Raw genomic sequence first — 122,449 nt, 5'->3', positions numbered from 1 at the left:
CTTGCAAATGAGTTTGTTGATTCTGTTGGTGTCTGCTACCCTCAGCCTGCTGCCCCAGCACACAACAGCAAACATGATAGCACTGGCCACCATAGACTCATAGAACATCCTCAGCATCGTCTGGCAGATGTTAAAGGACCTCAGTCTCCTCAGGAAATAGAGACGGCTCTGACCTTCTTGTAGACAGGGAATCGCCTGGGAATTTCACAGCGTCTTGTGGAATTTTCAATTTGGAACGTAATGTCAGTGTTCAAAAAAATTTCAGATTTTGGAGTTTTTCAGATTTTTGATCAGGGGTACTCAACCTGTAGTATTTTTTTATGCATTGCAGTGTACTGCTTTTGCAAATTTCACTACATATGGCAGTGATTATAAACCGAATTCTTGAAGTCATCCAGTCCATAGACTTGAGACCAGGCTGCAGTATTAGGGTTGACTTCATCACCTACTATCCATATAGTAGAAGTTTCCCCCCCCCCCACCCCACCCCACCAAACCTGTTTGAGGCATTAATATGAATGCTTTATCAGACCACATAATTGGACACAAACTTTCCCATGGAATCATTTGGATTTATTCCCAGTGCCCTTGCCACTATTTATCCCTCAAGCTGTGTTAGGATATCTCATTGTTATTTGTGCCAATTTGTTGCATCTAAGATGGCTGCCGACATCATAAAATGTCATACTTCAGAAGTGTCTCAGTCTACGCAATGCACTGTGGTGACCTGAGCTTGTGTTAGTAAGTAGATTTATTTCCGTTTTATTGAGTTGTTTTCCCTTCTTCACAGAAGAAAATAACACCACAGTACCAATAATCAATGACTTACACATCCCTGAACTCCATCCCACTTGTGATTTTTCATTGAACAGCAAAACTCTCAGAAGCTTACAAAAACAATCACAATTACTAGGAGTTTCAGAACTTACTAAGTACAAGGGACAGTACTTCATAATGATTTTAAAGGGACATTATCTGTAGTTGTATCACAATGGTGATTCAAGCCATTAACAATATGAGTGTTATACTAATCCGCATTGCAAGTTCAAGAATGGGAATATATATTTTTATATCACCAGTGAATGATTAAGAAAAGGATTTTGATTTGAAGATGATTTTAGGAGATGTATCTCTTTTCAATAAAATGATAAATTTCAGATCTGACTCTGCATCATGAGTGAGGAACACTAAACACTAGAATACTACAGCCCAGTACAGGCCCTTCAGCCCTTGATGTTGTGCCGAACCATATATTTCTTTAAAAAAAGTACTAAACCCACACTACCCCGTAACCATCTATTTTTCTTTCATCCACATGCCTGTCCAAGAGGCTCTTAAATACCCCTAATGTTTTAGCCTCCACCACCATTCCTGCAAGTCATTCCAGGCACCCACAACCCTCTGTGTAAAAAACTTCCCTCCCTTAACTTTGTACATATGCCCACCAATATTGTCTATTGTCACCTTGGGGAAAACAAAACTTAAACCTAGTTGTGCAGTAATGTAAACTGATTCTTTATGTCACCATAATTTTACATAATCCTTATTTCTTTATTGAGATATTAATATTGCCCTAACATAACCAGTTACATTCTTGAACAAATGAAAATATTAACGTTTGAAGGTTTTTTTGTATTTAATTTTTTTATCATTAACAATTTTAAGAGCGCAGGTAGAAAATTACCGTTTTCTAATTAAATAAACAATTGCTATTGTCAGTCTGAAATATAAAATAAAAACAATGGTGCTGACTATATCTCCCGTTAATTAAGTTTTACTTATTAGTTTACTGCATCAACTCCAACACGTTGTGCTCACTGGAAAAGCTTAGTTTGTTTTGCTTTTCTCTTATGAATGTAAATTGTTGCAACAAACACTACTTGCCTTCGTCTAACTCTTCAAACCACTTACGTTAGTAGAATGTACCAACTATATAATCAATGCATTCTACCAAAGTAAAGAAGCACACTAAACAATTCTCTGTAAGTCAGCTAGTCTCATCGATTCCAACGTTTTGTTTTTATTCAGGAAATTGCACACGACTTGCTGACAATATTTCCGGGTTCCCCTGTGCTTGCAAAAGGCTACTTGAATTGTTGCGTATGTTATTTGTAGTACGTACAAGTGAGCATCTCGCTAATCAACTAACATTAAAAATATTTTCCTAATTATTTTAACTAATTACGCAGAGAATTCGTACGAGATAAAATTCAATACAGGGGCAGGTAGAGCATGAAAAATATGGGAAGTGGCGAGTGAGTTTTCAGCAGGGCTGAAGGCACTCAAATGGCGCGGTATCAGAGCAGGGAGTCGGCTGTGCAGTGTCCTGTATGTTCGCAACAAATGGAGAGTTTTGAGATCAATTCCCACCTGGACCACTGTCTCGGCACGAAGACGGCGACAGGTAGCTCTAGAGAGGGGAGCGTGGGATGCGGCGGCCAAGGGGAACCCGGCTGCAAGAAAGCACGTTTGTCCCCGGCGCTGGGTGATGGAATGTCGCCCGGTAGCGGGCGCGAGGCCGCTGCCCGGTCCCCGGCGCTGGGTGATGGAATGTCGCCCGGTAGCGGGCGCGAGGCCGCTGCCCGGTCCCCGGCGCTGGGTGATGGAATGTCGCCCGGTAGCGGGCGCGAGGCCGCTGCCCGGTCCCCGGCGCTGGGTAATAGGAAGCAGGCCGGGAGCCGGCGCGCGACCGGCGGGGCGCAGCTCGTCAGCCGGCGCGAGGACCAGCCTCCGGTCTTCGCACTCTTTCAGAAAGCGCAAAGGCCACCAATTCCAGCAGCCGCTTCTTCACCCAGGACGACTGTGCCGGAGTACCCGGGGCCAGAGAGCACTGCTGTCCCCTCTGCCGCACCTCCACAGCCCGCCGTTATCATCTCGGACGCGAGTCAGGAAGATCGGAGGAAACTGGTGTCGTTAAAGGAACTTGAAGCAATGCCACTGGCAGAAATCATGAGACCCTGTGTTTTAGCAGAGGTTATTGGCCAAAGTAAAGTTTTGGGAGAAAACACGCTTCTGAGGACTCTGCTGGAATGCTATGAAATCCCATCCATAATTTTGTGGGGCCCTCCGGGATGTGGGAAAGTAAGTACGTTGGAGAAATCCGCCACAGCAAATTCCTGTTTCCCCAACTGTATTCTTTACTATATGTGCCCAGCATTCCATTTGCACATCCCTCTTTTACTAAATTTTGCTCATACTTGCCCATAAACTCCCCTGAGTTTTGTTTTGTAGGACTTGATTTGCAGTAGACAGTTGACTGCAGGATATAGAAGGAAACAAAATGGGCACAGAGTGTCCATAATATGGTGGTTACACCTGTGGCCAGGATCAGACTCTGGTCCCTGGTGCTATGAGGCAGCAACACAAACTACTGCACCATTGTACTGGCCTGACAGTAGAACACCTGATTCAAATTTGGTTGCCCCTACAATTTTGGCTCCATCTTACTGTAATACATAATGGATCTGTGACCTGAACTAACAGATTCAGAGTAGACCCAATCTCAGCGCAGAGTGGTGTCGTGAGGATCTTAATCATTTCCCCAACATTTTTCTCAACCTTTCTTGCAGTACTGCTGCAAATTTGATCCAAGCTTAATTTCTTCCTGGAGTCCCCCTTCTAAATGTCTCTGTATCATCATCTCCTTGCTTAACATAAGGCCCTTATTAGTTACAAAAATAACCAATCTTCCCCTCATCTTCTCTAATGTCCCCTCATATGGCTCAGTTACAATTTTTGAATGATCATACTGGAAGACATTTAGGAAGGGGATTCCAGAAAGAAATTGAACGTGGAGCAGATTTACTGCACTAATGCAAGAAAAGTTGAGAAAGATGTTGGGGAGATGACTGAGATCCTCATGACACCAGTCTGCTCTGAGCTCTTAAATGCTGCCAATGAATGCACTCCAGGTTCTCAGTGCCATCCTAAATGCTCATTCTGCACTAAGAATTCCCATCACTTTTTAATTGGAACCTTTGAGAAAATATCTGAATATACCTGTCTTGTGCTTGCAAGAGCAAGGAATGAAATTTGAAAAAAAACATAAGACGTCAAAGAAAGTTATCTCCGAATTAGTAGGAGCTACATGCAGTAGCAAGATTACAAAATCAGGCCAATTAATGTAAAGCTGAAGATACAGAGCAAGGATGAAGGCTTTGAATTGCTGTACAGTGGGACTAGTTCTGGTACAAGCGGCTCTTAAAACGTCCTTAGTCATGCATGAGGTACTGGAATATAGCTAATGTTGTTCTGTTGTTTGAGAAAGGCTCTAAGAAGCTGGGAAATTATAAACCAGTGAGCCTGGTGGCAGTTGTGGGTAAGTTATTGGCAGGTATTCTAAGGGACCTCATATGTAAGTACTTGGATAGATAAGGCCTGATTAGGAATCGTCAACGTGACTTTGTGCATGGTAGGTCACACAAAAAACAGGTTAAGATTTAGAGTGCATAGTGAATGGTAGGGCTCTGAGGTCTGCCGTAGAACAAAATCTCTGGGAATACAGATCCATAATTCCTTTAAAGAGGCCTCGCATAGGTAGAGAGGGTTGTAATGAGAGCTTTTGGCACATTGGCCTTCGTAAATCTGGGCATTGATTATAAGAGTTGGGATGTTATGTTACAGTTGTATCAGGCATTAGTGAGATCATATTTAGAGTTGTGTGTGCACCTCTAGTCACCTACTTACAAGAAAGATATCAGTAAGCTTGAATGAGTGCAGAGAAAGCTTACATGGATGCTGCCAGGACATGAGGATCTGAGTTACAGGTGTCCCCTGCTTTACGAAAGTTCGCTTTATGCCACTTCGCTTTTGTGAAAGACCTACATTAGTACCTGTTTTTGCTAACTGAAAGAAATCCGAAGAGGATTTTCGCTTTTACAATAAAAGGCCCATTTTAACTTGTGTTTACCCTGAGAAAGACTACCATGACTGTGAAGCTTTCCACAGGCAGGTGTGTGCGCATGTGTGTATGTGCCGATTTTTTTTTTTCCCTACAAATTGGTTTTGGCTAAATCTTCCTGATTCTGATAAGTGAAACTACACTGTACATAGATTATTTCTACTTTATATAGGCTGTGTATTTATCATATCATTCCTGCTTTTACTATATGCTAGTGTTATTTTAGGTTTTATGTGCTATTTGGTATGATTTATTAAGTTATTTTTTGGGTCTGGGAGTGCTCAAAAATTTTTCCCATATAAATTAATGGTAATTGCTTCTTCACTTTACGCCATTTCGGCTTACAAACGGTTTCATAGATAGAAGGGGAAACCTGTATAAGAAAAGGTTAAGCAAATTAGGATTTTATTCCCTGGAATGCAGGAGAATGAGGAAATTTTATAGAAGTGTACAAAATTATGACCCGTATAGATAAGGAGAATGCCTGAAAGCTTTTTCCCCTCAAGTAGGGTGAGACTTGCACTAGATTTCATAGGTTTAGGGTGAAAGGTGAAATATCTAAGGAGAATCAGGGGGAGACTGGGTTGAATTGTTCTCTGATATTGGCAATTCATTTGCAAATGTTTCATCACCAAGTAAGGATACATCATCAATGTGCTGATAATTTCCATTCTGGGAAGCTTCTTCACTCAGGGTGAAATGAGTGTGGAAAGAACTGGCAGTGGAACTGGGTTTAGTTGTAACATTTAAGGGAAATTAGGGTAGGTGCATAGATGGGAGAGTTTTGGATGGATGTGATCCAGGTGCAGGAAGATGAAATTAGCCAGATTATCAGGTCAGTTATTACAGGAAAGTTGCTGGCATGGTTGGAGTGTTGGCTGATTGGTAGGAGGCAGTGAGTGGGAATAAAATGATCCTTTTCTGTTGGCTGCTGGTGACCAATGGTGTTCTGCAGAGATCGGTGTTGGGGCCGCTTCTTTTTAAGCTGTATATCAGTGATTTAAATGATAGAATAGCTAGCTCTGTTGCCAAGTTCGCAGATGATACAAAGGTGGGTGGAGGGACAGGTAATTTTGAAAACAGGGAGGCTGCAGAAGGATTTAGACAGATTAGAAGAATGGGCAAGGAAGTGGCAAATAAAATACAATGATGGAAAATGCATCGTCATACACTTTGGTAGTAGAAATAAATGTGCGGACTAGTTTCTAAACTGGTGCGGTAGTGGCATCAGCGCCCGACTTTGGAGTGAAGGCTCCCGAGTTCGAATCCAGCTGGCTCCCTTGCACACTTTCCATCCGTGTTGGGTTGAGTGTCGAGCTAGCAACTCGGCCTCACAAAAACAAGAAAGCCTACTAAAAAAAAAATGCCATTACGACGGAGTCCCGATGACTCCACTCGGAGTTGGGGCTTTCTTTTTCTCCTTTCTGTTTTCTAAACGAAGAAAATCCAGGAATCTGAGATGCAGAGGGATCTGGGAGTTCTTGTGCAGAAAACTTTAAAGGTTAACTTGCAGGTTGAGTTGGTGGTGAGCAAGAGAAGTGCAATGTTGGTATTCGTTTCAAGAGATCTAGAATACAAGAGCAGGGATGTGATGCTGAGGTTTTATAAAGTACTGGTGAGGCCTCAGCTTGAGTATTGTGAACAATTTTGGGCTCCTCATCAAAGAAAAGATGTGCTGACATTGGAGAGGGTTCAGAGGAGGTTCACAAGAATGATACTGAGAATGAAAGGGTTAGCATATGAGGAACATTTGATGTCTCTGGGTCTGTACTCTCTTGAATTTAGAAGAATGGGGGAGGGTGGTATCTCATTGAAACCTTTTGAATGTTGAAAGACCTATACCGAGTAGATGTGGAAAGGGTGTTTTTCTTGGTGGGAGAGTCTAGGACAAGAGGGCATAGCCTCAAGAAAGAGGGGCATCCATTTAAAACAGATTTGGAGAAATTTCTTTAGTCAGAGGGTGGTGATTTTGTTGAACTTGTGGCCATAGGCCGCTGTGGAGGCCAGGTCATTGGGTGTATTTAAGGCAGAGCTTGATAGGATCTTGATTGGACACAGCATCAAGAGGTTATGGGGAGAAGGCTGGGGAGTGGGACTGAGGAGGGGAGAAAAGGATCAGCCATGATTGAATGATGGAGCACACTCACTGGGCCAAATGGCCTAATTCTGTTCCTATGTCTTATGGTCTTATGGACTAAGTTGTTCTGTGCTGTCGTACTCTTTAACTCCGACCTATTCAAAATGGAGAGTTAGCACCTTCAACAGGATCTAAACAATTGTCCTCATTGGGAAATTCATTAATGGGGTCAGGGAGGTCATAAATTGAATTTACAAGAGACACATCAGCATAGTGTCAGAGAAAAGTGTAATGTGAAAAATGGTGGAGGGGTGAGTTAAAATGAAATAGCGGTTATAAATTGTGGGGGGGGGGGGGGGGTAACTTGAATGGATTCAGAAAGAATTGACCAGGATAACATGGAGAAAGAAGTAGAGGTTTATTTTTCTGACAGAAGAGTGGGAGACAGCAGTTCTCCATTGGACTTGTGCCATGGATATTACTTTGTTTTGTACATTCATGGATGCTACTTGACTTGCTGAATTCCTCCATCATTCTGTGTGTGTTGATTTTAGTAAGTTCGGATTGGCAACAACATCTCCTCCACAAACTCCCTCAACATAGGTGTACCACAAGGCTGTGTACTTAGACCCCTACTCTACTCACTTAATACTTATGACTGTGAGGCTAAGCATTGCTCCAATGCCATATTTAAGTTTACCAATGACACCACAATCGTTGACTGAATCAAGGGTGGTGATGAATTGGTATAGAGGAACAGCATTGAAAATCTGGCTGAGTGCTGCCACAGCAACCTCAATGTTAGCAAGACCAGGGAGCTAACTATTGACTTCAGAAGGAGGAAACCAGAGGTCCATCAGCCAGTCCTTATTAGGGGACCAGAGTTGGAGAGGGCCGGAAACATTAAATTCCTCAGTATTATCATTTCAGAGGATTTGTCCTGGGTCCAGCATGCAAGTGCCATTTCAAAGTTCAAAAACTCAATGTAGATTTATTATCAGAGTACATACATGTCACCAAATACAACCCTGAGTTTCTTTTTCTGTGGGCATACTTAGCAAATCTATAGAACAGTAACTAAACAGGATCTGAAACCTGTAAACATCACAAACTGTAAACTGTAACAAATTGCAAATGCAAATACTAAATAAATAGCAAAAAATAATGAGCATGAATTAACAAGATAAAAAGAGTCCTTAAATGAGTGTAGTTACCACTTTTGTTCAAGAGCCTGATGGTTGAGGAGTAGTAACTGTTCTTAAACCTGGTGGTGTGAGTCTTGAGACCCCTGTACCTTCTACCTGATGGCAGCAGTGAGAAAAGAGTATGGCCTGAGTAGTGAATATCTTTGATAGACGCTGCTTTTCCATGGCAATGTGTTCAATGGTTGGGAGGGTTTTACACTTGACATACTGGGCTGAATCCACTATCTTTTGAAGGATTTTCCACTCAAAGGCATTGGTGTTCCCATACCAGGCCGTAATGCAGCCAGTCAGCACACTTTCCACCACACATCGAAAGAAGTTTGCCAAGGTTTTTGATGACATACTGACCCTCCAAACTCCTGAGGATGAAGAGCCGCTGTTATACTTCCTGTTTCTCGCTGTTATGTTTATATGATTGGTGCAGGACAGGTTCTCTGTGATAATGACACTCAGAAATTTAAAGTTACTGGCCCTCCCCATTTCTGATCCTCCGATGATTACTGGCTCATTGACCTCTGCTTTCTCTCTCCTGGAGTCTACAGTCAGTTCCTTGGTCTTATTGACATTGAGTGAGAGGTTGTTGTTATTACATCACTCAACAAAGTTTTCAGGCTCCCTCCTGTATGCTGATTCATTACCACCTTTGATATGGCCCAGAACAGTGGTGTCATCAGCAAACTTGTACGTATATGGTTTTTGAGCTGTACTTAGCCATGCAGTCATATTTGTAAAGCGGGTACAGCAGGAGGCTAAGCACACAGCTCTGTGGTGCTTCTGTGCTGATGGAGATTTTGGAGGAGATATTTTTGCCAATCCAATCTGGGGTCTACAAGAGAGGAGACCCAGAATCCAATTCCACAATGGGGTACTGAGGCCCAGACCTTGGGTTTTACTGATTAGTTTTGTGGGGATGATGGTATTAATTGCCAAGCTGTAATTGATAAAGAGCATCCTGTTATATGTGTCTTTGCTGTCCAGATGTTTCTGGGTTGAGAGAAGAGCCAGCAAGGTAGCATCTGTTGCTTCAGTAGGCGAATTGGAGTGGATCCAAGTTGCCACTCGACAGTAGCTGATATGCTTCAACACTAGCCTCTAAAAACACTTCATCACTGTGAATGTAAGTGCCACTGAGTGATAGTCATTTAGACGGTCTTAATAAGGTCCAAGGAAGTTTTGAAGAAAGCACGGTAGCACCTCTACTTTATTAGAAGTTTGCGAATATACCACATGGCATCTAAAATTTTGACAACTTCTCTAGGTGTGCGATGTAGATTATATTGACTGGTTGCATCACGGCCTCGTATGGAAACACCAATGCTCTTGTATGGAAAAGTTTACAAAAACTAGTAGATACAGCCTGCTTTAATATATATATATATATATATTTATTTGTACAGTGATCGTCTACTCATTGGATGTGGTCTTTTGTTGATTCTATAGTGCTTCTTGCCTTGTGGCGCATTGAGTGGTAAACTTCCCATTTCTTTAGCATTGTACTTGTTTTATTACAAGGCTGAGTTGCTCACTCGACGCTCAACCCAGCATGGATGGGAAGAGTGCAAGGAGTCAGCCAGATTCGCAACTGGGACCACTCGCCTTGCAGTGTGGTCCTTATGCCACTATGCCACTGGCTAGTAGTGATTGCCTGCTAGAAAATGAATGTCAGGGTTGTGTATAGTAACAAGGTGTGGTTAACAGTGTGGAGGATAATAATAGGCTATATAGAAAGCTGAAGAATGATTTGATAGGCTGGCCTTGGCAAATGAAATACAATAAAGAGAGATGTAAATTGATGCGTGATGGCAGAAAAAGCTCAAGGAAACCTTATAGGCTAACTGGCAGAGCTTCCAAGTGTTTACAGGAATAGAGGACCTCATTATACATGTCCTTGAAAGTGGCAGTGCCTTTGAGACTGTAAAACATATGGAACCCTGGAACTCATTCACAATAATCCATAATACCATGTTAAAAGAAGTTATGCTGAACTGGTTTCACACTCCTGTTTCTTAGGCATTTCTCTCAGGTTGAGGATAACTTGCTTCTACTGCTAGTTTTATAGGTTCTGAAGTGGCTGATGAGGAAATGTGAAGACCTCAGGCTCCTTTTGTTTGGGGTGTTAGTGAGGGTATGGCTAGAGTAATGCACATAGTTTTGGTTTCCCTTCTTAAAGAAAAAAGTATTCAGTGGCATTGGAAGCAGTTGTCCAATCAAGACCGGCTAAGCAGCTTGGGTCTGTATTCTTCGGAGTTTAGAAGTATGAGGGGTGATCTTGCACGGGATTCCAAAGGGTTATTTCATAAGTGGAAGAGTCTTGAAAGAGAGTGTATAGAGGATATAGTTTCAAGATAATGGCTGATCATTTAAAACCGAGGCATATAGAAATTCCTTCCTGAAGAAGATCAGAATTAGGTTTAATATCACCGATGTGTCATGAAATTTGTTGTTTTGTGCAGCAGTGAAGTGCAATACGTATTAATAAGAAAAACATAAATTACAGTAATTTAAGTAAGTAGTTCAAAAAGAGAGCAAAAACAAAAAAAATAGTGAGGTAATGTACATGGATTCATTGTCCATTCAGAAATCTGATGACTGAGGAGAAGAAGTTGTTCATAAAACATTGGTTTTGTGTTGTTAGGCTTCTGTACCTCCTCTTTGATGGTAGTAATGAGAAGAGAGCATGTTCTGAGTGATGTGGATCATTAGTGATGGATGCAGCCTTTTTAAGGCATCGCCTTTTGAAGATGTCATTGATGGTGGGGAGTCTAGTGCCCATGATAGAGCGGACTGAGTTAGCATCTTTCTGTTGTGTTTTCTGATCCTATGAAGGGCCCCTCCATTCCATATGGTGATAAAACCAGTTAGAACGCTCTCCACGGTACATCTGAGGAAATTTGCACTAGTCTTTGGTGACGTACCACGTCTTCTCAAACTCGTAATGAGATATAGCCATTGTCGTGTTGCGGTAATTGCATCAGTGTGTCAATATGTTTGGCCCAGGATAGATCCTCCGAGATGTTGATACCCGGAAACTGAAACTGCTCATCCTTTGTCCTGCTGATCCCTCAGTGAGGACTGGTGCCTGTTCCCTCGACTTCCTGAAGTCCACAATCAATTCCTTGGTCTTACTGATAATGTCACCACTCAACCAGTTGGATCTATCTCACTCTTGTACACTGGTCATCAGCAAATTTATAGACAGTGTTTTAGCTGTGTCTGGCCACACGGTCACAGGTGTAGAGAGAGTAGAACAGTGGGAAAAGCAGACATCTTTGAGGTGTGCCAGTGTCGATTGTCAGTGAGGAGGAGATGTGGTCTCTCAATGAGGAAGTCAAGGATCCAGTTGCGGAGGGATGTACAGAGGCCCAGATTTGGAGCTTGTTGATTAGAACTAAGGGTATGATGATCTTGAATGCTGAGCTGTAATGAATAAACAGCAGCCTTGTGTAGGTATTGCTGTTGTTCAGGTGATCCAAGGCTAAACTGTAATCCACTTAGACTGCCTCTGCTGTAGACCTATTGTGGCAATATGCAGATTGCAGTGGGTCCAGGCCCTTGCTTAGGCAGGTGTTGATTCTTGTCATGGCAAACCCCTCAGAATTAGAATCAGATTTAATATTAACAGCGTATGTTGTGAAATTTGTTATGCAAGAGCAGTACATTGCAATACATAATAAAAACTGATATACAGTAAATGTGTGTTTATATATTTTCTGATGGCAGAGGGGAAGAAGCTGATCCTGAATCATTGACTATGGTAGCAATGAACACCATATGCCATTTTTCTGCTCAAATTTCCAACTGATTAATATGTTACTATATCATTTGAAAGCTTTATTCACTGTCCTCTAGTTTTCATGTCATCCATTAGTTTTCTCTATAATCTTTGATCAAGGGAGGATGTGAGCCAGGACCAGATAGTTTGCTGTGGAATGGAGTCAAGAACAGATTGTGCTGAGGAGTTCTTAAGTGTTTGTTCCAGCAGACAGTGCGGTGGGAGGCAGGGTATCTGGGTTGTAGGTGGTTTTGACTGCAGATATCACAATTGGAAATTACTGGATCTCCAAGTCACTTTCATAAACCCTTAGAGTCATTTCGTTTCCCTTGAGTTGTGGTGATGGTTCTGGTCTGAGAACACCATTAGTTCCTGCATCTTCCGTTCGTCTCTTCAGACCAGCCTTTGTGTTTTCAGGTAGAGAAGTCAACAATCTTTCACAGGATGCTATTTCTGGTGGATAATCCAGATACCGTGGATCCACTTGGCTTAGAGTTATTAAGTTGTTTTTGAGGAGCTTCCTGAGAAGAGCTGTCTTTTATTGAGGTCTTCACCTCTAATTTCCATTTTGCCAGACAGTTTGTGTCTATGGAGAGGGGATGAACAGTCGGCTTTTTGGGAAGAGAGCCTTCAGCAGGACTCTGATGCTTCTTGACCTGCTGAGGTGCTCCAGCATTTTGAGTTTGTGCCTCTGGATTCCCAGCACCTGCAGAATCTTTTATTTTCAATGTTCTTGCTGTCATTGATTTGGAGCAAGACTGACGTATGTAAAGTAGTATTAAAGAGGTGATAAGTTCTATAGTCAACTCTTTTATTTCTCAGTTACATCCACCAGACTTGGTATAAGAGGCTCCTTAGGAAATAGTATTTACAGAGTTTGGGGAAGAAGGGTAGAGAGAGGGATTGACAGGGTTACTCTGTCAAGAGCTGGCATACCCTCTTGGTGGTTAATGGTCCAGATACTGATGCAGTTAACCACTGTGTTTCTCTATCTGTTGTTTTGTGCAATATGAACAGAATGACACTGCATTTCCCAGAGAAATCTGATCATTGATTATTTTTAAAATGTAGTGCAATATAACACACCTTGTGCTGCAGTTTCAGATCCAGTGCGGACAGCATCACTTCGCCCAAGACACAAGTTATGTAAATGTTATTTTCATTTAGTTCATGAGTGTTAATGTTGTTTCTCCCTGTACGCAGGTTAAATTATGGTTGCACTGTTCTACAGTCTGACAACTGATCCATTTGGTTACAATCAGTCATTAGATGTGCTACATAATTCATCGTGTTTGCATACCGTAATTCAGCACCTCATCTATACTGCTACAATTTATATGCATATCTACTTATCCTTCATTCTAATGTAGCTCAGCTCTGTTTATTTCTTAAATAAACCAAAGGTTTCAAGGCAAACTTTATAATTTATTTGACCTACAGTGCTTTTGTTATATACGAAGCTTGATTGGAAATGTGTATCAGGAGCAACAGCAGCTGCCAGGTCAGTGACAATGTGGCTGACTCAGTAGGTCAATAGGTACGTTTACCGTCAGAAAAAACATCTACGAAAACAGAGGAGTGCACCAAAGAATGAATGACAGTTAAATGTTAGAACCCCAAAGTCCCCCCCCAGCTCCCCCCACTAAGCAGCAGCAAAGCAACGCCCACCCCACCAGCAAAAAAGCATCGGCACCCCCCCCCCACCCCAACAAGCACGCAAGCCTGCAGCAAAGCACCAGTAAACACACAGACTTGCAGTATCCCAAAGACTACCTGTTCGCCCAGTAATTTGATATACCACCGGCTCGCTATCTCTTCCTAATAAGGGAAAAAGAGTGATCCCCGTTTCACTCTGACACTCAGCAGGGAAGGGTAAAATCAAACAGAGCAATATTGATAAGGTAATCAATAGTTAAAGGGGCAGACAGACAGGAGACTCTGTGGCTGGGAAAAAGTCAGAATCCAGTGTAATATCACCGGCATATGTAGTGAAATTTGTTGTTTTGCAGCAGCATTATATATGATGGTGGAGGGAAGAAGCTGTTCCTCAAGTGTTGTATGTGTGGCTTGGGCACCTTTACCTCCTCCTTGATGGTAACAGTGAGTGAGCAGAGGGCATGCATTGTTTGGATGGGGATCCCTAATGATGGATGCTGCCTTTTTGAAAGTGTCCTTGATGTTGCAGAGGCTAGTGCTCATGATGGACCTGACTGAGTTTACAACTTTCTACAGTATTTTTAATCCTGTGCAGTCTGCCACCTGCCCCCCCCCCCCCCAATAACAGGTGGTAATGCAACCTGTTAGTATGCTCTCCATGGTACATCTGTGGAAATTTGTGAGAGTCTCCTCAAACTCCTGACAAAGTATAGCCACTGTTGTGCCACCTTTATCATTGCATCAATATGTTGGGCTCAGGATAGATCTTTTGACACCCTGGAACTTGAAAACTGTCACTCAACGAGGGCTGGTGTGTCTTACCCTGACTTCGCCTTTCTGAAGTCCACAATCAGTTCCTTGGTCTTACTGACATTGAGTGCAAGGATGTGTTGTGACATCACTCAACTGGCTAATCCATCTCACACTACGTATCCTCGTCACCATCTGAAATTCTGCCAGCAATAGTTGTATCATTGGCAAATTTAGATGCTGTTTGAGCGGTGCCTAGCTACGTAGATGTCGAAGTAGAGAGAGTAGAGCATCGGACTAAGCATGCATCCTTGAGGTGTGCCACTGTAGACTTTCAGCGAGGAGGAGGTGTTTTTTCCGATTCGCAGACTGTGTGGTTTCCCAGTGAGGAAGTCAAGGATCCTGTTGCAGAGGTTGGTCCAGAGGCCAAGGTTTTGGAGTTTGTTGATTAAAACTGTGGGCATGATTGTGTTGAATGTTGAGCTTTACTTTATAAACAGCAACCTGACATAGGTATTGCTATTGTCCAGGTGATCTAAGGCCAAGCGGAGAGTCAGTGAGATTCTATCCGCACTTGATCTGTTATGATGATAGGCAAATTGCAGCAGGTCCAAGTCCTAGGCAAGAGTTGATTCTGGCCATGCCCAACCTTTCAATGATCTTCATCACAGTGGATATGAGTACAACTCGGTGATAACCATTAAGTCAGCTCACCCTGCTCTTCTTGGGCAGTGGTATGATTGTTGCCCTTTTGAAGCAGGTGTGAGTCTCCAACAGCAGCAGTGAGAGATTGAAGATGTTGAACCCTCCCACCAATTGGTTGGCACTGTTTTTCAATGCTGTACCAGGTACACCATTAGGGCCTGATACCTTCTGGAGGTTCACCCTATTGAAGGATGTTTGGAGACAGAGATGACAGGGCCACCAGATGCTGCAGGGATTCACACAGAGATAATTTTAGTCTCTCTTTCAAAGCGTGCATAAAAAGCATTGAGCTCATCTGGGAGAAGCATCACAGCCATTCCTGACATTAGGTTTCACTATGTAGGAAGTAATGGCCTGAAAACCCTGCTGGAGCTGATGTGCATCTGATTCTGTCTCTAACTTAATCAGAATTCTTTTTTTTTGCTCTTAAAATACCTCTCCATAAGGTCATACCTGGACTTTTATAGTTCTGGATCACTGGTCTTGAATGCCACAGATCTAGCCTTTAGATTAAGATTAATGCCAGTAGATTAAGAGTCTCCTGGTCCATCCATGGCTTTTAGTTTGGGTATGTTGGGTACAGCATGTTATCAAAGGCACACACTCAATTCAAGTTGGTGATGACTGTTGCCTAGTCATTCAGATTCACAGATGAATCTCTGTATATTGTCCAGTCCAGCCACTTAAAGCTGACCTGTAAGCACCACCTCCCTTGACCATATCTATTAGGTCCTCACCACTGGTGCTGTGGTCTTTAGTCTCTGCCTATGTGCAAGGAGTAGAAATATAGCCTGTTTTATCAGACTTCCCAAAGTGTGGATGCGGCTTGGCATGGTAACCATTCTTGTTGGTTGTGTAACTGTGGTCAAGTAAGTTGGCTCCTCTGGTTCCACACACGGGTGATACGTTCATAGTAGTTGTTCAGGAACTTCTTCAAGCTGGCCTGGTGGATATCCACTGCAGTGATAGGGAAGACATCCTTGTCTGCTGTTTCGTGACCACTGATCTCAGTTCCTAGCCTGACATTGACCAGAGGTAGAATGTACACTGCTACCAGAAAGTTTGCCTAAAACTCCCTCAGCTGATAAAATGTACGACTCGTAACCGCTGGATTTTTAGGGTCAGGCGAGCAGGATTGAGACAAAGCTACCACCTATGTGCAATCTTGCCTGAGGTCTACAATTATATTTTCCAGAAGATAGTCAGAAGTTAGGGTTTAAGCCTCTGCATTTCAGCTCGTCTTCCACACTTCCCTTTCCTTAAAGGGGAACTGTACTTACGATCCAAGTCTGTTGTCTGGAATACCAATAGATTTTTTTAAACATCTTAAAATGATGTTGCTTACTAAGTACCCATGACCGTAGAAAGGGAGAAAATGTCCTGTGCAATGAATATAGGGAATATGGGAAGAGGCTGTAAAGCAGGTAGTCATTTCTGGATTACCCCTGGCACCATATGCTAATCGAGGCAGGAATGAAAAAATAGAACAAATTAATATGTGGCTGAACAACTGGTGCAGAAGGAAGAATTTCAGGTTCTTGGATCGTTGAAATCTTTTCAGGGGCAGAAGTGAACTTCGCAAGAGGGATTGGTTGCACCTTAACAGGATGGGGACTAATATTTTGGCCGGGAAGTTTGCTAGTGCTACCTCGGAGAGTTTTATACTAGTTTGGCAATGGGGCAGATGGGTAGAAGTGCATGTATTTTAATGCCTGAGGTATTATGATTAAAGGTGATGAATCTAGAGCATGGATCAGTGCATGGAATTATGATGTGATTGTAGCAGAGATGTGGTTGATTGAAGGACAGATATGGCTGCTGCTTGATCTATGATTTTGATGTTTTAGAAAAGATAAAGGAGAAGGTAAAAGTTGGTTGGGGGGGGTCGTTGCACTATTAATTGGAGACTATATCACAGGGACATATTGGAGGGTCTATCCACTGACTATATGGGTAGAACTGAAAAATGAGGAAGGTGCAAACACTCTGAAGAAATCATATCAGCAGCTCCACTTTGTTAAGAATTGGAGGAGATTAGGTATGTCACAAAGACTTGCAAATTTCTACAGATGCAGAGTAGAAAACATTTTGACTGGTTGTCTCACTGTCTGGTAAGAATGCCTCAATATGCAGGATCAAAGGAGGCTGCAGAGGGTTATAGACCCTCAGAGACACAACCCTGCTCACCATTGGGGACATCCTTAAGCGGCAGTGCTTTAAGAGTGCAGCATTCATCATTAAGGACTCTCACCATCCAGTTCATGGCCTCTTTTCATTACAGCCATTGAAGAAGAGACACTGGAGCCTTTTTCCCTCAGCCATCAATTAATGAATGGCACTTGAACCCATGAACACGACTTCACTACCTTTTGCACTATTTATTTATTACAACTTCAGTAATTTTTATGTCTTACACTGAACTGGTGCCACAAAACATCAAACTTCACAATATATGTCAGTGATAACAAATCTGATTCTATTTTTCATCTTATTTATATACCTTGCTATTGTCAACTGTTAAGAGTTGTCATACATTGTATATACACCAATGAGTATGATAAAGTGCGATGTGATAAGGGAGAGGGCTACCATAAAATTGATTACAGCTAATGGCTGGCAAGATTTATTTGTCTTGCATTTCTAATTTAGGTTCTGTATTTATAGGTTTGCGGCATGAACTTGGTAGTGTTGCCAATGATGAATGTATTTGAAGAATAAACAATCTGCTGGAGGAAACCAGTGGGTCAGGCAGCATCTGCAGGAGGAAAGAAAATGTTGACATTTTGGGTCTAAATCCTGTATCAGGACTTAAAAGTTTGGGCCCAAAACATTGATAATTCCTTTGCCCCCTTTCAATGCTGCTTGATGCTGTTTGTTGCTCAAGATTCCAACAGAACTGGCTTGCCCACAGAAGGCAAAGAGTGGTTGTAGAGGGGTCATATTCTGCTTGGAGGTCAGTGACCAATGGAGTGCCTCAGGGATCTGTTCTGGGACCCCTACTCTTCATGATTTTTATAAATGACCTGAATGAGGAAGTGGAGGGATTGGTTAGTAAATTTGCTGATGACACAAAGGTTGGAGGTGTTGTGGATACTATGCAAGGCTGTCAGAGGTTACAGCCAGACATTGATAGGATGCAAAACTGGGCTGAGAAGTGGCAGATGGAGTTTAACCCAGATAAGTGTGAGGTGGTTCATTTTGGTAGGTCAAATATGATGACAGAATATAGTATTAATGGTAAAACTCTTGGCAGTGTGGAGGATCAGAGGGATCTTGGGGTCCAAATCCATAGGACACTCAAAGCTGCTGCACGGGTTGACTCTGGTTAAGCATACGATGTATTGGCCTTCATCAATTGTGGGATTGAGTTTAGGAGCTGAGAGGTAATGTTGCAGCTATATTGGACCCTGGTCAGACCCCATTTGGAGTACTGTGCTCAGTTCTGCTCGCCTCACTGCAGGAAGGATGTGGAAGCCATAGAAAGGGTGTAGAGGAGATTTACAAGGATGTTGCCTGGATTGGGAAGCATGCCTTATGAGAATAGGTTGAGTGAACTTGGCCTTTTCTCCTTGGAGTGAGAGGATGAGAGTGACCTGATAGAGGTGTATAAGATGATGAGGGGCATTGATCGTGTGGATAGTCAGAGGCTTTTTCCCAGGGCTGAAATGGCTAGCACAAGAGGGTATAGTTTTAAGCTGCTTGGAAGTAGATACAGAGGAGATGTCAGGGGTAAGTTTTTTACATAGAGAGTGGTGAGTGCGTGGAATGGGCTGCCGGCGACGGTGGTGGAGGTGGATACGATAGGGTCTTTTAAGAGACACCTGGACAGGTACATGGAGCTCAGAAAATTAGAGGGCTTTGGGTAACCCTAGGTAATATTTAAGGCAAGGATATATTCGGCACAGCTTTGTGTGCCGAAGGGCCTGCAATGTACTGTATGTTTCTATCTGCAGACTCTTGTGTCTCTGGTGGACCCAAATAGGGAATTGCATCTGACAGTATAGATAGTTTATAACATTGACAATTGAGCCATGGTATATTGATATTAGAACAGTTATAACTAACATGCAAGGTGACAAAAAAAATCTGACTGCTTTATACTAAAATTGAAATAGGTTAATACATTTCAGTATCACTTCATAATATTGTAGTTTTGTTTATACTATTAATTTCCATAACCTATTGATAGTCTAATCATTGGGTGGGGGATAAGAATAGATTAGGAGTTTTGTGGCAGATGGATATGTATACATTTGATAGGGTAACTGTCCTTGTCCTTGCAGGAGCTTCCTGTGATCTTTGCATATGCATTAGTATATGAAAGGATGCACAAACTGTTAAAATAGCTGTTTATTGAAGGTCTATCAGTTCATGTTCACAGGCTAGTTCTCCTTGAATGCAGGTGACCTTTCATTTGTGAAACTGGTTGTGTTCTTTTCATTCATTTATTTATTTCCTGTCAGAATAAATGAATGAGTGGTACGTGTGGCCATTTGAGAGTCAACCACGTGATGAATCAGGAGTTGTTTGTTGGCCAGCACAAGATGGCAGGTTTCACTAGATTGCCCTGAAGGACATCTGTGAACCAAATATGCCTTAAAACAATCTGGTGGCTTTGGAGCCATCATCATTTATGTGTGCAAACTCGAGGAAATCTGTAGAAGCTGGAAATTCAAACAACACACACAAAATGCTGGGCGTCGACAGTGCTTATCCTTACAGGTGCTGCCTGGCCTGCTGTGTTCCAACATTTATGTGTATTTTTTAATAAAAATTTTCCAGGTCATTAATTGAACTTAATTCTACAGCTGCCATTGTAGAATGTGGACTTGGATCTCTGGGATTTTTAGTTTTGGCCCCTTGATTACCAGTTCGTTCATTTAACTCCTATAATGAAACCTCAGCACCTCAATTGAATTCGCTTAATCTGCAAAGTCTGATTTATTAGAGCAGATTGTCACTTTGTCAACCATGTCTAAAGTTAACATTGCCCATTATAGAAACCACATGATTTTTATTTCCAATGTCTTCAAGCATTGGCTGTACACTGTACTGTATATCACTTGAATAAAGCAAAGTATTTAATTTTGTCTAAAATTGATCAGCAGTAAAATCATTACATCCTACATGTTCTGAATTGTTGCGCCCAGTAGATTACACATTTAAGATGTTGCATTCATTTCATGTCTGTATCAGTCTGGCTTTGACAACTATCACCGCTTAAATTGCAAAGGTCAGTTTGCAGTTCTCCAGAGGGGAAAAAAAGAACTTGGTTGGTGGTGATGGCAAAGGGGCACTACAAGGACATGATATCATAATGATAATATTAATGACTTAGCAATCCACAGAATTAGAATAGTAATTTTGAATGCATGAGTTTATTACAGCTGTGTAAATTAAATTCAATTAATTTAATAAATAATGAAAACCGTGAAATTCCCTGAAATTTTAAAAAACCTACCTAGTTGACACATAGCCTTAAGAAAGGTTTACATTTGACTCCATACCAATGTGTTGACTCATAATGACCTTAAGAAATGGGCTGGGAAAATACGCATATTAAAACTTTTAGAAGTGAGCCATAGACGTCAGCCAAGTCAGCTAAGCTGTGATCCTGTGCTACCATAAAAGAAAAATGGAATGTGGCCAATTCATTGATTAATTTTACCTGTAGGTAAGCCCAAGTTGGTCCATTTTGCTTGGAAAAATAAGGTAATGTAATCATTGTAATAGTTTAATCAGGTTAGAATTACAAGGAGATTGGATAAAATAATGAAAGGATTTAGCAAATCCTTGAACTGAGGCAAGCACCATGATGCATAAATTGTCAGCAAAAACCCAAAAGTTGTTCCAATGCTATAGAAATAATTGGTTGGAATAAACTGGGGGAAGGAAGAGATACCAGTAAAGATTCAAACAAGATTTACAGTGTTTGAAAATCAAACAAGATTTACAACACCAGAATTTGATAATATATGGATTAAATGCAGCTGTAGGCCATTTGTCTCATTATATCTGCTCCACCATTCAAAAAGCTCACAGCTGACCTTGTCCTTCAGTGACAATTCCACATTTCTTATTATTCTCTTGATATCCAAAAAATGTATTAAACTGAGGGAGAGACTGAATAGGCTGGACTTGTTTTTCATGGAGCTAAAGAGGCTGAGGAGAACTATGTACGGCAACGAAAGGCATAGATAGGGTAGATAGTTTCACTCTTTATTCTCTTGGCAATGGTATCAAAACATGATGGTTTAAGGCTGGAGATAGGGTGATTTTCTAAAAAAGAGGGGTGATTTTTTTTAAATACAGAGAATTATTGTTACCTGGAATGTGCTGCCAGAGGAAGTGGTGAAATCAGATACAATTGCTATGTTTGAGGTATTCAGACAGACACAGAGATAAGCAAGGCATATGGTACTATGAGCAAGCAAATGGGATTAGTGTACAGGACCAAAAGGTTTGATATGGACATCGGGGGCCAAGGAGCTTGTTTCTGGCTTGTACAACTGTTATGACTGTATACAAAAAAAATTACTTGAACCTGCTGTGTCATTCAATGATGGCCATTCAAATTCTGTGCTGGATGCACCAGCCAAGGGAAGTGTAAAGAGAAGGGGCCAGGTGCAAACTGAACATGTTGGACTCAATGCTGACATCTAGTATCTGGGGCTAAGTCCACTTGCTAATGCACAGAGACAGAAGTCTGGATGACACTGCCACGTACACTCAGCAGTTAGCCAGTGAGTCTTTTCCCAGTCCTGAGTCAGCAGTTTTAGTCAAACCAACCCACTATATCATACATATATTTTGCATTTACATCTGAAATTAAACGCCACATTAGTTTGAAATGCAAATTCAGATGTCCAGGAGAATGAAGCCAGTGAGCCTGGGTTTATTAAGGCATCAGAACCTAAATAGCTGAACTTTTAGATCAGAAGTCTATCTACGTTGTGTTGGTGTGATAGAAATCACAACAGGCTCACAATATGAAGGCAGGGAGATGGAAAAAGATTAAGTGTGAATAGTCTCCATGTCTGAGCTTCAGAATAGAGGTTGATTATTGTAAGCGTGGGCATTCACTTGGAGATTGAAATGAAATGAATAACCAATTCATTGTTACCTACAGCTGCAGTGTGCCCTAAAATTGTATAAGACATTGGTGATGCCACATTTAGAATACTGTGTCAGTTAGGCTCTCATGGTAGCATAGAGACTGAGTTATGGAGAGAGGCTGAGCAGGTTGGGACGAAGGAGAAAGAAGGGATGTCTTATAGATGTTTATAAAATTATGAAGGGCATAGGTTCGGGAAATCTTGTATTAGAGGGCATAGGTTTAAGGTGAGAAGGGGAGATTTAGAAAACTGAGGGGCAGTTTTTTCACTCAGTGGATTGAACTGCCAGAAGTGGTTGAGGTAGATGCATGAACGACATTTATAAGTGCGTTTGGATAAGGGCATGGATAGTCAAGTTTTAGGAAGATACCGGCTAAGCACAGGCAAACAGATTGGCTTGAATGGGAATCTTGGTCAGCATCAACAAATTGGGCTGAAGAGTCTATTTCCGTGCTGTGACTTGAATATAATCCATGACTGAGCCCCTACAGCAGTCTCGGGTAAAGAATTTCAAAGATTTCCTATTCTCTAGGTGAAGAAATTCTATCTTTTCTCAGTCCAGAATTATTGTCATCTTATTTTGGGACTGTGATCTTAGCTTTTGACAATAGAGCAAAGGGAGATTTTATTCCTTCATCTGTGCTATCAACCACTGTAAGAATTGTACATGCTTCAATGAGAATACCTCTCATTCTACAAAACTCAACAGTTCAGACCTAGTTGTCTTAAGCTCTCTTTTATAAGATTATTATCCTGTCTGTCTATTTAAATCTGAAGTATTTCCATCATTAGGCAAGAGACCAGTAATCCACATTTGGTCCTATCAGTAAATAGTTTCAGTAAGAGATGTTTGCTCAGGTATCTGATTTCCTTGCAATAAAAGCCAGAGTATCTTTTGGTTTCTTAATGCTTGTTGAAATTATGGGTTAGCTTTCTGTAATTTGTGTACAAAGACACTGAATCTCTCTGGACACCAATGCCTTTCAGACCCTCAGCATTTAAAACAATACGCCGCCACTATTTCTTAAGAGAATAATGATAATATATCTATTCAGAAGGGTTGAATATGCATTTTTCCCTTCTTTCTTTGAGAAAAGGCAACCATATATGTTGTGATGGGATACGTTAGAGTAGATTTAAACACTTTGTAGGTGGGGAAGAAATCCCAAACCTAAAGTCAAAAGAACATAGCTTGTATTGGCCCCAGGATCACTGGCTGTTTGCCCCTGCTGACAATTTCAGTTATGCAGCCAACTATCTGTGGATCCCACGGGCTCTGCCCCAAAGCTGTGCTGTTTGCTTCGGCATGGCTCCTTGGCTGAGAGTTCTGCTGGGAACGGAGTCTGCAGCACGTGGCACAGGACAGCGTTGCTCTGAGGCTGTCCGAGCATGAGCAGTCAGCTGGACTCACAGAGCCACTTTGATACCCAATAAGGCTCTATCTACCCTGGCTCACCAACAGAAACCTGGCTCACCAGTTTAAAGATACAGTGAAGAGCATTTGTGAGTATCAATGTCTTTGTTGTTTACAAACATTCAGTAATACTTGGGATATGTAGAAAATATATTCTCAATTATATTAAACTTGTTATTTTTTTTACATTTAAAAGCTAAGGAATACACCTATATGTTACACTTCAATTCAAAACCTTAAAACTAACTGAAAGAAATAATGAAAACATTCCTGCTTGCCTTTCTCTTGGGAGGTGATGTCTCTGATTGTTAGAACATAGAACAGTAAAGCACAGTACAAGTCCTTTAGCCTACATTTTGTGCGTACTCCACAATCTAACACTTCCTTCCTACACAGTCTATATCCATTAATTTTCTTACATCCATGTACCTATCTAAGAGTCTCTTAAATGTCCCTATTGTATCCGCCTTAACTTCCACCCTGGCAGTGCGTTCCAGACAGCTACCATCTCTGTGTTTTAAAAAATAAAATTAAAAAAAGCCTACCTCTGATATCTCTGCTAAACATTCCTCCACTCTGCCATCGTCCAATCCTCTGGGCCTACTCCTGTTGACAAGGATCGTTGTTAATGCCCCAGCAATCTCTTCCCTTTCTTCCTGTAGTGACCTGGGGCATATCCTCTCCGTCCCCAGGGATTTAGCTATCCAAAAATTTTTCAAAACCTCCAACACTTCCTGTTTCTTGATCTCAACATGGTTCAGCCCATTAGTCTGTTCTATGTTAACCTTACATTTGTTGGTCCTTCTCCCTGGTGAACACTGAGGAATACCCTTACTCTAGATATCTTCCTGTTCTTCGCAAACACATAGAATGCCTTGGAGTTTTTCTTAATCCTACCTGCCAAGGCCTCCTCATGTCTCCTAGCTCTCCCAAGTTCCTTCTTAAGCTCCTTCCTGACTATCTTACAACTCTCAGACTCTCAAAAATAAGCGGTGTGGTTGCAATAGTTATTGAGGAAACCTTCTAATCATGGATTTATATAATAATTAGATCAGTTTTGCTCTTGAATCCCTTCACATTGTTATTACATAGTGATCACTTCACTACCAATGCACTTAACTGTATTTTAAATATTGCTGATTTTGTAGAATAGTATAGATATAAAGAATATTACAGATATTGTGATTCATTGGGTTTATTTTTATCTTTTATTAGTTGCCTGTGATAGATTTATTAATGTTGAACAGCATGACTGATCCATTTCAACTGACCTAAGTATACTGAGCCCTAGCATTTCTTCACTATTTCAAAACTGCCACTAAGTTAACAAGATAAAGAGCTCTTTTACTTTCAAAGAATAACGTAGGAAAACCTGATAAATGTTTACTTCCATGGGAAATGTTAGTTGTAGAAAGAGCAGGAAAATGTCACATTCTGCTTGGATATTTAGCAATATATTTTCAGGTATTCACCAAAGAATTATAATTACTGTTTGCCACTTCTCTTGCTCAGTGCTCTGTTTTTTATATATTTTATGGTGGTTAACCATGAACATAGCTAATTTGGTTAAAGTAATCTTTGTTTACAGTTTGTTTCTATTTTGTGCAGCTGGTTGCCTTTCTAACTCAAAGGATTATGTCGACATGCTAGAGGAACCATTTAAAAGAAAGAGAATCACAACCATCTATGTAAAATACTTTCCTCTGGGCTGTGTTTGATCTAACTTTATATCTAAGTATCCATTGAATGGTTGACATTCCAGATAGACCAAATGGAAAGCATCTAAGCTTTCCAATTAGTTGTTCTGTCAATCCAGTTGAAAGATATTTATGAGTGATGTGATTATACCAAGAGCCAATGAGATTTTCAGTAAACTTCCACAATAATTCTTGTTACCAAGATTGTTTCATGTAATTTCTAGTACACAAGAGTAAAAGAAAACAAAAAAATTATTACTCTGGATCTCATGCAACACAGAACAAAAACATATAGATAAAGAACACAATACAGTAAATTAGATATGTTATGATAGCTTATACACATAGGTTGTATGTCTATAATGTGATGCTAGGCACAACAGTGTTTGTATGTAAAGTGATTGCTAGGAAATGATAAAGTGGTGATGGGGTGTGGAGGGGTTGGTTGGTGGGTAGAGTAGTTGATCAACCTTACTACTGAGGCACACTACCAACCATGCTGCATAGAAAAGGTACAGAGTGTTAAAGGCTGGAGCTGCAACTCATCTGCTGCTATGATTGATGATAAGATAAGGAAAATAGCTTGTCATGGTTTCTGTATGCATCAGAAAGTTGGGATTCAGGGCTGTGATATAATATGGAATTAAGAAAATAACTTTCAACAGGAAAGGATGGTATCTGTTTTAAAATCTTAAATACTGTTAATCAGCATTTAAAGGAAAAGGTTTTTGTCAAATAATACTTTCCACCTCAACAAAAAATAACTATAAGCTATTAGTCCATTCAAATTTTAATTGTTTTTCCTTTAACTTAGAAGATGCTCACCACTTCTTGCTCATCTCGTCAGAATTCAAGATACTTGATGTGTATTGGGTCAACTTGGAGCCTTTATGTTGTCAGTTGCTCTGCTCCATTTTTCCTTTCCTGCTTTGTTAGCTTCTCTTTGCCATATCCATAGTGTGTTACAGCTAAGACTAATGATTCATACTTCCTATTTAATTTACTTAATTCAAAGTCTTGGAGCCTCCACTGTAGATCATTTAATGTACTAATGGAACTGTAGTGGTAAATTTCTGACTTTTACCACCTCTGTGCTGTTTGTACAGAGTGAAATGCATTCAAATATTGACAAAATATTTCTTGGTTGCCTGGAGGGAAGCATGATTCGGATGCATACTTCTAACATGGAAAGTTCTCATCTGATCTTGTGCGTTTATCTAATAGTTGTTTTCTTCAGCTGATATGATAATGTCTATAATCATGCATACAGTGGCTAAAATTCTTCTTGATGTATCTTTGCCTGATTTGTTTTTTTTTAGAGGTTCCAGTTCAGACAGTCTTGGTGAAGGAAATGAAATACTGCACCAGCAGTGGGATGTGCCCCTAACATTCTTCTGATGGGCTTATCAAGACCCTCTCTTCTATTCCACTGAAGATCTGTTCTTTTTACTTGGCTGATGTTGACTTGGGATATGGTTATGGGCCATTGCTTCCAATATTTTACCAAAGCAGCCTCTGGGTCTTTCTCATTTCTCAATTTTTGCTTACAACAAGAAGGTATTCAATCAGCCCATCCAGTCTCTGCTGCATCCCATATAGTACCCCCACTCATTTCCATGCAAGCGATTCTATCTCATCTGGACCACCTACTCCAGTCTGATTCTCCAAGCCAATACAGTACTGTGCAAATGTCTCAGGCACACATATATATGTGCTTGTGTGTGTGTGTGTGTGTGTGTGTGTGTATATATATATATATATATATATATATATGTCATGAAATTTGTTGTTTTTTGCAGCAGTACGGTGCCATACATAAAATTACTACAGTACTGTGCAAAAACCTTGGGCACCCTAGATATATATTTATGCTTAAGACTTTTGCACTGTACTGTATGTACTCAGGAATTAGTTTATCCAACAGCCAGTCTAGAGCACTCATGAAAATTGTGTGTTGCCATAGGGAGAACATGCAAACAGCACACAAATCTGGATCTGTGGTGCTGAGGGGCAGCTGATCTGCTAGTCACACCACTGAACCCTTGTGATCCTACTGAAAATGTGCAGTAGAGGTGGTCCACAGCCAATGCACTGTCATGAGTCACTGGAGAAAACAGTCCTCTTTTAAAGTTATGTAATGAGCAAGATGGAATTGTCCTTTTGATCATGGTTCACAAAGCTCTGGAAAACTCAACAGTCAGGGTTGTGCATAGTTCTTGTCTTTGCTGCATGGCAATTGGTTTGTCACGTCTAGTATGCTAGTTAAGTGGCCTCTCTTGTGTCTCTAAGTTACAGGGCCCTTGTCTCAAAAATCTTTGATTTGTACAGATGTTGGTAGACTGTTTTGTCATTTCAAACAAATTTATTTATTGTAAAATTCAAGATTTTATTTTGAGGAATTGCACCAAGATGAGACAAAAAAAAATCCCCTCTACCCCCACACAGATTAATGATTTCCACAGAAATGCTCAGGACAGGCAGCTGTAGTTTCAGATCACTAACAGCTGATGCAAGTCAAATGTATTTTGTTTGTTTTTATTTTGTGGATGGATTCTTGAGCCTGCCATGTCTTTCCCACCTGCTGGATGTGAGTCTGTGGTGAAGGGTGGAGAGGATGGTGTCAATATAACAAGTTTAATTTGTGTTTGCTTAGTGCATGCCAATGATTTCTTGCACAGATGCATGGGGCACCCACAGTACTGGAAGCAGATATGCTTATAGGCTGAATCCGGAGTAAGGTTAAGCAGTGTCTGCTTGCGCATGCCAGGAACTTGCTCCTGATTCAAAAAGAGTTCTTAGGAGTTGTGTATTTTGTTGTCTGGTCAGGAGAGACCCTATGGGTTTCACAAGAAAACCACCACATGTCTTCCTCATTAGCTGATCTTTTGATCTTGTCACATTTTACATTCACCACCCAGACCATTCCCTACTGGCAGTAGATTGTAATATTTTCCTTAAATTGAGTCCTATTAAATTTGATAGTTCAGGTATTTCCTTGGCATGCTTGGTTTTCAGTACCCTACCATATTCTACAGTATCTACAACTTTGCCATTAATATCCTATTGATTTATTGTAGAATTGCATTAGTTTTAATTGTTGATCGAAGACCGCACTCTTGATAGTTGTGCTCAGAAGTATCTGTATTACCGAAGGTCGTAAAACAAATTCCTTTTTTCTTCCAGACTTCATTAGCCCATGTTTTAGCAAACAACAGCAGAAAACAGAGCAGTACAAGATTTGTCAGTCTTTCTGCTGCAAATGCAACCGTAAATAATGTTCGGGAGGTGATAAAACAAGCTCAGAATGAACAAAAGCTACTCAAAAGAAAAACAATTATATTCTTAGATGAAATTCATCGCTTCAATAAAACACAACAGGTAAAGAACTCATTTGGTAACTGAAACTTTGGGAATTAGAATGTCTTGAGGCATTTTGATAATATTGAAAATATTTCTTGAGATAAACTGAATACTTAAATTAGAAATAGGTTTTCATGCACTATATAATCATTTAGCAAGACTAGCATGCCGAGATTTGACAGACTTTCTGGATTACTTTATTTACAATTTCTCCATTTTATTTGAACTTCCTTATTTATTTGACAGAGAGAGCTGTAAATAATTGAAAAGAAAACTTACATTTTGTTGACTCTTGTGTGGTAACTACTTTCTTCCTCACAACCTCAGGATACTTTTCTGCCTCATGTCGAGTGTGGGACAATCACACTGATTGGTGCAACAACAGAAAACCCTTCCTTTCAGATCAATGCAGCCCTGCTGAGTCGTTGCCGTGTCATCGTTCTTGAGAAGCTGTCAGTAGAGGCTATGGAAACTATTCTGTTACGTGCTTTAAGCTCCCTTGGGATCAGTATACTAGGACAGGATAAAGAAGCCGACTCTATGGATGGCTGCAAAGAGTCTGAGTAAGTCCCTTTAGACACAGCTTGTTTAAAACAAAACAGAATGTCCAGAATCTAGTGGCATAATGCCAGCAGGGGACAGTCCTGTGTTTATATTTTATCTCTGAGGGAAAACTGGGATCCCATAGGGGGAGAAAAACAATGCCAAATTGAGCATGACCCTGTAAGATATTATGACTGGCTTAAAGCTGATTTTTTTTTCTTTTAAAGTACATTTGATTAACCAGGCCCTGTTGATTACACAGAATTCATTAAATTCCTTTAATGACAAGTCCCATAAAAGCTAGTTGAAGTGATCTCTCTTCATAATAGAACTGATTGTAAGAAGTACTTTACAGACAAATGCCCTCGTTCATGTGAAGTGGCAGGGTTGTTTTGTTTATTATTAATTACAAGCTGAGTTAACACCCATTACAGAGCTACACGGTCCTGAATTAATAAGCCTTTTCATGAGAGCTTTGCCATTCTCTCGTTTATCATCTGTGAGGGGGTTCTTTCCATTATTGTCTTATTATAATTACAAGCAGAATGCTTCAGCACATTATTAGGAAATGTTTCTAACATTGGTAAAAATAAAACCAAATAAATAATGAATTCTTTTTAATCGGAAATTGATGAGGGGAAGGTTCGATGTGAATTGCAAGAATGCTGCAAGTTGCTGGCTGACTATTTCCTCCACTATAGGCTTCCTGGTTCCATAAGGTTATCATGGGTGGGGGTAGGGATGTGGTAGTGGGGATAAGCTCTCACTACCTATTAAACGCTCCCAACAGCATGCATCCAAAATAGGCTCTAACAACCAAGTCCAGCTCCTGGCCTTCAGGTGTGGCTTAGCTACTAAACCCGGCAGTACAATTTCTACTGACGAGAGAAGGGGGAAAAGATGTGTTACTGGTCCCTTAAAACCAGTTGCTTCGTGCAGAATGGGGCTTGTCAGCCTTCGCTGGAAGCTCATCTAGAAGGAAAACTGATCTCATAGCTCTGCTGCCCTGCGACTGTACCACTTACAGAGAAAGCATTGGGATTAAAACCCTGAGGAGAAATCCAGAGCTGGAGCCCCTAAGGCAGTCCTATGTTGAGTTCAACACTGACTGATAACTCCTGCAATGCCGTTGGTGCCAAACGATATCGGTCTATGGCGTTCCGTTGGATTCGTCAGCTGCACAGTGAGGTGGAACCTGCTTTGTGGGAAACAGCTTGCTCTCCGTATCATACTGCCTTGGCTTGCATATTACAAAGACAGCTACAACACAGTATCCATATCAAACATTCATAGGGCCTCGTATGCTTCATGCAAACTGAATCATCTTATTTTTGTGTATATATAAAGTCATTTCACTTGAACATTACTTGCCTTTTAAATTAATCATTGGGAGGGATCTATTAATTAACAAGGCTATTAAACAACACAATGACTGCCAATTAACCTTTCCTGCTCTAAAAGCAAATAATTCAAAAAAATACTTAATTTCTTCTGATTGTAAAGTATTTTGATTTTATTTTTAAAATTTTCTTCGTCCTTTCTGTCAGATTTATATTTTTCATGTCTGCTTGATCCTCAGTTCATCCACTCAGTTCAATCTAATACATGATTATGTTGTTGAGCAGCAAGTTTTCTGTTCAAGTTTTGTGATACTTTCAACAATTTTGTGAACAAATAGTTAAATATCTAACTAAAAAAGATTTACGCAGTAGTTTCTTTTTAAAACTGTTTAGACCACACTTGGAATGTTGCATTCAGTTCTGGTTGCTTCATTAGGGGAAATATGTGGAAGCTTTAGAGGGGGTGCAGAGCTGAATTTACCAGGATGTTGCCTGGATTAGAGAGCGTATTTTATGAGGAAAGGTTGAGTAAAATTACATACTGTATTGAACTGCTGCTGCTAAGTTAACAAATTTCATGACACATGCCAGTAATAATTTCTATAATAAACTTGAGTCTGATTCTAAGTTAGAGCTTTTCTCCTTGGAACGAAGGAGGATGAGAGATGGCTTCATAGAGCTATATAAAACGATAAGAGGCTGGATAGAGTGAACAGCCAGCACCCAGATCCTGGGCAAAAAAGGCTAATACAAGAAGGCATAATTTTAAGGTAATTGCAAGAAAGTTTAGGCGGGATGTCAGAAGTAGCTTTTTTACACAGGGAGTGGTGAGTACACTGACAAGTGGTGGTAGAGATGGATATATTTGGGGGGATTTTACAGATTCTTGGCAAGGCACATGCAAGAAAGAAAAATAGACTTTGTGGGTGGGAAGGGTCCAGTTGATGTTGGAGTAGGTTAGAAGGATGGCAGAACATCGTGCTCTAAAGAGCCTGTACTGTTCGATGTTCTTAATAGTTATTCTGAGAGATTTCAATGCAGAGAATGCAAATTTCAATGAATCATGCTCAATGATTAATTAAAAAGTAAAATAATAACTCCAAAGTTAAAGGGGAAATTTCAACCTGATAGGTATGAAGTGATTTTATGCTTCACATTTACAAATTAACCATTTGCTCTGGAGTGATGCTAATGTGTTAGAGAGTTTGTGTACTTGGATTGTTCAAGTTTGCCTGGAATTGGAGATGAGGTTCTTTTCTGCACTGGTCCTCGACCTCTGCCAGTGCTGTAGGCACATCATATGCATTAGGTTCATGTTGTAAATTTCCCTGATGAATTGGAAGATTTTTACCAAGATTACAAATAGTCCTATCAATCTTCTAGATGTATTTGTTTGTCAGAATGTCAAAGGCAGTTCTTATTTATGAACACAAAATACACAGGCGCTGAATACACAAGGTAGCATTATAAATGCATTATATCTTTCTTCTGAGATTTAGTTCCATTCATCTTAATTGTACAGAATTTTGGAATGAATACGGTTTGCATGTGCCATGATATGTGTTTTGCATACTGTACTGAGGATGCGTTACCACCCCATACATTTCTGTGTAGAGGGTTCTGTATTTATCTAAAAGAAGTTGGTGGTGAGATTTAATTAACCCCGAGGTTGTTCCTCACAACATCACAGGCAACCATGGCTTCATTATTGTAGTAAACAGAGGAATCCTAGGCTCCATGTCTATAAATTCCTTGAATTTCTTGTGCAAGTTGATAAGGTAGTTAAGGAAGCATTTGGTGTGCTACCCTTCGTTAGTTGGCAGACTGAGTTCACGAGCACCAAGGTAATGCTGCAGATTGATTAAACCTATGGTTAGGCCACACTTGGGTTATTGTCAACACGAGTGAATCTGCAGATGCTGGAAATAAATAAAAACACAAAATGCTGGCAGAACTCAGCAGGCCAGACAGCATCTATGTGAGGAGGTCGATCCTGATGAAGGGTTTCGGCCTGAAACGTCGTCACTACCTCCTCCCATAGGTGCTGTCTGGAGTTCTGCCAGCATTTTGTGTTTTTACTTGGGTTATTGTGTTCAGTTCCAGTCGATTCATTACAGGAAGCATTTAGAACCTTTAGGGAGTGCAGAGGATATTTACCAGGATGCTGCCTGGACTAAAGAGCATGTCTTATGAAGAAAGGCTGAGTGAGTGAGGGCTTTTATCTGTGCAGTGAAGGAGGATGAGAGATTTTGTGATAAAGTTTAATGAGATAAGAGGCATGGATGGAGCGGACAGCCAGTGTCTTTTTCCCAGGATAACAATGGCTAACAGGACATACTTTTAAGGTGATTGGAAGGAAAATGTGGGGATTAAGGTAGAGTAAGGTCAGAGGTAGATTTATTTTCTTATGCAGAAAGTGGTAAGAGCATGGAATGCATTGAGGTAGAGGCTGATATAGGGAGTTCCAAAGGATTCTTAGATAGGTACATGGATGAAAGAAAAATGAAGGATTAGATTGATAAATTAAAAGGTTGGCACAGATCATGGGCTGAAGGACCTGTACTGTGCTGTGGTGTTCTGTGTGTCATGGCATCTTCCAAGTAAGCAATACACTATCATTTCAAACAGACTAGCTTTTTCCATAGCCGATGAGGTAGTTATAAAAGCCTGTTGTGAAGCTCTGAACCCTCAACTGAGAAACAAACAGGAAAACAAAAAGTTGCAGCACATCTCCAACTCTTTCTGCCAGTGGCTTCTCGATATCCTAATTGTCTGGTTTGTACAGGCACTATATTCATATCCACTCACCATAGCAAAGTAAATACCACATTGGCTTCTAATACTGGAATATCTCCCAATAAACATTTCCAGCCTGTCAGAAATTGGCTTGTATTACAGTGAATTGATTTTGTTCTGTTCTTGAATTCCCAAGTTCTTGATCGTGAAATTTATGTTGAAGTAATTTTTTATTTAATAACAGTCACTTCTATATCTCTATATGAGATTACTTGTAGGTTGGGAGCTTGTGGCAGTTTGTCGTATAGACTGCATTGACTTTCTGTGTTGAGGTTAAAATAAAACTCAGAATTTTCACAATGCATTTTAAATCTGATGCTAGGAGAAGACCAGTTAGAGGACTTCCTTTATTTCCTCAAGGCACTCTCCTTGTACTCTGGTTGAGAAATCTTTGTTCTGTATTTCATTGCTGAGAAGTATTTTAACGTTATTTTAAAGCATGTTTCCAGCTGTATTTCATTAAGTACTTCAAGGCTCTTTAATAAGTAGGATTATCCTTTTATATTTTCAAGATCTAAGTTAATTTAGGGTGATGGGGTGGAGATACTTCTCTACCAAAGGAGGTGTAAGATGGTCCTTCCCTCCACTAGCTTTCAGGTCACCCTTGGACAAGATATAGCACCTACTTAGCCACACCCCACCCCGATCAGGGTCACATGAAGCTATGGGAGCAGGTATGAGCAGCTGGGACTTACCACTGACACCAGGCAGACAATCTCTAAAGAGAGTTGATATGTCTGGGGTCACTCCTCAGGTAAAGACACTGCCCAGACGAAGGCATTGGCAAGCCATTTCTATAGAAAGAAGTTGCCAAGAACAATCATGGTTACCATGATTGCCTATGTCATATGGTACAGCTCATAATGATGATGACAAAGTTAACTTACGGTGTAGTGAGTTGTTTCTTAGTGCAAAATGTTCTCTTTCACCAGAGATTCATTTGGTCAGAATGTCACTTCCATAAAGTTGAAGAGATGGTTTAGTTATTATTGAAAGATTAACTGCTGCTATTGCTATTTCAAGCCTAAGTGCTTAGATTGGTGGCTCAAACTGATCCATTGGCCTATTCTGTTTTGAAATCAAGGTGTCAGCGTTCCAAGTAATCAGAAATTACTAAGTAGGATGACAAATGATAGACAGTGACCTTCACTCCCAATGGTCTAAGTCATTGGAGACCCAAGAGACTGCAATCTGAAGTGAAAAATGAGTTTATGGAAGAACCCTCTTTTGGGCAGAATCTGCAGAGGGAAACAGACAAGCAACATTTTGGAGGGAGATCCTTTATCTGGACTGCCTTGATATAAACATGCTGGTTGACATAAGCTGGCTCCTAAAGTTTGTGAATTTCTTCTTCAGTCGCTTCCTAGAATCTTCTAATAGGGGAGTGGGGGGGGGGGGGTCATATTGTTTAGTGCATTCCAAATCTGTGTAGTGAACTCCCAAGGCTTTCTTTTACTGTTTTTGGAAGCAGTTTGATGAGAAGCTCATCAAATGATGCACCTGTAGCTACTCTGCCAAAGATATCAGACCAGAGGCTTTTCCTGCTCAGGCCAATCAGACACATTATAAAATCTTACTGGGATGCTAGTCTCCATTTAAGAGTAGGTCAGGGAAATTTTAATATGAAAGTTTTATAGACAATAGGTGCAGAAGTAGACCATTCGGCCCCTCGAGTCTGCACCGCCATTCTGAGATCATGGCTGATCATTCACTATCAATACCCAGTCCCTGCCTTGTCCCCATATCCCTTGATTCCCCTATCCATCAGATATCTATCTAGCTCCTTCTTGAAAGCATCCAGAGAATTGGGCTCCACCGTCTTCCGAGGCAGTGCATTCCACATCTCCACAACTCTCTGGGAGAAGAAGCTCTTCCTCAACTCTGTTTTAAATAACTGACCTCTTATTCTCAATCCATGCTCTCTGGTAATGGACTCTCCCAACATCTGGAACATATTTCCCGCCTCAATCCTATCAAATCCTTTAATTATTTTAAACGTTTCAATCAGATCCCCTCTCAATCTCCTCAATTCCAGCGTGTACAAGCCTAATCTCTCCAATCTCTCTGCGTAAGACAGCCCTGCCATCCCAGGAATCAACCTAGTGAATCTACGCTGCACTTCCTCAATTGCCAGAATGTCCTTCCTTAAACCTGGAGACCAAAACTGTACACAATATTCCAGGTGTGGTCTCACCAGGGCCCTGTACAAATGCAAAAGGACATCCTTGCTCTTGTACTCAATTCCCCTTGTAATAAAGGCCAACATTCCATTTGCCCTCTTCACTGCCTGTTGCACTTGCTCATTCACCTTCATTGACTGATGAACTAGGACTCCTAGGTCTCTTTGCATTTCTCCCTTACCTAACTCTACACCGTTCAGACAATACTCTGCCCTCTTGTTCCTGCTTCCAAAGTGGATAACTTCACATTTATTCACATTGAATGACATCTGCCAAGTATCTGCCCACTCACCCAGCCAACTTTTGCACTGTACAGTTAGCTGTTGCCTGTTCTTCCTTTCCCACTGCCAATTGATTCTTCTCAAACACAAGTTCTAAGACAACACACACAAATTGCTGGAGGAACTCAGCAGGTCAGGTAGCATCTATGGAAAAGAGTAGAAGGTCATTGTTTTGGCCTGAGACCCTTCATCAGGACTGAAAAGGAAGAGAAGTTAGAATAAGGTAGGGGGAGGGGAGGAAGTAGTACAAAGTAGTGGGTGATATGTGAAATCTGCAGAAGGGCGGGGAGTGAAGAGCTGGAAAGTTGATTGGTGGAAGAGATAAAGGGCTGGAGAAGGGGGAGTCTGATAGGACAGAGACCATGGAGGAAAGGGAAGGGGGAGGAGCACCAGAGGGAGGTGATGGACAGGTAAGGAGATACGGTGAGAGAGGGAAACAGGAATGGCGAATTGTGACAGGGAGAGTGGGCAATTATTGGGTTCACTCCCAACTCCCCACCCCCCCCATCATGGTTTCACATCACCTACTGCCTTGTACCTCTTCCTCCACTCCCCTCCTACCTTGTTACCTTGACTTTTCCTCATCCTTTCCAGTTCTGGTTAAGGGTCTCAGCTTGAAACGTCCACTGTTTACTCTTTTCCATGGATGCTGCCTGACCTCCCAAGTTCCTCCAGGATTTTGTGTGCACTGCTTTGAATTTACAGGATCTGCAGATTTTCTTGTGTTTGTGATGCAAGTTCTACAAGATGTTTTGTGGTTCAATGATTATGATTATAATTTTATCTTTGCCAACCTGTGGCATTGCCTTCTGAATTCCTTTCCAAGTTCTTTTGGTATAAGTGATAAAGTTGACAGGATAGTTAGCCTATTGCTATGCATTCTGAATTGCTCATCTAGGTAAATGCTCAAAAATCAAAGTTTTAAGTAAATTTATTTCAAAGTACATATACGTATGTCATTATTTTCTACCTTGAGATTCATTTCCTTGCAAGTATTTACAAGATAATGAAGAAATACGATAGCATTTATGAAAAATTATGAATAACAAACTATAAATTGACAAATAACCAATATGCAAAAGATGAATTGTGCAAATAATAAAACAAGTAAATAATACTGAGAACGAGTTCTTAGTTACACAGCTATAATGTTACACAGACAGCCCTTCTCTGACTGAATTCATTCAGCAGCATCTCTGTGTTTGCATCAATGTATTATTGTGTATTTTTTCTTCAATTATTTCATTTGTAGGATTTCCTTGTTTTCCCCTTACAATGTTATCATTTACTCCTTTAAAATTTGGTTATGGAGCTTTGCTAGATGTTCTGTGCTTACCTGTGGGATTGTTGGTGTTTGCTTTATCATATTTCATACTTGAAGTGTAAAAGTACTGCAATTCAATATTCCCATATAACCTTAACTAAAACTTACCTTCCAAAGGGATTTCATTGCAAAATCATGTTTGTAAAAAAGCGGTGATGGTAGATCACTGATAGAATACAGGAAGTCAATGATTTTCTGTCATTTCACTCTGAGAAACTATAGATCACTTTTTTGTGGCAATTAAAATTGAAATAGGTTTAATCATATGTAACAATGTCATGAAGGTAGCTTATACTTTGGTTTGTAACTGATCATTCAGTCAAATAATCATGTAAGCCTTATTTTGGACTGCAGGATAACATGGGTGTAGGATAAAGTATTGGCATTCAGACAGTGTCTAGGAAAGCTGACAGTGATACAGTTTCTTGCCTCAAGTGTTATCTGAGACAGTGTGTGGTTGCAGCCAATTTTAACAATATGGTATGAACACTTTAAAAATGCTGTTGTTTATCATCATTTAAACCATCAACTTTTCAGATTTTCAAATCAGTGCATCATTTTAAAGAAAATATGCAGTATCAAATTCAGAAATGGATTTTATTGATGTGATTTATTTTTAAATGAAATCTGGAGGATAAATATAGATAGTTGCTGTGGCGTGTTTAGATGAAGTATCTAATCTAGGAGTCAGGTTACAATGCAAACAGCAAGAATAAATGTAGTTTTTACAACTGTTCTCTGAGCAGTTGGGATTAGATTGCAAACTCAAATGTCTCAACTATTTATAGTGCTTGCCTCTGTTGTTTGTCATTTTGTCATTAAGTACGTTAGACTTGCTATTTTCTTGACAGCCGATGTGTTCCAGAATGTGCTTTATGTGTTGGTAACTTACTTTTCTGTAAAAGCTGGTATGGTGATTCTTGGTGTAGATTTGAAAAACATACCTCCCAACACAACAATTGGACAAACAAAACTAAATTCTCGCTGTGTTTCTGTCTTGTTATTGAATGCTACTTTTTAAAAATGCCATCACAGGTGTATGCGGTAAATAAATAGAAATAGCTGAGAACAAGTATTCCAAATATTTCTTCATTTTTAAAAAAAAAAGTCACCCATAATTAATGTTATTGCTACATACTTGCAGAAAAATGATGAACTCTCTATGGGGAACAAGAGTTGAGGGTGCATTAAATTGGCCAGTATATTTTTCCTTAATTAATTTCTGTTAGTTAAATGTTAAAATCTTCAACTTTGTTGCTTTGATTATTCCACTTGTGATCATGTACGTGCAAGCATGCACATCTTGTCAGCTCCTTGAGTCTTCTCTACCTTTCAGTAAGTTCATGATATATCTGAATTCAGCTTCAACTTGCATTCCTGTCTACCCCATATCTTTTCATCACAGCCCCTTATTATGAATCTATCTAGTTATGTCTTAAGAATGTGCAAAGACACTGGTTGTAGTTGCCCTAAAATAATTTATTATGCTGCTGTTAATCCAGAAACCAGCAAAGAGTTTGGTACATTTCTGAATTGCCTCAGTTTATTTTGCATGATTCGCACTTATTTGAACTTGTAATAAAAGAAAAGGCTCATGTTGAGTAACTAGAAACTGTGTCTAATATCATGTGTGGATTACACCACACATTTTTTATTGATGTGTTTATAATTTTCAAAGTTGTGCGAATACTAGCCTTGACTAAACCAGATTTTCTCTGATGATCAGGCTACATATCCCATTTATTACCTATGTACACCTTTGCATAAAAGCTGAAAGAGGCAGACCATTTGTTCCGTTGTGTAGCTTAACTTTGTCTTATAACCTGATCAGCTTAATTTTGTCCTTACAACCTAGGACTGACTTGTGCTGCTGCTTATTGTCCATTGAATATCTCTTTTCTTGGTCTCTTGACTCAAAGCTGCATCCCTTTCCACATTCCCTATCAACTTAACTGTGGTTACTTGGCAGTTTCTCGTGCCAATCACTTCTTCCACAAAAGTCTCCTCTGGAAAAGCTTTATGCATATTCTATTGGCCATTGAGTCATTAATTCTGCACACCTACAAAAAATGAACCATACCTCTAACTACTATGAAAGGAAGGGCACTGTCCTCATCTTATTGAACAAGTGTGGATTAGCTGCATATTGTGATCCTTGCTCCTGTTTTCAAGTGTTAGGCAATTTCCCTGCTATGCAATCTCAAGTCCTTGCTAAAAATAATTTCATTCTGACTCCATGTATTTTTAATTTATTTTGAACCGTATTTAAATTTGATACCAACATTAAAAATTTTTGTGCTTTCAGCATCATAAAAAGCATTGTCAGCATGCCAATACACCTCAAAGATTGCAAAACATAATTTTCTTTAACCTGCCAAACAATTTGGTTCTGCCTTGGAGCTAACTGAAGTTGCAGCCTTGTCCTTGGACTGTGTGGAGTACGGTATCAGTTGAGAATCAGCAAGGGGTTTTGGAAGAGCACAGCTGTTCATGTGCTTTTACCACACCAGGAATCTGGATGGTTTCCTGTTCAAAAAAGGTATGACTGCATGACAAGTTCAGCTGCCCTGCTAAAAAGGTTCAGCTTTATTGCACCCCAGGCTCTTTCCTTTCCTTTGGAATTTATCAACTGCAAGATAAGCAAGTGTTGTAATCAGATACCAGTTATGGTTGATGAACTGAAGGTATTTAAATGGGATGAGATACATTCGTTAACAGGAATTTAGAAATTAATGTTGCCAGCAACAGTGACAGGCATTTAGAGTGCTCATGTGACAGTTCTCTATCCTATTAAAAAAGCAACCTGTTAACCAATTAAAAAAACAAATGGATTAACAACAGAAGAAGTGGGCAATGTGCTTCATATATACTACATATTAAGCAGTTGTAATCTAATTTGACTGGTTTTTACGATAACCTTCTAGTTTCATAGTTTAACGGTCACAATTTTTAAAAATTCTTCTGCTTTTGAAGGATTGTGATAAGATCTAAAACAAAAATAGTCTGAAGATTATTTAATGACTTTTAAAGATAGTCCAGCTATGCAAATTGGCTCCATGTGATCAGATGTGAAAAAATAACTAAGAAAAATATGGGGAAATGTTATCTTTGTTGGTCTTTAACCTTCATAGTAAAAGCCCATATCCTCAGATCGGCTGGTATATTGGTGCCTCCATAGCTAAGGCTCTGAGAATTTTTATACTTTTCATCTGTTGCCATTTTAATGCTGAACCTAAAATGGGTGCAATCAGTGAATGCAAACTATAGGTGCTCCTTTCATCATTGTGCATTCTGTTCAAGTAACATATCTAACAACTTACAAATTTTTTGGGGCACATACTTGGAATTTCCATTTAAATGGAAACAAGGTATTCTTCCACTGAGTAAATATAAGCAATGTATCATTTCAAGAAAACAGACATAGGGAGACGTCACATGATGACTTAGGATCGAGAGATGGAAATCCTGTTCTCCCGTAAAAAAAACAGTTATATAATGTTTAAGTGAAGAAAAGTTAGTAAATACTTTTTAAACATTACTTTTAAACTACTCAGGATTGTCTTAAGATATGGCTCCTAAACAGAAGCAGAAAAAACTACTACTTTGAAGACAACACAAGTTGGAAAAGAATCAAGGCCAGCAGCCATGAAAGAGCCTTGGGCTCAAGTGCATCTTACCTCCGGCGATACAGAACAGGAAACTGCGGCAACATCAACCGTTTCCAAAAAAAAAGAGCAACAGGAATTGCGCATGCGTGAAGGAAGGGGCATGCGCAAACATGAGCAACCCAAACTACAAATCCCAGCTATGATTGGAACTGAAAGTGAAAGTGAATATGAGGTGGAATCAGATTCTCTGGATAAATCAGACGAAGATGAAGAGACAAACAAAGAAAAGCAACAGGAAGAGGTTGAAGGTGATATTGGAGACATAAAAAAATCTTTGGTGCAAATAATGCATGAATTTAAAGCATTAAAAGTAATTAAAAAGTTATTAAAAATATGAAGATTATGTTTGATAAAATGATGAAAAGACAGGACAACATGGACAAGAAAATTAAAAACTTGGAAGAAATAATGGGAGATACCATTGATAGAGTGAATAAAATGGAAGATAATATTTCTGCCTGGACATCAGAAAGAAAACAGTTGTTGGAAAAAGTGGATGTACTTGAAAATTTTAACAGACGAAATAATATTAATATTGTTGGACTTAAAGAAGGTATAGAGGGAGAGGATCCAATAAATTTTTTTCAAAAATGGATTCTGGAAATTTTGGAAATGGAAGAAGGAACTCAGTTAATTGAAATTGAAAGGGCTCAAGGAGCCTTAAGATCAAGACCTCAAGTTGATCAAAACCCACGATCAATCTTAATAAAATGCTTAAGATATCAAGATAAAGAAAAGATCCTGAAGGTGGCTGCCCAACGTGCCAGAAAAAGAAACGGGCCATTGATGATAGAAGGGAAAATAGTTCTTTTCTATCCTGATATAAGTTATGACCTTTTTTTTTAATTTTTTTATTAGTTTTTCAAAACATTTTACAAATTAAAAACCCCAAATCCCAATGAGGAACATTAAAACAGTGCAAAATTAAGCATACATTAACAATATGCTACAAAGGAAGAGAATTTAGCAAAAAAAAGCACCTGAATTAAAGACAAGTAAGCTTAGTGTCCTCCCCAAGCCCCACAACACAAGAAAAAACAACAGCAACTCCAGACCAACCTCAACACAATATAGAGAGTATAAGTCAGGACAGCCAAACTCCCAGACTGTGAATACACTCAGCAACAGAGGGTAATAATGCCTTCTACCAGGAAAAAAAAAGCTGAAAGCAAGGGACCGAAAAGAAAAAAAAACCCTAGTCAAGAGGAAGGTTATGAAAGTACTCGATAAAAGGTCCCCAGACCTTATGGAACTTTAGATCCGAATTGAGAACTGAATAATGAATTTTTTCGAGGTCCAAACAGGCCATGATGTCGTTAAGCCATTGAGCATGAGTGGGCGGGGCAACATCTCTCCATCTGAGGAGGATCAAGCGTCTAGCCAGGAGAGAGGCAAAGGATAATATTCGGCATTTGGTCGGACCCAGACATAAATCTGTCTCGCCCCAAAAACCAAACAGAGCAATTAAGGGGTTTGGTTCTAGGTGCTGATTCAGAATACACGATAACATAGTGAAGACATCTTTCCAGAATTTCTCCAAGCTAGGACAGAACCAGTACATATGGATGAGAGAGGCCACGCCCCTCTTGCAAGTTATGACCTTTTGAAAAGAAGGAATTTAACCCAGCAAAATAATTTTTATGCGAAAAGGGTTATAAATTTATATTGCGCCACCCGGCAACCCTGATAATTTTTTTGGATGACGGAAAAAGAAGATCGTTTACTGATTATCGGGATGCGGAAGAATTTGCACAAGAACTCCCAAATATTCGCTAACCACAGCCAAAGATTTAAAAGTGAAACGGATTAAAGGTGAAGACAGGGACAGTGAATGGAGCTGATGGATGTTTAAGGACAGAAGAATATTTAAATACATTCTTAATTATATGATACAGGGGGAGAAAGGTAAAAACTTGAGAAATATTAATCGAGAGTAGTGATATTATTTTTTCTTCTCTTATATATACTTTTTCATGTTACGGGGAGCTGGGGGAACCTCGGATCGATTGCTACGAGATTCACGTGTGTAATCATGGCGATTGCCATGACCCGCACAACGGAGGGGGGTAATGTTGTGTTTTTTTTTATTCACAACATTAGTAGGGGGTATTTTGTTATTTTTTTTCTTTATAATCTATTTTTCTTTAATCTTTCTTTCTTTGCCTGGACAGTCGGGGGGTGGGGGGGGGGGGGGGGAAAGAGACACATAGCAACACGGAGAATTTTAAAAAGATTCCCCAAGGTACTACGAAAGTTGAAAAGTTAGGTATTACTATAGACTGGAGTAACCCTGTTAAAAATAATGACTAATTTACTGAATTTTTAAAGTTTTAATGTTAATGGGCTTAATGGACTGGTGAAAAGAAAAAGAATTTTTACATACATTAAGAAAATTAAAATAGATATAGCTTTTAGCTGCATTCCATTTGAAAAAATTACATATAATTTAAGATAAATACAAAATATTTCTGAAAATTTGGTGCCCTTATTAACAAAACATAGGATTAAATATATAGGTGCTCCAAAGATATTGGTTATTTGGGGAAAAATAAATATATATACTAAAGCTATTATGAACTCCATGGAGCATGTGAGGATCTTCCGATATTCAGGCATTCTTTCTTTCTTTTTTTTTCTCTTTTTTTCTCTTTTTACAGGGATATGTTAGGGGGGAGGGGGGAAGGGTTGATAATTTTTTTTCCTTCTGTAACCATTTGAAAATTCAATAAAAAAATTTTTTTAAAAGAAAAACAGACATACAGAGGCATGCAAAAGTTTGGGCGCTCCTGGTCAAAATTTCTGTTACTGTGAATAGTTAAGCGAGTAGAAGATGAACTAGCATGAGGAAATCTGCAGATGCTGGAAATTCAAACAACACACACAAAATGTTGGTAGAAGATAGCAGGCTAGGCAGCATCTATAGGGAGAAGTGATGTCGACGTTTCGGGCTGAGACCCTTCGTCAGGACTAACCGAAAGGAAAGATAGTAAGAGATTTGAAAGTAAAGGGGAGGGGGAAATGCGAAATGATAGGAGTAGACTGGAGGGAGAGGAAGAAGCTAAGAGCTGGAAAGGTGATTGGCGAAAGTGATACAGAGCTGGAGAAGGGAAAGGATCATGGGACGGGAGGCCTCAGGAGAAAGAAAGGGGGGGGGGAGCACCAGAGGGAGAACAGGTAAATATGTCAGGGATGGGGTAAGATGGGGAGGAGGGGCATTAACGGAAGTTAGAGAAGTCAATGTTCATGCCATCAGGTTGGAGGTTGGATTCATTTTGACAATAGAGGAGGCCATGGATAGACATATCAGAATGGGAATGGGATGTGGAATTAAAATGTGTGGCCACTGGGAGATCCTGCTTTTCCTAGCGGACCGAGCGTAGGTGTTCAGCGAAACGGTCTCTCAGTCTGTGTCGGGTCACATCAATATATAAGAGGCCATACCGGGACACCGGATGCAGTATACCACACCAGCCGGCTCACAGGTGAAGTGTCGCCTCATCTGGAAGGACTGTCTGGGGCCCTGAGTATTTGGAGTATTGTAGTATTGGAGTATTGTATTCAAGATGAAGCCACACTCAGGTTGGAGGAACAACACCTTATATAACGGCTGGGTAGCCTCCAACCTGATAGCATGAACATTAACTTCTCTAACTACCGTTAACGCCCCTCCTCCCCTTCTTACCCATCCCTTCTTACCCCCTCCCTGACATATTTAGTTGTTTGCCTGTTCTCCATCTCCCTCTGGTGCTCCCCCCCTCCTTCTTTCTCCTGAGGCTTCCTGTCCCATGATCCTTTCCCTTCTCCAGCTCTGTATCACTTTTGCCAATCACCTTTCCAGCTCTTGGCTTCATCCCACCCCTTCTGGTCTACTATCATTTTGCATTTCCCCCTCCCCCCTCGACTTTCAAATCTCTTACTATCTTTCCTTTCAGTTAGTCCTGACGAAGGGTCTTGGCCCGAAACATCAACATCGCTTCTCCCTATAGATGCTGCCTATCCTGCTGTGTTCTACCAGCATTTTGTGTGTGTTGTTGTTAGAAGATGAACTGATCTCCAAAAGTCATAAAGATGAAACATTCTTTTCAACATTTTAAGCAAGATTAGTGTATTATTTTTGTTTTGTACAATTTTAGAGTGAGAAAAAGGAAAGGAGCACCATGCAAAAGTTTGGGCAGCCGAAGAGATTTGAGCTCTCAAATAACTCTTACCAAGATCTCAGACCTTAATTAGTTTGTTAGGGCTATGGCTTGTTCACAGTCATCGTTAGGAAAGGCCAGGTGATGCAACTTCCAAAGCTTTATAAATACCCTGACTGCTCAAACCTAGTCCCAAAAATCAGCAGCCATGGGCTCCTCTAAGCAGTTGTCTAGCGCTCTAAAAATTAAAATAAATGATGCCCACAAAGCAGGAGAAGGCTATGAGAAGATAGCAAAGTATTTTCAGTTAGCCATTTCCTCAGTTCATAATGTAACTAAGAAATGGCAGTTAACAGGAACAGTGGAGGTCAGGTTGAGGTCTGGAAGACCAAGAAAACTTTATGAGAGAACTGCTCGTAGGATTGCTAGAAAGGCAAATCAAAACCCCCGTTTGACTGCAAAAGTCCTTCCGGAAGATGTAGCAGACTCTGGAGTGGTGGTTCACTGTTCTACTGTGCAGCGACACCTGCACAAATATGACCTTCATGGAAGAGTCATCAGAAGAAAACCTTTCCTGCATCCTCACCACAAAATTCAGAATCAGGTTTGCAAAGGAACATCTAGACTAGCCTGATGCATTTTGGAAACAAGTCCTGTGGACTGTTGAAGTTAAAATACAACTTTTTGGCTGCAATGAGCAAAGGTATGTTTGGAGAAAAAGGTGCAGAATTTCATGAAAAGAACACCTCTCCAACTGTTAAGCATGGGGGTGGATCGATCACGCTTTGAGCTTGTGTTGCAGCCAGTGGCATGGGGAACATTTCACTGGTAGAGGGGAGAATGAATTAATTAAATACCAGCAAATTCTGGAAGCAAACATCGCACCGTCTGAAAAAGCTGAAGATGAAAAGAGGATGGCTTCTACAACAGGATAATGATCCTAAACACACCTAAAAATTCACAATGGACTACCTCAAGAGGCGTAAGCTGAAGGTTTTGCCATGGTCCTCACAGTCCCCTGACCTAAACTTCATCGAAAATCTGTGGATAGACCTCAAAAGAGCAGTGCATGCAAGACGGCCCAAGAATCTCACAGAACTAGAAGCCTTTTGCTAGGACGAATGGGCGAAAATCCCCCAAACAAGGATTGAAAGACTTTTAGCTGGCTACAGAAAGTGTTCACAAGCTGTGATACTTGTCAAAGGGGTTACTAAGTACTGACCATGCAGGGTGCCCAACGTTTTGCTTCGGGCTCTTTTCCATTTTTGTTATTTTGAAACTGTAGAAGGTGGAAATTTTTTTAAAAAAGTATTCTTGCTTAAAATATTAAAGAAACTTTATGCTTTTTAGAAATCAGGTCATGTTTTACTCGCTTAGCTATTCACAGTAACAGAAATTTTTACTAGGGGTGCCCAAGCTTTTGCATGCTACGGTATGTAAACCCAACCTCCCCTTCTCAAAGAATATTCTTCTGAGTACAGGAGGAAGAGATGTCAAAAAGGCAATGTTATGATAGTCATGGAGGATTTCAATACGCAAGTAGATTGGGAACATCAGGTTGCTGGTGGATCCCAAGAGGGGGAATTTGTAGAATGCCTATGAGATAACCTTTTAAAGCAGTTCAAGTTACAGCCCTCTAGGAGATTAGCTATTTTGGATTGAATGTTGTGTGAAGAACCAGAATAGATTTGAGAGCTTGAGTTAAAGGAACTCTTAGGAACCAGTGTTTATAAAATGATAGCATTCACCCTACAGATTCAGAAAGTGAAGCTAAAGTGGGATGTATCAGTATTACAGTGGAGTAAAGGGAATTACAGAGGTGTAAAAGAGGAAATAGCCAAAATTGATTGGAAAAGAACACTAGCAGGGTTGATGGCAGAGCAGCAATGGCTGGAATTTCTGTGAGTAATTCAGAAGGTGCAGAATAGATACATCCCAAAGAGGTAGTATTCCAAAGTCAGAATGACCTAACTGAGGTAGACAAGAGAAGTCATCATCAGTATAAAAGCCAAAGAAAGGGCATAAGATAGAGCAAAAATTAGTAGGAACTTTGAGGATTGGAAGCTTTTAAAAAAAACTAACAGAAGACAAACTAAAAAGTCATAAAAAAGGAAACAATGGAATATAAAGGTAAACTGAGGCAAGAGGCCAGAGTGGGGAAATGAAGAAGTTGTAAGAAGGAGGGAGTAAATTGCTGGAAGTTGGAGAAATCAATGTTTGTGCCATCAGATTGGAGGCTACCTAGATAGAATATGAGATGTTGCTCCTCCTATATGAATGGTTTCATCATGACAGAAGAGATGTCCAAGATATCAGAATGGGAAAGGGCATAGGAATTGGACACTGAAATTCCACTTTCTGTGGTTGGAGCTGAAATGCTCGCCAAAGCAGCCCCCGATCTACATTGAGTCTCACTAATGTACCTATTTTCCTCTTTTGCCTATCACTTCTTCCTGGTGCCTCTCCTTCTTCCCTTTCATCCATGGTGCACTCTCCTCTCCTATCAGATTCCTTCTTTCCCCAACCCTTTACCTTTTCCACTTATCACATCCCAGCTTCTTACTTCATCCCGCCCCCCCCCCACCTTCCTGGTTTCACCTAAGACCTTGTTAGTTTGTCCTGCTTCCTCTTCCTCTGCCACTTTATTTTGGCATCTTTCCCCATCCTTTCCAGTCCTGATGAAGTGTCTCAGCCCAGAACAAGAACTGTTTATTTATTTTCATAGATGTTGCCTGATATGCTGAGTTTCTCCAGCATTTTGTGTGCGTTGTTGCTAATAATGAAAACTTAATCCTTATCTTCAACTGTAATGCTGAAAGGGGATGGGGAAAAAAAAAGAAAGTTCAAGAGCCCTTCACTAACCAGACATGACAATATTAACCAAAACCAATGCACCAAGGTTTCATCACTGATGCATTGCAATAATTAGCAGCACACTCTCCTTTGGGGATAAAATGGTGGGCGAAGGGATGAAAACTCTGTATAACTCAGCCTGAGTTACTATTACTGATCCATTATGCACCATTTGGTCCTATAGGGAGGTAAAGTTATATCGGTGCCATGCACTTTTGAATCCTGAGTGGTAGAAATGTTGGCTGTTGAATGGTGAGAGTGACTTTTGTGCCATGTCAAACAGATGATAATCAATTGTAAAATATGACCCAATTCCTGTTTTCAATGCCCATTCAATTAACTTATCATTGTTTTTACATTCTGCAGAAAGGGGTTGCAGTAGATACCAGAAGGATACTTTGTTGACAGCTTGCATCATTTTGCAACAGTTATTTGAAAATTACCTATTGTTAAATGCAAAACCATAACATTTCTATATTATAATATTGATTAGATGCTGTACATTGACACCTGATAATCATTACTGTAATCTTCCTTACTCTAAACTTCATTTCTCGCATCAAGCTACGATAAAGGAAGGACGGGGTGAAAAGAATAAAGATCAAGAACCCATTTCTTTAGTCTTATTTATTTGTCCCAAATTATTCTCCTCTTTCTGAAAGGTGCTAACTTACACTGATAAGATTCCAGACGGTTCTTATGTGCATCTTTGTGTTTGACAGTTTATTTATCTGTGTACAGTGATGCTGATATTCCTGCTTTGTGCATCTCACTGAGGCAAACTTTACAACAGCAGCCCACACTGTTGGTTTCTCATTCATATGTGGAATGAAAGTTACCTCAAGCCTCTAGACTTGCATTCTCTGGGTCACCTATTGATAATTAACCTGATTATCTGACCTAATTTTTCACTTTGCAGTGCTTGTGATTTCTACACAAGCTGGTTGGTACATGTCCAAAAATAGAATGTGACTATATCTCAGGCATACTAACTTTTTTGTAGTCTGCTTTGGCAGTTCCTGATAGGATGCCATTGTAGGAGTTTCTTTCAAAAGCTGGCTAAGAATGAGGTCACGATCCTTGAACTTTAACTGTTGTCTTTCAGAGTTCAGATCTTTATTGAGCCAGAAGCAGTACGGAGTGTTGCGTATTTTTCTGATGGTGATGCAAGGGCAGCTTTAAATGGACTTCACCTTGCAATTCAGGCAAAGATTGCAGAAGCGAAAAAACAACAGAACAATAATGGGCAACAAAGTACTCCAACAAGGAAGATTATTATTAAAGAAACACAGATAAAGGAGGGACTTCAAAGGTCACATTTACTATACGATCGAGCAGGTAAAATCTTTATACGTTGAACTGAAAACCGTTGCCAGTATACTAAGGATGTATTCTTGAAGTAGTAATTTCAGGTAAAGTAAAGCCCTGATAATCTAGCACCCTTTAGACTTTGCCAGTCTGGTTAATTTTCTGGAGTACGTATTGTATGTTATTATGTTAATACCTAAATGCTTAAACTTCATTTTTGCTTTACATATTATAAAATAGTACAATTAAATTCTCCAGTGAGTTTAAAGGCAACAGGAAATGTACAAGTGCTTCATTGCAAACCAGTTATGATCCCGAATGCTGGTGTTCTAGACCCTGAACCCAGCTCTAGTTGCACAACTAGTTCATGCTCTGTCATATTCCAGTCTAATGAGTGAGCCAGGTGGCTGACCATCAGGATTTCTAAGCAATCGAATGCTGGATTATGGAGTTTTACTGTAAATGTCAGTAATAAATATCTTTTTAATCCTCACCTTACCTTTGTATGTCCTCTAAGTTCCACCAAATAATTCACCAAATAACCCTAACCCTAATGCCATTTGAAGCAAGGGTACATTTTACCAATGTAAAGGTAAGCTACTGGAAGTGAAAAGTAGTTCCTGGAACTATAACCCAAAGTAGGCTTTGAACAATGCACAGTATAAGAATGTTGTAAGGGTTAGTTTATTGTTTGAGTATATGAAGTTATCTCAATACCAGCAGCAATAACAAATGCACTTATATAGTGCATGTTCAAGTAGAAAAAATGTTATCTTAAATAGTTATTAATGATGCAGAGCCAAAAATTGGAAAGGATGGCTAAAATAGTTTGGTTAAAAAGTTTAGATTCTTTAGAATAGAGGGGGAAGTAGTATGAGATCACTTTACCTAAAGGATAAAATGTGACACTTGTGGTTTAAATAGCAAACAAGATAGATAGTGATAAAGTCACCAAGTCAATTACCATATAATACCTGTTTACTTCAAAGGTGAGGAACATTATAATTGTATATCAGCATTACACAAAACCATGCGGGCCTCAGATGAGAAGTCTGCTCTCTATTGGCTGGCCAGGATGCTGGAAGGTGGCGAGGATCCCCTATATGTTGCAAGGCGACTGATACGATTTGCCAGTGAAGATATAGGTAAGATTTCAGTATGGCAAAGCCAAATCTTTGAATTTAGTAATGGTCGGTTGAGTGGAGAGAATGGGTCTGTACTAACTTTGGAAGAATGAGGGGATTTCATTGAAACCCACAAACTATTTGAAGGCCTAGATAGAGCGGATGCGGAGAGGACATTTCCAACAGTGGGAGAGCCTGGGACCAGAAGGGACATCCTCAGAATAAAAGGATGTGCCTTTAGAACAGAGATGAGGAGGAATTTCTTTAGAGAAAATTTATTGCCAAGAATGGCAGTGGAATTCAAGTCATTGGGTATATTTAAACTGGAGATTGATTGGTTTATGATTAGTAAGGACATCAAGGGTTATGGGGTGAAGGTAGGAGAATAGGTTGAGAGGAAAAATAATCCACCTTGATTAATCACCAGAACAAACTTGGTGGGCTGAATGGCCTAATTCTGCTCTGAAGTCATATGGATCAGCTGTATAATTTAAATAATCATAAACTTTAGTGCTCCTTTTTGTGAAGTTCAGTGTTTTATTGTGTTAAAGTATTATAAAATTTAGGAATATAATTAAATTTTTAAGCTATCCTATGATACCTCTTTTATATAAAATGAATTGTCTAGGACAGTTTACGACATACAGGAATGAGACTGCAGATTGCGTTGTTCCCTTCCTATGATTGTATTAACATTTATTGTTAACAGAATATTTGCTTAATTATAACTAAATTTCTTAGCAAGTTAATTATTTGCCATAAAGTTGTTGTAGGTCCTGTTAAAATGCATGCCGGTTTAAACTGAGATCTCTTTATACCTGGAGTTGGTGTATAAACATGACAAGCATGCGCTGGAATTAAGTCCCTGTGGTGTATGTCTTCGCAGTTAAACTGACAGACTTATTTGCATGTGAACAATTTTGTGCAAAATTACATGTGGTTGTTTTTCCAGGAAGATTTATCCCATTATGCTTTAATAGGAATACAATTAGATCAATTGTTTTCCTGTTGAATCTATAATTTTAAAAATTCAATTAAAATAATATAACATTTCTCTTCTGATAGGTTATTGAAATACTTTGTTCCTTATATACACCATTTCCACTTAACACTGGGGTTAATTTCTAACTGGGAGTAGTGGAGGTACATTCAAATAAGCTGCTGTGCCTAACATTTGGTTTAGATCCTAGTTCTGACAAAATTAAGCATTTAGTGTGACTGTGCGGTTGATTCGAAGCATGTAGTGTTTAAAAATAATTCTGCCAAATCATCTCATGAAATTTTATAAAGTAATATTAAAAATAATAATGAATTGATTTCACCCTTTCTTGTGCAAAGAGATTCTGTTGCAATTACTTTTGTATGAATTCATGGTATTGTAGTTCAGGATTTCTCTCCCAAGTGCTTATTTCCATCTTGGAGAAAATCGGGACAAACTATACCTAACAAAGAATGAACTGAAGAATGAGTTCCACTCAGAGCAGCTTGCCAGTGTAGGATCCAGAAATAGTTATGCGTGTGATCCCACTTTCATAGAGCACCTTCATCTGTGTATTTACATCAAGCTGCTTTTGGCTCCTGTTATTCTGGCAGTTTCTTGTTCCTTCCTTTTGACTTTTTGATCATTTTATTTTCACCATTGACATCTATTCAGGTAAAAATTTTGCTGTCTAGTTCTAACATTGTTTATGTAGAAAAATTTTAGGAGAATATTAATATTTCAGTAACACTTTCAGACTCTGAAATTGTACTTCATATTCTGCACTATAACAGTATAATTATATCTGTTTTAACTAAATATTTGATGTTTTTACAATGACTGAGAAATGCTGTATTAAATTCAGCTGTCACTTTATAATCTTCTATAGGACTTGCGGATCCTTTGGCTCTGACCCAGGCAGTATCTGCTTACCAAGGCTGTCATTTTATAGGGATGCCTGAATGTGAGGTATTTTAATATTTTAATCCTGTCTCTGTACTTGTATCAGGAACACAATTATCTTGTATTTTCTAAATTCTTTGTTGGGCAATATACTCTGTAAGGCCATCAGCTAGATTCAGCCATTCTATACAAAATCGGCATCAAAACGTTTAATGTACTTAAACCCGCAAGAATGCTGTTACTTAGTTTGTAAAACTGTATTTATTTAAGCATGATCTCTATTTACTTTAGGACATCCTATTACAGTAGTTTACAGAATATCAGAAGTTCATGTTTGTACACAGCTTAATATATATTTTAACTTAAAGGTTTCCATTTTAAGGGTGTTACCCAAGAGATTAAGAGATTATTTCATACATTAAGACTTTAGTTTCTAACTATACTCTTATAAATTAAAAACTAATGACATAGGCTTCGCTTCCAGATGAGCTCAACACCGTCTATGCTTACTTTGACTGTCAAAACATAGAGGAACCATTTTGAACTCCCACCACCCCCCGCCCCCGATAATCCTATGATTTCAGTCTCTAAGGCTGTCATGCGAGTGACAGGAGAGTGACCAGTGGAAGGCATCCAGCTCAGATGGGATGCCTGGCCAAGTATTAAAGACCTGGGCTGACCACATGGCTGCAGTGTTCACTGAGATCTTTAACCTCGCACTTCGCCAATCTGAGGTACCCACCTGCTTCATTTGTACTGATGCCTAAGAAGAAGGTGGTAACCTGCCTCAATGTTTATCCTCCAGTAACACTTGCATCTCAGTGATAAAATGTTTTGGGAGTCTGGTGATGAAACATATCAACTCCTATCTGAGAAGCACCTTGTATCTGCTCCCATTTGCCTACCAACTCAACAGGTCCACAGCATGTGCTGTCTCATTGGCACTTCACTCAATTCTGAAACATCTGTTCAGCAATTATGCATATATCAGGATGCTCTTTATCGACAACAGCTCGGCATTCAATATTATTATTCCCCTCAGAATTAATCATAAGCTTCAAGACCTTGTGCAATTGGATCTTCGATTTCCTCACTTGTACAACACCAATCGCTTTGGATTGGCAGCAATATCTCATCCACTATCTCCATCGGCACAGATGCACCACAAGGCCATGTGCTTAACGCCCTCTGTTACTTGGTTTACACGTATGACTGTGTGGCTAAGTGCACTGATTCAAGTTTTCTGATGGAACCACTGTAATAGTGCTGACTGTTGTTGCTTGAATGAAATCATTGGAGAGAGTTACTGGTAGATACAAAGTAGCTTCTTTATTCTACAAAACAAGGTACAACAGGCATCATACGGAGACGCCTTCAGTGGAAAGGTCTGCCGGCCCAATGTTTATTTGCTAAAAACAAAGGACAATTCCATATTTACAAGTATAGACAATGCTTTCTTTTGAAGCTACATACAAACTTCACACCTTCTGATACGCATCCATCCCACAGGCGCCAGCTGTGTCTGGACTGGGCTTTTAGGAATCCATTGTTCCAAACTGAATCCACTACACATTTATTTGGTATTTTACATGCTAAACATAAAGGACAATTCCATATTTACAAAGTATAGATAATGCTGTCTTTGACACTGTGCGCAAACTTCACACCTTCTGGTTCACATCCAACCCACAGATGGCAACATCGTCTCTGGACTGGGATTCACAGCTTTTAGGAAATGCATTGTTACAAAATGAATCGATAATACATTGTCAAGGAACAGAATTCTGGTGGCCAAAGCCATTTGCTAAATGTAAATTACCTAAAGCCAAAAATCACTCTTTAACACCGATGAATCAGCATATGGGAGGGAGATGGAACATCTGGCTGAGTGGTGTCACAACAACAACCTCTTATTCAATGTTAGCAAGACCGGGGAGTTAATTATTGACATCAGTAGGAGGAAACCAGAGGTTCATGAGGCAGTCTTCATCTGGGGATCAGAAGTGGAAAGGGTCATCAACTTTAAGTTTCTCGGTGTTACCATTTTGGAGGACATGTCCTGGGTGAGCGCAATTATGAATAAAGCATGACAGTGTCTCCACTTCCTTAGGAGTCTGCGAAGATTCGGCATGACAGCTAAAACTTTGACTCACTTTTGTAAATGTGTGGTGGAGAGTATATTGGCTGGTGGCATCGCAGCCTAATATGGAAATACCAATGCCCTTTAATGGGAAATCCTACAAAAAGTAATGGATATGGCCTGGTCTATCTCAGGTAAAGCTGTCCCCACCATTGAGTACATCTACACAGAGCGTTGTTGCAGGAAAGCAGCATCCATCATCAGAGACCCACAACACCCAGGTCGTGCTCTCTTCTCACTGCTTCTATCAGGTTGAAGATACAGGAGCCTCAGGACTCACACCACCATTTTCAGGAACAGTTATTACCCCTCAACCATCAGGCTCTTGAACCCAAGGGGGTAACTTTATTCAACTTCATTTGCCCCATCTTTGAAATGTTCTGACAACCTATGGACTCGCTCTCTTAATCTCATGTTTGCGATATTTATTGCTTATTTATTATTATTCCTTACTTCTTTTTGTATTTGCACAGTTTGTTTGTTGTCTTTTGAACTGGTGTATCCCAGTTGGTATGGTCATTCATTAATTTCTATTATGATTATTGGATTTATTGAGCATGCCTGCAAGAAAATGAATTTCAGGGTTGTATAGATAGATATGTACTTTATTGATCCCAAAGGAAATCAGTGTCACAGTAGCATTACAAGTGTACAGATATAAATATTACAAGAGAAGTAGAAAGAATAAAAGATAAGTTACCTCAAACAATCTAACAGGAGAAGGTCATCACTTCCATGGCTATAGGTTGATTCATTATAGGGCCTAATGGCTGAGGGTAAGAATAATCTCATCTCATATTGTGATCTTAGGAGCAGTGTAGTTATCTTGGTCTATTACTAAAAGTGCTTCTTTGTTCAGCCAAGTTGGCATGCTGAGGGTGAGAAACAGTGTCCAGGGTTGCTGGGATTTTCCATAGGGTCCTTTTTTTTCTACCACAACCTCCAGTGTGTCCAGTTTTACTCCTATATCAGAGCCCCCTTCTAATCATTTTATTGAGTCTGTTGACATCACCTGTGTTCATGCCATTGCCCCAGCACACCACTGCATAGAAGGGCCTTCACATATTCTACCAGGGTCCTGAAGGGTCTTGGCCTGAAACATCGACTGTACTCTTTTTTTACTCATAGATGCTGCCTGGCCTGCTGAGTTCCTCCAGCATTTTGTGTGTGTTGCAGAGAATTTCTGCAGATGAAATGACTCATTGTCGTATCTGAAGTCCGAGGAATACAGGGTAAACAGAAAAGGAGCCAATACAGTTCCCTTTGGGACCCCAGTGTGGCAGGCATGGCTATAAGCTGCACAACTCTGAAGCCGCACAAGCTGGCCTGCCAGTCAATCCATTATCCACAAAATAATTGAAATGTCAATCTGCATTGAATGGAGCTTTCCCCTCTGCAATGAGGGCTGTATGGTATTGAAGGCACTCGAGAAATCAAAGAACATGATCCTTACGGTGCTGCCCTACTTATCCAAATGGGAGTAGGCTCTGTTCAGCAGGTAGATAACAGCATTGTTGACTCCAATGTGCTCCTGCTAGCCTAACTGCAGGGATCAAGGGCTGATCTGACCAGGCATTGGAGGTGAGCAAGGACCAACTTCTCTAGGGTCTTCATGATATGTGAGGTCAGGGCCACTCGATGGTAGTCATCCAAGACTTTTGGTTGACCCTTTTTGTATACATATATACTGTCACATATATATACTTTGATAATAAATTTACTTTGAACTTTGAATTCGAAGCATTATCTCACAAAATCTAAAGACTATCTGCGAACTTTACTAGTTTGAGCATTTTTAGGAGCTAAATGTTAGTTGAAAAGCATTCTGAATTTCATATAGCCACAAAAGGTGAAAGTCCATACTTACAGTTGATTTGTAATTAGTCAAAATTGTCCATCATCTCTCAGCTTTGTAAACAATAACAGCTGCTGCTTTTAAAGTTCAGAACAAAAGAAATTTTTGTTAATTTTTTAAAAAGCTTATGGCGTCGTTCATATTCTTTGAACAATTAAACTACATCACAAAGTACTTTTGAATTGTGGTCACTGCTGCAGAAGAGCAGCCAATTTGTGTTCTGCAGCATACAACAAACGACAATATAATGTTGGCTGATAACCTTTTTAGTGTCGTTGGTTATGGTTTGAAAATTGAACATTGAAGCACTATTCTTCCAACTATACTGTCTAAATTTTTATGGTGACTACAGCAGCAACTGAAATATCTATTAAAAACTGTCAAGTTCAGTTTTATTGTTATATGCATACATGGAATTATAAATACCATGAAAATAATTTTTTTTTTGCAGCAACACAGTATGTTATAAATATGACATATGCTAACAGGAACTTAAATTATTATAAATTACACCTACCTTACAGAACAAATTAAAACTTGCAATGCTAGTGCAAATTGATTAATGAAAAAAAATTACCTTTATTTGTCACTTATACGTTGAAACATACAGTGATGAAATGCATTGTTTTGTTTCACCAGCTAACACAGGCTGTGAATGTGTTAGGAGCAGCCTGCAAGGGTCACCATGCTTCTGCCAACATAACAAAGTTCAGTGTAAATTTTAACATCAAAGTACATATATGTGACCATATACAACCCAGAGATTCATTTTCTTGTGGCCATACTCAACTAATCTATAGAATTGTAACCATAACTGAATTAATGAAAGACCACCCAACTAGGGCATTCAGCCAGAGTGGAGATGATAAGAAACTGTGCAAATGCAAAAAGAAGAAACAATAATATAGATTAATAAGCAATAAATATCAAGAACATGAAATGAAGAGTTCTGGAAAGTGAGTCCATTGGGAGTGGGAACATTTCAATGATGGGGCAAGTAAAGTTATCCCATTTGTTCAAGAGCCTGATGGTTGAGGGGTAGTAATTGTTCCTAAGCATGATGGTGCAAGTCCTAAGATTCCTGTACCAACTTCCTGATGGCAGAAGCGAGAAGAGAGCATGTCCTGGGTGGTGGGAACACACCTACTAACTCTAACCCATAAGTCTTTGGAATGTGGGAGGAAACCCATGTGGACATGGAAATTGAGTGAGATAAATAGAAAGAGTGTTGGAGTTTTTGAAATTGGTTAAAGAACGATAGCAGGAGGGAAGAAGTTGTAACTGAACCTTGACTTGAGGGGTAGAGGGCCAGAATCGGATGGCAGGGGTCCCCAATGATGATTGTCACCTTGCTGAGACATTGCGTCTTGTCGATGCCTCAGTGATGGGGAGAGCTGTGCATGTGTTGGAACTGACTGAGTCCACTGTTCTATGGAATCTCTTGCATTCCTGTGCATTGGAGTTTCCATACCAGGTCATAATGCTTTCCACTCCACATGTAAAAGTTTGTCAGAGTCTTTGATGACATACTGAATCTTCTTGAACTTTTAAAAAGGGGAGATTTGCGCACTAACTTCATGGTGGCATCTCTGTGCTAGACCCAGGATAGGGCCTTCAAGATATTGACACCCAAGAATTTGAAGCTGCTCACACTTACTATTGCACACCATTTAATAAAGACTAATGTGTGTTCACCTGACTTGAAAGTCCTCAATTAGTTCCAGGATTTTGCCGATGTTCAGTGCAAGATTTATATTATGATGCCATTCAACATTCTGGCCTACCTCACTTCTGCATGTTGCTGTCCATGATTATGCCAGTGGCGAATTTATAGATGGCATTGGAGCTATGCTTAGCCTTGTAGTCAGAGGTATAGAGAAAGTATAGCATGGGGCTAAACATGCAACACTGAAGTGCATTTGTGTTGATGATCAGTGAAGAACACGTGAGGTTTCCAATCTGCAGTGATTGTAGTCTCTCAATGAGGAAGTTGAGGATCTAATTGCAAGGATAGATACAGAGGCCCAGGTCTTGATCATGACTTTTGAGGGGTTTATATTGTTGATCATTGAGCTGTAGTTAGTATTCCAGTTGTTCAGGTAGCATTTCATCACAATAAGTCCACAAGACATAGAAGCAGAGTTAGGTCATTTGGCCCATCAAGTATGATCCGCTATTCAGCCATTGCTGAACTTGTATTTTCCCCCTCCTCAGCCCCACTGCCTGGCCTTCTCCCCGTAACCTTTGTTACCATGGCCAATCAGAAATGTATCACTCTGTACCTTAAGTACACCTCTAACTACCTGGTATCCACTGCTGCCTGTGGTAACAGATTCCATAAGTTCATCACCCTCCGGCTAAGGAAATTACTCCACATCCCTGTTTTAAATGGAAGCCCCTCTATCCTGTGACTGTGCCCTCTTGTCCTAGACTCCCCCACCATGAGAAGCATCCTTTCCACATCTAATCTGTGCAGGCCTTTCAGTGTCTGAAAGATTTCATTGAGGTCCCCCCTCATCCATCTAAATTCCAGCAAGTACAGTCGGCCCTCCTTAGCCGCGGGTTCCGCATGCAAGGATTCAACCAACCACGGATCAGGAAAACCTGGAATTCTCTCTCCAGCACTTGTTCTTTGAGCATTGTTCGGTTGTTACATTGTTCCTGTGAAAAAATGGCTCCGAGAAAGCAATTATGTGGTCAAAGCAATTCCTCACAGGCTAAGGGGGAGAATACAGTGCTATCTCTGGCTGAGAAAGTAGAAATCTTAGATCTTTTGAAAAGTGGCGTGTCGCTTGCCAAAGTGGTCCTCAGCCCTCAACCTCCACAGATCCTGACTTTAGTATTATTGAGCCTCCTCCAAAGCGTCCTTATTCTCTAAATAAGACAGTGTAACAACTATTTGCATAGCATTTCCATTGTATTAGGTATAAGTACTGTAATCTAGAGATGATTAAAAGAACTACTCGTTGTTTGAGCATTGTTCGTCTTGCGTCTCATTCGCTATTTGTGTTGTGAGCGAGAGGAAGGAGTTTAAAGCTAGTAAGGGATGGCTGGCTAGCTGTGTAAAGCACTACAGCCTCAAGAACTTAAAGATCACGGGAGAATCGGGATCGGCTGATGCTGAGGCAGCATCAGCGTTCCCAGAAAAGTTACGCTGGTTGTGTCTGTACTGAACATGTACAGACTTTTTTTCTTGTCATTATTCCCTAAACAATACAGTACAACAGCTATTTACATAACATTACATTGTATTAAGTATTATAAGTAATTTAGAGATGATTTAAAGTTTACGGGGAGGATGTGCGTAGGTTATATGCAAATACTACGCCATTTTATATAAGGAACTTGAGTATCTGTGTTTTTTGGTATCCGCGGTAGCCCTGGAACCAATCTCCCGCAGATAAGGAGGGTTGACTGTACAGACCCAGAGCCATCAAACATGCCTCATATTTCCTTTTATTTCCTGTATCAAAGTTTTGAACCTCCTCTGGACCCTCTCCAATATCAGCACATCTTTTCTTAGATAAGGAGCCCAAAACTGTTCACAGTACTCAAGTTGAGGCCTCACCAGTGCCTTATAAAGCCTCAGCATCACATTCCTACTCTTATATTCTAGACTAGTGGTCGCCAACCCGTCGATCGCGATAAACTGGTTGATCTTTGAGACTTTCCCAGTAGATCCCAGGAAAAAAAAAAGAAAAAAAAATACACAAATACTGTTGAGAGATTGTTTCCAGGTTGCGGGGTTTTAGTTCCGTTCCTTCTGCCCAGTGCACATGTGTGTAGCTCCCCCGCACTACACAGTGTAATTCAGTGGTCCCCAACCACCGGGCCGTGAGGAAACAATATGAGTCAGCTGCCCTTTTCCTCATTCCCCGTCACGCCCACTGTTGAACTTGAACACACGAGGTCATCAGTCGCCTAAACGCAGTGATACCCTCACACCAGTGTTCGCCTCGCGGCTGGCTGGAAATGCCGATGCTACTGGCCCGGAGCGCAGCTGGCAGGAAACGCAGTTGGTACTGGCCTGGAGTGCGGACAGATGGGTGCCGCCTCTAAACCTGTTCACCACACCAAATGTTCATGGGGAACCAGGAGCTAAAATATTCGCAGCCGACCTAATTCGGGCTCAAAGTTTCGTAAGTATCAGAGCAGCTACCATGCTGCGATCTACTAAAACAAACTTTTGTCGGCCAATAGATCCTACGGGGGGGGGGGTGGGGGGGGCGGGCCTGTCACACTCCTCATTCGGTTGGTTGCTGTGTCCGGACTGCTACCGCCGCGGCCCCAGCACGGAGATCTCTCTGGCCCTGACCTTGTCTTCTCACCCCACCCACGACCAGCCATTCCTGGCCAAGGCGTCTGGCGGTGGGTGGGCGGAGGCTGCAGTTTGGGCTGGGAGGCTCAATGAAACCCTCAAAATGGCTTTGGCATCTTGAGTCCAAGCACCCTGCACTTAAAGACAAATGCGTTGAGATTTTTCAGCGGAAAAAAATGTGAACAAGTGGAACAGAAACTAAGTGCCGAGAGCTGCAAAAAAGTTGCCAAATGGACTGTAGGAACCTGTTCCGCTGTGTTCCGGTCATGTTTAACACCAACCCCCCCCCCCGGTTGGCCGGTCCACAAGAATATTGTCAATATTAAACAAGTCCGCGGTGCAAAAAAGGTGGGTATCTCTGGTTATATCTCTGGGTGGGTATATCTACATTATTTCTACTTCCGGGTTGCAGGGTTTTACTTCTGGTCTTTACTGCCCCGGTGCGCATGCTTGTAACTAGTCAATTTCGCCTTTCACTAAGACTGATCTTGGGGATCAGGGGATCTTGGGCTTAAAAAGGTTGGTAACCATTATTCTAGACCTTTTGTAATGAATGCTAACGTTGCATTTGCCTTCCTCGCTACCTACAAGTTAGTCTCCCCCCAGGACTCCCAAGTCCCTTTGCATCTCAGATTTTTGGATTTTCTCCGTTTAGAAAATATTCTGCACATTTATTTCTTCTACAAAAGTGCATGAGCATGCATTTTCTAACATTGTATTTCATTTGCCACTTCCTTGCCCATTCTCCTAATTTGTCTAATTCCTTCTGCAGCATTCCTGTTTCCTCAATGCTACCTGCCCCTCCACCAATCATTGTATCATCCACAGACTTGGCAACAAAGCCATCTATTCCATCATCTAGATCATTGATACACGGCTTAAAAAGAAGCAGTACCAACACTGACCCCTGTGACACAACTAGAGACTGGCAACCAACCAGAAAGGGAACTTTTTATCCCCACTCACTGCTTCCTACCAATCAGCCAATGCTCTAACCCTGGCAGTAACTTTCCTTTAATACTATGGGCTCTTGGTTAGCAGCCTCATGTGTAGCATCTTCTCAAAGGCCTTTTGAAAGTCCAAATATGCAACACCGACTGCATCCCCTTTATCTATCCTACTTGTAATCTCCTCAAAGAATTCCAACAGGCTCATCGAGCAAGATCTTCCCTTGAAACTAAGCTGACTTTGTCCTATCTTGTCCTGTGTTACCAAGTACTCCATAACCTCATCCTTAACAATTGACTCCCAACATCTTCCCAGGCTAGTTGGTCTATAATTTCCTTTCTGCTGCCTCCCTCCTTTCTTAAAGAGTGGAGTGAAATTTGCAATTTTTCAGTCCTCCGGAACCATGCCAGAGTCCAATGATCCTTGAAAGATCATTACAAATGCCTCCACAATCTCTACCTCTAACTCTTTCAGAACCCTACAGTGCAATTCATCTGGTCCTGGTGGCTTATGAACCTTTAAGTCTTTCACCTTTATGAGCATTTTCTTCCTTGTAATGCTAACTGCATTCACTTGTCTTCCCTCACACCCTTCATCACCTGGCACTCTGCTAGTGTTTTCTACAGTGAAGCCTGATGCAAAATAGTCATTTAGTTCATCTACTATTTCCTTATCCTCTCTTATTATTTCTCCGGCCTCATTTTCTAGCAGTCCTATATCTACTCTCATCTCTTCTATTTTTTTATTTACTTGGAAAAGCTCTTTCTATTCCCCTTGATATTGTTTGCCAGCTTGCTTTCCTATATCATCTTCTCCCTTCTATAGATTCTTTTAGTTGCTTTCTGTAGGTTTTTGAAAGCTTCCCAACCCTTTATCTTCCTGCTAATTTTTGCTTTGTTGTATGCCCTCTCTTTTGATTTTACATGAGCTTTGACTTCCCTTGACTGCCACGATTGTACTATTTTGCCATTTGTGTATTTAATTGTTTTTGAAATACATCTATCCTGCACCTTTCTCATTTTTCCCAGAAATCCAAGCTATTGTGGCTCTGCTATCATCCCTGCCAGCATCTCGTTCCAATTTACTTTGGCCAACTCCTCTCTCATACCACTGCCATTTCTTTCATTTACTCCACTGAAATACTGCTACATCAGACTTTACTTTCTCCCTATCACATTTCAAGTTGAATACAATCATATGGTGATCACTCACTCCTAAGGGTTCCTTTACCTTAAGCTCTCTATAATTGCCTCTCTATAATTACCCAATTTCCCTTGGGATCAATAAAGTATGTCTGTCTGTCTGCCTCTGGTTGACATAACACCCAACCTGGTATAGCTGATCTCCTTGTTGGCTCAACAGCAAATTGCTCTTAAAAAGCCATCTCGTAAGCACTCAACAAATTCACTCTTTTGAGATCTATTGTCAACCTGATTTTCCCAATCTATCTGCATGTTAAAATCTCCCATGACTTTTATAACATTGCCTTTTCTATTTCCCATTGTAATCTGAAATCCATATCCCAGCTACTGTTTTGGGGGCCTGTATATAACTGCCTTCAGAGTCCTTTTACCTTTGTAGTTTCTTAACTCAACCCACAGGGATTCAACATCTTCCGATCCCATGTCATATCTTTCTAATGATTTGATGCCATTCTTTACCAGCAGAGCCACACCACCCCCTCTGCCTACCTTCCTATCCCTCCGATATAATATGTAGCCTTGGACATTCAGCTCCCAAGTACAACTTCAGCCATGATTCAGTGATGGTCGTGGCATCAGACCTGACTATCTGTGAAAGTGCAACAAGATCATCCACCTTATTTCTTATATACCATGCATTGAGATCTAACACTTTGAATGTTGTATTTGCTACCCTTTTTGATTCTGCATCCCCAATGCCCTTATTCTCACCCTGCTGGCTGCAATTTTGTCCTATCATCTGTCTGCCCTTCCTGACGGTCTGACGGCATGCTATCTTTGCTTTTTTTACCATCCGTCCTATCCTGAGTCCCTTCATTCCAGTTCCCACCACTCTGACAAATTAGCTTAAACCCTCCCTAACAGCTCTAATAAACCTGCCTGCAAGAATATTGGTCCCCCTCTTGTTCAGCTTGTCCCTGTCCCTTTTGTACAGGTCATACCTGAACCAGAAAGCATCCCAATGATCCTGCCCTGCTCCCTGCACCAGTTTCTCAGCCACGCATTTATCTGACAAATTATCCTGTTTCTATCCTCACTGGTATGTAGCACAGGTTAGCAATCCTGAAATTAGTACCTTGGAGGTCCTGCTTCTCGGCTTTCTACCTAGCTCTCTAATTCTCTCTTCAGGACCTCTTTGCTTTTCCTTCATATATCATTGGTACCAACATGTACCAAGACATCTGGCTGTTCTTTCTCCTCCTCCAAAATGCTGTGGATGCAATCTGAGACGTCACTGGCCCTGGTTCCTGGGAGGCAACGTACTGTCTAGGTGTCCCATTCACTTCCGCAAAATCTGTCTGTCACTACCACTCCCCTCTTCTCCCTCTTTCCCTTTTGCACCAAGGACACATGCTGAGTGCCAGTAACCTAATCTCAGTGGCATTCCGCTGTGAGGTCATCCCCCACAATAGTATCCAAAATGGTATGCTTATTAGTGATGGAAATGGCCACATGGGTGCTCTGCGCAACTACCTGGTCACCTTCCCATTCCTTTTCCTGGCAGTCACCCAACTACCTGGCTCCTGCAACCTAGGGGTGACTGCTTCCCTATAACTCCGATTGATGATATCCTCGGTCTCCTGTATAAGCCGAAGGTCATCCAGCTGCTGCTCCAGATTCCTAACACGGTCTTCAAGGAGCTGGAGCTGGATGCACTTCAGGCAGATACAGCTCCTTGATGATCTCTGGGTCTCCCAGGACTCCAACATCTGGCATGAAGAACACTCAACGGCCATTTCAGCGACACTAAGTATCCCTGGCACAGTAAGAAAAAATACAGAATTGCCGGGATAGCTTACCCAGAGCCAACGCCTCTTCTGAGCCAAAAGCCTGACACTCCCACTGTCACCAGTGGCCCACTCCCAACAATGTCTGCACCACTTGTTCTTATGTACTTTTATTTACTCCTCTGCACTGCTCTCACCGCTGATTGGGCTGTCAGACTGACACCAAACACCTGCGAACCTCTTTAAACAATTTGAGTGATACATTGAAGTATCAGCCTTGACTGTGGCGCAATTTTTTATTGCCAACAACAGAACTAAACCAATCAACAAGCCAGAGTTGCCTGATTGGCACCACTAATAAAATAGGAAGTTGTACCATTTGTGTTTGAGTCTCTGGCAAAAGATTTGAATGCGTCTTCAGGCTGTGAGGTGACGCTGATTCCAGTGATTTATGATTTCCAGACTCTTTGAGCCCAACGTGATCATTAACATTACAGAGGAACAGGATGAATAAAAGAATTACTGGTGAAGGAAGTCTAGAAATAGATTAAAGAAAGGAATTTGAATCATAACTATTAAAAGTCAAGGTTGGGAATAATTAAATTACTTGGATGTGATGATTTCCCAGGATATTAAAAGAAGTAAATGATAGAATTGCAGAATCATTGGCTGTAATCTTCTGGAGTTCTTTTGTGTTCAATAGGTCTTATTGCTTAAAGTACTTAAAAGTTAACATTAAGGACGTGGATATGACAAGTATTTCTTCACAGTATATCTCAGGGTACCACATGACTGGTTCTCCTATTTGAGTATAACATTGTTTTGGGAGGCATAGTTTAATTATTAAAAATATGATTGGTTATATTTAAGATTCAGTAATGAGTATTTCTTTTAATCTTCCAGGTTATTTTGGCACAATGTGTAGCATACCTAGCTAGAGCACCAAAGTCTGTTGAGATTTACAGGGCATACGAAGCTATTAAGGAATCTGTGAGGAATCACAAGGGACCCTTGCCTTCTGTTCCACTGCATCTACGGAATGCCCCTACAAAACTCATGAAGGATCTTGGCTATGGGAAGGGTTATAAATACCCTCCAGACAATAAAATGGAGGATGGACCCTGTACAGCAACAGAGTAGGTGCTTTGTCATCGTACTTTCATTTTACCACATCTGGTAAAGACAGTTGTATTTGTTTTTGTCTACCTAATGTTAAGGAAATAAGGTACTGACCAACAAGAAAAAAAAGGAATATATCCAATGAACCATGTTTCGTGTGTGGTCAATACCTTCTGTCAATTTCATCAATAGAGCAAGATCTTTATTGAAATACTGTAAGACTTAAGAGACATGACAGTCTGTGTAGGTCTGAAAGTCAACAGGGAGTCTCCTAGTCTGTTATATGCCACTTTTCTGAATGTCCTTTTAGGCATCAGAATTCCTTCCCAGTTTGTGGTTCTCTCAGGGAATGATGAACATTTTAATGGATTCAGAAAGAGAGATAAATAAATAAATTTATACAATTAAATTACACTACACTACCACAGGTTTTATCTAAAATTGTGGTAGTGATTTAAACAAAAAAGCCCCTTCAGAATAAGAACGGTTTTTATCATACAGTTATTACATGCCATGTTCTTGAAGTGAACAGGACCCCATAAATAAGAAAAAGTAAATTAAATACAGGGAGGAAAATAGGTCACCAAATTATTCTGTATTAATAATTTATTTGCCAGTGAATTGAATTCAGACTGAATTTCTGCGTTGCTGAAATGTTGCACAGGTGCTCATAGAAGATACTTAACCACTAATTTTGTGATCTTTCTGATTAAGAGAGTCCGGAGTGGTTAGTGTTTGAAATGGAATTTATTTTTAGTTTAGCATGGGATGCCATTGACCTAAATGTTGAATGTTCATAACTAGCCATTCTTGGTGTTTCGCTTTACTTTCCCAGGAACTTGATAGGAAAAAAACTAGATCCTGCTTGTTGAAATGAGTTAAACTATTCCCAACTTCTGGGCTATATTATTACAGTTAATTGGCTGAGAATACAATGTGAAAAGAAATATCATTATTGTTCTGTTCGAAATTGAATGTTATTCTTCAGCGTAAAAAAAATATTTGCCATCTTTCTGTTTGTAAAATTTAAAACTTTATGAATTGTACATTTTCTGTATTGTCCATTATATTTTTGGTAATGTCATATATATTTTGGTAAAATACAACAGAAGTTATAGTTTGAATATTTCTTGAAATTGTTTCATATTATTGTCAAGTTTTGTTTGTGTTTCATTACTAGCTCGTTTAATACAAATTAAATGTGATATGCCAAGCATCGTATCAACAGTATTATCTTAAAAGAAGACTATTTATGTTCTGTGTAAAACTGATAGAGGAGATGAGTTGCTGAAGTCCATTATAACCTTCCCACTACCCACATGAATAGGCTTTGCAGGTAAGCTGTCAAGCAACCAACATTATCCTGCAACTAAAGGACTTCTGAACACGTGCCCTCAGATGGCAAGGTATGGCAATTTCTGCTTGCCCAAGATAAAGAATTCACAAGGAGCATCCTGCATCAGGTTAGATTAGCCACAGGGCAGACTTTGCCAATAGTTTCAACGAAGCGATATTGCTGAGAGGAAGTTTGGTGAGTATGAACTGGGTTTAAAAGTCTGAGACATTTGGAAATGTCCAGAGTGTGTAGCCTATGTGACAGTTCCAGCTAAACAAGGACTGTGGGTAAACTGGCTATAAAAATTCTATACTGTGTGCAGTGTAGGTTCTGCATGGCGCCAGGTGATTCCATTGTGGCACCAAGGACTCATTTGTTATTCTAGGCTCCAAACCTCATAACATGGCTAACTAGATTATGCCAGGTAAATCTGTTGCTTATTTGGAAGTCACCAGTGAGCATGAGCAGCTCACAGTTGACTGAGCTCTAATCAACAGTACTGGAGAGAAATTACACACTACCTATTTGGTAGTAATTGATATTTTGAAGCATAACACAGTAGTAGAAGAAAGTAGTGGAATCAACAGCAGCAATTCATTGCTCATGATAATATAAAATATTTTGTCATTTCAGATTTGCAACATATCGTAAATTCCAAAGAATTGTTAAGATGCACTGTTGATTTTGAATGTTTTATTCCTGCTATATTGTGGACCAACATACTTTTATAAACAGTTCGTTATTATGATCATTGCAAGCTTACCTATCAAAAAGCAATGATTTTATTGGAATGTGCTTCTATACACATTTAGCAGCCTCAATTCTTAAAATGCCAGCTGTTATTCACGTGTGACCTTTGACAGTCAACATTGGTAGGTTGTCCAACCTTAGATTTTGGGGAGGAGGCTTAAAGATTCCAGTACTGTACTCGTATTACTTCCAAAGCTGCAAATAACAACATGCGTCATTGAATAGTGATTAGTGGAAACTTTAGCTAAGTTTATTTCCTTCTCCTTGCTCCAGAGGTGAACCCAAACGTAGTTCCTCCACTACCACCAAGGCAGAGAGCTTACTCAGCACAGACATGGAACTTTATGTTCTGTCTGGCTCTGCCACACTTCAGATAAATTTACTGAACCATCAGAGGAGTTGACAGAGCATTTGACTTGATTATTTACTGTGGGTGCTGATACTGAATTTGTAATGAAGTAGCATCTTCAAACTGGTTTGAGTAGTGTGCTGTATTTTTCCAGAACATGGATTAATAAAAAAAACAGGTTCTTGAAGAAGCATTATTTTGAACTTTTAGAGGAGCTGCTGATGCCAGATTGAGCCTGCTTACTCACCCTGTTGTACTAATGTCAAAGACTAAATTACTGTACTGAATTTGATATCTGCTGGGGCACCACCTATTCAGTTTTCAGGTCAAAGTGGGAAAGTTACGTGGGGCTTCCTCACTAGGAGGAAAAGTAAATAAAGAACATCTTTCCACTTTAATTTGGGGCAGCACTGAGCAAAGTAATATTAAGAATATAGAAGGAGCTTTATAATGAGATAACTGACTTTTCTAAACTTTTAGCTGTGTTTGCCAAGAAATGTGAGCTAATGCCAGAAGGATGTCGTTCAAAGACCATAGAAAGTTACTGCACAGAACGAAGCCACTTTGTAAGAAAATAAGAATTAGTCAGTTATAGGTCATTGTGCCCTACATATCCATTCAATAAGGTAACTAACTAATTTTCAACATCAACTCCAGTTTTCAGAAGCTCTCTAATTACAGGTTTCTGAAGATTCACAACCCATTGAGCAAATTATCTTTTTCTTTGTAGGTGAACATGTATATTGATATCTAGATTCCCAGTATCTATCTTGTTAAACCCTTAAGAATGTTTCCATGAGATAGCTAGGTTATATAAGTTCTGGCCCAAATTAAGTTTGCCTCAGACAACAAATTCCCGAATCCTAGGATCAGTCTGTGAACTTGCGCTAATACTCCCTTGAAATCCAGTTTATCTTGGGCAAGAAGAAGAAAACCATGCAAATTATTCTAGGTTTAGTCACACAAAGCCTTTTCGGAGTTACTTCTTTATATGTAAAATAAAATGTATACTTGTCATATTTTATTATTTTCAATTAATGTCTTGTCTTTGCCCCCAAAAAATAGTATCTGCTTTCTCTCCTCCTTCCCCCCCCTTACAAAACTGTGCATGCAATCTTCCTCAATATCCATTTTAAAATGCATGTAGGGAGTCAAAACCAATGCATCCCTGTTCATAGTTGCATGCAACCTTTAGGATGAAGCTTGTCATATTTAGATAATCTGTAAGTAATATATCACATTTCATTGTACAGTATTGGCTTCTTAATGGTTCTGGAATGATTTTTTGTGCTTGTTTAATGTTTCTGTTATTCCTTATTCATCCGGCTTTTGTCTACAAAAATGCAATATTACTTGGCCATTTTGACTCTTCTGGCGTACATCCAAGGAAGGCTTTTCAGTCTACTCTTAGCTCTCTTGGCATTTCTTTGTACTTATTTTCTTTACCAATTTTTATCACTTGCTGAAATCCCATTAGTCCTCAGAGTTAAGCTATTTTTTTTTGTAGCATTTAATACATCTTCTTGAACATACCATTGTTTCTGAACTTTCTTCTCAGTCCATCATTGGGTTACTAACCAAATAATCACACAATCCCTTTCTTTTCCCTGTGGCCTTGCAGTAAATTTCCAGTAGACCCTCAGTGGCCAGTAAAGTGGTTACTGAGTGTATGTTCATGGTCTTCTACTGCTGTTGCCCCTGCACTCCAAGGTTCAATGTGTTGTGTATTCAGAGATGCTCTTCTGCACAGCTCTGTTGTAAGGCATGGTTATTTGAGATATGTCACCTTCCTGTCAGCTTGAACCAGTCTGGCCCTTCTCTCCTCTGACCTCTGTCATTAACAAGGCATTTTCACTCATAGAACTGCCACTCATTGGAGACAGTTGTGCATGAAAATCCCAGGAGATCAGCAGTTTCTGAGATACTCAACCCACTCCATCTGACACCAACAATTATTCCATGGCCAAAGTCAGATAGATCATTTTTCTTCCCCATTCTAATGTTTGATCTGAACAACAACTGAACCTCTTGACCATGCTGCGTGCATTTAGGCATAGAATTACTGCCAAAAGATTGCCTGGTTAGATATTTGCATTAACAAGCAGGTGTACCTAATAAAGTGGTCACTGAGTGTATATCTGATTCCTTTTTTGAAGCTGCTGCTAAACATACCTCGGTGTCCTTTGAGGCATTTCATATCAAGTCGTCATTGATATATAAAATAAAATCTCATTGCATTGGATTCCACTTAACTGGGACACATCAGGACCAATACATTATGGCCCAATTAAGCGGCTGCCTCAATTAGCTGAGGTTAAAAAGTTGAAATAGGTTGGAATAGGTTGAAGTTGAAATAGTTAAAAGGGACAAACTACCATTTAACTGAGTGAAACATTATGTATTTAAATGAAATACAGAACAAATTGGAACAGTACCGTAACAGTACTATAAAACTGTGTAATAGTTCCTATTAGATATTGATAGAGGAATTCTTCTCCTGCACGTTGCCATGATCTTTCAAATGACTAAGTCAATAAAATCAGTGCAGGTACATAGCGGATAATCTTCAGTTTCATTGTAACATTCAAGACAACTGGCAACACTTTCAAATTATTCATAGTTCCTAACTTGTTCCAGTAGTGATATTGTTTCATTTTCACTCCCAGCCATTTCTGGCATCCAAGCCTGAATGCTTGAAACAGCAGTGAGCAAAACAGTTCTGAATTGTTTGACTGCATGTTTCTCACTATCTGTCAATGATAAACTACACTGCTTTTTGAATCAGCATCTGTCATATAAAATAACAGGCACACGTAACTGATGCTATGTGAAAAATGCTCGTTCTAAGCACGGTGTAGCGTCTAAGGGCCACACAAATGCACACAGCTGGTCTCCTGTGGCAAAGCATCCCAAATAAATGAGGGGAACTAGGGTGTTTTCTCGATTTTTTTTATTCTTTATGAATTGCCCCCAATAGGCAGTTGCCCTAATTAACTGATGACCCAATTAACTGGAATCAAAAATACTTTTTCCCTCATAATGTTGTCTTGACTCTAACCTCCCAGGGTATTGAACTTTTTCTATTACATTAAAACCCTTCATGATTGTAAGTGCATCTGTTATGTCCACTAGTTATTGTTTTTTTATATTCTGTTTTGGCAAGACCCTTGTCCTATGTATCATGCTGATAAAATTACCCTGTATCCTTACCATGATCTTGATTTCTTTCCCAAAATATGAAGCCAAAACTTGGGTACAATAATTCAGCTGAGACAGAGACAGAGTTTAGCAAAAACTGCTACCTTTTGCCAAAGAGCACTTACTTTTAATGGCATAAGCATTTTGTTCTACCAAGTTGTACTTTGAACTCCTATTGTACCCTATATAATAATAACCAGTAATCTTATTTTGCTTCCCTCATTAACTCACCAAAATAAATTTTGGTAACAATGTCTTTGTAGTTAAAATGGACATCTATGAATCAAAGTGTTCTTATGTTCTAAAGAATGTTTATTTTCCTGAAGTTATTTTCATTTATGCTGCTTCACATTGCCTGTAATTAAAATTAAAAACAGATTTCTGTTAAAATTATATTTATTAAAATATTTAGTGGTATTGTGTAGCAGTAAAAGTTGCAGGAAAATGAAAGAATTTCATTAAAATGTGAAACATTTTAAAAATGATTACACATGAGAACTAATGCTCATTAACAAAACAATGTAATTCATAATTGAACCTTAATTCAAGTACAGGACTTTAAGAAATTTTGTGCACAGAATCCATTGATGCAGTATTTAAGACACTCAGAAGGTTGATCCATCATGATTCAAAGTGATACTGGTATTAGTTTATTACTGTCAAGTGTACAGAGATGAAGTGAAGAGCAATCCAAACAGATCATCCATATATAAGTAAGTCGATGTAGTAAGAGGGAAAACAGAATGCAGTGTTACAGTTACAGAGTGCAGTGCAGATAGACAGTGGAAAGGCCATGACATGGTAAATTGGGAGATTAAGAATTTATCTCCACGGTCAATGGCCAACAATCTCTATGGACAGATGTAGGGTCGGAAGGCGCTGTGAACAAAGACCAGTGATCCCCGTGGTGAATAAGTTACAAGTTCAGAGTTCAAAGCCTGGAGTTGAAAGTCTGTGACTGACAAATCCTTGGGTTGGTACCATACACCGAAGTCAGAGACCTGATGATCTGTGCACCCACTGAAGGCTGGAGGTCTGTCTGTGTGTGGGAGGGAGGAAAGGGGCTTGTTTTGCTGTTGTTGCTTGTGTTGTTCTGAATATTGTGGGTATGCTATGTTGGCAGCACAACGCGTGGCAACATTTGCGGGCTGCCCCCACCACATCTTTGGGTAGTGTTGGTTGTTAACTGTATTTCACATAGTTCAATGTATGTTTCCCTGTACATGATATAAATATGTGACCTCAAAAGTGTCTTGTATAACATCCCCACTACTATTCTCATTGTCCTGACTGATTAAGGCTTGCATGCCAAACGCCACCTTTACTACTACCCTGTCTACCTGTAACTCCACTTTCAGGGTTACATTTGCTGAAATTTAAAGGAGAAAGTATTTGATTGGAAGATAGGAGATTCAGACTAGTCTTTTTAGGATGTATGAAGCAAAAGTTTTTCTTCTTGTGGAAGAATCAAGAACTAGGATCTTTTGTTCAAAAGAGGTTATACATTTCAGCTAAATTAAAAATAGTATTATTTTCTGTCGAGTTGTGAGCATTGGGAATCTGGCTTCCATCACACTTTGAGGAAGAAAGTCCTTGAATATTTTTAAGATCAAGACTGATAAGCAAGGGAGTTGAAGGGTCATTGGAAGTTGGGAATACAGAGATGATGTTACGTTCAGTTTTATTGAATGGTGAAGCAGGCTCCAGGTACTAACTGATCTAGTCTGGCCCCTAACTCTAATGTTTGTTTGTATGTATACTCATATGCTGTCTTCCTCTGTCTGCACCATTCTCTCGTGTTTTCACCTTCATAGAAAACTCAACCAGGTCACTCATGATTGAATAGCTGTTGTGAAGGCAAACAATAATAACTTAACATGAGGAAAATGTCTCATGATGTAATAAGTAATAGGCAAAACAAAAAGAAAACACTGGCTTTAAATGTTTAGTTTTATGTATGGAGTTTCAGAATTCAGAATGTACTGTTGAAGATTTTGCAATATTTGGCCTTTTTCTCTCCCAGTCCCTTTTATCTGTGACATAGTTTCATCTTACTTCTCCTTATTTTGTTTTCTTTCCAATTTGTGTATCCTGGTTCAGAGGCTATAAAGAAGATATTTGCCATTAAATACTGTACTGTGCATGCAAACCTCTTAAGCACATGTATATAGCTAGGGTGCCTAAGACTGTTGCACAGTACTGTTGTAATTTTATGTATTGCACTGTACTCCTGCTGCAGAAAAAAAAACACATTTCATGATATGTGGGTGATAATAAACCTGATTCTGATATGGGTCTCCTTGGTGGACTGAGAGTGGGAAGGGGGCAGGGAGAGGGAAATCATGGTTGGGAAAAGGGGAAAGGAGAGGGGAGGGATTGGGAAGCACCAGAGAAACATTCTGTAATGATCAATAAACCAATTGTTTGGAATCAATTGACCTTGCCTGGTGTCTCAGGGCTGGGCGTGTCTGCACCCATACCACTACCTGCCCCTGGCACTCCTTCTCTGCCATCTGTCCCTTACCCCTCCCGCAGTGCTCAGTCCTTGTCAATGCCAATATCCTTTGCTCCCACCAGATGTACAAACTCTCTTTCCGTTCCACAATGACAAATGCAGTACTATGTAACAGCTTTGGGCATCCTAGCTACATATATGTGCCTAAGACTTTTACATAGTACTGTACATCCATATAGCATCAATTCCATGTTGGGTTATACCTCTGAATTACAACTCCTTTGGTTTCAATTGAAATTAATTTTAGAAGATTACAGCAGGTAATACTAATACACATTTAGATCAAGCAACCCAGAATTAAGTCCGGCATCTCTATGATGTTTCTTCAATCAGATTAGTAGAAAAGGTTTTTTTGTTCTATCCGCTCGCCAATGCAATGGGTCTGCTGTACACACTGCTTGATGTTGTGATGGATATTCACTCTCCAGAGGGCCTTTTCATTCTTGCTGAGCTCAACTGTCTAAATACAGCAGCTGTGAGCTTCTAAAGATCAATGTTTTGCTTTTGATAAGTTAAACATCCAACCAATATTCTTAGTTTAAGCTCTTGTTGTAAACAGAAGCTAGTCTTCACGGTTCTCAATGTAAATGAAAAGCGGTAATCAGTTTGAAAGGACAGCCTTTCAAACAAACACTGTCGATAGAGCCACAGACTTGCTGGCTCCATTGCTCAAGAGGTGATTTATAAGACAATGGGTTATTTAATTTTGTTATTTAATAGGTTATTTAATTTAAAGGTAAGGGCCTCACCTTTGTCCCCCTTTGCCCACACCTTAGCAAGTTCCGCGTACGCCATTACACTGAACTCTTCTTCCGCCGGCTCCATCTCCGAACTTACTTCTTCGGCAGGGACTCTCCTACCCCCACCGATGACCCCTTCTCCCATCTTCAACCCTCCTCCTCTTCATGGACACCCTGCTCTGGTCTTCTGCCTGCTCTGGATCCCTTTATTGCTAATTGCCGACAGGATATCAACCGTTTCAACTTCACCACACCTTGTTCCAATTCCAACCTCACTCCTTCCGAACGCTCTGCCCTCCACTCCCTCTGCACCAATCCCAACCTCACTATAAAACCCACTGATGAGGGGGGGCACTGTTGTAGGTTGGCTTACTGACCTCTACTTGGCCAAGGCACAGCAAAAACTCTCTAATACCTCCTCTTATTTACCTCTTGATCATGACCCCACTAAGGAGCACCAGGCCACTGTCTCCCATACCATCACCAACCTTATCAGCTCTGGGGATCTCCCATCCACTGTCACCAACATATTAGTTCCCACACCCAGCACCACGTAAAAGGAAGGATCTCGGCCCATAACGTAGACAGTACTTCTTCCTATAGATGCTGCCTGGCCTGCTGCGTTCCACCAGCATTTTGTGTGTGTTGCTTGAATTTCCAGCATCTACAGATTTTCTCAGGTTATTTAACGTGGCCTGTTTCAAACTAGAGAACACTAGTTAAGTTAGTTAATTCATACATAGTTGATGTGTTAGTAGTTGGAAGGCTTGTGTGCTCAGGGAGTCAGCTTCACAGCATTAATTAAGGGTACCGGGGATCCCTGTCTCCAGAAGCTTTGAGACCACTTGTGGTAAAAGGTGTCTAAAAGAAAATCACGTGTGTGAAGTCACCCAAGTGGCAAAAGATAGTATAAATGAAGAGAGCAGTTCAGACTTTTTAGGAATCGTCCATCAAGAAGCATGAAGAAATACGGGTGAAATGGACTCCACTCCGCTGCCTTCAATTTTTGCAATGCAAGACTAGTTTCTCTGTGGATCATAGTTGTGTCTTTTTAGCTTGTAGGAATTGTGTCTATGTTTTGGAAATCATTTGTGTTTTAGAAATGGTTTGTAATTTGGAAGTCTTTTATAAGATATGTTTTGGAAATCCTTTGTGTTTTAGAAATGGTTTGTAATTTGGAAGTCTTTTATAAGATACTCGGAGTTTTGAGTATGTTTTAAGAATGTTGTTTGAATTTAAATATGTAACATTTCAAATTAATGAACTGTGTTTAAATTACTTTATTAGCTGGAAGTTTCTCCTCAGCAGGGTGGTGAGGGTGGGGAACCCATCACTTGAATAAGTAGCTAAACTCATCATGGAGAATAAACAAGGAAATGAATTAGTCCTTGAAAACTGAGTAGGTTGACGAAGGGTCTCGGCCTGAAACGTCGACAGTGCTTCTCCTTATAGATGCTGCCTAGTTGCAGTATAACCTCCCTTTAGTGAAGGTACTCGGAGATATCTATATCGGAAATGGCTTAAGGTCTTCATTTTAGTTTTGAACTTTACTGTCAGCAGGCCCAATTCCATCACAATGTAAAGGACACTTTGTTGACAGTCACTGAACAGTTGCATGTAAGTATGAAAATAGTGTTCCTCTGCCACTAACTTTTGAATCAGGACCACTGCATTTAAAAATTGAAATGACGAGTGGTGTGTAATGTTATATGATGCTCCCCATCAATTGATATAGAGGTTGTAAACTCTGTTTTAGAACAACTTACTCCTGGCTACTGCAACAGTTGGACTTGGTTGAAATCCTCTTAGATGATTAATAATGACCTGTTAGGTTCTCTTATTCCAGTGGTATCATACATTTGTTTTGTTCCTTGATCAAGAAAAATACTCTCTGAGTGCTCCGAGTAAAAAGGATGCCATACTAAAGTAATAAAGGTTAGAGGATCTGAATGTGACAGCATGTAGCCCTGGTGAAAATGAAGGCAGTAGGTTTAGGGCAAGAAACCTGTCCATGGCTGAAGTTGGATCCACTGGCTCCCTGACTTCAACTCTAACCACCTCCCTCAGGTGGTTCCATACTTCACCAACCTTTCCTATCTGATTCTAACAACTGCAGCCTTTTAATCCATCTAACTCTTAGACAATGTTGCTATTTCCACTGTTCCATCTTCCATCTGCCAATCACTCCTCCTCACCTGGATCCACCTATCACTTGCCAGCTCTCTCCACCCCCCCCCCCCCCACCCAATCTCTTCATCTCACCTCTTTCTACCGGCCATTTCCCCTCCACTCTTTCAGTCCAGGTTGCTGACCGTCTCCACAGATGCTCCCTTATCCATAGAGTTGCTCGATCAGTTTGTTTTCTTTTTGCTGTGGTCTCCAGCATCATCATCCTCTTGTTTCTCTGTAAATTGAAATATTGTAGCTATGATTGCCAGTTACTAACAGTAAGTAGGTAAACATTAAATGCTGAGATCAATGAGAAATCATTGGTTACATCCACTTACTGTTACTGTAAGTGGAAATGGAAAATTACTTAAGGCACAGCCCAGTGAGTTATAATTTGTCTTATTTGTTGGCATTAACCTAGCCTTTCCTTAAACTGAAAGCGTGGGGAAAGTACTCCTATGTTATTGTAATCAACACCTGGCACAGTGAACACCAGTATTTGTGCAACCTCCTTTTCATCGCTGAATGCTGATTTATTACTGCTCTTCCATTTCCTAACTCTTTGAACACATAAAGGTTGGGAGAATTTAGGCTGGAGATAGCAATATCTACACCAGTACTTTTAATTTCAAAATTAGATCTAATTCTTAAATATTTATACAATAAATACAAAAACAGTACATGGCTTATTTTTTTGGCACTAGATTCTGCAGATGCTGGAAATCTGGAACAACAAAAAATGCTGGAAGAATTCAGCAGTTTAGACAGCATCTATGGAGAGTGGAAATAAACAACAGACCAAGATCCTTCATCAGGACTGGAAAGGAAGGGGCAGAAGGCAAAATAGTAAGGTGAGGAGAGGGAAGAGAGTACAAGACAGAAGGTGATACATGAAGGCACTTGAGAAGAAAGGTGGGTGATGATGTGAGAAGCTAAGAGGTGATAAGTGGAAGAGGTAACGAGCTGAGAAAAAGGCAGCTATATGAGAGGACAGTAGACCCCGGAATAAAGGGAAAAAGGTGAGGAAACAGAGGGAGGTGATGGGGTGGGTTATCTGGGCAGGGGAGGAGATGAGAAAGGGTGAGAAGGTAACCTGAATGGGGGGAAATGGAAAAAAGGGGAAGAGAAATGGGAGAGATTACTGCAAATTATAGCTATTGATGTTCATACCATCAATTTACTCCTCCAACCTGAGTTTTGCCTCATCGTGGCTGTAGAGTATGCCATGTACAGACATATCAGTATAGGAATAGAAAATTGAACGGAAACGGATGTCTTGTTGCAGTGGATAGATGATGCTTAACAAAGCAGTCTCCCAATTTGTGTTCTGTCTCACAGACAAAGGTGGCAGACTGACCTCTACCTTGCTGAGGCCAGGCAGCAGCACTCAGACACCTGATCTTACTTCCCCTTAAACAGGGCCCCTCTAAGAAGAATCAGGCCATTGCCTCCTGCACCATCACCAAATTCATAGAGTCTGGAGATTTCCCATCTACTGCGAACAACCTCAGTTCCCATACCCCACACTGCTTACCTTTACCTCCTACCCAATATCTAGAAACCTAACTTTCCCAGTAGGCCCATTGCATAGAACCAAAGAATGCATCACCAAGTCTCATTGAGTACTGAGGTCCTACCTGTCCCCAGTATTGCAGAGGATGGGCCTGGTATTGTTGCTGTGCAGTGTTCCATTCGGCTAGACCTTGCCATATTACCTGTCCTTCATGGAGAAGTTCTTCTCTGGAAAGCACATTTGATCATGAGTCTTTCAGACAGAGTTGTTTGTCTTACAAAGTTTGTACATGGAATGACTTTCTTAATGGATCACAATGCCTAATTTTCTTTCGACATCAACTTCTGTTTGTGGTCATGAATCTGAAATGATTTGTAGACAATACATTGTGAAACCTAACTATTCATTATTGTTTCCTCTGACCAGTTATTACATTTGTTGGTCTAATTAATGTACCCAACATTGATTTACCTAGGTTAAATTTTTTATTGAAAGAAAACTGGATTCCTTTCTGATTTTGAGGCAGTTCTTGAGAAAACTTGAGATGAACTAGATATTTGGAGGGAGGACATCATAGAATGAGTTACAGAGTGCGGATAGAATAAACATTCCTGAAATTAAAGAATTTACTCCCTACAATAGAATTATCTTCCAGTATTATTTATCCCTTATTTTCCTTAAACAAAATTTGGTCTCGATTGGGCTTCTTTCCCAATACCTGAATGTGCTATTCAAATTTTGAATGGTACAAGCTGATAGCACAACGAATCTCAAGGCTGTATATTGCATATATACTTTGATAATGAATGGACTTTGAATCTTTGATATACAGCACTTTAATACTCATACATCTTATGTTATAATTGCACTTGAAATCTCTGCGGTATGATGCGTGTTGGAGTTTAGGTAGCCTGTTGTGCTCGGTTGCTATTATGAAAATCAACTGCAACTTAACAGTTAAATTTGCTGCTTGTAAGATATTGAGAGAATAGGGATTAAATAAACAGTGAAAATGCTACCACTAAAATTAAGAATACAGCTTCTTTAAATTATTTTCATAAAATACCAACATAAAACTTTCTTGCTTGTCAAGGTGTAAGTTAGGTTATACAGATCAGTATTAAGCAGCAACTAGCTATTATTATGAGTTTCAGAAGGCAACGTTACTAATCCCAGCAAATTGAAAATGTTCTAAAATTATTTTCAGGTTTTACACATTCAGCAAGCTCTGAATTTGGTTCCAAATCCATGATTCCAGACAACTGGAATCCAACAGTTACTTTTAGCACTTTCATTTGACTTAAGCCATGCTTATTCCACATCACTGTAATTTTCTTTATCCTGTTATTGCCACCAGAGGCTGCTGTGTGGCTGTGCACAGAATTCTGGATCAACATATTTCACCTTCATAGCCTTGGGCCGCAGGACCAGATGGCAACTCAGATTATGGAGCGGAACAGGTACAGAAGGCCCACAGTATTATTTCTCTTCTAAATAGATGTAATGAAAAGATTCTATACGATTTTTAAAAAATGCCAATATTTTCAAATTCTTTAAAGAAAAGGAGATGCACATGGAGGTAAATGTACCTGTTAGACCAGGGGTTCCCAACCTGGCTCTCAATTAAAGGTAGGGGGTCCATGGCATACAAAAGGTTGGGAAGCTGTTTTAGACCAATTTGTTTCCTTTGCCAAGAAATCTGCCAGTCTCAGCATAATTTCAAACTGTCTCATGGGGCAACCAACATCGTCTTCATTGCCAATAACATCCACCAAAAGTTATAAAGCAAAACCAGGACATGTATAAGCTCTTTTCTAATTCAGCATCGGATTGACTCTGTCCATTCTGAAGCCTTAAAGGGGGTTTTGGTTGCCTGCTGATATTTAAGTGTTAACACTTAACAATTACTTTGCAGTCTCTATTAGCTTGGAAATGAAGCTATTTGTCATCTAAACTGGAGTCAACTTATATTAGAGATACAAATATTATTTATGATTAAAGCTAAAGTGCAATATGAATACAAACTTGTTCTTTGTATTTAGCTAGGGATGAGGGAAAGGGATGCTGTGAAGCAGAATTGGGAAGAATATCCCAGTTTTTTTTTTACTGAAGAAATAGATGAACACTGACTGCAAGCTGAAACTTGACGACAGGTGAAGACCATCCTCCCTTGATGATTTTGCACCATTCATTCCAATCATGGCACAATTAGTGGACAGTGGGGACATTCTGCTTCATGGTTCCAATGAATAGGGCTCGCTCCTGACCTCTGGTGGTGTGTGGAAGTTGCATGGAATTGGGTTTAATGCTTAGTGGCCGAAAGTGCTTCTTTCCTTACTGTGTGACATAGTGGATGATTTACTTATCTTGGTAACCTCAGCAAATAAAGATCTATGAAAGATTATAATTGTTCCAAAGTCCATAGCTTTTATTGAGGGTGTTTCTAAATTGTTACTCAGCTTTGTATTTTTAAAAAAAACCTTTACTATTGTGTTTGTCTATTATTGAGACATAATGAAGATCAGACCACATTTTATGAGCAATTAATGCAGAAAACCAGGTAATTGCAAAAGGTTCACAAACTTTTTCTTGCAACTACAGTTAGGTGGGGAGTGAGTCTGAGCAAACAGTATGTTTATTTAGTGGACAATTTTGCAAGATGTGCCTTGATTGAGAATCAGAATCAGGTTTTTTCTTATCACTGACATGTAGTGATGTTTCTTTTTGTGGCAGCAATACAATATAAGACAAAAATATTACTGTAACTATAAAAAAAAGTATTTAAGCAGTGCAAGTGAGGAATAGCTACATTGGTTCATGAACACCTTCAGAAATCTGATGACACAAGGGAAGAACCTGTTTCTAAAACATTGTGTATAGAACTTCACTTCCTCCCTGATGGCAGTAAATAGAACAGATCATGTTTCAGGTGGTGAGATTCCTAAATGATGGATGCCTTCTTCCTGGGATACTGTCTCCTCCCTCGCCCCTCACACCCCACCCAAGTTGCAAAGCTGCCTGGGTTGTTAATTCGGCCTTGCATGTAAATTGAGTAAAATTAGTGTTTAATGGATCATAGAAGCTGGTGGGGAGTTAATGAGAAAAAAGGGTTATTTCTTCAGTGGTTTGAGCGGGACACCACTGCGCAAGCGCATGGAGGTCAGCCAGTGAGAACAGCAAGAACAGTTTAAAAAGAGGACAGATTTATACAGCGGGAGTCAGAGAAGCAGGTGCTAGAGTAGACGCAGAAAGAGTAGAAAGGCTTTAGCTCAACAGGGCTTCGGCAATGAAGGCTCAAGGTGAGGTAGGTTGCCTGTGTAGAATACAGACAGGAAGTATGTGTGTGAGGCCGATGTTCTGTACTCAGTGTCAGATGTGGGAGGTCCTGGAGACTCCCAACCTTCCAGACAACCTCATCTGCGCCAGGTGTGTCGTGCTGCAGCTCCTTAGGAACTGAGTTAGGGTACTGAAGATGCAACTCGATGACCTTTGTCTGGTCAGGGAGAGTGAGGAGGTGATAGGAGCTTTAGGCAGGTAGTCACTCTGGGGCCTGGGGAGACAGGTAAGTGGATAGCAGGGGAGGGAAGGGCAAGAAGCAGATGCTAGAGAGTACCCCTGTGGCTGTCCCCCTTAACAATAAGTACTCCTGTTCGAGTACTGTTGGGGGGGGGGGTCAGCCTAGCTGGGGGAAGCAACAGTGGTCGAGCTTCTGGCACAGAGTCTGGCCCTGTGGCTCAGAAGGGTAGGGAAAGGAAGTGGATTGCAGCAGTGATAGAGTACTCTATAGTTAGGGGGTCAGACAGATGATCCAGTGGACTCAGAAAAGAAATACAGATAGTAGAGCTAGGGTCCGGGATGTTTCTGATCGTGTCCATGATATCTTGAAGTGGGAAGAACGGCCAGAGGAGGTGGTACATATTGGTACCAATTACACAGGTAGGAAAAGGGAGGAGGTCTTGAAAACAGACTACAGGGAGTTGGGAAGGAAGTTGAGAAGCAGGACCTCAAAGGTAGTAATCTTGGGATTACTGCCTGTGTCACATGACAGTGAGTATAGGAATAGAATGAGGTGGAGGATAAATGTATGGCTGAGGGATTGAAGCCGGGGGCAAGGATTCAGATTTCTGGATCATTGGGACCTCTTTTGGGACAGGTGTGATCTATACAAAAAGAACAGGTTGCACTTGAATCCCACGGGGACCAATATCCTGACAGGGAGGTTTGCTAAGGCTATTGGACAGAGTTTAAACTAGAATTGAAGAGGGGTGGGAACCGAACTGAAGTGACGGAAGAAAGGGAGGTTGCCTCACAAATAGAGAAAGTTTGGAGACAGTGTGAAAGGGAGGATAGGCAGGTGATAGAGAAGGGACTTGCTCAGACCGATTGGTTTGAGATGTGTCTGTTTTAATGCGAGGAGTATTATGAACAAAGCGGATGAGTTTACAGCATGGATCAGCACTTGGAACTATGATGTTGTGGCCATTACAGAGACTTGGATGGTGCAGGGGCAGGAATGGCTACTTCAAGTGCCAGGCTTTAGATGTTTCAGAAAGGACGGAGGGAGGCAAAAGAGGTGGGGGCATGGCACTGTTGATCAGAGGTAGTGTCACGGCTGCAGAAAAGGAGGAAGTCATGGAGGGGTTGTCTACGGGTTCTGTATGGTTGGAAGTTAGGAATAGGAAGGGGTCAATAACTCAACTGGGTGTTTTTATAGACTACCCAATAGTAACAGGGACATCGAGGTACAGATAAGGAGACAGATTCTGGAAGGGTGTAATAATAACAGTGTTGTTGTGGTGGAAAATTTTAATTTACCAAATATTAATTGGCATCTCCCTAGACTGAGGGGTTTAGATGGAGTGGAGTTTGTTAGGTGTGTTCAGGAAGGTTTCTTGAGACAACATGTAGAGAAGCCTACAAGAGGAGAGGCTGTACTTGATCTGGTATTGGGAAACGAATCTGGTCAGGTGTCAGGTCTCTCAGTGGAAGAGCATTTTGTAGATAGTGCTCATAATTCTATCTCCTTTACCACAGCAATGGAGAGGAATAGGAACAGACAAGTTATGGAAACGTTTAATTGGAGTAAGGGGAAATATGAGGCTATCGGGCAGGGACTTGGAAGCATAAATTGGAAACAGATGTTCTCAGGGAAATGTACGGAAGAAATGTGGCAAATGTTCAGGGTATATTTGTGTGGGGTTCTGCTTAGGTATGTTCCAACGAGACAGGGAAGGGATAGTAGGGCACAGGAACCATGGTGTACAAAGGCTGTTGTAAATCTAGTCAAGAAGAAGAGCTTATGAAAGGCTCAAAAAACTAGGTAATTATGGAGGTCTAGAAGATTATAAGGCTAGCAGGAATGAGTTTAAGAATGAAATTAGGAGAGCCAGAAGGGGCCATGAGAAGGCCTTGGCAGACAGGATTAAGGAAATCCCCAGGGCATTCTACAAATATGTGAAGATCAAGAGGATAAGACCTGAGAGAATAGAACCAATCAAGTGTGACAGTTGAAAAGTGTGTGTGGAACTGGAGGAGATAGCAGAGATCCTCAATGAATACATTTTTTCAGTATTCTCTAAGGAAAATGATCTTGGTGATTGTAGGGATGACTTGCAGTGGACTGAAAAGCTTGAGCATGTAAATATTAAGGAAGAGGATGTGCTGGAGCTTTTGGAAAGCATCAAGATGGTAAGTCACCGGGAGCGTTCGGGATGTACCGCCAGGGTACTGTGGGAAGTGAGGGAGGAGACTGCTGAGCCTTTGGTGAGGACGGGTGAGATTCCGAAGGATTGCGGATGTTGTTCCCTAATTCAAGAAAGGGAGTAGAGATAGCCCAGGATGTTATAGACCAGTGAGTCCTACTTCAGTGGTTGGTAAGTTGATGGAGAAGATCCTGAGAGGCAGGATTTATGAACATTTGGAGAGGCATGATTAGGAATACTCAGCATAGCTTTGTCAAAGGCAGGTTGTGCCTTACGAGCCTGATTGAATTTTTTGAGTATGACTGAGCACATTGCTAAAGGTAGAGCCGTAGATGTAGTGTATATGGATTTCAGCAAGGCATTTGAAAAGATACCCCATGCAAGGCTTATTGAGAAAGTAAGGAGGCATGGGATCCAAGGGGACATTGCTTTCTGGATCCAGAACTGGCTTGTCCACTGAAAGCAAAGAGTGGTTGTTGATGGGACATACTCTGCATGGAGGTTGGTGACCAGTGGTGTGCCTCAGATATCTGTTCTGGGACCTCCACTCTTCGTGATTTTATAAGTGACCTGGATGAGGAAGTGGAGGATGTGTTAGTAAATTTACTGATGACACAAAGTTGGGGGTGTTGTAGATGGTGTGCAGGGCTGTCAGAAGTTACAGCAGGACATTGATAGGATTCAAAACTGGAGAAGAAGTGGCAGATGGAGTTCAGCCCAGATAAGTGTGAGGTGGTTCATTTTGGTAGGTCAAATATGATGGCAGAATATAGTATTAATGATAAGACTTGTGGCAGTGTGGAGGATCAGAGGGATCTTGGGGTCTGAGTCCATAAGACACTCCAAACCTGCTACACAGGTTGACTGTGTAGTTAAGGAGGCATATGGCGCATTGGCCTTCATCAACCGTGGGAGTGAGTTTAAGAGCTAAGAGGTAATGTTGCAGCAACATAGGACCCTGGTCAGACCCCACTTGGAGTACGGTGCTCAGTTCTGGTCACCTCACTACAGAAAGGATGTGGAAACTATAGAAAAGGTGAAGAGGAGATTTACAAGGATGTTGCCTGGATTGAGGAGCATGCCTTATGAGAATAGGTTGAGTGAACTCGGCTTTTTCTCCTTGGAGTGATGGAGGATGAGAGGTGACTTGATGGAGGTGTACAAGATAATGAAAGGCAATTGATCATGTGGATAGTCAAAGGCTTTTTCCCAGGGCTGAAATGGCTAGCTTGAGAGGGCATAGTTTAAGGTGCTTGGAAGTAAGTACAGAGGAAATACCAGGGGTAAGTTTTTTACTCAGAGAGTCGTGAGTGCATGGAATGGGCTGCTGGCAATGGTGGTGGAGGCGGAAACTCCTGGATAGATACATGGAGCTTAGAAAAATAGAGGGCTATGGTTGAGCCTCGGTAGTTTTAAAAGTAAGGACATGTTCGGCACAGCTTTGTGGGGTGAAGGGCCTGTATTGTGCTGTATGTTTTGTGTTTCTCTAATACAGAAATGAAATTCAGGCTTGATGCTTGGTGTGTGCTCAGCAGCCCAAAGTTCTCTGTTTCCTTGCAGTGTGACTTTGTAGATGATTTACCTACCTTGTTATCCTAAGCAAACAAAATGCTATAAAAGATTATAATTGTTCCAAAGTCCATAGCTTTTAGTGAGAGAGCTTTAAGATTGCCACTGTTCTTTGTCTTTTAATGTAAAAGTCTTCTATCTTCTATCCATGCCATTGTCTTTCCTGTAATACCATGAGCTGTCATTTTGTTTAGCAGCCTCATGGGCAGCACCTTGTCGAAGGTCTTCTCAAAATCCAAGCAGAACAACCACTGACTCTCCTTTGTCAATCATGCCCCTTAAGGAACCCATGATGACTTTGGCCTATTATGTGCCTCCAAGTACCCCAAAACCTTATGCTTAATAATGGACTCCATCTTCCCAACCACATATCTGGTTAACTGGCTTATAATTTCTTTTGTTTTGCTTCCCTCCCTTCAATAAAGAGAGGAGTAAGATTTGCATGTTTACAATCCTCCAGTACCATTCCACAATCTAGTGATTTTTGAAAGATCATTACTAATACTTCCACAGTCTCTTCAACTACCTATTTCTGGGCCCTGTGGTGTAGTCCATCTTTACCTTCAGACCTTTCAGCTTTCCAAGCACTTTAGCCTTAGAAATAGCAACTACACTCACTTCTGCTGACACTTCAAAATTTCTGACATACTGATGGTGTCTTCCACAGTAAAGACCAACATAAAGTAAGTTTTGTCTGCCATTTTGGCCACCAATAGCACCTCTCCAACATACTCTTCCAACTGTCCGTTATCTACTCTCACTTCTCTTTTACTCTTTACTGTATATATCTGGGGGAAAAAAACTTTTAGTATCCTCTTTAATATTATTGGCTAGCTTACTTTCCTATTTCATCTTTTCTCTCCTTTTTTTTCTTAGTTGCTTTCTGTTTTTTAAGAGCTTCTCAATCCTCTAGCTTCCCTCTAATATTTTACATATTGTACACCCTTCCTTTTGCTTTTATACTGTTATTGACTATCTTTCTCAGCCAGGGTAGCCTCATCTTCCCTTTTAGAATACTACTTCTTTGGGATTTATCTATCCTGCACCTTCAAAATTACTCGCAGAAACTCCAGCCATTGCCGTTGTCATCATCCGTGCTTGTAGTCCCTTCCAATCAACTTTGGCCAAGTCCACTCTCATGCCTCTGTGGTTCCCTTTACTCTACATTACTGCTGATACAGCTGATTTTAGCTTCTCCATCTCAAACTGCATGATGAATTCTACATTATGATAACTGCCTCCCAGGGATTCTTTTACCTTCAACTCCCAGATCCAATCTGGTACATTATACAACATCCAATCCAGGACTGCCTTTTCCCTGGTGGGCTCAGCCACAAGTTGCTCTAAAAATCATTTCAGATATTCCACAAATTCCTTCTCTTGGGATCCAACATCAACCTGATTTTCCCAATCTATTAAAATACCCCATGAATATTGTAACATTGCCCTTTTGGCATGCCTTTTATATCTCCCATTGTAAGTTGTACCCCACATCCCGATTATAATTCGGAGGCCTGTATATACTGTAACTCCCATCAAGGTCTTTCTACCCTTGCAGTCCTTACCTTGACCTACAATGATTCTACATCTTCCAATCCTATGTCATCTCTTTCTGAAGATTTGATTTCATCTTTTACCAGCAGAGCTCCCCCACCCCTCCACCCACCTGCCCTTTCAAAACAATGTGTATTCTTGGATGTTAAGTTTCCAACTATGATCTTTCAGCAATGTTCACGTTATACCTGCTGATCTCCAAATGCACTACAAGATTACTTATCTTATTCCATATAGTGCAATCATTCAAATACCTTCAGTCCTGTATTTATCATCCTTTTCAATTTTGCCACCACGTTATCATAAGTTAATGTCTTACTTTTCTAACTTCTGTCGGTTAATTTAATCTGGAGACTTTCATAATCTCTCCTGCACTCTCCTACTTTATCTTAATTTTCAAGGTTGTTGAAACTATTTAAAGATGCACTTCAACACTGACTGCAGTTTTTCCCTATCATCTGCCCATCCTTCTTCAGTCTTACTACACACTGCATCTACCTGTATACTAATGGCCCCATCCTCCTGCCAAATTAGTTTTTAACCATCTTAAACAACAGTATTATTCAGCATCTTCCCATGTTTTGGCAGAATAGTAGCCACAGAGTATTAGGAAATTAAAGTTAGTGCCTGCTCTATTTTCTCTTTGATTTCTTTAAAAAAAAACCTAGCTTACTTTTTCTATTTGTGGAGCTTCTGGTTTTGTGATTTTCCTACTTTTGGTGTGTTTCTTGAACTCCACTGGGTTCTAGAATGTGCACAATTTTTCCTTTAGCTATCACACTCTCCTCCACCAACACTTAGAGTTCTGGCACTGATTTAAGTAGTTGTTTCAAGTTAGCTGTTGCTAAATCTTCCACCAACCTAGCAAGATTGCCACTGTCTAGAACCCTTACATCTTTGTCCTCAACTATAAACGAACCATTTCTGACCCCAGTCATCTTTCCTACTTACCCAGGTCCTTAATTCTTGTTTGGTTTTCTACACTTAGAATTAGAGTTCTCAAATGCATTTGAAGAACTCAACTCCTTCCATATCATTTCTTCTGCCACTGTTTTTGTTAATGTTAGTATGTTTGCAAATCCCAATTAGTTGTTGTACTTCTCAGGAACATGTCTGCTTTTTTGCATTTCTGTGCCCTTCTTAGGATCATGTTGACTTCTGTGAATGCTACCTTGTTGGCTTCACAGTTCAACCATATGGCCTCCTTTGTCCATATTTCTTGACAATGTGGATTTCTCCTGGGTACTCTGGATTCATTCTCCTCCATTCCAAAGACATACTGATGGATCATTAAGCGGTTGTAAATTGCAAAAAGTATTGCTGCTGGTACGAGAAATTGGGGTATCTGGATGCATCTTAGAAAGGAAACATTGCTCGAGAAATAAGTGAAGCAATAGGGCTCATGGTGGCATAGACCTGAGCTGTGTTCCTCCAGCAGATTGTTCGTGGCTGGCAAAGACCTGATAGGCTGAATAACAACCTTCAATGGCAGAATAATAATAAGCTCCAGCATCAAATAGGGTAAATGCTTTTATTTTGCACTATACACATGACATAATACAATGCATATTCAGAGTTTTAACAAACTAGATGCTAACATCATGATCTTGTCCCATGTAGAAATCATATTTCAAAGATTACTCTTGGAGTACAGTGACACTGTCATTTTAATCATGATTCACCCAAACATGAGATTTCTCCAACAGATAACATTTACAAACTGAAAATGACCACTCCCAGTGCCAGTTCAGGTTGTAGGACTTAATACAGAAAGTGTTCTGTTCAGTGTATCTGTCTCTTTTTATATTTAGTGCAAAGTGCACCTTTTTCCAATCAACATCTTCCAATAATATTCATATTTGGTAATTGGATATGCAAATATAAAATAAAATTGTTTCCTCTGCTGCAACAACATGCCTTAGGCAGAATTTCTTAAGATCAAACTATGGGTTTCTCTACGATCTACCATTTTATTGGCAAGTTGAAATGTAATAGCACATACTATGACCTAGACCAGATCAAAGTGGCAAAGTTGAGAAAACTCTCAAAGTCTTGTTATTTATATTATTCATAGCTTTCTGGACAAAGTCATACAAGAAGATATGTTGAAAGTGAGAAATTCAGCAGGACATTTTACACATGGTTCTTAATTTATTCATTCACAGGATTATAGACTTGTCTGGCAATAGTGACAGTTGTTTTCCTAACCCAAACTGGCCATGGACTAACCATCCCAAAGGTAACAGGACTTTCTCCTTTACTGAATCAGATGAATAGTTATGATGTAAATGACAACTTTTCAAGTCAGTAAAAAGGGAAGTTAACACATCCAGTTGTATTGTTAATTTCTTGATTAAAAGCACTATAAATTCTTCTTCAGAATGCAAAATACTCAGTCATAATCAAAGGGCTGTATCTTATGTTTGGCTTCTAAAATGTACTGTGCCAAATGTTTTTAAACTAATTAGCATTCCAGTTTATTCTGGTTAAGTGGAAATTTATCATTAAGATTTTCTTCCCCCCGCCCATTACTTGCACTTAGTCAGTTGTTTAGGGACAAGTGTACCGACCAAAGAAGAGAATATTATTTGTTTTGTTGTGCCGAATGAAGAAGAGGAAAGGGTGATCTGCAGTAAACTGCTCCTCGAGCACCAGTGAACATAATGCTACTATTATTGCTGTAGCAGCTGCTGCTTCAGTTCCTTCCTCATTCACCTCCACAAAAGACTTATGAACAACCTTAGACACAAACAAGTCACGTGTCCCAGAAATTCCAGAGAGATCTGCCTTTGAACCATCAAAAAGGTCTGTCATCCCCAGAGAGGAAAGTGCAGAATTGAGTTCAAAGTTATTCTCCATTTTAAATCTAGGCAAATGAACTGAAACTTCAATTTTTTTCATCTTGGTTTGAAGTGTCCATTCTTGCAGCTTTTCTAGGGTAAGTGTCTGCTCCAGCTAAGGGGGGGGGGAAGAGAGGAGAAAGAAGGGGGGGGAGAAAAAAGCAAAGGAATTAGAGACCAAAGCTGGAAAAGTTCAGTTGCAATAAACAAAGACATTGATAATCTGGGCTTGCTTGTTTCAGTCTTCTGAGGAACAGAATGAGAAACTGGGAGAATGTTATCAGGAAAAGTGAGAAACCAGATTTTTTGAAAGCTCATTTTAACTTGTCATACAAGATGTATTTTAGATGGAATGAACAGTGTGTACATTGCAAGAGACAAAAGATCTTGTGATCACGTGGAGAAAATTGAACAGATCACAGAAACTTTCTACAAAAGTCTACAAGTATTAAAGATAGAACTTCCAGATAAGCAATCTCATCTTCACACCAATGTGTACTTTTAAGACCAAAAGACATAGGAGTGGAATTAAAGTCATTTCAGCCCATCGAGTCCGCTCCACCATTCCACCATGACTGATTAATTATCTCTCTTGCTCTCTACACCATCTCCTGCCAAATCCTAGTAACTTTTGATACCTGGACTAATCAAGACACAGCCCTCCCCACCAATGACAGCATTTACCCCAAGGGGCTGCCTCAGAAAGCAGTAGCTATCATAAAAAAAATCTTCATCCAGGTCATAACCAGACCATCAGACTGATTAACTTGCACTGATTTGAGTGTATTTCTATGTTACATAGGCTGTTCTATTACAAATTATTATTAATTACTATGATTGCACATTTAGACAAAGATTTTTACTCATGTATGTGAAGGATGCAAGAAATAAAAGTCAATTCAATTCATAACCTTTTTCACTGATACTATTGGCCAGGAGGTTCACACCACACTCATGTTCAGAACAGCTGCTTACCTTCAAGCAACCCCAACCCTACATCAGCACTGCAATACTACAGACTCTTATGATGTTTGCAGTTTCTTTGTATCATTTATTTTTGTTGTCTGAAGCTACACAAATGTGATGCTGCTGAAAGTTTTTATTCCCCCATTCTTCCTGTACCTTGCCAGACTTGTGCACAAGAAAATATACTGTACAAAAGTTTAAATACTAATGGTTGAAATTAGAATTTCAACTGCTGTTTCACAAGCTAAAGGTACTTGCCATTTCAGTGAACAATACCACAAATTATTTGTCTACTACAAAGTTAGAGCGTCAATATCCTGAAGACCAAGTTGCCTCTGAAGTCCCCAAAATTTTGGGAATATTCAGCTCAAAACATATGCTAACTGACGTGTTAAGTTCCTCCAGTATTTTGTGTGTGTTGCTGTGGATTTCCAGCATCTGCAGACTTTCTCGTGTTTAGGGAATATTTTCCTTACATTCAGTGGTTACTGTATTAGGTACACACGTACTCATCATTAATGCAACTATTTGATCAGCCACTCATGTGACCACAACTCATTGCATAAAAGCATGCATATGTGGTCTGTACTTGGCAGACCAAACATCAGAATGGGGAAGAAATGTGATCCAAGTGACTTTGACCATGGAATTATTGTTGGTGCCAGAAGAGGTGGTTTGAGTATCTTGGTAACTGCTGATCTCCTGAAGTTTTCACACAATAGTTTCTAGAGTTTACATAGGATGGTGCAGAAAAGCAAACAAAAAACACTCATTGAGCAGCACATCTGTGGGCAAAAATGTTTTGTTATTGAGGAAGGTTGGAGGAGAATGGCCAGACCGGTTAGAGTTGACACAAAAGCAACAATATCACAAATAATCACTTGTTACAGTGGTGTGCAGAAGAGCAACTCTGAAGACGATACGTTAAAACTTGAAATGGATGGGCTGCAGCAGCACAAGACCACGGATTTGCAGAAAGGGTGTCCATTTTATTAAGACCTCGTGTACCTAATAAAGGAAGCCACCAAGGGTGTATGACTGTCTTCTGCTCCAATAATGTTTGAGAATAGAAACACCATTCAGGACAAAGTTGCCTTCATGATTGTTGCATCATTTACCATCCTTAAATATGCTATCCCCCCCACAGCCATGTCTGTGCAATTTGGAAAGTACATTGGAATTAGCCACCAAGGCTGTTCTAACAACACTTCCCATCACCAAAGCAACTCCCTTGACAGTCAAGGAACAGATAGCTCATGGCAACTCCACCACTTCAGATTCCTTTTCAAGTCCCCGTCTGGATTTGGGAATGTACTGCTGGCATTCTTTATTATTGCTTCCAAATCAAGAATCCACTTCAGATTGTCTATCCAGTGGATGGCTCCACTTCAGATTGTCTATCCAGTGGATGGCTCAGTGGCAACTGCTCAAGGGCACTTAGGGATGGATAATAAATGCTGGCATTGCCAGCAATACTTAGATCCTCAAAACAAATCTATTGCAAAGTCAGTAGTTTGTAACCATAAAACAATCATGTGCACTTATGAAAAAGATAGTTTACCTTTTTAAGACCTGTCGAGTCATCCATGATGTCATCAGGCAACAAGATGACCATACTCACATCTTTCTCAACATATGGAAGTTCAAGAACTTTGATATTGACTTCAGGAATGTGACGGAATAGAAACTTATCACTCTTGTACATCATTTGCACTGGTTTGCTTTCATTCTAAAAAAATAAAATAAAATTAAGGATCAGTTCACTTGGTTTTGGAAGTAGTACACAAGGAAAGCATTAAGAGAACCATTTAAAAGCAAATAGTCATGTAAAAAAAAATGCTCATGCCTGCCAGGCCTGCACGTGTAGGCTCCTGCCAGTCTCCCAGCTAATAGAAGCTACCTGCCACTTATTTCTAACTCGTCACACGCAGCCCACTTAAACCTTGCTCTCATCCACAATCCTTGATTACCAGTTAAACCAGCCAGCCTTAACCAGTTGCTCCTAGCCTCCAGTTACCTTGTTGTATTAAGTGTAGTTTCTCTCCTGTTTTATGGCCCCTCAAGGCTTGTTATTTTGCAAAGTTGTCACTAATTGCTAAACAGTCTCCACTGCTCTGCACTTGGGTCAAGAATTTTCTTTATTTCCTGACAGATGATGCAGTGTTTGAACTGAAAACTAGTGTGGGACTGACGGAGCTCCTACATTTTGGATAGAATATTGAACCAAAGCCCTCTGTGCTTTCTCATGTAGTTGAAAAATTTCTCTCAGCACTAACTTAAAAAAAAATAAATAGGACTGGATGTTACAACCCCTAAAGTTTCTGCACTGCACTTGACTTGAGTGGAAATAGTTCTTGGAGATGACTACTAGACGTTACTACCATTACGACACATCTTCAGTTGTGTACCTTAACATCACTGGGTGTTTTGGCCTTTCATCACAAGACACCCTCAGCCGAGGCAGGCCCACCACAGGCTGATCACACCTGGGTGTGTGACACATGGTTACTCTCTAAATGGTCACTTGGCAGCCCAGATAACATCCCTTCTTTTCAGCCACAGCCAGTGACTGCTCATTTCAGCAGCATTAGCGAGTGCTTTGATTGCCTTCCTACGGGCCTCCCCTCTGACTCCTACTTCCCTCAGCAGCCTTACGGTGGAACTGGCTATTAAGCCCCTGTACCCTACCTCAACTGGGCATAGTTTTACATTCCAGCCACACTCCTCTGCTTCAACTGCAAGATTGTCATATCGCAGCCCTTTCCATTTGTAACCCTCATCCACAGCGTCCTCCCAGGGGACCATCGGCTCAGTGATAAAGACAGGAGTTGGACCAAAGGACCAGGTCAGGCCGCAGGTTAGTTGTTAGAAATTTCAGGTAGGAAGGCAAACTTTGGCTTAAATCAACACGCATTTCCCAATCTCTGGCTGTACACAGTGGGCATGAGTCATGAGGCAAGGGGTTTAGCCCCCTGTTTCTCTCCTTCCCGGATGAAGGATGGTAGTTGTGGGATCATTGTCTGGGCATTGAGAGGCCTGGCATTGGTGGTTACTCTCTTACACTCATATTCAGTTGCCAAATGCCTCAGCACCTGGTTGTGTCACCAGGTTGTATCTGCCTTTTATTAGGCTGGTCTTGCAACTAACCAAGATGTGCTTGAGGGATGCCGGGACTGCGCACAGAGGACAGGCTGGATCCTCTCCCAGCCAAAGATTTAGGTTTGTAGGAGACGGCACACCATCATATGCTGCTCTGATGAAGCTCAATCTGTTTGACTCCATGCTCCACAGCTCACTCTATGTGATTTTCCTCCTCTCAACATCCTCCCACCTCATCCAGCAGCCTAGCTTGGCTTAGAATATTGCTTTGGCACATCTGGCTGCTGCTTCTTGGTGGCGCACCTCCTCCACCAGGTGCCGGTGTTCAGTTGTAGCATTTTTCCAGGTAGGTTTCATTGCTCCAAGGCCAAAGCCTCCTCTGACCTATTGGACATAGCCCACTATGTCCCGGTGTTGGAGGGTGGCTTCTGCATCCAATACTGCTGCAGCTGGGGTCCATTTCTTAACTGTTGCTAGAGCAGGAGCAATGCCTCTTACGATTGGGTCCCGAGATGTTCGAGTGTAATTTCTAGCCTTGCTCTGACACATTTGTATTCCTCCACCAGGCTAGAAATTGGCAGAGAAAGGGCTCCATTCCTGTAAAGTCCTATGCTGCCAAGGCATCTTGGCAGCCCAAGCCACCTCCTCACATGAGTTCACCAGCCTCTCCAGCTGATTTGCATGAGACATAGCAACCTCATAGATAATAATTGGCCACACAAGTTGGGGCAGCAGTGCAAACTGAAAGCACCAAAGCTGCAACCTCCCTGGGAGAGCCATGTTGTTGATTAGCTTCAGGCCACTGATTGTATCCTGCTTTGGTTGTTCCACCTGCTTGGTGTCTCTGAAGTCTGTCAACATCCGAGGCTTTTGATGGGCTTCTCCAGGACAGTTGGTATTGACTCAGCACTGATACAAAACCTTACGTCAATGAGCCGGCCTTTGACAATTGAGATATTGCAAGACTTACTGGGTTTGATCTCCATTCGTGCCCATTTGATGTTTCCCTGGAGTTTATCCAGCAGGCATTTGGTGCATGCTTTTATTGCTGTTATTGTGGTCACGTCATCCATGTACGCCCTGATTGGAGGGAGACAGCCCATTCTTCAAGCGTTTCCCTCCAACCACCCATTGTGATTCTTGGATAATGAGTTCCATTGCCATGATAAATGCCAGAGGAGAGATGGTACAGCCTGCCATCATGCCTATCTCAAGGTGCTGCCATGTGGTGGAATTACCTTGTGTTGTCACACAGAACTGCAAATCCTGGAAGTACGCTTTGACCAGCTTTGTGATGCCCTCTGGGACCTGGAAAAAGTTGAAAGCTGCCCACAGAGTCTCGTGAGGCACCGACCCAAAACCATTGGCAAGGTCTAGGAAGACCACATGCAGGTCTTCCTTTTCTTGGCAGTTTGTATCTGGTGCCAGATGACATTTGCGTGTTCCAGACATCCTGGGAAACCATGTATTCCTGCTTTCTGCACTGATGTGTCGACAAAGTTGTTGCTCTTCAAAAAGGCTGAGACTCTTTGAGCCACGACACCAAAGAAGATCCATCCTTCCACGTTCAGGAGACTGATCTGATGGAGCTGACTTGATTGTTGAGGAATTCTTCTCTTTGGGAATTAGTATCCCTCCTGCCCTTCGCTATGCCTTGGGTATAATTCCTTATCCCTATGCACCTTCATTAGATTCCAGAGGCATTTCAGGATGCCGGGGGTGTTCATACAGAGCCTGTATGGGATGCCATTGGGCCCTGGAGCTAATGCTGATCTTGCTTGCTTAACTTTACTTTCCACCTCCCTCCATGTAGGGGGCCTTACGTCCATCTGGTGCTCAGGTGGGTGGATTGGCAGCATGTCATTCGGAATGGTGACTGGCTCACGCCTCTCTGATTGTCAGAGTGGATCTTCCCCAGGTGCTCCTTCAGTTCCCTCACAGGTACTGTAAGGGGACACCACTCTTCTCCTTGCCAAAGAGGCTTTTGACGAACTTGCAAGAGTCTCTGTAGAAACTTGCCCTCACCCGTTCTTTCCTCTTGTGTTGTTTTCTCAAGCATTCTGCTCTTCACAGCTTTGTCAAGCACTGCTTTATTTCTGCTTATAATACCTAGACTCCTTTCCTTTCCTCATCTGTGGACTTCCTCCACTGTTTCCTCAGCTGTCTCCTTTCCTTCACCAGTCTTTCGATTTCCTGCTGTGTCCTAGACTTAGGCTGGACTGAAGGTTCCCTCTGTGTCCTCTGTTTTTTCACTCCAATTCTCTCCACCTCATAGCTGTATATGGTGTCACCCCACTTCTCCAGTTTTCTTTCCACACTGCCCTTCAGTCCTTCTAGAAGATGGACTAGGTCTGTGTTGATGATCTCCCACTCATCCTTCTGGCAGGATTTAGGCCACAAGAATTGGGGCTTCTCTCCTCCTTTCTGCTGCTGGCCGTAGCTGCTTGGGCTCTGGACTTGTGTCTGATGGTGGATCTGTGCTTGTTTGACCTACCACTGTGCTTCACGCAACTGATTTGATCTACCTTTTAGAAGGTAATGGTCAACGCGAGGCCCCTCGCCGAGCTCCCTCAGGCACTTTTTCTTGCCCCAGTGGATCTTAAGCCCTTTCTCTAATGTTATCTTTGTCCAGCCACAGATACAGCATTGTAGTTTGTGTCCTACCGGCGCTGCTGTCAAATGCCATGCTAGTTGTCCGTTTTGTCATAGTTTCCATTCCTAGGTCTGTTACTGTGTAGTCTGTCAGTGAGTCATCTTGCACCCCCACTTTCACAGACTCAAGGGGTATTCTTTGTCTTTAAGTTTTCATAGCAATAAATGGGTGGATCTAATATGCTGTCTAGTGATGAATCCTGCTGGCACAAGAAGCTAGCCCATTCCAGCCCCGGTGGGGTCTGTTCCCTCCTGTCAGCAGTATCTCCAGGCCATCACCAGGTCTTTCCCTGGTTGTCAGCTGCCCTTTTGCAGCGGTCACTGCCTTATTCCAGATACTCAATTTGATTAATAGGACTGCATGTTACAACAATGGTGAGCAATGGGAAGATTTCCTTGCTTCCTGGCCAATGTTTATTCTTTACTCGGAAGTAAAAAGAAATATTTAGTTATCCTCACATTGCCATTTGTGAGAACTTGTGCAAAAACCAGATGTAGCAGGTTCTGCCTTACAACAGGTAAAAATATTTAACCGTCTGAAATGACTTAGGAAGTCTTAAAAATAATGCAACAAGCATAACCTTCATGGCAGTTTCTTGGACGGGGATTCTGCCCAATCACTGAGCGGGAGTACATGAAGAGAGCTGCCTTTTCCAATCAGTTCCACGCTCAAGATGAAAAAGGCAGAACTTCACATCAGTTTCCCAGACCAATCACTGAGCAGGATTCATCAGAAGGGGCAAATAAAAATGAGGCAAGGTGCATGTGGAGTAGCCATTAATTTGAGTGGGTCAGTATTTGGAGTAGCTATGGCTCATCAGGCTAGGCCAAGGCAAAGTTTCTCTTTTAGTTCTTAATCCTTCATTTCTGTTCAGGCATAGTAGTGCAATGAGAATAGCTCCAGGGCAGTGTTTGTATTGTGTGTGAGATGTGGGAATTCTAGGAGACTTCCTGGATAATCACATCTGCACCAGGTGCACTGAGCTGCAGGTCCTCTGAGAATGCATTGAGGAACTGAAGCTGCAGCTCAATGACTTTCACCCCCTTAGTTTCCCATATGAGCTGATAGGCAAGAGTTACAGGGAGGTAGTCACCCATAGGTTGCAGGAGGTAGGTAACTGGAGAAGGACCAGAGAAAGAAGGGAAATGCATAGCCAGGTCACAGTACCCTGTGGTTATTCCCCTCAATGTATACCACTTTAGATACTATTGAGGGGTATGACCTACTGGGGGGGGGGGGGGGGTAAGGTGGGGGAAGCAGGCTGCAGTGACTAGTTCTCAAGCCTTGAGTCTGGTGCTGTGCCTCAAAAGAGGAGAGGTGCAGAGGACTGCAGTGGTGACAGGAGATTCCAAAGTCAGAGGAACAGGGATGTGATTCTGTAGGTGGATAGACATATCTGGATGGCATGTTGCCTCCCAGATGCCAGGGTGGGAGATGTGCCAGATCGGGTCCACGGCATTCTAAAGGAGGAGGGTGAGCAGCCAGAAGTCTTGATACAAATTGACACCAATCATATAGGTAGAGTTGATGAGGAGGTCCTGAAGAGGGATTTTCAGGAGCTAGGAAAACTGAAAAACAGGACCTCCAGGGTAGTAATCTCGAGTGCTCCCTGTGCCACACACCAGTGATGGCAAGGATGGGATGATTTTGCAGGTGAATGTGTAGCTGAGAAACTGGTGCTGGGAGCAGGGGTTCAGATGCATCATTGGGATCTCTTCGAGGTAGGATAAGACCTATACAAAAAGGGACAGGTTTCTCCTGAACCCAAGGGGGACCAATATCCTTGCAGGCAGGCTTGCTAGAGCTGATTTGGAGGGTTTCAACTAATATAGCAGTGGGTTGGGAACCAGAGTGATAGTGCTGAGGATGAAGCAGTTGGTTTACAGGCAGAGGCAGAGTGTAGTGAGACTCCTAGCAAGGAGAGGCTAATGTAAGGGCAAATACAAGATAGAAGGTGCTCTATTTTATTTGTGTAATATACAGAATAAGGTTGGTAAACTAGTAGCACAATTACAGATTGGCATGTATTACATTACGGACATCACTGAATTGTGGCTGGAAGATTATAGTTGAGGTCTTAAAGCCCAAGAATACATATTGTATTGAAAGGACAGTCAGGTAGGCAGAGGCGTGGAATGGATCTAATGATTAATGAAATCAAATCATTAGAAAGAAATGGCATAGGGTTGAAGGGAGTTAAATCATTGTGGGTAGAGCAAAGAACTGCAAGGGTGAAAAAAGACCCTGATGGGAGTTATATAGACCCCCCCAAACAATAGAGAGGATGTGATCCACAAATTATAATGAGAGACAAAATGCATGTAAAAAAGGGCAATGCTATGATATTCATGGGGGATTTGAATATGCAGGTAGATTGGGGGGGAAAAAATCAGTGCTAGATCCCAGGAAGGGGAATTTCTGGAATGCCTACGAGATAGCTTTTTAGAGCAAATCATGGCTGAGCCCACTGAGGGATCAGGATTGTGCAATGAACCAGAATTGACTAAAGAGCTTAAGGTAAAGGAACCTTGGGGGTAAATGATCATAATATGATGAATTCACCCTGAAATGTGAGATGGAGAAGGTAAAGTCAAATGTATCAGTATTACAGTGGGGTAAAGGAAATGAAAGAGGCATGAGAGAAGAGATGGCCAAAATTGATTGGAAAAGAACACTGGCAGGGATGACAGCAGAGCAGCAATGGCTAAACTTTTTGGAAGCAATTTGTAAGGTGCAGGATATACACACCCAAAAGGAGGAAGTCGTATTCTAAAAGAAAGATGACAACTGTGGCTGACAAGAGCAGTCAAAAGCCAACATAAAAGCCAAAGAGAGGGCATGTGATAGGCAAAGATTAGTGGGAAGATGAGGATTGGGAAAATTTTTTTAAAAAATTACACACAGCAACTAAAAAAAAAGTCATTAATTAGGAAGAGATGGAATATGAAGGTAAGGTAGTCAATAATATTAAAGAGGATACCAGAAGTTTCTTTAGATACATAAAGTGTAAAAGAGCTGAAAGTGGATATTGAACTACTGGAAAATGTTGTATAGGTAGTAATGGGGGACAAGGAAATGGTGGATGAACTGAATAATTATTATTTTGCACCAGTCTTCACTATGGAAGACACTAGCAGTATATGCCAGAAGCTCAGGAGTGTTGTTGGTGGGGGGGGGGGGGGGGGCAGAAGAGTGTGAAGTTGCCATTTCTAAGGAGAATGTTCTTGGGAAACCAAAAGGTATGAAGGTAGACAAGTCACCTGCACCAGATGGTATACATCCCAGGGTTCTGAAAGAAGTGGCTGAACAGATTTTAGAGACATTAGTAATGATCTCTCAAGAATCAACTGATTCTGAGATATTTACAGAGGAATGGAAAATTGCAAATGTCACTCCACTCTTCAAGGGAGAGAAGCAGAAGAAAGGACATTGTAAGCCAGTTAGTCTGACCTCAGTAGCTACGAAGATGTTGGAATTGATTGTTAAGCTTGTGGTTTCAGGATACTTGGAGGCACATGATAAAATAGGCCATAGTCTACATGGTTTCGTCAGGAGGTGGGGGAGGGTGGAAACTTGCTTAACAAATGTTGGAATTGTTTGCAGAAAGAACAAACAGGATAGACCGGGGAGGGGGGGGGGGGAAATAAAAATAAATCGGTGGATGTTGTACAGTTGAATTTTCATAAAGCTTTTGACAAGGTGGCATACGTGAGGCTGCTTAACAAGTTAAAGTGCCCAAGGAGTTACAGAAAAGATACTAGCATAGATAAAAGTGGTGGCTGACTGGCCAGAGGTTAAAAAATGGGAATAGAAGGAGCCTTCTGTGGTTGGCTGCCAGTGACTAGTGGTGTTCCATATGGTTCTGTGATTGGACCGCTTCTTTTTACATTATTAGTCAATGACTTTGACAGAATTGTTGGCTTTTTGTCCAAGGGTTTGGACGGTACAAAGATAGATGGAGGGGCAGGTAGTTTTGAGGAAGCAGAGAAGCTACAGAATGACTTAGACAAATTAGGAGAATGGACAGAGAAGGGGCAGAAAGGGAAGTGTATAGTCATGCACTATGGTAGAAGACAAAAAAGGTAGATTATTTTCTAAATGAGGGAAAATTCAAAAACCTGAGGTGCAGGATTCCCTAAAGGTTAATTTGCAAGTTGAATCAGAGACAAAGGCAGCAAATGCGATGTTAACATTCTTTCCAAGAGGACTAGAATATAAACAAGAATGTAATGCTGAGGCTTTAAAAAGCACTGATGGTGCCTCACTCAGGAGTAGTGAGAGTAGTTTTAGGCCCCCTTATCCAAGATGCACTGACATTGAAGAAACTTCAAAGGAGGTTCACCAAAATGACTCCAGGATTGAAAGGCTTCTCATATGTAGAATGTGTCATAACTCTGGGTCTGACCTCACTGGAATTCAGAAGAATGAGGGGTGACCTTATTGAGACCTATCAAATATTGAGTGTCCTTTATAGAGTGACTGTGTCCTATGGTGCGACAGTCCAAGACCAGAGGACAGTATCAGTAATGAGAGGTGACCTTTTTAAGAATGGAGACGAAGATGGATTTCTTTAGCCAGAGAGTGGTAAATCTGTAGAAATCATTGCCACGGGTGGCCGAGGGTAATTTAGGCAGAAATTGATAGATTCTTGATTAGTCAGGGCACAAAGGGGTATGGGGAGAAGGGGAGATTTGGCTGAGGGGGGAAAATGGATGGCCTAATTCTGCTCCTACATCTTTTGGTCGTATATAAATAAATACATGACTAATGGTGTACACTTTAATACAGTAGCTCTTCCGAAATTATGGTAATTGTACATGACAACTATATTTCTATGATACAAGTGGTAATCGTTAGAATGGGACTTCATAAAAGCTTTCTTGAGGGAAAGAATTTAGAAAAGGCAAAGTACACAACTTGGATCAATGCTGATACTTCATTCAAAATACCTTATTCAGTCTGAATGGCATTTCCTGTGTGCATTGTTCATCAAACTTTTCAGCCCAACTTCCTTTGAAGTAGATGGCATTCACCAACACCAGTTTGGTGTCACTATTAACCGAATCTGCAGCCAGCAAATCTTGGATCTTACCTGAATGAAAATTGGCAAGTAAATGTGAAAACTATACAAAAACAGCAGAATAGAATGTTACTTTCTACAATTTGCTTTAATATTTAAGTTTTCCCAAGATCTGTTAGTGCAAAATGTCTCTTTCACCTGACAAAGATAGTGCATTTTGAAAAATTAATCACTTTACATCTCAAAAAAAATAAAAGAAAAATCTGCAGATGCTGGAAATCCAAGTAACACACAAGTTACTCAGTTTTTCCCCCATATATTAATGTTCAAAAATCAGGAGAAGATGTGACACAGTTAGAGATGGAGCAAGTGTTCTGCCAAAGACCATACAAAACACCCAACCAGAAATCAACACAATCACAATTGAGTAACTCTATTTCACCGTCTGAAAATCCAGAAAGCCCAATGTTCTAGCATCTCATTCACCAGTTGACCTTTGTCACTCTTAACTCACCAACATTAAAAGCCTTGAATTAATAGCAATACTATAGTCCAAAGCTCCTAGCATGCTGAATAGTGAAAAACATACACTAAGTAACCACTACATTAGCTCCTCCTATACCTCAAAGCAGCTAATAAGTGTGGTTTGTGGTCTTCTACTGCTGCTGCCCATTCACTTCAAGGTTTGATGTGTTGTGCATTCAGAAATGTTCTTCTGCATACTGCTGTTGTAATGTATGGTGATAGGAGTTAATGTCACCTTCCCATCAGGATGAACTAATCTGGCCACTCTCTTCTGACCCCTCTTATTAAGGTGTTTTTGCCCACCGATTTACTGCTCACTGGATGTTTTGTTTTATTATTTTCCACTCCATTCTCTGTAAACTTTAGTGCATGAAAATCCCAAGAGATCAGCTGTTTCTCAGATACTCAAACCATCCTGTCTCTCACCAACAATCATTCAAATGTCAATGTCACAATTCATCGCCAGTTTGACATTTGGTCTGAACAATAACTTAAACTCTGGACTATGTGCGTTCAGATGCTGCCACGTGATTCAATCATTGCGTTAATCCACTGTACCTAATAAAGTGGCATCTGAATGTACATTAACCATATTGAAATTTTTTTCCAGAGATTACAAGAAAAATTAACTTGATCATTTGCCTCCACAAAACATTTAGTCCCAGCAGTGTTCTGGCATGTATGACACCTTATGGTGAATACATTGAAGAATCCACTGAAAAAGGTTGTATATTGTCAGTTGGAGGAAAGACTTCTCCATGCTTGACAAAGTTATTCTGGATCCAATGGAACAACTTACAGCCCATTAATGTGATCCCATATTCCATACAGGTCAGCTCAGATACAAGGCCACAGCCAATTCGAGAACAGGAATTTACTTTCTCATAGCTGCCTCAATTTAAACACAACTTGCACATCTTAGTGCTATTGGTTCGCTTTGGCTGACTAGACTCAAAAGTGCCATGCAAAGAAAGTACAGAACAATACCAGTGGTATTTAGATCAGCTTGATAATGCAATCATTGTGTTGGGCCATTGGAGTCTGTTCTGGTCATAATGCAGATAAAACTATATTTTAAAAGGAACAGACTTCAAAAGACCAAATGTCAAAGATCAAAGTAAATTTATTATCAAAGTATATATTTGTCACCACCTTTCCTTGCAGGCATTCATACTAAATATAAAGAAAGACAGTAAAATCAATGAATAGCTGCACTAACAAGACATGACTAATGTGCAAAAAACTCAAACTGAAATACAAAAAGAAAAATAATGATAATAATAAAAACATTGAGCATGAGATGAAGAGAATCCTTTAAAAGGTTGTAGGAATAGTTCAATGATGGGGCAGGTGAGGATATCACCTCTGTTTTCGAGAGTGTGATGGCTAAATGGTAACAACTGGTCCTAAACCTGTAGGTGTGGGTCCTAAGGCCTCTATACCACTTTCTTGAAGGCAGCAGCAAGAAGTGGTGGGGGGAGGGTCCATGGTAATAGATGCTGCTTTCCTGTGACAACGCTCCATGTAGATGTGCTCAATTACTTTACCCGTGATGGAGTGCACTGTCTCCACTACTTTTTCTAGGCTTTAATTTTCAAGGGCCTAAATACAACAGTCGTTATACTCTTCCCCGTGCAGCTATATAAGTTTATTGTCACTGACTACAAACACCAGTCCTTAAGAGGCTTCTCAACACATTAACAGTGTGTGAGGCTGCAGTGGAGGCTACTGGGAATCCTTCTAGCCATTTTGTAGCTGCATCCACTACGACCAAGAAATCTGTGCCCATGAATGATCAGGCAAATATCCATGTGAATCTTCCCAGGAATGGAGAGGTATTGCTGTTAACATTTTCTGAATGTTTTGGCATCCTGAACAGTACACAGCAAGCTGCTCAATCTGATCTCCACCAAAGCATTAAGCCAACACTTGTTTTGACCACACCTAGCTCTTCCAACACTTTAGCTCTCAGCTTGGATGGTACAACAATTCTCAATTCACACATAATGCAACCTCCATCAAGGCAGATTCATCCCAGCACTAGTAAAAATGGGATTTTACTACACATTTCAGCCATTTTGGGTGTCTATGTAGATCAGGGGAAAAAAGTGGGGGGGGGGGGGGTCTCGTCAGTTTTCCCTTTGGGTGATATCTGCCATAATAGAGAGACTTTTCCCTTGCATTAGGGAGAATGTCAATAGGAGTGTACTCCTTTGTAAAATTTTCAGGTATTTCCTTTTCCAAGGGTAAATGGGGCAATCCATCTATATTTCTATTAGTTGTCTTCTTGAATTCAATCTTGCAATTGTGTCCTCTGAGAAACAGAGCCCATCTCTGCAATTGTGCTGCTGCTGTTAATGGAATACCCTTCTATAGATTGAAAACTGACACTAGTGGTTCATGATTAGAAACAAGGGCAAGATCTCCCCCATACAAGTATCGGTTGAAATGTTTTACACCCCAAACCAGTCTCAAGGCCTGTCAATCTGTGCCTAATACTTTTTTGCAGTAGCAAGGGAATGGGATGCAAAGGCTATGGGGTGCTCACTTCCATCACTCACAACATCTGACATGACAACACCTAAAGCACAAGGTGAGGCATCACACACAAGCTTCACTGGATGAAGTGAATTATACTGCGAGTAGTGTTTGATGACCCCTTTTCCTTTGTTTTGGAAAGCTACCCCACACTGCTTTGTCCATTGACATTCAAACCACCCCCACCACCTCCCAAGCAATCTAGGCTAACAAGTTCAAGGGGTGGAGCACAATAGTCAGATTTAGCAGGAAACTCAGTAATTGACAAATCCTAAAAAAAGGAATGCAACTGTAACAGCTCTTTCGGCAATGGGGCATCCACCACTGCTTGAATTTTCTCAGCACTTATGTAATCCTTTGTGTTAATGGTTTGACCAAAGTGATACTTTGCTTAATCAATTCACCCTATTGTGTTGTGCTCAGAGTCCATAATCTTCTACTCTATTTAAACACTAAGATTTTGTAGATGTTCCTGGTCATCCTCGCCAGTAACAATGATGTCATCTAGGTAACATGGAGATGTTGGACAGCCTTACAGCATCTGATGATAACTTTCTGTCAAAGTGCAGATGTAGTTGCTACTCCAAAAATAAGCCTATTACAGCGATAAACCCTGTGTTTATGATGGGAAAGACTTTGGACTCTTCTTCCATCTCCATCTGTAGTAAAGCCTCAGCCAACTCCTGAAGTGTTCCCCTCCAAAGGTTTACAAAAATATCCTCCATCCTAGGCTGAGGGTTTTCATCTACTTTCAGGACTGGGTTGATGACCTTAAAATCACCAGACATCCTGACGGACCCAATATTCTTGGGTGCGATGACCACTAGCATCGTCCATGGACTCCACTCAAGCTTGAAAAGATTTTCTTCATCCTCCATATGATCGAGCTAACTCACTACTTTATCATAGATGGTATGAAGAATTGAACTGGCTTTGTAAATCTTGGGAGTGTCATTTTTATTTAACATAATTTTACCCTTTGACATGTTGGAGTCCTTGCCATCCTTGAACATCATTTGTGGCATCATCCAGTAGCTTTCTTTATTCACTTCCAGTTGTCACTATTACAGAGGACGTGGCATGCAAATGGTGGATGGATCTCCAATCAAGTTTAGTTGTCTTAGTGATTGTGCCCCTACAATGCTGGCCTAACGCATACAAGCCAGATTTGGCTTGTTGGTTGTTGTATTTCACAGTTAGCGAAGTCATTCCCACAGGAGTTATCTTTTCGCCAGTGTAAATTCTTATTTTATATTCTTAGTTGTAGGCTTCAGCATCTTTGGAATGCTGTTCAAACTTGTTTTGTGAAGCAGCTGAGCCAGCATCCAATTCCATTTTAATTAATTTCCTGCTCATCTCTAGCATTAAGGCATATTGCTTGTTTAACGTCCTGACGAAGGGTCTCGGCCCAAAACGTCAACAGTGCTTCTCCCTATGGATGCTGCCTGGCCTGCTGTGTTCCACCAGCATTTTGTGTGTGTTGTTGTTTGAATTTCCAGCATCTGCAGATTTCCTCGTGTTTGCTTGTTTATTGTTAGTTTTCATATAGCAAATCTCAATGCCACCGAATCCTATGCCACTTGCATCATTATCAGATTTTTTTTTTTATTAGTATGCAGATGAGCATATTAACTGTTGTGACAAAAGCCATGAAGGATGCTGGAGCATCCTGTGAAGAACATGAGAGTCCATTTTTTCACCATTATTAATCATATTGAATCTGCAAGACAACTTACCTGCAGTCTGTTCCTCCACCCACTTATTGATCTCTTGTCTAGTTTCATTTGCAGAAGCTCTGAAATCAACTGCAGACAAGGCTGCTCCATAGTAGTTTTCACAGGACTTACAGAATTCCTGCATAATAGAAATAGGGAATACCAGCCATACTATCTGTTTTAAAGGCTCTTTTGACAGTCATTTACACCAGAAAAATCAATTAGTGAATTATCAGAATTTGTGTAACATGCACTCTGAATTTGATCAAACCAAAATAATTGAGACATACAAGACCCTGATGAGGATTTGTAGTGTAGATGTCAACATGCGATTTCCTCAGGTTTGGAGAACTGGGAGGGGGTGGAACAGGGTATGAAAATGTCAGTTATGACTGATACGAGGCAAAAATCTTCATTTAAAGGCATTGGAAATTTCTAATCTGGAAAACTGAAGGCAATGTTGTTGAGTATCTTTAAGGGTGACACCAGAGAGTGGACAATGGGCACTCCCCTGCAAATTTTGTGCATGATTTATGTTTGTTTTGTGAATACTGCTGAGTTTTTATATAAACACAATCTTGTGAATTTGACAATATTAATTTTGAGGGGAATTAACTGGTGAATGGATCAAAAGGGTCAGTAGATTAGCACTGAATTATTTGAAAGATCCGAATAGGTTTGAGCTCAACGTGGGCTGAGTTTCCACTCAATTGTGTTCTTGTATCATAGCTATGGTAGAAAGCATTCTTCATACAAAATTAGCTTGGTCCCCTACCACTAAAGAAAGTCAGAGGAGATTCTCTCATGACTTACTTCTAGGAATTTATATGTCTTTTCACCGTACAGTCGATTGGCCATTTTAAGCAAGTATGGCACATCAGCTCGGTTAACTTCCAATTGCATTTTCTGGAATGCAGAATGCAGATCCCCAACGTCATCAAAATGGAGAGCCTGGTATTGAAATAAAAGAGCAAGTATGAGGCAAAGAAACAGGGAAAGGGGGGGGGGGGGGGAAACAAGTTATAGCTATCAATTTGTCAGCTGATTTCAGCCAGTTTGCTTGATGCCTGCCTGAGATCCTCCATCCTGCACTCTGATCAAACACGCAAACCCCATTCATTGGATTTTAACCAAGAAAGCGTATGCTAATTGTTTTTTGCCCAGTTGCAGGGGCATTTCAGTAGAGCCCAGTTCCGCCTTCAGCCAACATATGCACATATTCAATTCAGTTATGAGAAAGAGCTGGCACCTCGCTGATCCTTTCCATCATTACTAATTCAGCTGAGATCAGTAAACCCTCATGTGCGTCAAGCATTTGTCCAGGAGGATCAGTTGGGTGTCTGTAGTCATCTGTAACATCAACCAGCCCTCACACCCTTTCAAGCCACACCTACCCCAACACTGTAAGAGTATGCAGATTGCACTTCTATTAAAATTCTCAAGTGACTGAGCACAATTAAACCAACTCTCCTCCCCCGGTGTTGCCAGAAATGATCATTAGAATTAAGTGAATTAAAATAAATCATTCCTTTCCAGTATTAAGAATAATGGCTTGTTACAAACAGCACTGTTTTGTTCCAAGATCATCCAAAATTCTCCTCTGCCAATAGACTAAATATTCATCAGGAACATTCACACAGATACTCACATCAGATATCTATCCCATAAAATATAGATATTACTTCAAAGGAACAAGCTTTTTGGCTCACAACATTGTCCTGAACTAATTACAAGAGTAATCAAATCCACAAATGAACTAATCCCTTCTGTATAAAAAATGTCCATATCTGTCTATTTCCAGAATACTCATGCATAGCCTAATAGCCTCTTGAACAGTTCTATTGTATTTGCCTCATCAACATCATGGCATGAATTCCAGGCACCACCACTCTGCATAAAAATCTTCACATAGGCTCCTCCACTTTTGCTCCACAGTTTGGAAGAAAGACTTTTCAAAAGTTGCTTTGAATGTAAGAAAACATATTCATATACATCAGTAGGTTGGCGTATGTACCTTTGCCATTTGGGAGGCAGAATTATTTTTTGCACCAAGATAGACCATGGCCAATGCAGTGGAAATGCTGAATGGAGAGAAAAAGATGTTGCCCACTTGATTTCCTTTGATCAGCTCTCTGAATAGGTCAAGGGTGAAATGGTAATTGGCTTTACTCAGTTTCTCCATTGTTTCAAACTATGGGAGAAAAGAAAACGAATGATTAGTGATTTTGGAATTCCGAAATTCTTCAAGAAAATGAGGCTTTATATATTAGTTGCTGACTGAATGAAACATTTACAACCTTCTCCAAAGTATGTATATACTTTAGATGTGTAATACATGTCATTGCATTCACCAGTGTGGTGAAACAGCTTTTGGTGATTGATGGTTTTCAATGATCAAGACACTGCCTACTAAGTCAACATACTATTTGAAATAAATCACCATGTTGAACTATTGCTAAAGCAGTTACAGGGCTGAATCATACACAATTTATACTGCTGCCCAGACCCATCCCTGCCACCAAATTCCAACTGGTAAAAGAAACACAGGAAATTCCCTAGAACAGGGGCTCCCACCCTTTTTCATGCCGTGGATCCCTAACTGATTAACTGAGGGATCCATGGATCCCAGGTTGGAAAACCCTGCCCTAGAAAATTAGACAAATGTCTTGTGATGGTGTTAAAAGAAATGTAAGTAATGAACAAAAATGACAGCTGTAAGCTACTCTTGTTAGGCCCAATGGCTGCAGTTCATTAGCATGCTGCTAAATAGAATAATATCTTCCACAATAAATAAATTTCTTATCCACACGGTTGTCAGTGAAAATCTGCAAGGGCAATGAATTGTACATGGTGAAGCATGCACTTGACTGATTGACTGTCCCTTCTATAGTTTACTTCTCCTTCCAGCAACACATTCACACATGGGACCTCCCAATTCAATAGGTAGAATGTATCAAACCGTGAAGGAGAAAAACAAAGTTAGTTTTGTGTTGTAGTGGGTGAAGTGGGGCATAAGGAGGGGCTTGTTGTTACAGCAGGGTGTGGGTGGTGAGATGGAGGGGTTGAGAGGATATATAGGGCATCTCTGGCAGGTTGAAATCAGAATTAGTACAGTGATAACTTTTAGAAATCACCCTGTCAATGGGTTAATAGGTCACTTAGAGAAAATCAGATCAACAAAAGTCATGACATGAGGGCAGTCAGAGTGGGAGAGCACAAAGGAATTTCAAAATTCTGAACTGCAGAGCCCAATCAGGCTGTGCTTCTGGAAAGAGAAAAATTGCAGAAATGGCAATTCTGACAGACAGTGAAAGCAAATTAACAAAATGACAGAATTCACCATGGAATCAGAAAGATTGCAGCACTCCCACACAAAAGGAGCTGCTCCTGAAGCTAACTTAGGCTACGTTATATCAGTGCAAGAAGCCACAAACTAAACAATACTTCAGTGTGGGAATGGGCTGGGGGGTTAAAATTACATATCCTCAAGATTGAAAGCACATGTTCTGCAAACTAGTCATCTGGTCAGCATTTGGTTTCTCTAATGCAGGGGAGACTTTTCTAAAAACAACCAGTGCTGTACGCTCGATAGAAACTAGAAGTGCATTCCTGTTTCACATGGAAATTCTGAGTTCCTTGAATATGATGTGAAGAGACAGGTGTTATATGCCTTGTGGTTGCATGGGGAAGTGCAGCAAGAAGCAAAGCGGCTGGAGGTCAAGGAAGCAGAACAGAGTGATAAAGGGAAGGATCCTGTCAAAATGTTGAAGGGAATAGGAGAGGTGATACTCATAAAACAAGTTATTAGTTATTTAGAACAATACATACATCAAATACCATTTGCACATATTATTAGGTGTATTTATTGACAGAGATCAAGATGGTTAGAGATGAGGAAGAAAGATATCTGATCCATTTCGTTACCTCCAGAATGACCCTTCATTCCTTCCAATGCAATATTGGATTGTTTCTTAAGTACAAGTATTCATCCCTACCATTCAATTTGTAAATCCTTACCTAGTATTGATCATACTTCATCTCTCCAACATATTTAGCTTTTTCAAAATAGATACCCTTTCATATGGACCTCCATAAAATGAATGCAGTCTGTTTTTCATGAACCTTTACCATGAAATCAATTTTGTGACATTTTGCTTTATGAAATTTAAAGTGAGAGGGGAAGATTTAAAAAGGACTGGATGAGCAAAATTTTCCCACATAAAGGGGTGGAGAGTATAATGAACAGGAGGTGGTGGAGCCATATACAAAAATGATATTTAGATGGCCTTTGGACAGGTACCTGGATGGGAAACATTCAGAAGGACATTTATCAAACACAGGCAAATGGGACTAATTGAATTAGGAAAAGTGGGTGGCATGGAAGAGCTGGTCTGAAGGATCTATGATGCTAAGATTCCTACATCTCAGAAAGCATTGATAAAATATTAACAAGTCTCACCTTTGATCTGTTTTCAATTTGTTATATATGTCTGCAAGTCCTCAATCTGAAATAATCCCAACTCCCTCCCCATCCCTCCTAACCTTTAGGGAATCCTGTCTAAGGACTCCCAAGCCCATTTTCAATTTTCTCCCTTTATTCCTTCTACCAAAGTGCATGACCATACATTTCACTGCAGTATATTCCATCTGCCACTTCTTTGCCCATTTTCCAATCTGTCCAAGTGCTTCTGCAGAGTCTCAAAACTACCTGCCACTCCACCCCTCTTTGTATCATCAGCAAACTTGGCCACTAAGCCATCAATTCCATCATCCAAATCATTGACAAGCAACATGAAAAGGGGTCCCAACACTGAACCCTGCAGAATAATTCTAGTCATTGGCAGCCGACTAGTAAAAGCTCCCTTTATTCCCACTCTTTGCCTCCTGCCAGTTAGCCAATCTTCAGTCGATGCTGGTATCTTTCCTGTAATACCATGGGCTTTTATCTTGATAAGCAGCCTCAGGTGCAGCACCTTGTCAAAGGCCTTCTGAATATCCAAGTGAATAACATCCACCAAATCTCCTTTGTCTATCCTGCCTGTTATTTCCTCACAGAATTCCAACAAGCATGTCAGGCTAGATTTTACCTTGAGAAATCAGACTTTGGCCTCTTTCATCATGTGCCTCAGAGTACCCTGAAACCTCATCCTTAATGATGGATCAAACATCTTACCAACCACTGAAGTCAGGCTGCCTCACTAAAATTTCAATTTCTTCCACCTCCACTCTCCCACCCTTTAATTGGGGTTCTCGCACTCCTTCTTTAATCCTTAATAATTGCTTGACCATCACAGTGACAGTGCATCATTCCGTACTGCTGCCTCTCAACTCAGTGTCGAGTTAATTGTCACTGGCACAAGTACATGTATGCACAACTGCAATGAAAAACTTGCAGCAACAAAGGCACACAGCAGCTTACTTATTTATAATTTAATGAGATCGAACGCCCTCTTATTGCGAATAGGCCCTGCGAGCTACACCACCCAGCGACCCCCTCCTCCCCCCCCCCCCCCGATTTAATCCAAACCTATTCACGGGACAATTTACAGTGACCAGTTAACCTACTGATTGGTAGGTCGTTGGACTGTGGGAGAACGCCGAAGCACCCGGAGGAAACCCTTGCATTTGTACTGTAAAGCGTTTCTCTAACCACTACGCAATTGTAACGCCCCGTGTAAAGCACGGGCAAAACATTGTTTTTTTTAAGCAAGAAAACAATTAGAATAAAGAAAAAACTAAGTATTTTAGTGCAAGGTGATCGAAGCAGTTATAATTGTTGTTCAGCTGTAGAGATGAGGGTTATTAAAAATCTTGACTTAGGACGCTGTTCGGGTCTCAGACCAACTGGCTATCGAAAACAAAGTCACAGCAGAGACAAGGGGAATTCATGGTTGCGACGGAAATTAAACTGCTGCGATACTGGGAAGGTAGATGAATGGGGCGGATGAAATTTGTAGTTGTTTTCATAACTATGCGAATTCATTCCGCACTTGCGCAGCATCTCCCCCACCTTGGTGTGAAGGCAGCTTCCGTCCTCCTTCCAAAATGAGTTTGCTGTCTCTAAACACACAGAAACTACTTCATGAGTTTCGACAACAGCCGGGGAAAGGTTACTTTCTCCAAATTAAGTTTCCGCAAAATGACCACAGGTTCGAAACTTGACAATTCTAAGTAGAGAACACCGCTGAAAAATGGAGGAAACACAGAAATGATTCTTTGCCGCATTTAGTGTTTGCAACACGGAACAGTTGTGATACTAAAATACCTGGGCGTGATGTGAATGTACTTACCTTACAACGTTCAGCTTCCACACCTTCCCTCCCAAATGAACTTTCGCCCTGTGCAGCGCTTTTTAACCCGACGCGGCCCTTCTCCACCCTCAAACTGATAGGAGAAAGCTGCTGTCCGTCACAGAAAAGGTCATTTCCTTTCAAGGAAGCTTGGATGTTTCGCGTGTACTTTGAAACTGTGATTAAAAGCAAGTCACAAATGTATACAGCAGGTAACTTTGCTGTACAGCCCACCCACTGTTTCTGTGTGTTCAATGAGCACTGTGGTGAACTCTGTGCCTGTCGGGACACGCCCCCTGCTGACTGCTCCTGTGGCTCCTCCCACAGGCCCCTGTGGACACGCCCCCTGCTGACTGCTCCTGTGGCTCCTCCCACAGGCCCCTGTATAAAGGCGATCTGAGGCCTGACGCTCGGCCTCAGTCTCCAGGATGTAGTATGATGGACACTCACTCCTGGTTCCTTCTTCCAGTCAATAAAAGCCGATATCTCGCCTTACGTCTCAGTGTGAGTTATTGATGGTGCATCAAGCACCTAGTAGTAGAGCGATCACTCGAGTCAGCCGTGTGATGTTCTCCTAAGCGGATATTCCCTTGATGGAGAACGCCAGTGCGTGTCTTTGTTTAACGTCCGGAGGCGGTTGCACGGGCTGTACTACACAGCCTTTGACAGCTCAGGGTCCGGGCCCAGTAACGTGCAATGCAAGATGACTAGTCACTGCTGCAGTCTTCCTCCATCTTCACTGTCGTTGTGATGCGACATCAACTTCCACCAGCTCTATGCTGGAGGTCTTGGTTGGATCGCTCTTTGTCTGGCACCTCCCCCATGAATTTACCTCCATGGGTGAAGCTACCGGGACCAAAGCTCTTTTCGGTATTTCTCTTGGCATCTCAGGAACCCACAAACCTCTCTACCACAAGGACTATTCATCAGCTGACCAAAGCAGTAAGTGGTAACCAACCAAATTGTTTACCCCATCGATCAGCTGATAAACCAGATTTCATGGGGTCTGAAATTAATGCTGAGGATTTACTTGGTGGCTGTCACCTTACAGTGTCAAGGTCTCTGAACTGCCTTGCCAACAGGACAGAATATCCCAAGTGTTGTTGATTCCACAGAGTATTAATGAAACAGGATTTATGCTTGATTTGATTTGTTGTTCAACACTCCATACTCTGGAAGAGTTAACTAGCCTGTGTCGACTTATGTCAGCACAAAACAAGATGATAAGGCCAATTCTGTTCCTATTAATCCTTCGATTAGTATGTGGAACAATTACGAACTGAGTATTGTAGTTGTATTAGAGTCACGTGTGGGCAGGCTGACTTAGGACAGTATAGGAATGTGGGAGGAAAGCTGAGCTTCCGAAGGAAACCCACACCTGCTTAAGGAGAGAACACACTGCCTGACAGACAACAGCTAATTGAACCTGTGTTTCTGGCACCATAATAGTTGTGATAGCTGCTGCAATGCTGTGCTGACTGTGAATTTGCAATAGTTTGAAGATTCTTGTGGGTGGCATTGCCACCATTTATTTCCCAACCTTGTGCCCCCGAGCAGTGCTAGTGAGGCATTCACCTGATATACCACTGTCCATTTGGTGATATTATTTCTAACATGCCATTAAATAGTGAATTCTTGGGTTTGGACCCAAGTTCTGTTGGGGGCTTGAAGGGGAATCATACAGAACTGAACCCAGCAACCCCTTGGAAGAATTCCAAATTCTAAGTTATTCTTTCTTGAAACTTATTCCAATATTCTGTAAATTGAAATGAAACCAAACTGGCAGTGTAATACACTGTAATGATAATGATATGCAGTAGCTAAGAAATATGGGAATAGTGAAATATATTTGAAATGGACAAAAGCTAGTATAAATATGGTCAAATATATAGTATTAATGATAAGACTCTTGGCAATGTGGAGGATCAGAGGGATCTTGGGGTTGGAGTCCCTAGGACACTCAGCTGTTGCATAGGTTGGCTGTGTGGTTAAGAAGGCATAGGGTGTATTGGTCTTCATCAACCGTAGGATTGAATTTAAGAGCTGAGAGGTAATGTTACAACTTTATAGGACCTTGGTCAGACCCCACTTGGAGTACGGTGCTCAGTTCTGGTCACCTCACTACAGGAAGGATGTGAAACTGTAGAAAGGGTTCAGAGGAGATTTACAATGATGTTGCCTGGATTGGGGAGCATGCCCTATGAGAATAAATTGAGTGAACTTGGCCCTTTCTCCTTGGAGCGACGGACGATGAGAGGTGACCTGGTAGAGGTGTATAAAATGATGAGAGGCATTGATCGTGCGGATAGTCAGAGGCTATTTCCCAGGGCTGAAATGACTAACATGAGAGGGCACAGTTTTAAAGTGCTTGGAAGTAGGTACAGAAGAGATGTCAGGGGTAAGTTTTTTTTTACGCAGAGAGTGCTGAGTGCGTGGAATGGGTTGCCTGTGAAGGTGATGGAGGCGAATACAAAAGGGTCTTTTAAGAGACTCCTGGATAGGTACATGGAGCTTAGAAAAATCGTCGTCGTGGCTATCCCTCGAGGTCAAGGATGATGGTCTCCGTTCAGTTGATCTGGGCCAAAAGAGCAAAGACGCCTGTGCGTGTATTTGTTTAACGTGTACTTGATGTTGCACTCCAAGAAGCACACGATACTTCACAAATCAACCAACTGATTCCAATGGCATGGAAACCACAACAATTGGAGCTGATGGATTTGTTGCAGCCTTCACAGCCGTTGTGTTTGAATTAACTTCATCTGCCTGTTCCACCGTTGAAGTCTTGGTTGGATTGTTCTTTGTCAGGGACCTCACCCTCGACCTTACCGCCATGCGTGACCCTACCAGAAGCATAGCTCCAGACGGCATCGCTCTCGGGATCTCAGGACCTCACAAGCTTCTCCACCACGACAAGATGACAATCCACGGAGAACACAGAAAAATAGAGGGCTATGGGTAACCCTAGGTAATTTCTAATGTTCGGCACGGCATCATGGGCTGAAGTGCCTGCATTGTGCTGTAGGTTTTCTGTTTCTAAAAGTACATACTGCATGATCCAAGATGATTTCAAAATATATCTTGTCTTAAAACATAGGTAGCATACAAGTCTGCCTTTTGTTCTGGAAAGGATGTTGTGATGTTGGTTTTGAAAACAGAGTTCAGTCCACAACTCACTGAACTGTTGAAACCCTAATCTGAAACATCAAGAGAGCAGAGTGATCTGCTCCCTTGATTCTGCACTGTCTCTACATAAAGGAAAAATGGCCAACCTCATTATAATGGGTTGATTTCTCTGTTTGGGACTAATGATTATTTTTAAGGAATGACTTTTTGAAGATATCATTTCATTAGCGTTTAACTGAAGTTGATAGCCTTTTAAAGTTTGTAATCTCAATCACTTTTTCACTTTTTGATTTGACATGTCTTAAAGATAACTTGCATTATGCAGACTTAATTGGGTAATTTTTACTCTCTATCCTGTTATAGAGAGGCAATTTGATGAGTTACACATTTTCTTAGCAAGCAGTTAAGGAATTTAGTATGCAGTTTTAAAGGGGTATAATACTTAAAGCCCCAAATTCCTGTCAATTATGCCCTAACCACAAAACTTTTCAATCAAAAAAATATAATTTCTTGCCATCTACCTTCAATGTTCAAAGATCACTGTTGTGACAACTGCTACAATACTGTGCTGATTATGAAGTTGCAACAGTTTGAAGATGGGGCAATCTGGGTATCTCTGGCAATGCCAGCATTTATTGCCTGTCCTTAAAGACCCTCGAGCACTTCCTGGTGAGCCAACCTGTCAGGGTCACTAGTGAACTACAGTGCAGCAATCACAGAAACTTCTGCACTTCAAACAAAACTAAAGATTTATTACATAAATTAACTAGAAAAAAATCTATCAGGAGCTCAAGTAAAAGTATATAAGATCTTGATGAACAGAAATCGCTGACAATACACAAACTCGGTCTGAGTTTCCCCCAATAAGGAACCACAATGAACTAATAGACAGGGGTTGGCATGCCCTCCCCACCCCCGAAATACACTCTAGAGCAATTCTGAATTCCGGACATTGACATTACCATGCTGATTAAATTATCCCAAATTAAAGAAAGAAAAATGATAAACAGAAAGATCTTAACAATTTGCATGATCCCAAATAAGACACCTGCAAAATAAAGTTAAAAAAAACAGAGCTAGTGCAAAGACAAATAGACATAATAGTTAAACAATTCAAGGACAACACATACCCATGAGGTGACACCAGAAAAAAAAGTCCACATACTAACAAAAAAAATCTCTTTTTAAACAATAACCCCTGATTGTGAAGCATCTACTTAATATACCATCATCTATTTGGTAAAGTTATTACTAATGTGCCATTGAATGGTGAGTTCTGAGACCTGAACCCAAGTGCAGATGGGGGCTTGAAGGGGCATCTTACGGACAGTGGCTGAATGGAACCCAGGTTGCTCAGCAATCATTTGCAAGAATTTCAAAATCAAAGTATTATTATTTCTTGAAATTTTGCAAAAAATTTCTGTAAATTGAAGCAAAAGGAAACTGCCATAGGTACTCACTGGGTGAGGTGGCATCTGTACAGGGTAATGAACAGTCAAACACACTTAGACGGAGATGTAACGTAAAGATATTTACTCCTCATGTATCTGAAGGATGTAAGTAATAAAGTCAATCAAATTCAATTCAAGACCTTTCATTGGAACAAAAATGCAGCGGGAGATGGCCAGTACAAAGAGGTGAAGATAAGGTGTGGTTCAAGAATGGGTAAGCTATAAATGGATCCAGGTGGAGAAGGGTTTGATTGAAAGAAAGAGGAAATAGCAACAGAAGCTAGCATGTGATTGGTGGAGACAATAACGTGTTGCAGATGATAGAAGCTGACAGCAGATGGAGCCTCAAACCAATAAGGGAGATGGGGGTGAGAAGCCAGTGTGCAGACTGTGTGTGTGATGGAGTGGATGCAGAAGGGAAAGACACAAGATGATCATAGACTGAGTATGTCACATTATATGTTGGCACCAACAGACTGGGGAAAGATTGTCTCTCATGTAGAGACGATGGCCAGAGTTTATACATCAAAATTCCAACAGAACGTTGCTGGCTCAGCCGAGTGACACTGCGAGATGTAACCTTCTCAAAACTAGAACCCTGCGATAGTGCAAATAGCGTGTCCGCTTAAATAATAAAAGTCACACAGAATCCCTGAGACGATCAAAATAAACTTAACAAAGAAATTTAAATAATTAAGAAATATCATTAAACAACAATTAACCATTTCAGGTGCACTAAAAACCAAGCAGCCCAACACTCTGGAAAGCTCATTAGAGTAGGGTTGTTGGAGATGTGCAAGAGCAACTGATTGAACTAGGAAGAGAGATCAGTGAATAGAGGGCAGACATTACCCGAAATTGGAAAATGCAATGTTATTCAGAATACAGACTTGAAATTACCTGATGCTTAGAATTAAATACCAATATAGACCTGTCTGAACTGTCACGGTGTAGAACAGGTTACACACATCGGTATTGAACAGCTTCTATTATTTTGGGTGACTTACAATTCCTGGAAAAATGAAGAAGTTTGCAAATTTTTTGTGAATTTTAAATATTTGGCAACTTCTGCATGTGGTTGCAGATCCTTGCTCAAACCACACTTAATAATTCAGGTACAATTTCTCTCCATCATCAGATTTCTGATTACTCCTTGAAGATAACAATGCTGCCTCATTACTCCATTTTTTGCACAGTATTATGTTTTTGCAATGTACTGCTGCTGCAAAGCAACAAATCTCATCTCGACTCAGAAAGTGTTAATACCCTCCGTGCTGATTTGACAAATAAGGTTGCAGAATTGGTACTTTTATTTTGCAGTAACGGTGCTTATTCCACATCACTGTAATTTTCTTCGTCCTGTTATTGCCAGCAGAGGCCGGTGTGTAGTTAAACACAGTACAATATTCTGGATATCAGCAAAAGGTACAGAAACAGTGCAGACTTGTTTCTCTTCTCTTCGGGTACAGTGAGAAGATGTTTGAATATTTGAGAGATACTGGAGTTGTTACAATCTACAAAAATCAGAGATGAGCTCGAATGTGGAGATAATTAAGACATTGCTTTGACCTCGTCCAGGCTGCATCTTTTTAGTTTAAAGTTCAAAATAAATTTAATATTAAACCACATATATCCCACAATATATAACCCTGAGATTCTTTTTGTTTTGTGGGCAATCACAGTAAATTCAAGAAACACAATAGAATCAATGGAAGATTTCATCCAACAGGTCAATGTAGAAAAAAATCAACGAACAGTGCAAATACATAAATAAATACATAAACAAACAAACATAAGAAATAAATATTGAGGACATGAGATGAAGAATCCTTGAAAATGAGTGCAGTTCCTTGGGAACAGTTCAGTGATGGGTCGAGTGAAGTTGAGTGGACCATTCTGAGTCAAGCACCTGATGGTTGAGGGGTAATAACTGTTTGTGAGCCTAGTTCACAAAACAGAGTTCAGTCCACAACTCACTGAATTGTTGAAACCCTAATCTGAAACATCAAGAGAGCAGAATGATCTCCTCCCTTGATTCTGCACTGCCTCTACATAAAGGAAAAATGGCCAACCTCATTGTAATGGGTTGATTTCTCTGTTTGAGACTGATGATTATTTTTAAGGAGTGAATTTATGAAGATATCCCATTAGCAATTAACTGAAGTTGATAGCCATTTAAAGTTTGTAATCTCAACCTCTTACTCACTTTTTGATTTGACATGTCTTAAAGATAACTTGCAGTATGCGGACTTAATTGGGCAGCTTTTACTCTCTATCTTGTTATGTATTATTCTTTCTTGAAATTTTGCAAAAAAATTCTGTAAATTGAAGCAAAAATGAACTGTCGTAGGTACTCACTGGGTGAGGTGGCACCTGTAGAGGGAACTGAACAGTCGCCATTTCAGATCAAACACATTTAGACGGAGATGTAATGCAAAGATATTTACTCCTCATGTATCTGAAGGATGTAAGTAATAAAGTCAATCAAATTCAATTCAATTCAAGACCTTTCATTGGAACAAAAGTACAGAGGGCCAGTACAAAGAGGTGAAGATAAGATGTCTTTCAAGAACAGGTAAGCTGTAGATGGATCCAGGTGGAGAAGGGGTGATTGAAAGAAAGAGGAAATAGCAACAGAAACTAGCATGTGATTGGTGGAGACAATAACGTGTTGCAGATGATAGAAGCTGACAGCAGATGGAGCCTCAAACCAATAAGGGAGATGGGGGTGAGAAGCCAGTGAGCAGACTGTGTGTGTGATGGAGTGGATGCAGAAGGGAAAGACACAAGATGATCATAGACTGAGTATGTCACATTATATGTTGGCACCGACAGACTGGGGAAAGATTGTCTCTCATGTAGAGATGATGGCCAGAGTTTATACATCGAAATTCCAACAGAACGTTGCTGTCTCAGCCGAGTGACACTGCGAGATGTAACTTTCTCAAAACTAGAACCCTGCGATAGTGCAAATAGAGTGTCCGCTTAAATAATACAAGTCACACAGAATCCCTGAGATGATCAAAATAAACTTATCAAAGAAATTTAAATAATTAATGAATATTATTAAACAACAATTAACCATCTCAGGTGCACTAAAAACCGAGCAGCCCAACACTCTGGAAAGCTCATTAGAGTAGGGTTGTTGGAGATGTGCAAGAGCAACTGATTAAACTAGGAAGAGAGATCAGTGAATAGAGGGCAGACATTACCCGAAATTGGAAAATGCAATGTTAATCAGAATACAGACTTGAAATTACCTGATGCTTAAACTTAAATACCAATATAGACCTGTCTGAACTGTCCCGGTGTAGGACAGGTTACACACATCGGTACTGAACAGCTGCAATTATTTTGGGTGACTTACAATTCCTGGAAAAATGAAGAAGTTTGCAAATTGTTTGTGAATTTTTAATTTTTGGTGATTTCTGCATGTGCGCAGAAGGGCCACAGACTTGTTTCTCTTCTCATCGGGTACAGTGAGAAGATGTTAAAGTACTCGAGAGTTGCTGGAGTTGTTACAATCTATAAAAACATGGAGGTGTGCTCGAATGTGGAAGTAATTAAGACATTGCTTTGACCTTGTCCATGCTGTATCTTTTTAGTTTAAAGTTCAAAGTAAATTTAATATTAAGCTACATATATCTCACAATATATAACCCTGAGATTCTTTTTTTTGTGGGCAATCACAGTAAATTCAAGAAACTCAATAGAATCAATGAAAGACTTCATCCAACAGGGCAAATATAAATCAATGTAGAAAACAACGAACTTTGCAAATACAAAAATTATATATATATATATATATATATATATATATATATATATATGTGTGTGTGTGTGTGTGTGTGTGTGTGTGTGTGTAAAATATATTTATATATATAATGGATACATAAGCAATAAATAGAGGACATGAGATCCTTGAAAATGAGTGCACTTCCATGGGAACAGTTCAGTGATTGGAACCTAGTTGGGCAGGAAATTACTCAATTTGTCCCAGCAGGCCAACCTCCGGAACGCCAAGTAACATCAAAGGATATAAGCTTTCTGCATGTTGCTCAGAATTGGAAAATGGATGTGGACTTGCAGAAAAAGCTTGTGTTTTCCCCAGACATTGTGGCTACAGCACTCCGGCCAGACATAGTCCTGTGGTCCACAGCAGCCAAGCTGGCATATGTTGTGGCATTGACAGTACCATGGGAAGATGGTGTAGAAGAAGCTTATGAGAGAAAAAAGAACAAGTACTCTGAACTGTCAACTGATGCTACTCAGAATGGCTGGAAGACCAAGATTTTCCCTGTAGAAGTGGGATGCAGGGGATTCATTGCTACATCTACGACCAGTCTATTGAAGAAGGTGGGGCTGAGGGGTGTCTCCCTCCAACAAGCAATTAAGTCCTTGTCAAACGCAGCAGAGGAAAGCAGCAACTGGATTTGGATTAAAAGGACAGACAACAACTGAGCTGCAAGTTAAAGACAGGAGGGTGCAGAACTGAGGGGGGTGTATCTGGGATGCCAGGTAAAACTGTTGAGCCATCTGGAGACGTTGTGGGCTTACCAACGAAACATCAAAGAAGGAGGGTGCCCACCTGATGACCCCAATGGCGTAGCTCTCCTGGTCACCACTGCCAACATCAAGAGTGCCAACTTTATCATTAGGATTGAAACATCAAGGCCTAGAAGCTCTACTAAATTGTTACCTTCAGCAAACAAAAACATATGAAAGATAATAATTGTAAGATTTGTAGCATTGGCCTACTTCCAGGAATTAGGGCTGTAGAGATATCTAATAGTGCATCAAGTTAGAAACAAGTTTATCACATCTGCAACACCCTATGCTAAGTTTTTTTAGTGTTATTTAATCTCTTACACTTTCACATAGGTATCTTCTTTCTTCCACAAAGATTGCCAAATGTACTCTACAATCAATAACGTTCACTGTAACCCTCTCAAATTACTTCCAGGAGTTAGTGCTGTAGAGATATCTAACAGTGGATCAAGTTAGAAACAAGTTTATCACATCTGCAACACCCTATATCAAGTTTTGTTATTGAGCTTATGTTTAATCTCTTACACTTTCACAGGGGTTTGTTCTTTCTGCCATAATGATTGCCAAATGTACTCTACAATCATTAATGTCCCTTGTTTTTTTCAAACAAAATATTCTTTATTCAAAAATAAAATTATTTCCAATGAACCATTCAATGACTTTCAATCTGTTACAGGCTTTTCCTCTACATTTTATACATTTCCACACCCTCAGCCACTCATGTGGCACTCTGTTGGTTCATCTTTACCTACCATTGTTGAGGAGTATACTCCCTGCCACACTACCCCTCCAACTCCCGCGGGAGAAGAACTCTAAACTGCGGTCCTTCCCCACCGGGCCCTTGCGGTGGCTGCAACAAGTTTCAGTGCGTCCCTCGGCATGCACTCCTGC

The 122,449-nt window shown here is 40.6% G+C and overlaps 2 protein-coding genes and 1 long non-coding RNA gene across 4 annotated transcripts; 1 reads left to right on the top strand and 2 right to left on the bottom strand.

The window, feature by feature from the left end:
- The first annotated feature begins 2,130 nt into the window (after positions 1 to 2,130).
- Positions 2,131 to 71,378, top strand: wrnip1 (WRN helicase interacting protein 1). The gene is made up of 7 exons (XM_059945307.1): positions 2,131 to 3,081; positions 28,475 to 28,669; positions 28,979 to 29,214; positions 48,878 to 49,110; positions 50,070 to 50,225; positions 52,073 to 52,152; positions 65,180 to 71,378. Exons 1-7 carry the CDS (start codon positions 2,287 to 2,289, stop codon positions 65,414 to 65,416), a joined length of 1,932 nt encoding a protein of 643 aa, XP_059801290.1. The 5' UTR covers positions 2,131 to 2,286; the 3' UTR covers positions 65,417 to 71,378.
- LOC132378410 (uncharacterized) lies at positions 52,167 to 79,233 on the bottom strand. The gene is made up of 3 exons (XR_009507028.1): positions 78,090 to 79,233; positions 76,546 to 76,687; positions 52,167 to 56,772 (listed from the first exon to the last, which is right to left on the bottom strand). It is a non-coding gene; the product is annotated as an uncharacterized LOC132378410 (long non-coding RNA).
- A 9,069-nt stretch (positions 79,234 to 88,302) lies between these two features.
- LOC132378407 (leukocyte elastase inhibitor-like) lies at positions 88,303 to 112,707 on the bottom strand. 2 transcript variants are annotated; one of them, XM_059945304.1, is made up of 8 exons: positions 112,437 to 112,707; positions 112,157 to 112,330; positions 108,161 to 108,337; positions 106,960 to 107,097; positions 106,168 to 106,285; positions 101,298 to 101,440; positions 92,158 to 92,325; positions 88,303 to 89,745 (listed from the first exon to the last, which is right to left on the bottom strand). In XM_059945304.1, exons 3-8 carry the CDS (start codon positions 108,326 to 108,328, stop codon positions 89,341 to 89,343), a joined length of 1,140 nt encoding a protein of 379 aa, XP_059801287.1. In that variant the 5' UTR covers positions 108,329 to 108,337; positions 112,157 to 112,330; positions 112,437 to 112,707; the 3' UTR covers positions 88,303 to 89,340. The 2 variants fall into 2 exon arrangements, with proteins under 2 accessions (XP_059801287.1, XP_059801286.1); XM_059945303.1 differs by lacking the exon at positions 112,157 to 112,330 and having other exon boundaries at positions 112,437 to 112,706.
- Positions 112,708 to 122,449: the final 9,742 nt, after the last annotated feature.

The sequence above is a fragment of the Hypanus sabinus genome, chromosome 20 (assembly GCF_030144855.1).
Source record: "Hypanus sabinus isolate sHypSab1 chromosome 20, sHypSab1.hap1, whole genome shotgun sequence".
NCBI classification, from domain to species: Eukaryota; Metazoa; Chordata; class Chondrichthyes; order Myliobatiformes; family Dasyatidae; genus Hypanus; species Hypanus sabinus.
This window is presented reverse-complemented; position numbering and strand designations above follow the sequence as displayed.

Excerpts from the sequence above, each read along its gene's own strand:
- wrnip1 (XM_059945307.1), top strand. The coding sequence starts at position 2,287 with ATGGCGCGGTATCAGAGCAGGGAGTCGGCTGTGCAGTGTCCTGTATGT. Across the intron at positions 3,082-28,474 it reads GCCCTCCGGGATGTGGGAAA|ACTTCATTAGCCCATGTTTT; the intron begins GTAAGTACGTTG and ends TTTTTCTTCCAG. Across the intron at positions 29,215-48,877 it reads GATGGCTGCAAAGAGTCTGA|AGTTCAGATCTTTATTGAGC; the intron begins GTAAGTCCCTTT and ends GTTGTCTTTCAG.
- LOC132378407 (XM_059945304.1), bottom strand. The coding sequence starts at position 108,328 with ATGGAGAAACTGAGTAAAGCCAATTACCATTTCACCCTTGACCTATTC. Across the intron at positions 101,441-106,167 it reads GGTGGAGGAACAGACTGCAG|GTAAGATCCAAGATTTGCTG; the intron begins GTAAGTTGTCTT and ends ATTTTCATTCAG. Across the intron at positions 89,746-92,157 it reads ACTCGACAGGTCTTAAAAAG|CTGGAGCAGACACTTACCCT; the intron begins GTAAACTATCTT and ends CCCCCCCCTTAG.